Source organism: Pyrus communis, chromosome 9 (genome assembly GCF_963583255.1).
Source record: "Pyrus communis chromosome 9, drPyrComm1.1, whole genome shotgun sequence".
Classification (NCBI taxonomy): Eukaryota; Viridiplantae; Streptophyta; class Magnoliopsida; order Rosales; family Rosaceae; genus Pyrus; species Pyrus communis.
Genome location: NC_084811.1, coordinates 8781454 through 8925632, shown reverse-complemented (window position 1 = coordinate 8925632; position 144179 = coordinate 8781454). Strand labels below are relative to the sequence as shown.

At 36.7% G+C, this 144179-nt stretch overlaps 13 protein-coding genes and 1 non-coding gene across 16 annotated transcripts; 8 read left to right on the top strand and 6 right to left on the bottom strand.

The window, feature by feature from the left end:
* Positions 1-2611: 2611 nt before the first annotated feature.
* Positions 2612-8906, top strand: LOC137745772 (kinesin-like protein KIN-5B). The gene is made up of 24 exons (XM_068485783.1): positions 2612-2873; positions 3103-3290; positions 3378-3507; positions 3604-3759; positions 3869-4206; positions 4292-4430; positions 4696-4793; positions 4896-5052; positions 5139-5208; positions 5279-5355; positions 5453-5506; positions 5580-5660; positions 5743-5854; positions 5957-6043; positions 6284-6459; positions 6537-6698; positions 6784-6891; positions 6968-7126; positions 7208-7291; positions 7374-7579; positions 7806-7907; positions 8004-8113; positions 8216-8367; positions 8468-8906. Exons 2-24 carry the CDS (start codon positions 3121-3123, stop codon positions 8648-8650), a joined length of 3111 nt encoding a protein of 1036 aa, XP_068341884.1. The 5' UTR covers positions 2612-2873; positions 3103-3120; the 3' UTR covers positions 8651-8906.
* Positions 8907-9770: 864 nt separating this feature from the next.
* LOC137744621 (zinc finger protein ZAT11-like) lies at positions 9771-10401 on the top strand. The gene has a single exon (XM_068484394.1). It carries the CDS (start codon positions 9819-9821, stop codon positions 10374-10376), a length of 558 nt encoding a protein of 185 aa, XP_068340495.1. The 5' UTR covers positions 9771-9818; the 3' UTR covers positions 10377-10401.
* A 30055-nt stretch (positions 10402-40456) lies between these two features.
* LOC137745361 (type I inositol polyphosphate 5-phosphatase 8-like) lies at positions 40457-47004 on the top strand. Its single transcript, XM_068485305.1, has 11 exons — positions 40457-40808; positions 41807-41886; positions 42001-42085; positions 42207-42275; positions 42790-42874; positions 43216-43320; positions 43871-44309; positions 44427-44623; positions 44749-44860; positions 44984-45132; positions 46217-47004. The coding sequence occupies exons 2-11, from the start codon at positions 41857-41859 to the stop codon at positions 46428-46430; spliced, it is 1485 nt and encodes a 494-aa protein (XP_068341406.1). The 5' UTR covers positions 40457-40808; positions 41807-41856; the 3' UTR covers positions 46431-47004.
* An 8782-nt stretch (positions 47005-55786) lies between these two features.
* LOC137745487 (uncharacterized) lies at positions 55787-58983 on the top strand. Of its 3 annotated transcripts, none has more exons than XM_068485444.1 (6): positions 55787-56034; positions 56344-56518; positions 56851-58110; positions 58190-58258; positions 58335-58533; positions 58682-58983. In XM_068485444.1, exons 2-6 carry the CDS (start codon positions 56516-56518, stop codon positions 58750-58752), a joined length of 1602 nt encoding a protein of 533 aa, XP_068341545.1. In that variant the 5' UTR covers positions 55787-56034; positions 56344-56515; the 3' UTR covers positions 58753-58983. The 3 variants fall into 3 exon arrangements, with proteins under 3 accessions (XP_068341545.1, XP_068341546.1, XP_068341544.1); XM_068485445.1 differs by having other exon boundaries at positions 56801-58110; XM_068485443.1 differs by having other exon boundaries at positions 55789-56034; positions 56842-58110.
* Positions 58984-60454: 1471 nt separating this feature from the next.
* On the bottom strand, positions 60455-65071 carry LOC137745117 (ras-related protein RABE1a-like). The gene is made up of 9 exons (XM_068485000.1): positions 64941-65071; positions 64693-64812; positions 63052-63124; positions 62856-62956; positions 61854-61919; positions 61478-61575; positions 61330-61392; positions 61156-61248; positions 60455-60748 (listed from the first exon to the last, which is right to left on the bottom strand). Exons 2-9 carry the CDS (start codon positions 64763-64765, stop codon positions 60665-60667), a joined length of 651 nt encoding a protein of 216 aa, XP_068341101.1. The 5' UTR covers positions 64766-64812; positions 64941-65071; the 3' UTR covers positions 60455-60664.
* Positions 65072-78544: 13473 nt separating this feature from the next.
* On the top strand, positions 78545-82176 carry LOC137745671 (soluble inorganic pyrophosphatase 4-like). The gene is made up of 8 exons (XM_068485667.1): positions 78545-78677; positions 79852-80025; positions 80130-80158; positions 80554-80619; positions 80703-80810; positions 81157-81222; positions 81294-81496; positions 81728-82176. The coding sequence occupies exons 2-8, from the start codon at positions 79854-79856 to the stop codon at positions 81768-81770; spliced, it is 687 nt and encodes a 228-aa protein (XP_068341768.1). The 5' UTR covers positions 78545-78677; positions 79852-79853; the 3' UTR covers positions 81771-82176.
* Positions 82177-83296: 1120 nt separating this feature from the next.
* Positions 83297-85492, top strand: LOC137744932 (uncharacterized). The gene is made up of 2 exons (XM_068484750.1): positions 83297-84012; positions 85214-85492. Exons 1-2 carry the CDS (start codon positions 83411-83413, stop codon positions 85221-85223), a joined length of 612 nt encoding a protein of 203 aa, XP_068340851.1. The 5' UTR covers positions 83297-83410; the 3' UTR covers positions 85224-85492.
* A 2344-nt stretch (positions 85493-87836) lies between these two features.
* On the top strand, positions 87837-88629 carry LOC137746153 (histone H2B.9-like). Its single transcript, XM_068486234.1, has one exon. The coding sequence runs from the start codon at positions 87917-87919 to the stop codon at positions 88334-88336; it is 420 nt and encodes a 139-aa protein (XP_068342335.1). The 5' UTR covers positions 87837-87916; the 3' UTR covers positions 88337-88629.
* Positions 88630-98872: 10243 nt separating this feature from the next.
* Positions 98873-98946, bottom strand: TRNAN-GUU (transfer RNA asparagine (anticodon GUU)). The gene has a single exon. It is a non-coding gene; the product is annotated as a tRNA-Asn (tRNA).
* An 812-nt stretch (positions 98947-99758) lies between these two features.
* LOC137745736 (histone H2A-like) lies at positions 99759-101672 on the bottom strand. The gene is made up of 2 exons (XM_068485737.1): positions 101363-101672; positions 99759-100196 (listed from the first exon to the last, which is right to left on the bottom strand). Exons 1-2 carry the CDS (start codon positions 101570-101572, stop codon positions 99954-99956), a joined length of 453 nt encoding a protein of 150 aa, XP_068341838.1. The 5' UTR covers positions 101573-101672; the 3' UTR covers positions 99759-99953.
* A 1829-nt stretch (positions 101673-103501) lies between these two features.
* On the top strand, positions 103502-106187 carry LOC137744687 (uncharacterized). The gene is made up of 3 exons (XM_068484457.1): positions 103502-104086; positions 104288-104869; positions 105511-106187. Exons 2-3 carry the CDS (start codon positions 104303-104305, stop codon positions 105925-105927), a joined length of 984 nt encoding a protein of 327 aa, XP_068340558.1. The 5' UTR covers positions 103502-104086; positions 104288-104302; the 3' UTR covers positions 105928-106187.
* Positions 106188-106399: 212 nt separating this feature from the next.
* LOC137744685 (arginine biosynthesis bifunctional protein ArgJ, chloroplastic-like) lies at positions 106400-110218 on the bottom strand. The gene is made up of 16 exons (XM_068484456.1): positions 109947-110218; positions 109707-109830; positions 109556-109628; positions 109392-109437; positions 109204-109254; positions 109039-109107; positions 108791-108849; positions 108493-108562; positions 108058-108138; positions 107898-107984; positions 107643-107762; positions 107409-107471; positions 107090-107167; positions 106865-107010; positions 106678-106748; positions 106400-106554 (listed from the first exon to the last, which is right to left on the bottom strand). Exons 1-16 carry the CDS (start codon positions 110112-110114, stop codon positions 106472-106474), a joined length of 1389 nt encoding a protein of 462 aa, XP_068340557.1. The 5' UTR covers positions 110115-110218; the 3' UTR covers positions 106400-106471.
* A 7326-nt stretch (positions 110219-117544) lies between these two features.
* On the bottom strand, positions 117545-118983 carry LOC137745526 (organelle RRM domain-containing protein 2, mitochondrial-like). The gene is made up of 3 exons (XM_068485487.1): positions 118758-118983; positions 118042-118110; positions 117545-117942 (listed from the first exon to the last, which is right to left on the bottom strand). The coding sequence occupies exons 1-3, from the start codon at positions 118873-118875 to the stop codon at positions 117701-117703; spliced, it is 429 nt and encodes a 142-aa protein (XP_068341588.1). The 5' UTR covers positions 118876-118983; the 3' UTR covers positions 117545-117700.
* A 1042-nt stretch (positions 118984-120025) lies between these two features.
* LOC137745524 (uncharacterized) lies at positions 120026-126802 on the bottom strand. Its single transcript, XM_068485486.1, has 19 exons — positions 126547-126802; positions 125520-126443; positions 125351-125419; positions 125069-125267; positions 124304-124388; positions 124063-124131; positions 123862-123943; positions 123705-123764; positions 123546-123598; positions 123287-123465; positions 122619-122802; positions 122268-122325; positions 122109-122165; positions 121784-122029; positions 121326-121387; positions 121121-121177; positions 120937-121030; positions 120685-120825; positions 120026-120504 (listed from the first exon to the last, which is right to left on the bottom strand). The coding sequence occupies exons 2-19, from the start codon at positions 126345-126347 to the stop codon at positions 120421-120423; spliced, it is 2607 nt and encodes an 868-aa protein (XP_068341587.1). The 5' UTR covers positions 126348-126443; positions 126547-126802; the 3' UTR covers positions 120026-120420.
* Between the last annotated feature and the right edge of the window lie 17377 nt (positions 126803-144179).

Below are 144179 nucleotides of genomic sequence, written 5' to 3'. Positions count from 1 at the left end.
ATTCTAAAGGAAGTATTACATTGAGCGACACCCATATGGAGATATTACATTTATTGATTTTCATTTTCAGAAATCATTTTGATGGTATGAGTTAATTTCAAAAACCACTTGTGATAAAAATCCAAAATAAACTAATAGTTCAGAGACATGTTATACAACACTTTTGATACAAGTAAATATTAGAGAGAGAAAATCAAACTCAGGATTCCTTGTGCGTGGGTGAACGTTCCGTTATCAATTGAGCAACAAGCCTCTCACACCCTATTTTCACATTGCACTTTTTAGTCTAGAATTATGCTAAGCTTGGTAATTTGCGCAGCATGGGTGATGGTGAGCTGTAGATGCAAGTGGGCTTTACAATCACAATGCGCAACAACTCAATCACTCATGCAGCCTAATGTTAAGTTAAGAGTCGTTTGATAACCATGCGCAACAATGAAATGGTATTAATACATCGACTGATAATCAATCGCGCATACTAATTTTCCCTATTCAGTTTAATGCGGTTTCATCATAATGATGTCCTCTATCAAGTTTGCAGTGGCGCTCCACGCTCCGGCCATCCTGCATTGTCTCCTCGTGCGGCAACTGCCCAGTTAGCTTTTACCAAGCCAAATCACACCTCCTTTAATCATTACTTTAACCTTGAACTACAGTTCAAATTACATAAGATAAGCCTTGCAATCATCATTCATCATGATAATTTTTGAAGCCCTTTTGCTTGATCGACATGAATCAGCTCTTTTATGTTATAGCTTTGTTTCGTACGATGGTTCATGCGCATGTGTTAATTGTTGATATATGTAAACTCATAATAAGAACAACACACGTTAATTAAACGACATAAATGATACTTCACGAAAGATAATTAATTGTTACTGTAAATCTTAACGTTTTGAACTAGTTTCAATGATAATGAGGTTAATTGTGTAATTCTGCACGTATAATTTGTTGGGAGGTTATTCCACATTTAGAAATAAGAATCTTGCATGAGTTAATAATGTGCATTTAGATGCTGACACATGTTTCTTGTTTTTTAAAGCTCAAGAAAAATTAATTAACATGTCTATTATTTTTTAAAATGATAAAACATGTGTTAAAACATCATTGGACAAAAATCAAAAAGTAAATATATAGGCTAGTCACTAAGGGAGTATTTTTGCTCACCACCATTTAGTGTAGTGTATGCTCACCATCCTATTTATCACCATTAGATGAGTTTGAATTTTGAGATTCGTATAGTGGATAAGCACAAATCTCAAAATTCAAACTCATCTAACGGTGATAAATAAAGTGGTGAACAAAAATGCACTTAGTCACTAATGAGTACTTAAGTTCATCCAAAAAAATTAATCAACATGTCTATTGTTTTTTAAAGCAATAAAATATGTGTTAAAATATCATTGGGCTAAAATTAAAAAGTGAGTATATCCTATTAGATTTTCATCATTGATGTCTAAAGTAAGTTCAACATGAAAGTTCTTGTAAAATTATGAATGTTTAACGATTGAGTTTACAATCCCAAGTTATGTTCAATGATGATTAACTATATTTATTCTAGTGCTTAAATCTGTTATTTTCTATAATTAGGCTAATGGTAACTGTAAGTGTAGAGAACCATGGTGGAGAAATCAAGATGATGAATCTGGAATGGTTTCTTTAACATCATCTTTAAAGGAGATGTTAAACTAAAATTTAAGTTTGAAAGTCTATGGGGCAACACGTTTATTAATGCTTAAGTAATAATTCAATCATCAGTTTTCATGTTATTTAGTTTACAAAATTTAATCTCCCTAGCATTACCTTTTTTTAAGTTTTGTTCTCCAATCCACATCATGCCACATAATAATTGGTAGAAAACTAATGTTGTCTTTTTTACTGTCATTGTTGATATGAATTTTTTGACATCTCTTTTAGAGATACTCTACCAATTTTTTTTTTTTTTATTATCAAGGAATGATGTAATATTGCTGAAACGATAAAATTAGAATGATCAAGCAATACTAGTTGAAATTTGGACCAAATGAAAAAGGGCAATACAATCTGAATAAAATAATAGGCTCTTCAATCTAATTGTAATGGACATCACAAAGAAAAGCAAAATAACATCAAATATGGTAAGCCTTCTCTAGTGACAAATCCCAACGTAATCATCCGAACTTAAAACCAACATGATTTACAGAGGATCAAACTTAACCAAGAATAAATCCTCAATTAAGCTACCAAATTAACAATTACAACCAATACATGTCGACCACAAATCAGAGCACCACAACTTACCTAGTGAGACTGCAAAGGATGATGCTAAAGAAACCAAATTTTGTAAACCAAATAATGTGATTGTTAATAATTAAATTAATATTGAAGTGTTGATTAACGTGCTTATTTTCTATTGTGACATATCACTGCAAAACACGAAGGCTCTCTCACTCTATTATTTTCTTTTTGGGCAAAACTTCTTTTTCATTTTTGGGGTAAAATTGGAAATCCACTTTTTAAATTCACCCAAAGGCGCAAGTTAACATACGCGCCTCATTTGAATTTTCACCGGTCGGCCCCACCCAGTTTTAAAAAGCCATAGAAATCCGTCTGACCAACGGCCACTTCCCCCCATACAAAAGCGCACGGTAGCCGTTGGACAATCAGACACCACCATTTTTCCTCATTTTTCAAATCTACGATTCGATTCGATTTCGCTGAAAACCCCAAAAGCCTTCCTTTCTCCTAAAGACGGAAGAAAGCTTTCCTTTTTCCCATTCCCCTTTCGATCGCCAAACCCTAGCTAATTCTCTCTCTGATCGAAAATTTCATAGCTTTTGAGTTTGATTTCGCTAATCGAGTCGGGCTTCGTCAGGATATACAAAATCACTGAGGTAATTTCTTATTTGTGACCCCAATTCAATTGTAATCTAATGCAACCAAGGAATGAATTTAGGGTTTTCTTCTGGTAATGCTGATTAGGGTTAAAATTAAGTTAATTAATCATCACGAAATGTTTCTAAATTTGTTGGTTAGGGCGTTAGGGTTTTGTGGTTTTGTGGTTGTGTAGTTGATTTGGTTTATATGCTTTGATTGTGATGAAGTATGTTGGTGTTGGTTTAGGTTTGGGAAGAGTGAAAAATGATGGCACTCACCCCTGATCACACTAGGAAAGTTGGGATGGGGGTGTCACCATCCCCTTCTCCTTTTCTTACTCCTCGTCCTGAAAGGCGGCGCAAAACTCTTGAGTACAATCCAAATCGACAGGACAAGGATAAAGAGGTTAACGTGCAAGTTTTGCTGAGATGCAGGTAAGTTTTAATCTCCTTTTTTTAGTTGATGGTTCAAATTCTGACCTGAAATTTCAATAATCAATTGGTGGATTGATTTGATTTCAGGCCATTAAGTGATGAAGAGCAAAAGTTGAATGTCCAGAAGGTGGTATCCTGTAATGAACAGAAAAGAGAGGTCACTGTTATGCAAAGTCTAAATAATAAGCAAGTCGATAAATTGTTCACTTTTGACAGGGTATGCTTCTTTAGTCTCTTTTCTGATAATGTTACTGCATAACATTCTCTTATGATCAACATGTAAAACGTGTTCTTCTTGATTACAATTTGCTAGGTTTTTGGACCAAAAGCACAGCAAAAATCAATATATGAGCAGGCCATTTCCCCGATAGTTAAAGAAGCTCTTGACGGATTCAACTGCACTGTCTTTGCTTATGGGCAGACGGGCACTGGTAAAACTTATACAATGGAAGGCGGGATGAGAAATAAGGTATAGAATCTATATATTGATTATGTTTTCATCTACCTGCTTTGACTGACAATATAAGATATCTTCTCTCTTCATGGCAAGCGTAATGTACACATATTGTTTCTTGTAGAGTGGCAATTTGCCTACTGAGGCTGGTGTTATTCCACGGGCTATTCGTCAAATTTTTGATACACTTGAAGCACAAGATGCTGACTATAGTGTGAAAGTAACGTTCTTGGAAATATATAATGAAGAAATAACTGATTTACTAGCTCCTGATGAGAATCCAAGAACTGCAGACGACAGGCAAAAGAAATCTATTTCGTTGATGGAGGATGGGAAGGGTTGTGTAATAGTAAGAGGCCTTGAAGAAGAATATGTGTATAGCGTAAATGAAATTTATAGTCTCTTGGAACGAGGGTCTTCCAAACGGCGTACAGCAGACACTCTGATGAACAAGCGCAGCAGGTATGTTTTCCTCAGTCACCAAAAAGATATTTGACTCCAGAGGACCACTTCATGTTAACTCTTCTCCCTTTCTCTTTGTTTGCAGTCGCTCTCATTCTGTCTTTTCCATTACTGTCCACATAAAAGAAGCAACAGTTGGTGATGAGGAGCTAATTAAATGTGGCAAAATTAATCTAGTGGATCTGGCAGGATCGGAAAACATATCTCGTTCAGGTGCACGAGAGGTACTATAATAAATTCTGAGCTTAAGCTTACTGTCTGGGTAAACATGATCTTGTTAGTCATAGGAAATACAGCCAGAATCGGGTCCAGATAGTATATTTGATTGCGTTTGTACATAGTTAGGCTCCTTATGCTGTTCCAGTAGTACAGGTGTTTTCTTAAAGACAATCGAAAGAAATGATAAGCCCCTAAGTTAGCTTTAAATGAATTTGAAATAATATTGAATTGTATATCAGAGTTTGATATAACTTGTGCTTAAAACTGTAGGGACGTGCAAGAGAAGCAGGGGAAATAAATAAGAGCTTGCTCACGCTGGGCCGCGTCATAAATGCACTAGTGGAACATTCCACTCATATACCTTACAGGTACTTCCTGATATATATAGACTTTATTTAAACAGTTGGTGGTTCACTATCTTTCTTTCTGTTTTCTATATGTTTAATCTAATGTGCCGACTCTTTTTGCAGGGACAGTAAGCTTACAAGACTTTTAAGAGATTCTTTGGGAGGGAAAACAAAAACCTGCATCATTGCCACAATTTCTCCAACTGCTTCATGCATGGAGGAAACTCTAAGCACACTGGATTACGCCTATCGTGCCAAGAACATTAAAAACAAACCCGAGGTTTGTCCTCCTCTTTCAGTCTTTTGTTTCTTGAAATGTATTGTTCTATGTGATCACTATGATGATGATGGAGTTTATTCGTGCAGGCAAACCAGAAAATGTCAAAGCCTGTGCTGCTTAAGGAATTGTATTCAGAGATTGAGAGAATGAAAGAAGGTTGGATGACAATTGCATAACCTTGTTTTGGTGATTAATTTTATTTTAACCTGTTCAAAGCTGAATGCAGATATCCGAGCAGCACGGGAAAAGAATGGTGTTTATATTCCACATGAAAGATTTGTCCAGGATGAAGCTGAAAAAAAGGTGGACCTTCTTTAAGCTCTATACATACAGTTTGAATAAAGTTCCCTTTTGCATTTGTACTAATGTGTACATCATTTAAAATGTGAAAACTTTGCAGGCTAGGATTGAGAGAATAGAGCAATTGGAGAATGACCTCAACCTCACAGAAAAGGTATATTTTGCTTTCTCCTCAGTTAATTATTCTTCCATGTTATCTGAATCATCAAACTCACTTCTCCTTTCAGCAAGCGGATCGTTTTCATGAGCTCTATATCAGTGAACAAGAACAGAAGTTGGATTTACAAAGTGAGCTCAAGGACTGCAAGGTTTGCATCATATACCTACATTATTGCTCAACTCATTTTCAGTTTATGCATCTTATCAGGAATTTGATTTTGTCTATTTCAGATAAATCTGGATAACTGTAACAAGGCTCTGCTTGAACTTCAAGAGGATTACCAAATAGCCACCTCAACCCTGAAAGAGAAGGAGCGTATCATCTCCAAATTGCTATTCTCAGGTAAGGAAATTGAGATATTATTGAGAAATTTTGTACCTCTTTTCTCATATTTGTTGAAAAACTCTCTTTATTTGAAATAATGGCGGCATGTCTTTATATCAGAAAATCTTTTGATTGGACGGGCAAAGGAGTTGCGCAGTGATTTGAAGAATGCATCAGAGGAAATGAATTCCCTCTATGAAAAATTAGGTATGGTTAATGAACTTCAGTATGCAAGGTCATAAGCATGCCCCAGGCAGAAAAGTAACTTGTGTCCTGCAGTTTTGGTAATTGGCAAATGATTAATGATTATTGTAGTTTTATTTACTTTTCTGGCTGAACAGAATACATCTGAAAAGAAAAGATGATTATTGTAGTTTTATTTTACATGTCATCCAAAATCCTTTCTCGTGAACTACACGCAAGTCAAGTGCTTTTTTCTTTCTGCAGATAAGAAAGACAAGATGGAAGCAGAAAATCAGAGCTTGGTTATGACATTTGGTTCTCAGCTTGATCGGAGTTTGAAAGACCTGCATAAGACCATCCTAGGGTCTGTTTCTCAACAGCAGTATCAACTAAGATGCATGGAGGAACATGTTCAGTCATACCTTGCAAGTAAATGTGATGTAAGAGAGACTTGGTTATGTCATGTCCTACAGATTTACTATAGTTATCTGTTTATTAAAACTATTGCTATTACCAGGCAGCACAGGTGCTGGAATCCAGGATTAAGAAGATAACAGAGACATATAGTTCTGGAGTAACAGCCTTGAAGGAGCTGGCCAACATGCTGCAAAAGAAAGCATCATCTGACCTGGAGCAAATAAATGCTAAGATGATATCACAGACAGTGGCTGTTGAGAAGGTATCTTGTCAAAGAGTTTCATATACCATTCATAGAATGTTCTTGATTTATTAGCTGAGCGTAGTACAAATGTTTGTCTTTATAGTTTCTTGAAACTGCGGTTAAGGAAGCCAACGAGGTCATCCAAGATGTTCAGCACTCTCTTGATGAGCAGAAACAGCTATTGGCTTTCTCCGCTCAACAACAAGAGGAGGTAGGTTTAATTCATACTTGTTATAATTTGCACTTGAAAATGATTAGAGGTTCTTAATCTTTGAGTAAAACTGTAGGGATTGCAAAGAAGCTTGATGTCAGCACAAGTAATTTCGATGGCCACTGGGAACTTTTTTGATGACCTCCAGGACCGCACTTGTCAAGTCATGAGAAATCTTGAAGAAACCCAAATTCAACGAGTCAACCAATTGGTGAATTTTGAGAAAATGTTTAAGGTAAGTAAACCCAAAATCTACAGGTGTGTTTTGATAAGATGGTATAAGAATGACCGATGAACATTCATTGCTTTGAAACAGGAAGAAGCTTCTAGAGAGGAAAAACAGGCCATGGAAAAAATTGCAATAATAATTGGAACATTGACATCTAAAAAAGCCTCTATGGTAAGTATTTGATTTTATTTGTCACTTGAATGAGTAGTTCGTAGGTATTTTTGTTAATTGACATATAGGAAAAAAATATAAGGTATCGGAGGCATCAACCGACATCCAGGAAAAGAGTAAAGAAGAGAACACCAGGTTGCAAAAGGCAATGTTTAACATGCAAAAAGTGGCAACGGATGCTAGGAAGGAGTTGAGCGAATATTTCGGAAAGGTGGAATGTGATTTTATGAAAGACACATTCTCAGCAGTTGAATCTCAGGCAATCATGGAAAACTGCATCCAAGAGTGGTAAGTTTATTCATTTTCTTCTCAAATTTTATTTTTAACCTTGAATCAAATCTGAAAATATAGTGCAAAAAGATTGTATCCTCTGTTTGTGTAGGAAAAGAGAGCGCACAAGATTCTAATATTGCAGCACCCTATGCAACGTTGAGCATGCATAACGTGCTGCAAGGGGTTTCCCCCTATCAATTTATCACTTCATATAACCTTTTCCTTCTCATGGTATTTGCAGCTCAGAGAGAGTGGGTTACTCTAGCAAACAGTGGGAAAATGCCCAGTCGGCCATAAATACTCTTAATCAGAACAGTGCTGCAAATATCAAATCTACTGTGAAGTGAGTTTCCGTTCTTTGACACATCAAACTTTGTAGTCATAGTTTGTTGTACCATTCCAATGCTCTATTCAAATTTCAATTCCTTGCTTTCAACAGGGAAAATATCTCTGCTAATCATTCTGCACATGAAAAGTTTGTTTCCGCATCTTCCCGTGTGGATTCAGATTTCAATGCTTTAGCCACCGACACATTGTCATGCGTTAATGGTAATTTCAATTTACTTATGCGACAAGCTAAGTGCTTCACTCCCTATACAATATATATAATCCACTCTTCCAATGCCTAACTGGTGATTTGAAAACTTGCAGATTCGCTAATGCTGGACTATGAAAAGACCAAGGAAATAGACTCCGTGACTGCTGTGTGTGTGGATCAACTCAAATCAGCACAAGAAAAGCATGGTGATGGTGTATCAACTATACGAAATCAAGCAGAAAAGTGTCTTGTACAAGATTATTTGGTATGTCGTCACCTAGAATGAATAAGATGTGGTTTATTAATAGTACACGGCCAACTTCGTTGCATGCCTAATATCGTCGCTTGCTGGTATGATTAAACAGGTGGATAAGCATGCCGGTGCAACCAAGAAACCAGTCATAGCTGTCCCCAGCTTGGAATCTATCGAGGAGATGAGAAGCTCCGTTGATGTCAAAGAAGACAGTACATCTGATAACAAATTAAAACGGAGCCAAATGGAAATCAAGATCGCGGGTCCTAGAACTCCTTTTGCGGATGTCAACTGAATTCTGAGTGAAGAATTCAAAGTACCTGCTGTATAATGTTCCATTTCAAAACATCGAAACATGCTCATCAACTGATGAGTTCGGAAAAAGTCCTATGCTGCAGGTGCACGCAGCTCATTCAGAGAGCGATGCATGCCAAGGTCTTCTGCCTCATTTAATATTTAGAAACTAAGAAAGAATTCTTATTGCAATATTTTGTAGTTCCCGTCAATGAAAACATCTACAAGTTTCTCCGACTTCTCTAACTGATTAAAGTAATAATGTTGAAAACCATCTTACGAAAATACCTAGAATTTGTCACCTTGGCATCACAGACTTAACAACACGCCGTGTGTTATAAATTTTTTATAACACGCTGTGTGATTGGTGAGGAATACTGCCACGTTAGTGTCCCCGTTTCATGTTAGTTTTGTTTGCATCTATGGGTAAGAGAAGAAAATCAAAGAAGGAAAACCAATTTAGTCATAAATTCTCAGCTTCCTTTGCATTCGGCAGGCATCCCACGCTTTTTTATTTTACTATCTTAAAATAAACAGAGAATATTAGGTGAATTATTAACTCATTTGCCAATTCTTTTCTGCCACTTTGTTTGGTAAGGACTATGCATCATACTTCCTTCTTAAGTACGACGCTTAGTTTAGGTTATTATTCTGTAAATCTCAGTGCTTTTAACAAAAGTGCTTTTCTGACTTCAATGCTTAGAACATCCGAAGTACGCAGAAGCTGCTTTGCAGCTTCCTTCAGAGTTTCATAGACATAGCCGGATAGCCCTTCACTGACGACTCGCTGCACCAAGTATAACTGGTCCTATTTACCTGCTTTCAAGCCAAAGACTGGCCAACGCTCCCACGGTAAATAATATAATATAATACATATATGTGTATATATGCGTGTGTCTGGCGTGTGTGCACCATATATATATACACACACACAAAAAGGGTCAAACTCTGATTACGAGAAAAAACCAAAAAAAACCACCACACTTGCCCGTTTCCTTAACGCGGCACAAGGGCAGAAGATTCATTTAAAATAAGTAAAAAACCAAACACTAGAAGAAAAATCCTCTATAAATAAAACCACAACTGGATGAGGAGCTTCATCCCTTCACAACATTTTGCATTTCAACATTTTGAGACATTTGTACGTTTGCTTTTGCTTTTGCTTAGACATGAAGAGAGATATGACAAGAGAGGAATTAGGGTTTGGAATTAAGGGTTTGGACATGGCAAAGTGTCTAATGCTATTATCATGCGGCATGCAGACCAAAACATGTTCGTCTTCAAACGATGTGTTCGAGTGCAAGACTTGCAATCGGAAGTTCGCGTCATTCCAAGCTCTCGGCGGCCATAGAGCAAGCCACAAGAGGCCGAGAAGATCAACGAGTCATGATGATGAAGACTGTAAAAATGAACCTGAAAAAAGAAGCGATAAGTTGGGGGTGACAAACAAAAAGGCTAAAACACACGAGTGCTCGATATGTGGATCAAAGTTCGGCATGGGACAAGCCTTGGGTGGTCATATGAGGAGGCACAAAGCTTCTAATATGAACACGGTCAGTTTTCCTCATGCTCCTTCAGTTGTTTCGTCGAAGATTCCAGTCTTAACAAGGTCGAATAGTAAAAGAGTTATGAGCTTGGAGATGGATTTGAACTTGACACCATTGGAGAATGACTTGAAGTTATTGTTTGGGAAGATGGCACCAAAAGTTGATGCTTTTGCATCATAATTATTTGATGTACTTGTTACATACCATGGGGACTCACCATTGTATTATTCTCACTAGTTCCAAATTTTATTCGATCATTAATTTTATCAACGTTATTAATTGAATTATCACTTTGATTTTCTTAACTTAATTCTTGTTTTGTTTTTTCAAGTCTTGTCTTTTATTTTACGTACCTAAGTATGATCGTTTAATCTGTCTTTGGTGTGTTTGATTCGTTTACCGATAATTTAAGTATATCTAATTATGTTAAAAAGGACAGAAAATTGATCGATGAAGAATTCTGTGTATATATGTGGGCTAAGTCCATGTTTGAACCAGAAAAGGATAGGTCAGAGGTCCATTGAAATATAAAGAAGCCTTCGTATGAGCCTTCCGTTGTGGGCTTTCCTTCCACCTTCCTCTAAACAGAAAATTGTACAGTATTTTATTATATGTGATATTCGACACTAATTCATACTAGGGAGAGGAAGGAAGATTTAAACTCAAAACATAATAAGTTGGAAATGAAGGCTTTTAACCATTAGATCAATCCACCACTTGCAACAATATTTGGCTTCTTTAAGTCTTTACACTTTTTTTTAGCCTGTGAATTGAACAAATTTACAAACAATCAAGAACGTATTAAAAAAGAAGTGCAAAACGCAATAATGAGAATGTGGGAAAACGGTGAATTGTCATGACGGTTAGAGCTTTTTTTTAAACCCACTACATATCGTGTTCAAACTCTCATCTTCCGTTAATGTAGCTTAATAGCTTTAAATAACAATATCGTTTGTAATAAATAAATAAAATAATGAAAACGCGGAATTCATTCTCCGTCCAAGAAGACGGCAGAACGCACCCAGTTTTATATTGGGCTTTGACCGGCTACTTCCTCCTCATTAAACTTGACATTTGCTCTTTTACCCACCTCCCTAGCCTTCTTATTTGTACATCATTCAAAACTAATTAGGCATGAGGTTACCAGCATTCCTCTTCACTTGTATGTGAGAGGTTTTAGATTTAATTCTCATCAAAAAACAAATTTGAACCACATTATTACTAACTCTTTGTGATGCTTAATGTAGATAATCTTGTTTGTTCAAAAAAAATTATGCAAGAGGTCAATCATTACATTTTATTCTAAGATATAAATTAATGTTGTGTTGTTACACTTAGTGACGGGTTCATGAATTTTTCTTTTCTTGACAAAAAATTAACGTCACATGCTAGTTTTTTCATGGCTCCCTACCTATGTTTCGGCCTTATAAGGCATCTTTCGAACATTTTGTTTTAATGGTAACCACGCTCAAGAAGAACATTTCATGTGTAGCACTGATTTTTTTACCATAATGTTAGGTCTACATTTACAGTGTTATTATATAAGCATTTCGTATGACTTCGATTTCCTAAATCTGTCATTTTAACATGAACCTATCTTGTCCTACGTCTGTTATTTTTACAGATTTTGAATCACTTCTCTTTTCTAAATTTTCTTCATCAAATTTGACTCATAACTTATCCTACATCAAACTCCCCCACTTGAAAGAAACTCGACCTCAATCATTTTGGATTGAAATAAACAATGAGCAAACATTCATCAAATTTGAAAAGAAAATAAAACTCGAAACTCATGATTCACCTACTTTTCTAAACTCGTGGAGCAACACTCAAAACTTTAGTTACTAAGAGCATCTCCTATCAAAACTTTAGTTATTAAGAGCATCTCGTATAGGAGATGCAAAATGCTTTGAAATGTGTGTTTTGCATTTTTTGTTGACCGGAAAACTCTCAAATAAAGCGATGTAAAATACATATCTTAGTCGGAAAATGTAAATAAAAACCTAAATTTACATTTTTTAAACATTTTTTAGTGGTGGGTCCCACAAATCAAAGAGAAAAAAATTAAATAGATCTCAAATGTACATTTCTTCCATTGGAGTAGAACTCACATTTACATCTTACGAAAATATAAATGAGATGTAAATATAGTTTTTGCATCTCTCTGTTGGAGATGCTTTGTGGAGCTAATTATGATCTAAAACAAGTGCCTGACTACTCTGTTTAATTACCATGAAACTTACACATTCGGATTCGACTAGCGTAAAATAGTGAAGCTAATTAATGTACTGAAAAACCACTAGTAGTTTGAATTGATACAAGTCTTTTCAAATCCTTGTCACACACTGAAACAAGCCAAACTGAACCTGTTTGGGTTATTATTTAACATTGGGCTTAATGATAATGAGGCCCGAGGGTGTCACATCAAAATGGGGACTTGCCCGAAGCCTAGCCAAGAGGCCTGAAGCAAATTGAAGCCATTTCAACTAAAGCATAGGCCATGTGCTTATAATTGAAGTGATAGTTGACAGAGACCAAATCACCACCAGCCCAAAAAGCACTTTCTAATGACATGAAGCTGTAAATACAAGATGACTCACTGCCCCTGAAAGCCCTCGGCCAAGAACTAGAACAAAGTCAAAGTAGTCGGGCCAAATTGTCTATAAAATAAGAAAGAGACATCAGAGATAAGGACACTCAACCAACCAATCAAAAGACATACAAACTCTGCTCTCAAGCTAGTTCGTACCCAGAAAGCTGAAACTTGTCAAGATTCAGTCCTTTTAGCTATAGTTCCCTTAGAAAAGCTATCTTTTATCTAGTGTAAAAGCTCTGCTGCCTTCCCTTAAGTGTTGTAGTATCGATTCCCTTGTGTAAAACCCACTTACCACCCAACCCTTTTAGCTTACAAACTCTGTAAACTAAAAAAGAAGTGACTGCAAGAAGTTCGACCTTGCCCGACAAGGTGAAATCTTGCCCGAGTCTCTTTGTTTGTACTTTTATTTAGTAGATTTGTCACTTAATGTACTTTTCAGCATGTATTCAAGTTATTTCCAATAGTTTTCCACCTAAGAGTGCTATTTGCATTCGAATCTAATTAACTTAATAAACCTATTTTCATTAAGAACAAATTTTGTTCAAGGAAATGGTTAAGAGGGCCATGAACTCCTTTCATTTTGGACATACTAGATTATGAACTAAAAGTGTTTGTTTACAAGGCAAGAAAAAGAATCTAATGCAGACTTAACCCATATATGACAATCCTTTGATAACAAGAAGTTTAAGTAACTTAGGGTGCAAGTAATCAACTTAAATCACACCTATTCAACATCTGTTATACTGAGATAACAGTGACATGCCTAGATTCTTGTTAGCTTTGATTGCGAGCCTCAAGGCCTACACCAAAACCCCTACAAAGGCACCTTTCAAACTAACTACGAACTCTTCTTGCAGCACATCAAGCAACAAGTGCAAGCCCGACTACACCCCAAGTGCCAAACCCCTAGGGAGCTATGCGAGGGAAATCCTTACCCGAACAAAACCTTATTTACCTTGTTGGCTACTCCGCTTGTAAATGGAGTATACGAGTCTCTGGCGATAAATAGGGACGTCCATCACTCAGTTCACTAGCTAAATCGGGGGAAGAAGAAAGATGTGTGCCGTAAATAGGGCCGTCGACCACTCAGTTCACTCACTAAATCGGGGAAGAAGAAAACTGTGTGCCCTATCTTTTCCTACCAATTTACTGTCGGTCCCATGCACCCTAAGCTGGGGGTACTTTTACCCCTAATTACGTAGAAGTTACATGCATTGGGTTTGCAGTGAGCTATGTTTTAAATTTCCCCACTCTCCTTGTACTAAACGAAAGATCTTCAACTTTTATTTCTTTTGGGTGATTGGGTCCCTTGAGAAAAAACCCAATCCCACCATAACTGTTCTTTTATGTTCATCCACGATGAAAAGCTGAAGTGGCTAGTACTCAAATTATTGCTTGGAGTTATAAAGTTGAAGTGACTAGGGCTCAAATTATTGCGTGGAGTTATAATATTGGTGAGAAGATATGACAAATATGAGCGAACATAGCAGTACTCAAACATAATTATATGCTTAAAGTTAAAGATCTTCCGGCCATGGTTGCATAATTATCTATTGGGATTATGATTAAAACATTCATTATCCTCTCCACTTTGTTAGTTGTTAGAATATTACGACCATCAACTCATAATACAAATGTATAGGAAACTAATCATCTAGAAAATCATCATGAGATCATTATCAAATCGGTGTTCTAAATTCTGATGGACCTTTTACCATATGGAGAAGAGAGGCAAATCTCACTTACCCATTAGTATACTAACTTAACATTGGTTGCTTTTCAATATAATTTCTTTCAGCTTTTCAATTAACTAATCCACTTCAACTTGTTGCTCATGGTCTCTAATTATGACCTAAAGCGATGGTTTGCACTTTGGATTCATGTGATGTGAAGGAAAGAATGATCACTACAAGAAGCTCTCTATAAAATTTGGTCCATGGGAGCCTTAAAGCGTTTTGTGCATTAAATTAAAAACCCAAGCGTGAAAATTGGTGTGGTAAAGAAGGAAAGAAGTAGTGCATGTGATGGACAGTGATCTATCTTCCTTCCATATTTTTATATTTTTTATTTAACTTAATAAAGAGCAACAAAATAAAGAATAGGATTTTTTTTTTTTTTCCACAAGTTAGTACCATTTCTTTGATACTTAATTCCAAGGGAGTTCCTGCATATTTATGGGCTTAATCTGTTCTAAGTATACTAGAAATCGTACAAGAACTTGTTATAATTGGATTTATTGGATTGTTTCATCTATAGTGTTGGGTCATAATAACTTTCTGACTTTGCACCAATGATTCTCCTATTATTTTATTAGTGAATAATAATTAAATAATTTTTTCATAAAGATAGATTTCATAATTCACATAGATATAATAAATCTCGCTTGGTTTGCTTTAATAGTAGTCTTTATGTTTTCCCTTTCACTAGTAGTTTGGGGAAGGAGTGGACTCTACTATGAATTGAGTTTAAGAACTAAACAATATCATTTTTTTTTTATAGAGCGTTCGGCAAAGTTTTTTTTTTTTTAATTTAAAATTTCACTATTTAAATTTTATTTTCAAAATGAAAAATTTCTTCATTTCGAAATTCTCTTGGCTTTTAGTTGAGTAATGTATTTTATGAAGAATACTCTTTCAATCAAAGAAATATATATCGATGATACAAGTCAGATTTTAGATGTAGAAATATAAGAAGGTAGATCCCTTCTCCACGGAAAGACATGGCATGATAATATCGCGGATACACCACATAAAAAAGAATCAACCGAATTTTCCTAATGTAGATGCAATCAAGAAAACCGCATAAGTAAATATATATCCAACATAAAAGTGGGCTAATCCAACCACTTTGATTGCACAATGGAAAGAGCCACCAGTTTATCTCCCCATCGAATCAAATTAGCCAAAAGTGTGTGTTCATAAACCCATACTAAAGTTACAATCAATTCTTGTGAGAGACCCTTCTCACCACCACTTGTGTGAGGGTTGCACTTCTAATCAAATCAGATGTCGCCGACCCTAGCTGTTGCTGGGGTCGGTGGTCGTGCTTTCATTGTTTTGTTGTCTTCCTTTTTGTTGTTTTTCCCCTGCTCTCCTTCCCGATCTATCCATTTCTTCATACCCTATCGGCGTTACTCCTCACTCATATATGTTCTGATCTGCAACCGCTTCATAACCGCAATTTGTTGCAGTACTTCGAGATGGTATGTAAAGTTTCTGTGTTCCCAGCGGCTCGGGTGTTCAACACCACCACTTTCTCACTATCTGCCTTTGTTGGCAGTGTTGCTCACGGAATCTCACGGGCTTCCTTTACTTGGTTCTTGGTTCTTGGTTCTTATATGTGTGGCTATGTTCGGACAGGTGCTCGTGGTTGGATGTTGCAATCGGCGAGGCGTCGGTTGGTTGGTGGCGAGGGTTTGTATTGGTAGGGATGCTCGGCGGAGGGTGCTGCAATGGAAACCTAGGTTTTCTTTTGTTGTATTTTATGGCTTGGGTCTTTACTGTTTGTTGGATTCTTTGGGCTAGTTTGGCAGGTCCTCTTTTGTTTGTTTATGCTTCTCTATCTTCAGACCTTGTACTGTTCCTTTGTGTTTGGTAATGAAAATGGCCCACTTATCCAAAAAATAAAGTTACAATCAATTCCTGCCACTATTCACGCTAGGAAATTAAAAGTATGAATCCGTGTGGCCCAAGCAAGATGTCCAAATAAAAACATCCCCCCTAGACTGATAAACTATTCATACCAAAAGGGTTAAATTCATTGATAAGTTGTGAAGAGTTTAACCATAAATAATCTCTTAATGGTCCTATCAAATAAGTGGGAGACACATTAAACTGTGAAACATTACCCTACCATAAAGTAATGTGGTTCCAATGCCAATATAATGTGGTTACCCTAACATATTTAACATTAAAAAATTGCCAAATAAAATGTGCCTCAAGCCGAAATATCACAAGTCCCACCTCGTCCTCTATGTACCACGAAAAATCAAATCCATCCTCCAAGATTGAATTTCACAAAAGGACACATAGTTACAGACAATTGTAAACATCCACAAAGCATCATGTTCATAATTAAACAGTGTTCTGAACTTCAGCAAAACATTATTGTGGGTCGGGACAATATTCGTCATTAGCTCAAACGCATTGTTGATACGACTAAAATCCAACGTTCAATATTTGATCCGAAAGCTATTCCTTCGTGACAATTATGAGGTTAGGTTATTGTGGAACACACGACCACGACATCACTTTCATCACCTAGATTAGATTATATTCATGGTTCATTATGGATCCATCGACCCTTGTATATGATCATAGTTGGACATGGACTAAATATCTTAGTATTACTTCATTATTTAATTAGATTGTTATTATTATTTTGGTTCAAGCTTCTAATGATGTTTCATCAAGCGTTTTACTTTTCCATTATTTTGTTTGTTGAGCTAGTAATACATGAAGCTCTTTGCATTTGTGATAGTTACTTTAGGATAATTCTTGGCCGTGATTATTACAGTATTATTATGTAGTGTTTCTCCCACTATTTCTTAGCTTAGTATAAGTGGAATAATATATACTTTCAGAAGCTGAGAATTCATATTCTTGTGTCCAATATGTAATTATATTTATCGAAACCATTATTTATGCTAATAATGCATGTATCACCTCTTATGTGCCGAAATAATGATCCGGTTGAGCCTAAACTATGTTTGACTAGAAGTACACGGATCTAATTAAATCCTATTCGCAGCCATTGGATCTGAATCAACCCATCAGATAATCCCAAGCAGGTGCCTTAGTTTTGACTTATGAGTTAAAAATTCGTACAACCCTAATCATTTTTTTATGAATATTGTCGGGATATTCGTCATGAACGAGTATTGATTTTGTTTACGTGAACACATCCTACGCACCTCATGAGTGCTACATTTCAATTATTTTGTTAGACTGTCTGATGTATTACAGTTGTTAATCTGACATACATATTTCAAACAAAATATATGCAATCTACATAATACAAATTATAACAAAATATTCGTAAAATACACATGTTTTCATGTTTTGATGGGTGGATAAATTCTCTGAGTTCGTTTTTTCTCAAACCCACCTAACTAAGGTAACAAAGACAACATAATTATCTACTATACTTGTACTTATAGACGTAGACAATTAGCTGGACCAAAGCAACAATGTTTAACTATTTTATTTAGGGTAATGCTAGGAAGACCAAATTTTTTTAATCAAATGATGTGGTTGCAGATGATTGGATTATTATTTCAGTATCGATTAACGTGATTGTTTTTTTGGACAAAATTTTCTAAACTAAATGATATGGACGTTGATGATTGAATGATTACTTAAGTGTTGATGAACGCACTCATTCTTATTAGTGACACATCATTTAGTTTGTAAATTTTATCTACAAATTTTATCTCTCTAGCAATGCATACCCTTCCTCTTTTATTTATGCACGGGTAATGCTAGGGAAACCAAATTTTTTAAATCAAATGATATGGTTGTAGATGATTGAATTATTAATTATGTGTCGATTAACCAGCTTGTTTCTTATTGATGACACATTATTTAATTTGTCAATTTAGTTTAAAATTTTGGTCTCCTTACTTTTATTCTTTATACACAACAAGATTTCATTCTCCAATGCAAAAGCTTTTAATTAGTTGATGAGCCACTTGCTGAATTGGTCAGCCATCGCCTCAGATCAGTCCAATCTTTAGTAATAATTATGTAGCTGTTATTATCCAAACACCTGAAGCTTCTCTCACCAAAATCATGGGGGCATTGATCGAATGATAAAGATCAATTTTTCTTATAAGCTCATGCAACATTTATTTTGTAAATAATGTGAGATTTATTCTTAATGTGTGTCAAATTTTCAAATCAAATGTGAAGACAACACAAGTGAGATAACATAGAGTATGTGTGGCTGTTGGCCTTCACACGTGAAACAACTTATTTTGATACCAAGAAACTAATTGGGAATATGAGTAGTACAACTTATTTATAAGCCCATACAAATTCTTTCTCCCATCAATATAATATTTATTCTCAACAGAGACGTAATTTAGTGGTCCAACTTACTAATGCATGCCAGTTTTGTGTTCATATTACAATGTGAGTTCTAGGCTTGCAACAAGGGTCGAGGCCTGTTGGGCTGGTTCAAGCCCAACCCTATTTTTTGGGTTGTGGGCTGGTCCGGCCTAGTCTCAGGGTTGGGCTTTATTCGGCCCAATGTTAGTTAGGCATGGCCTAGGCCTTGTATTTTAGGCCCTAGGCTGGCTCCTGAGCAGGATTTAGGCCCGACTCTATATTGTCCAATGTAATTTAAATATATTGGAAATTTCTTTAAAATAATTAAATTTTTAATATTATATAATTTAATTGACTATATTAATCAAACAAATATGTTATATCAAATGGTAATGTTTTTTTAGTACATCGATATTTTTTTACACTAAGGACCTAAATTCAATTCTCAATAACATTACTACGTTAAATGAAAATGATTAAAGGACCAAAATTGAGCCTGGCTGGGTGGCCCGCTCATAGGACCTAATTGTCTAGGGTGGTGGTCTGGGTCACAACCTTACACATTTTACGTAGGGTTGGGCCGGGCCATTTAATTTCTGGGGCTAAAAATTTTGAGGCCAATTAGGGCTTGGGCCTTAACCTCTTAGGACCGGCCCAGCCCGATCCAACCCATTCACAGGTCTACTCAGTTCTATTCTAATTAATACAATAATTAAAATTAACCGCTCATAAAAGATCTAAGTTGGTAGAAAGAGACAATTAGGAATGAACGCCATTGCTTAGCTAGCTAGTTAATTAACACAAGCCAGGAACATGCATGTTTCTAACTTATAAAGTGTTCAGCATAATAGTAATTAAGAATAGAACATTCTCAATGATTATAAGAATATTGATCACAAGAAGCAATGAATCGCCATAATCTAATTGTTTAATTGTTAATCTCTACGCTAATGCGCTAGCCGTTGGAAGGACATTTCGAAGAAATGATCTATTTTAGCTTACAAACAATGTGACAATTATGCATTAGTACATAAATAATTAACCACTTAAGAAGCCAGTCCATTAGCATAACTATAAATAAATTAATCATCCGTACTACCCTTACTATACTATCATCTTAATTAGAACTTTGCGCAACTATTCACGTCTGCTGTTGAGTAATTTAAATCCAAAGTGGGAGGATTAAATTAGTAATAACTTATTAATGTTGATATTTGTTGTATAATATTAATGTGTTCAACCACATGGTTTGAAGTTGGTCGGTGACTTCACACCTTTAGAGGTATATATTTATTTTGTTACTTAAGAGGAGAGAAATGCACTTATTGGAATTATAACTCACCCACGTAAATACCTTCACCAATTTGGCTAACCCAAGAGCTTGCCTTCAGAAGTATGTTCACCGACAATATTATTTTCGTGCCCATACTGTTATCCAAAGATTATTTGTTTTAATGTTAGTTATCACAACAAATATATTTTTTTAAGGACCTCAAATAAATACTACACATAGTTAATGTAGTAACTTACTAACTTATCGAATGATATATTGATGATATTGTTTTAAAAATCATGGTGAAAATAATGCATTCATTTGAAGGGTACTATATTGAGGACTAGGTATGATTATTTAAGTTGTAATTTAACAGTTTCTAGACTAAAAGCATCATATGAGGCCCAGAGAAGCACTTCTGATATGATTGTTCTCGAAGTGGCCCATGGCTTTTCTACAAAACGATAATTTATTGATTAAGATTAGTGTTAAGAAATGTTGTGGAAGACACTCCATGTGCATAATTATTGGCTCGTGAGCCACATGATTAGGACAGTTAACCCTAATCTTGTTTAGTACAGAACCAACAGTTTGGTTGCCTTTTAATTGTTGTTATGGCAGCTTTCTGATAATCATTAACTAATCCACTTTCCATGACAACAGATGCATGCATGTACCGATGATCCTCTCCAAGCATGGCCTAAAGTGATCACAGCACTGCGGCCATCTTTCTTGACTGAGATGGGAAATAATACCACCCTCACCTGATCAAATATGTTTTCCTAATTCCATGATTACAAAATGGTCAACTTAAATTTTTTTCCTCTGTGATTGAAGTATCAAAATTAATATAATTAGGGCGTGTTTGTTTGGTCTCACTAAGTTTCACTGGACAGGATAGAATTACTAATCCATGTTTGGTGCATGAAGAGACTGAATTTAATGAGACTAAGAGCAACTCAAGAGCGAGCTGGAGCCTGATGAACCGGCAACTTTGATGACCCAATAGCCCCAGCTACCTTCTCCAGCCCATGCGGGCGATTGGGCAGGGGGCCCGAGTGAAAGGCCCGGCTCGAATTGGTGGCCCAAGAGCCTGAGATCATATGATGCATGCCTGACATCAGCCACATTATAAAATTAATAAAAAATGTAAAAAAAAATTAATAAAAAATGTAAAATTTTTTTAAAAAAATGTAAACAATTAATAAAAAATCTGAAAAAAAATTTAAAAATTAAAAAAAAAAAAGATTTAATTTTTCTATAAATATCTTATCATTATCTTCCACCTTACACCACAATTTTATATTTGGGTAAATGACAAAAAATTACATCAACTATTGGTCTCACGACACTATCATACCTCATCTTTTAAAATTGACAATGTCATACCTCATCTTTAAAATTTGGTCCAATGTTATACATTCCGTTACTTGGCGGTGAATTTTTCAATTAAATGCTCACATGGCTTGATTCGAGGTCTACTTTCTATTAAAAATTTAATAAAATATTATTAAAAACTAAAAAAAATTATTTAATATTATTTAAATATTAAAATAATACATAACAGTAAAAAAAAACCCTCAGTTCGTCCCTTCCCCCTCTCTCTCTCTCTCTCTTCTCCCCCTTCATCTTCCTCCCCCTACCTGCTTAATCTTCAACAAAAAAAAAAAAAAAAAAATTGAAAACCCATCAACCCCCCCCCACCCAGATCCCGTCACATCCCCCAAAAATATCATCACCGCACCAACCCCCTCCCCCCCCCCCCAGATCCCAAGATCCCAGCACCCCACCCCCTCCCAAAACTCGATCCTTCCCACACCTGCAACCCAAATCCACCCCCCCCAACCTACAGAAGAAGAAGAAGAAGAGAGAGAAAAGAAAAGAAACCCCCCCCCCCCAAAAAAAAAAAGCCAACCTGCAACCCAGAAAGAAGAAGAAGAAAGGAAAAGAAACAAAAAAAAAAAAAAAAAAAAAAAAAAAAAAAAAAAAAAAAAAAAAAAGAAGAAGGAAACCCAGTTCGTCCATCCCCCCCCCCCCCCAACCCAACCTGAAGAAGAAGAAGAAGAGAGAGAGAGAGAGAGAAAGAGAGAAAAAAAAAAATGGAAACCCAGGTTCGTCCCCCCCCCCCCCCAACACCAAAGCCAACCTACAACCCAGAAAGAAGAAGAAGAAGAAAGGAAAAAAAAATAGAAACCCAGTTTGTCTGTCCCCCCCCCCCCAACCCAACCTGCAGAAGAAGAAGAAATTTTTTTTTTTTTTTTGTACTTTTCTTTATTATTTTAATATTTAAAAAAATAGTTTTTAATAATATTTTATTAATTTTTTAATAGAAGGTGGGCCCCGAATCAAGCCATGTCAGCATTTTACTGAAAAATACACGACCAAGTAACAGAAGGTATAACATTGGACCAAATTCTAAAGATGAGGTATGACATTGTCAATTTTAAAATATGAGGTATGATAGTGTCGTGAGACCAATAGTTGAGGTAGTTTTTTTGTAATTTACCCTATAATATTATAGTTTGTTAATTATTCTGTTTCTTAGTCCGACACTGCACTAAACACTTCACTAAGTCAGGCTAACTTAGTCTATTCTAAGTCAGCCTAGCTTAATCCCTGAAATTAGTTCAATCCGAAATAGTCTAGTGGACCATACGACCATACTCACAAAATTGAAGTAGGATTAGGAATTAGTCAATTTTGTGAGTATGATCGTATGGTCTTGTTAATTTCTAATCTTAATTCTAAGACCATACAACCATACTCACAAAATTAAGGGCCCCTGTTTATTCTGCTCAACCTAATTGTGATATATAAGACGTACATGACCACCTTTTGTTGGATGTGATATCAAATGTGAAAATTATGTGCATGTTTTTTTTTAATGCTTTGATCTCAAACATTATGATCAAGTTTGCTGTTGGAAGACCATGTATCCCTAGTCACCAAATCACCAAAAAAAGGACTTATACATTTATATATGTTGTGCATGTATCTATGGTTGCAATCATCTCAATGGTATTAATGTTCTAATCATCACACAAAATTAACTAAGCTTTAAAGGGTAAACAACTATATTGTTACTTAAGGACTACCATCTCAAAGCAAATCTGAGGTCTAATTTGCGTATTTACTTTAAAGTAGGCAATATTGTCTATATCAAAGAAGCAGACAAATTTGTCTACTGAATTGCCTCTACCAATCGAGCCAATTTTTACCTATGCAGCACAATTGAAAATATGAAGGCAATTGGAATCTGCCCAGCTGCTCCAAGTAAGCATAGAGGTTAAAGTCCAAAAACCTCCATGTGTTTAGCCAATGATCGTAGGAATGTTGTTCAGGTGCCCTTGCAAGCCCTAATATATTGAGCTCAAAAGTTTGTGACATCTAGAAAATTCTAGAGGACCCTTGTCATTCACCCAAAGAAGCATAATAACACAAACAACATATCCGGTCCGACGAAATGTTGACGTTGTGTACCACACACTTTACAGCTTACACTAATTTGGGAAACTGCAACATCTTTTCTAATAATTTTAACTGTTGCTAAAACAAATCAATGTATATATATAATTGGAACTTTCTAACATTGGATTAGGTTAAGCAATTATCAGTATATATAGTACTCTTCCTGAAACTGCAACATCTTTTCTATAAATTTAAATTTTGCTAAAACAAATCAATATATATATATATATATATATATATATATAATTGGAACGTTCTAATCCTCGGATTATGTTAAGCGATTACCAATATATATAGTACTCTTTCTGAAACTGCAACATCTTTTCCATAGCAATTATCAGTAAATATGGTACTCTTTCTGTCGGCTTAATACCTTTCGGCTTCTTCTTCTTCTCCCCCATATTTGCGAACACTTTGCGCCATATTTAGCCCCAAATTGCCAATTCTTCTGAATTTTCCATGGCTGTGAAAATTAGGTTACGGCCGGACTAGACTTAGCATGGTCAACGGCAGATATATATGTGGCAAGTCTCAAACCCTTGTTTTAATCGTGTTGTGTCGCTTCAATTATATTCAAATTGTATTAAAAAAGATTATAAGAATGGATTAAACGAGTTATATAAATCTGACACGAAACATTCATGATTTTAATTAAATATTGTGACTTTTTACTAATTTCTTGTGTAAAGTGTACTTAATCTTAATAGTTGCATGCTAGCGTCACGTAATTTGGAAGGATTGTGAAATATACATGTCACTGAGGCAAATACCCCAACAGTTTCGTCATACTAATGACCAGAAAATCTGGATTATGGAAGATTCTATAAGGATAAACACTCGACCGGCCTTGAAGACTTGCTACTGCGCTCGTCAAATGAATATAATATTACGTGTGTTGCATTAAGACAGGCCCTAATATTTTACGTTCTTAATCAAAGATTGCTTCTGATTATGTACACAGAGGACGAAAATAATGGATGGTTACTTTAATATATTACTAATGACTGCTTTAGAAGTACCAGCAAAAAAAAAAGCCATGACAGCTTTTGAAGTTAAAACTACATGAAAAAAGTGAGTTATCCTGACTGGAAAAACCATTACGAAGGCAACATAGAGTGGAGCTTTTACAAAGTTTCTTATGGATTGAAGTAGTTATTGTTATTTCAGATATGTTAGGCCTTAATGTGACATATATGTATCGTGTTTATTAATAACATTAGCAATCATATTTTTCAAATGGGCAAGACCAATTTGATATATATAGTCACGTAAGCAAGAAAATATTTATTTTGTGCATGAGGTTTTAGGTTGAATTCTCCTCTCATTTATTAAAAAAATTTGATCAGTGCTTGGTCATTTGAAGTTTTGTAGTATAACATTATATTTCTAATCACTAATTTCAAGTACATTGTATGTGAAAAAATAAACAATACATAAACTCTATCTAAGGAGACAAACTTAATTCATATTTTTTTCAAACTTGATTTATTAAAATTTAACATTGTATGCGAAAAAATAAACAATACATAAACTGTATCTAAGGAGACAAACTTGATTCATATTTTTCTAACTTGATTTATTAAAATTTATCTTCATTCCACAAGGGTACAAGCAAGCTTGTTTAATTTAAGAATGGCACCGATTATGGAAGAAAACATCAAGGTGATGCCATCAGAGTTCCTATTGATGTACACTCCCTTTTACCTTTTTCCTCTTCACTCCATTTTTTTATTTCTCCAGATAAATAAATCAAAACATCTCCAGTGCACCATGCTTCCCATCTAATACAATTTTTAAATTAAATCATCTTCCAGCGTATTGAGTTAGGTTGCGGGCAGATTTTATCGAATATATCTAGCCACAGAGTGCACGCCACACAGCCTAGGCTTTCAACTCAGTCGGGACACCTTGCTCACAAGCATTGGCTTTTTTTCTACCTTTTTATTTCAACAAATAATATATAACTTTAAACTAATCCATAGCATGTTAATTCAGCGGATTAGTGCGGATCTTATTGCATAATCTTCTACCAGTTTTATCATGCTAATATTGACCAAAGCATTAGGAGTGGCACGTGTTCGAACCCATTTAAATTGGTTACTGAGGTAGCTGTTGCTCATTACCTATTGTCGCTGCGGTAATTTGCTCGTCAAATGGTATGAAACGCCACAAATGTGTCTTATTTTATAAGATAATGGTAGATACTATTTGATGAGCTGGACAAGTACGAGTCACTACACTTGCCAACAAGAGGAACTGGCCAAGTGTTGGGTCAGTAGAGGCTGCTGCTCCCACCTGAATTGCAGAGGGAATCGACCTAACAATTTTTGTTAAATAGTTAATTTAGTAGACAATGATGTAGTCATTTTGCAATTAGAAGTCCTTTTAGATCAAGACTTAAGGATTTAAATTTTTAAGTTTTTTTTTTCCAATTCTAACTTAAATTAGAAGTCATGTTGTAAAATTAAAGATTTAAGTTTGTACTATTAAAAAAAAAAAATTAAGTTAGAATTGATTCAATCAACAATTCAAACTGAAATTAGAATTGACTCTACCAAAAATAAATATGACGCGTAAGTTGAGCTTGAGTTAGAGCATCAATTCAATCAAATTTGGGTTGAGGTATGAATTTTTGTATTACGTTTATTTTATTTTATATATATATATATAAACGGTAGCGCTACTGGGTTAAATAATTATCTGTTTGGTGTAGGTATATCGTTCGGAAATATGCACCAAGGTGCATATGTATAATTGCTTTGCACCGCTGCTATAAAATGGGATCTGCAATTACGTCTATTTTTTAAGGGATATTTTGATATGGGCACCTCAGTTTTGAATTTTTTTAGATCAAACATCCATACCTTTTTATATTGTAACAAATTTCCTATAATCTAGCCTTTTGATTACGCATTCCACCGTTAGAGATAATTGTAAAAAAAATAAAAATAAAAAAAATAAAAAAAAAGGTTAAATTCAATTTATTTTCACAATAATGCTACAATTTAACAATAATTATCTACAATTAAAATATTTTCTTTTCAAAATAGTTTAAAATATTTTTCAATCCCCCAAAATCAAACGTACCGAAATAAGTTTTTCTTTTTGTACGTTAAGTAAAAATAGGATTGAGAATAATATAAATGTACCGATACACAATGTGTACAAAATAAATATAAATGTACCAATACACAATGTGTACAAAATAAAACGTACCAAAATAAAAATAATGTACCAATATTAACAATATGTATCAAATCAAATGTACCCAAATTGCAAATAAACGTACCAATTAATGATTTTTGTAAATTCAAACGTACCCGCAGATAATATGTGTCACATCCCGACCCAGACCCCCACCATATCTCGGGCTCGACTCCACCATAACACGATATTGTCCGCTTTGGGCCCCTACCACGCCCTCACAGTTTTGTTTCTAGGAACTCACACGAGAACTTCCTAGTGGGTCACCCATCATGGGATTGCTCTCGCGCGCACTCGGTTAACTTCGGAGTTCCTACAGAACCCGAAGCCAGTGAGCTCCCAAAAAGTCTCGTGCTAGGTAGAGATGAGAATATACATATAAGGCTTACATGATCCACTCCCCTAGGCGACGTGGGATGTCACAATTTACCCCCTTTAGGGGCCCAACGTCCTTGTTGGCACACATTCGGCCAAGGATTGGCTTTGATACCAAATTCTCACATCCCGGCTCAGGCCCCCACCACATCCTAGGCTCGACTCCACCGTAGCACGATATTGTCTGCTTTGGGCCCCTACCACGCCCTCACGGTTTTGTTTCTGGGAACTCACACGAGAACTTCCTAGTGGGTCACCCATCATGGGATTGCTCTCGCGCGCACTCGGTTAACTTCGGAGTTCCTACAGAACCCGAAGCCAGTGAGCTCCCAAAAGGCCTCGTGCTAGGTAGAGATGAAAATATACATATAAGGCTTACAGGATCCGCTCCCCTAGGCAATGTGGGATGTCACAATATATACGTAATGTATTGTACCTAATAATAATTCGTCAACAACTATACTTAAAAAAACAACAAAAAAAAAAAAAAATTTCACAAAAAAATTGAAAAAATTACACGGAGCTTTTATGTTGATCACCAACTATTTGAAAAATAATAATAATAATAAAAATAAATAAATGTTTGCATAACAAAAAAAAAAACTGTGATAAAAAAAACATATTTGGAAGAAGAGAAAATATAGTTTAATTACAAATATCTCCACTAAATAAGAAAAAGTGCATCATGCAGATAAAATGATAAATTCAAATATTATTTTAATTTTAAAAAATAGAGGTGACTATTGGTCAAAACACTTTAATCAAATTTTAAAAAGATACATATATTTAATCTAAATTATATAAAAAAACTGTAAAGGATTCTAATTTTCCTTTTTTTTTTTAAAGTAATTTATTTTTGTTCATGTTGAATTTGTGGGCTAAACTCTTGGGTTACCAGAGTTAATAAATTATTTAAGCCTAACCTGATTAATCTGGACAATTCAAACTCAACCTAATTATGAGGTTAACCCCTATATATTATCTAACCAACAAATAAAAATTGAATATGTTAAGTTTGATTTCATTTCTTGTTACATGGTGGGAATTGAACCTCTGTCCAAACCTGATTCAAATTCATTTCACTATACACTCTAACTTCTGAAGCTTGACTCCATAATTTAGCCTACATTTGGAATTTAGCTACAAAACTTATATGTATATAGTACAACCACCTTCTTGACAGCCAAATTGTGATTGTATTAAATAGATCAATTCGTATGAATTATTTCTGACAATCATATGGTAATTGTATTAAAATATGTAACTATTGCAGTCAATCTCTTAAGTTTAAGGCTGGTTTATTGACTCGACCAAATTGAACTAGGGTTCTATCGATTGACTCATGCTAGTTAATCTCCCAACCTGTCTTATTTGCAGCCTATAAACACGGAAAAGGATTCTTGCCATATCATTTTCTTGGGAATCCCGTGATCATAACTGTTCATTGTGCGGTCATTTTTCGTTAGGTACTATTTATATTTAATTTTAAAATTTTAAATAATTTCTGATTGCACAATGTACGATGAACGATCATAATTAAGAGATTTCTCGAATTCCCAAAAAAAGGATCTGGCGAAAATCCTTTTCCTATAAACACTATCATTTTCTGTACTATGTGCCTAACATATGTTTCACCAGAAATGAACAATTAAACATACTTAAAGCGCAATCATGCATGAATATTGATATTGAACTTCACTATCGTACAGCTATCCTTTTCTTTTATTCCAGTTTTTAGAATTAAAAAAAAACTAGGGTTTGCTGGTTCATGGTTGGATCCTAATTGCGTGCACCAGTGCATAACTGCCGGTTAGAAAGCTGCTGCACCTACTCCCTTCATGAAAGTACTTGTCAATTTGACCTAAACACATAAGTACTTATTATTAGATCTATACTGCTTGGCAGGCTAAATTTGATGCGTAGTGACTTATCTACTAAGTGTCACATCAATATATATATCTCGGAGTTGTCGAGGCCTGCAGCCATAATTTTATTTAATTAAAATGTAAAGCTCCTGCGTTACAGAGTTCTATGTCAGCGTCTTGATCATTCTTCTCCCTCAAGTTTCCCGCGCTCCTCCTCGTCGAGTTTACTATGACCTAGACTTACGATCATTTTCCTTTCACGGGTTCGATTTGGATTAATTACCTCGAGTGAACCCATCCGTCATCTGAAATCATTTTTTATACATGCAGCAAATTTGAATTGAACTGTGAACAATGCTTGTCTCCTAAAAAATGAAAAGGAATAACTTCTCCAATATTTGATTATTTATTTATAAAATTTTGTGTTTATAATTAAAACTGTTCATAGTATAAATAACTTGTTACAAATCAAATAAAATCAAGGTCATTTAAGCAACTTGTAGCTAATAGATTAAAAATTTGTAATGCTTTTACCAATTTTAATCACTTGTTTGTATATGATTCGATAACTAAACGATCTTTTATTTTATTGATTTTTTATAGAAATGATATTTACATAATATTTATAATATGAAAGGTTAAAGTTATGTAAGTCAGCCATAAAAATGTTTTGAGTAAGAGATATTTCTCATATTTTAAGGATGCAAGTTAATTTCTTGTGTAGATTATTGATAACTGGATTTTCTTGTATATATGAACTTTTAACTGAAAATTATTTGGTCATTGATCGGAGCATCATAATATTTTCAATCAATAATTTAATTTATTTATGAAAAACAAAAAATTACTTGAATTGTATTCACTGAGATTATGTTTTGTTATGCAATTAATGGATGACATGTGCTCAGTGAACATACGAATTTTATTTTTTTCAATCAAGGATGACCTAGGGTTATTTGAATAATCGTTTTGAGTTGCATTTTATTTTGTCGATTAATATGATAATATCATCAATTATTCTTTCTTTAGACTCTCTCCAACTCTGAGCTAAATACCAAATTTCCCCTCTATTCCCCCCTACCCAAACCCAACCCAACACAACCCAAGCTAAATCTTTGAGCTAAAAGTCAAATGTCAAATGAGGGCCAAATTCCCCCCAAGAAATAGCCCAAAAACACATGGACTTTCCCTTTCGCAGCCCACTCTCGCCCCGGTCACTCGCGCCACTTGCCCCACGCGGGCGTTAGCCTTCAGCGCCTGACAAGGTGGGACCCACTGTCAGGGCCGCTGTCAGAAGCAATTATGAGCCCAACGGCTCTTTTGTTCATCGGACGGTTGGCATTATTTGTGACAGCCTGTCCCGGGAATTTTAAGAACGTACGCGTGAAAAGACGGTTTTACCCCTAGTGCGTTTCCTTTACGTTTTGTGGTTGTTTTGGGGTTCCTTGTTGGCATGTTTTGGGCCACACACCATAACCTGCACCCACATCCATTCCCTTGCCCTGTACTCCCCTGTCCCGAGCCCCATTCCTTTCCCATTTCCCTTGAAACGTACGGACACACACACACACACTCATTAAACCTCCACAGATCGAAGAAACCAAGACCATATTCATGCTCGTGAGGCTTGTAGGAGTCCAACCATACCTTTTTCAAGTGAGAATACCTTCGTTTTCAGGTCGAAGTCACGATGCCCGATCTTGGTACTGTTCATGCACACGTAATTTCTCACGTTTTTGGGAATTTCAAGCTTGTAGGAAGCTTGGTGAGGTCCCTAGGAGGCTCGGGGTGGTTCGTTTGAAGGTTTTGGACGTCGGGATCACAAGTTTCGAGGTTGGCCGGAGTTGGGGTGATTTTTCAGGTGAGATTTTGTGGATTTTAGCACTTGAAAGTAGTACGATTGTGTTCCTCTAGTTCTAAGCTTCATTTTGGTACCAATTTTGTGAAATTTGGGTGAAAAACGATGGAATATTCCGTCAAGTCTGACGGAATATTCCTGACGCTGTTGACGGAATCTGTTAGGGATGACGGAATATTCCTGACGGCGTCAACTGACGCCGTCAGCGTGCCAAGCACGTGCCTGCGCGTGGCCGGCGCGTGTGGCCGTGCCTTGGCCGGCGCGTGGGGGCACGTGCGACGGTGAAAAATTATTTTAAAAATATAGGGATGTTCCTGAGGTTGAGTAGATCACGTTGGTGTATTCATACACCCCATTTGAGCATTGTATGAGAAGTTATTTCTAAAGGTTTCGTTATGTACTTTAAAATTAACGTTTTCGTAGTTGTTTCGCATATAGGTGATACCTATTCCGAGGACGAGCATGGTCACTCGAGGCAGGGGGGCTACGACCCTTCCACATACCAGTGAGTGGGCTTTTGGTTTTCCGTATATACCTATATACTTATATTTTCCCAGAAAATGATTTGAATTGTTTATTCGTTATATGCCTTATATTATATTGCCATTTGTTATGCATGGTTACTTGCCTTTATAATTGTATGTGTATTGGTGCTGCGGACGCACAGGTAAGTGCCAGGTGAGTGGTGATTTATATTTACGTTCAGTAGTGATATGAGATACATAGAGAGCTCAAAACCTGCACCCCCGGTGTTAGTGCTCCCGCCCAGAGTAGGGCACAGTCCTTCACGTGATGTTCACCTCCCACACCACACGCTCAGCTTGGATCCAAGTTAGGTGCACAGTCCTGTCGTACATACCACTTTAGGTGGTTCCGACTCATAGGTGACCCGCGATTACTCGCCCAGCCTTCACGTGATCGTAGCACTAGAGCGTTTATATGTATTACACCCAGGCCTGTCGTACATACCACTTTAGGTGGTTCCGACTCGTGTACAGGTCTAATTAGTGAGTTTGAGATTTGAGCTCTAGATTCAGCCGTACAGGTCACGTTAGGTGACTCCGGCTGCCAGATTATATAACAGTGATATGATTATACCTGAGCACTTGCATTTTATTCTGAGATCTTGGCACGGCATATTCTTGAGCATGATTGTTATATACATATATGTCTATTTTCTGGGAGGTATACAGGTTTTACGGCGAGGGGTTAGAACTTATTTGTTAAATGGTTTTCGAAAAGCTTTGTTTTTGCCCACTCACGCTTTTGTTTTGCGCCCCTCCAGGTTCTAGTTGGCTAGCACGTTTGGTGGTTTCCCAAAGGGCTTTCCCGGCATATCTGACAGACGATCACCAGCGTAGGGCCACCTTCGGGTGTACTGTTGTCGCGTCGTTTACTTTGGACTGCTTTAGGCTTTATGCTCTGAACTTGTGTCTCACTTACGCTTGCAGTTGTTATTACCTTGTGTAAGACTAGTTTTTATTTATTCGTACCACTTACATTATTATTTTATTAGCTTCCGCACTGTGCACATGGTTACGTCACTTCCACGTGACGGCCAGCATGCCCTGATCTCGATCGGGGTGTGTCATTATTGGATCGTTGGTTGATCCAACGGTCCAAATTCAAATTTTTTTTAAATGTTATTTTAAAATACATTGAATCCAACGGCTGAGATCGAATATAATTAAATCTAACGGTAAAAAAAAATCTAACTGTCCAAATTTAAATCCAACGGCTAAAATAATTAAAAAAAAATTGAAGGCTTGATTTGTGGAAAGATTTAGTGATTTTATAATATTTATCGGAATTTAAATATTTTTAGATTAAAATGTTCATAAAATTAATTTACGATAGTTTACATAATTATTTTGTTTTAAAAAAAGTTAATTTAAGAAAAAAATTAGCCTAAGTTCATTCATCAATAATCCCGAGCTAAAATTTTAGGCTAGAAGGGTTGGAGAAGAAAAGCTATTTCTGAGCTAAAAGCTAAATTTTCTGAACTAAAACATTTCGCTTTTACTCTAAAGATTGAAGATGGTCTTAAAGCCGTGCTAGCACCTGAGGCACACAGATCAATAGCGAGTCTCATTCCTGTGTCTAATACTTTTTTTTTAATGTCAAGCCTGTGTCTAATACTTGACTATTGCTTTATTTTCAACGTATTTTATTACTGGTTTTATCAACAATTTTCACTAAAACACTGTGACAACAAATGGAGCTTACATCCTGCATACGATTTCCACCAACTGGGGGCAGACAGGCAATGCATTTGGATTTGACGAGGGCAAAAAAATAACTAGCAGTTAAAAAAGTCAGCAATAATATTTTTCAATTCAAAAGTTAAATATGATGTGGCTTGATATAGATTAATAATCTTCAACTTCAAATATGCTTTTAATTAATTATTAAATACATTATTATTATTATTATTATTATTATTGTTATAGTTTAATGTAGTAAAATAATAGTTTAATTTGACATATTCATATTGTATGAAGAGTAAAAACTTAAAAGATATCAAAGTGTCACACATACGCTGTCAAATATAAATTTTATGTTTAAAATTTGATATTTTCTCTATAAATGCTCGGATTGGTGAGTAAAGAAGGCGAAAAAGTAGGTACCACGCATTTAAAATAGGATCATGTTTAGGCATTTTTATATATGATTAACGTATCTTTGTAGTATAAACCTTATAAAACCGTTAAATCTCTTAACCTTCATTTGGAGCTTATCTCTACAAAAAAAAAAAAAAAAAAAAAAAACAAAACAAAACAAAATCATTTGAATAAAAAATCTTTTAGTTATCCAAATGTATCAAATAAATAGACAATTCATCACAAATATATACGTTAGTTGTTATCCACACCATCAATTTGTTTTACAACACTTGGATGCATAAATGATATTCGATTGTAGATGGCACCTTACAGCAGCAACAGAAAGCAATAATGCGTACGTACTTTGGTGCGTGTTCAATCCACACCGACTCCCCTCACCCTAACAATTAACAATTAAACCAACACTATCATTTGTCCAAAAAAAGATATATGATTCAAATAATTTTTTGTATGAATGATCTTCAAGTAAAGATTATGAACTTAAATAGTTCTGATTTTAAAATTATACGATAAAGATAAAATATTTGTAGGAAGTTATATATGTGCATGCATTTCCTTCATCGGGGGATACGAGTATTTATCATTCTTATATTCTTTCAATTACAGTTAATATGTGAACAATTTTTTTGAGAATTGTTATTAGCACTCTAAAAATCTCATTCTACACTCTAAACTTTATATATTAGGAAAGAAAAATACACTTGTGAAGAGTGTAGAATGAGATTTTTGGAGTGTCAATAACACTTCCCTTTTTTTTTTCTCTTCATGTATGTTTTAAGAAATAAATTGACACTTCATTCGTAAAAAAGACTAAAGATTACAATTTGATGAAGATCATAACTTCAAGAGGAGAAATGCAAGCAAAAATCTGAATATTAATCAGAATTGTAGCAAAACTCTGAAGGAGGAGGAATATCTATAGAAACTAATACATTCAATGTTGCAAGATTATGTTAGAGATGAAAACTTTCAAAACAGTTAATCATAGAATAGATAAAAACTATGCTTCTATCAAGACACTGTTAAAAAGGACATCACAACTCCATGGGAGGTTTCTTGCTTGTATACTGCAATCATTTCGCAGTTTGGTTAATACTTTGACTCCTAACAAGGCTGAAATTTCTACTCTTTGCCGATGGAAGGTTTAAAGTTTGACTTTCATGAATCATATGTCTTAAATTCAACTCTTATTAAATTATAAGTTTACATGTAAATTTACTATTAACTCAATTAAATTTCGATATGATTGTGAAAAAAAAAAATACTCAACAATTTATTTGCTCAAACTCTTCTTTATTTCTTGACGAGACTATAAAAAAACCTCGATCGATCTTCTTTACAATTCATCGTTTTGCACGTACCTTCTTTTGTCCAAGTTACATATCATGGCTTGATGACACAGGCGGGGGGCAATCTTGCTCCTTGTGGGACGATATATTTCATAGGGTTTGGACTGGGGTGGGACCCAAGAGTGGGTACTATATGTAATTCACAATGGTTGGGTTCTTGGCTTCATGCACCCGAGCCAGGGGCACCAGACTGAGCTCTGGAAAGAGGTACAACAGACTCTTAACGGATTTGACCATCCAACAGTTTTTAATTTTTAGAATTTTAATCCTTAAATAAGATGAAGTGTAGAAAAATATCTTATATAAGATTAAAAATTGATTTTGGTCCCTAGACTTTATGTAATGCAAGTATATTAAATCTTTTTTATTTATAATTTTATGGTGTTCATAAATTAAATTTTATGAAAATATTATAAATTTTAATTCTCATTATGGTAAGTATCTTATATAAGAAAATATTTTCGTAAAGATTTTTCGGTACACATGTTTTTGCATATTTTCTTATGTGCCACTGATTCATGACAATATATTTAGGTACACACATGTATCATATATTTAGGTACGAACCTTTTCGGTACACTTATGTTTTTGCATATTTTCTTATGTGCCACTAATTCACTACAATATATTTATATATAAACATTTCGGTACACTAATTTAGTAAAATATATTATGATACGAACGTTTAGGTACACTAATTAGAGGGAGTAAAATAAATATAATGAATTAAAATGTGTATAATAAAAAAAAATTTAACTTTAGTATCATGACATTAAATAAGATATCTATTAAAAATTAAAACAAAAATATGATATAAATTTGAATTAAGTACACATTCGAGGACTAAAATCAATATCCTATCTAACACCATATTTTTATTTAATTTTAATATTCTTAAGGGATTATAGTTCAAAAGCCCCTTTAATTTTTTGGATGCATTTTCCCAAATATATGATCTCTTTATTTTAATTTGCTCCTTTTGCTGCCACCAAGTACCAACCAAGCATGCATGTTTCTTAAATCTTATGCTCTCATCATCTATTATGTATGCGTGCTGCTGCACAATGTTTCTGGTCTGCTGCATTTGTTTTTATGGAGTTTTTACTCAAATATATACACACACTTACATAAGCAACTGTATGATTTTGAATTCTGGATCTCTCTTGCATAGATTGTGACATTATATAATGATCAATGCATTTAAAACTAAATTCCATCCTTTTATTTTATTATTAAAAAAAGCTGGGGATATTGGACTCAATTTGTGAAGGAATAATACATCATAAGTTTAACTTCATTTCCTGTGCCCTATTCACTCTCTTCCTTCTCATTTATTGATCTAAGACAACTCTTGCTTGATTGATACTATATCATCATTTATTCCTTTATATTTCGTCTTCTGTTCAAAATATAAAAATAATTCATAAAAATAGAAATATAAAGATGATATAATTATGGATAAGAGTTGCATGATTCCTGTGACATCCCACATCGCCCAGGGGAGTGATCCTTAAATGTATATTCTCATCCTTACCTAGCACGAGGCCTTTTGGGAGCTCACTGGCTTCGGGTTCCGTAGGAACTCCGAAGTTAAGCGAGAAGAGGGCTAGAGCAATCCCATGATGGGTGACCCACTGGGAAGTTGCTCGTGAGTTCCCAAAAACAAAACCGTGAGGGAATGGTAAGCCCAAAGCGGACAATATCGTGCTACGGTGGTGGAGCGGGCCCGCGAAGTGATCCGTCCTGGGCCGGGATGTGACAATTGGTATCAGAGCCTAACCCTGGTCGCGTGTGTGCCGACGAGGACGTCGGGCCCCTAAGGGGGGTGGATATTGTGACATCCCACATCGCCCAGGGGAGTGATCCTTAAATGTATATTCCCATATCTACCTAGCACGAGGCCTTTTGGGAGCTCACTGGCTTCGGGTTCCGTAGGAACTCCGAAGTTAAGCGAGAAGAGGGCTAGAGCAATCCCATGATGGGTGACCCACTGGGAAGTTGCTCGTGAGTTCCCAAAAACAAAACCGTGAGGGAATGGTAAGCCCAAAGCGGACAATATCGTGCTACGGTGGTAGAGCGGGCCCGGGAAGTGATCCGCCCCGGGCCGGGATGTGACAATTCCTGCTTATCTTAAATCTTATTTCAAGTGCCACCTTTTTATTTAGAAAAAACTAATGAAAAGAGTTTGAAAACTTTGAGTTGGAACGAAAATGACAAAATAAAGGGTGAAGTGAATTGTACCAAGATTGACTTTTTAGAGTTAAAATGTGGTTTTTCGTTAAAGTAAACAATATTGGGAATTTTTCGTTAAAGTTTCCTTTTATTTATACATGATGTATTTTGCACTATGAGATGATGTAATATATTAGTATAAAACTCAATATTCGAACATAAATTCTACCACTTATAAAGTTATAAATAAAATAATATTCCATTAGATTATAGTACTAAGTTTTATTTTCTATTGTCAAAAAACAAGTGATATGGTAAAGTGAAAAAAATTATGAAGGGAAGTTTATCGGTGCCTGGAGGAGCCTTCTGTTTTGGGCATGCAAACGCATATTCACTTAAAAAGCATATCTTGAAGAAGAAAAAATTACTCTAAAATCTTTTTTGAGTCTTTGATTACTATGAATCACATGATTGAATCTTTTTTTACACAATGGCCACTCTATGTAGAATTAGGTTCTACTAGCCTCTTACCACAACCTCATGTATGTGTGAGAATTTGCTCTTTTACATGTTATTCCATACTTGTAATTTTATTTATTTTAAATATTTTTTTATATTTTTATTTTTAAAAACTAAATAGAATCTTAATTTGGGAGGAGTACTTTTGAGATTAGGAATGATTCTTTTTTTTTTTTTTTTTTTTTTTTTTTGCCTTCTGGCTTCATATATAGATTATTTTAAAATCTTAATTAGAGAAGGGTATTTTTTAAATTGTGAACGACATTTTTTTTTTTTTGCCTTTTGACTTTATATATAAATCAATAATTCAAATCCCATTTTATTGACACCGTATAAAGTTATTAACTAGTTGGTGTTTCTTATTAAGTTCAATTCCAACATTTGGTTGACTTTTGATCCTTAAGTTGGCAAATCTAACAAAAATCATGAAAAATTAGCCCCTCGCAAGATTTACCTAATTTTAATTTTATTATTCGGCCCATATGATAAAAGATTCCTTAGTGCCATCTCATGTGAACGTCTTGTCTGACATAATTTTTAAGAAAAAAAGGACAGAGGAAATAATTAAGAAGAGCACCCAAAATTCAATTCCCGTGAAAAAAATCCCATGTCCCAAGCTTATCCCATTGATTCAGTTTGTGATTAGATCTTCATTTCCCATCATGCACATTACGTCTCAATGGCAAAATTCTTCTTGGAGGGAAAATAAAAATAGAGACGAAATAACTGAAAGTTCAAAACTCAATTTGAATAGATAAATTTAAGATTATTAAGTAATTTTAAAATGACTAAATTATATTTCTTGATTTTTCTTGTTTTGTTAATTTAAAAGAGTAATGAAATTTAAATACGTAATTTTGTTATTTTTAAACTCTCACGCATAGAAATGATACATATTTATATACAATTTAAACTTAGGAATGAAGATCCCAAATTCCAAGTTTTTTTTCACATGAAATTTCTAAATTTCTATGCTTATGAATCCAAACAAGGGAATTTGCGCATATCAATTTATAAATTCTGGCTTTTGCAAAAATTTCAAGTTTATTTCCTTCATCCAAATATGGTGTAATTGTTACAGTAATTACTAGATAAATTGTGAAGATGTCGATGAGGTCTTGTGTTCGAATTCCTTCGTTCAATATGTTTGTCAATCTCTGTTAGAAATTCCATTAAAAGTTATCAGGTGTTACGCACGTGACCATTTTCATTCGTGTTTTGATCACTCCTTGACCTCTAAATGATTGGGACAAAGTCTTTGGCTACAACTTGTATTTGTGAAAATGAAAAATATGTCCCACAAACTTTAGTTAACTAAATTCTTATTAAGAGTTATATGGAGTTTTTAAGTGTCAAAAATACACTCCAAAAAAACGAAAAAAATAGAGTATTCACACAGTTATCAATTTACATGAGAAATTGACGATTTGGAGTTTTGGTGGTACTTGGGTGACGACAATACTTGGTACTTACTAAAGAATATTTTATGTAGTCACTTTCTGATTTCATCCAATAAAAAATGACACGTATTATTTGTTTTCAAAAACTCAAAAAAATTAATAATATGTCCATTATTTTTTAAAATAATAACATGTGTTAAAAAAGCATGGGACAAAATAAAAAGGTAAGCACTAACTAGTGAGTACCTAAATGGAAGAGGATCCTCAACAAATCCTCACCGTTCAAAATTGATCTTACAGTCAGAAATTTTCTCACTTTTTCACACAGCACACTTCCACATCCCAGAATTATCTCCCCTTCTCGCCTACGGTGGTGTCCAGCATGGCACCACCGACCAAGTTCGCAGCGGCAAGGAGTTCGACGGCCAAATTGGGCTTCCTCAATCTTTCTCATTCACTTTCACAACTTCACCACTCACCAGTCACCCACCTCCATGATTGTTGTCATTCCACCCAATCCACTCCTCCTTCCTCTCCCACCATTATGACTGCCATCTTCACACCCCAATCCCCTCTGGTCATCTCAACCCCATCCCCTCCTCCTTCGTCTCCCATCGCCTGCACCTTTTCCCTCTGGTTTTATGGCCGCACGATTAAATTTAATGACCAGTATTGATGGATTCATTGGGTCTGCAGGCAAAGCTCTGGAGATGATCTTAGTCGGTACCCAAGAAATTTTTTTTTTTAACTATCGATATTATCTACAGAGATGGAGTGGGTGTAGTCTCATAATAAACTAACAATAAGCTAGTTAAAACTCGCTTTTAGCAAACTTAGAGCATCTCCAATTGAGAACTTAAATGGAGTCCCTAAATATAAGGACAAATGACTTTTAATGAGTTGGAATTGAAGTTTTGAAAGTATTTTAATACATAAAGACTCATCAGATACCTCAAAAAAATAATCAAATATGAGAACTATATATAGAGACTCAAATAGGAAACTCCATATTAATTTTGAGTGGGAAATGATGATGCTCTTTATGCTTTTTTTCCTATTTTTTTTAACAAGGCAACTTCTCATTTGCCTTTTTTTTTTTTTAATTCTTGAAAAATCAATAATAAAGATAGTATTTTTATTTTTATCAATGGTTACAATATTTCAATGAAATGAATAATAATTTTTTAATATTTTAATCTCTATATTTAGGGATTATTTTATAAGAAATTTTCATTATACACTATTCTTTTAAGGACTCGAATATTCCTTTAAAACTCCTAAATAAGTCATCAAAAGTGATCGTGTGAGTCGTTAAGTAGAGACCTTCATTAGAAATGCTCTTAAAACATTTCACTTATAAGTAAATAGTAATACTGTACTAAGTCGGTAGTAAAGTATTAACTAAACATAATAATTGCACTCCTCCTGTTTTAACAAAATGACTAAAATACCCATAATGGAATGTGTGTGCTTTTTAAAAGTTGGACTTCAACGTTGAAGACCTTCGTCTAGTCTCACTCCCTCACACTTCTTTGCGAGCACCTTTTCCCTCTCTCTCTCTCTCTCTCTCTCTCACCTTTTTATTTTTACGAGGAAAGCATCTTGATGTCTATAAATTTGAGAAGCCATAGTGTTGCCATTTTGCTTTTACGAGGAAACGCCCACAAATTCCTCTGCATTCTTTCTTCTCTCCTCCTCCAAGCCAACAAAAACAAGCAACACATCAGGCCTCGGCTTCTCTGACTTGTCTCTCAACCTTCTTTGCCTGATCAACAACGAAAGCTCCACAAAAGAATTAGGGCTCTCCTTTCAAGTTTTCAACCTCCCTCAATTTTGCCATCATCTCCTTTGGATTCATTCCTGTAAGCATTCTATTTCCCCAGTAAAACCAAAACCCCAAAACACCCAAATTTTTAATTTTCTGTAATTGTTGTGTTTTGCTTGTTTTAGTCATTGATTTGTGACGTAAATCCATTTTTTATCAGCAATGCGATTGACAGTACGTCCCACAGTTCTTATGTATCTCTCTCCTCTCTCTCTATCTCTCTGTTTCATTGTCCCACTATTTCTGTGAATCTCTGTTTATCTCAAATCACCAAGATCTGGTGATTCGTTCCCCATATTTACAAAACCCATATCCCAAATTTCCCAGATAAACAAAAGATTCCGGTCCCGATCATTTCTCATCATTCTTCCATATTTTGGTTCTCAAAGTCCAAATCTTTTTTTTTTAATTTTTTTTTTAATGTAAAACCCAGCTCCAAACTTTGACAAAATAGAATCTTTTGTGACATATTTATTTAGATTTGATCCGTTGCTAAAGATCTCAAACCCAAAAGGGCCAACCCTTTTGGTCACTATTCTTGTTTTTGTTTAAGGCCTCCCTCTCTGTAAAGGCTACCTCCCTTGCTTGTAAAGAAATATTCCTCCTCCCAAAAGGATGAACCTGGCCTACTCTCTCTCTCTCTCTCTCTCTCTCTCTCTCCCTCTTATTTATTAATTAGCCCAAAAACCATTTTCTCCAAATATTGTAATTTTTTTAATTTTAATTTAATTTCTTCAAGCTTACGTTGATTCCGAAGCTGTCTCCATATTTCCTGCAACTGGGTTTCTTATTTTCGGTTGAATGCTCCAGTTGACACTGATTTAATCTCCGTTTTCGCTTTCTTTTTTCTCTTGCCGTAAAAAATAAAAAATAAAATATTTTTTTTTTCCTTTGATTCAGCACCCATTTTGTTTTTCTTGACGACTTTCACTTCTCTAGTCATATTTTTTTTTTCTTAATTAAGTAATTATTAATGTGTTTTTAGATTGGATTTATCTTAACCCACCTACTACACTCGCCTTCCTCTCCGTTCAGATTTTAGAGTTGTGGACTGGATTTCTGTCCGGTGATCGGACGGCGGAGCAATGAGGACCAACGGTGGGAAGATATCCAAGGTACCCAATTCATCTTTTGGCCATTAAATTTTCGTTTATCGTAAATTTGTAATAGATCGGGTTCTCGAAACCGAAACAGAAATTAAATCCAATATCCGAACTGTTTGGCTACAGCCTTCGTGGCCGAAAGTGGTGGCGAGGAAATGGCTTAACATACCAATCAAGGGGGATGAGTTTCATTCCGATTACTCTCCGAAATGTAAGATTTCGGGTTTTTTCCGGTTTATTCATTTTTCGCGGTGTATCGTTTCGTATCGGATGCGTTCGGTGTTTCGGCGATTCCAATCTGAAGTTGTTTGTTTGCTTGTTTGCTGTTTCAGATGAGACTGGGAGAGGGAAGAACTGCTCGGACCAAGACCACTACGTCGTCGTACAGGACGATTTTTCAGGTAATATTACCATGCAGCTGCACTGTACTCGTACTTGGTTCACCTTTGGCTCTTTATCCTCCAGCTGGAACGGGCGCTCTGATATCCTCTGAGCCGTCCGATCCACGGCTTTTGTTTTTAATTTTGATTACACAAGAACTGGGTCACGATGGGCTCCCTTGATTCTAGATGGGTCCCCCTTGGGATGGTTTAGTGCGAGGATTGTTTTAATTGATCGGAAACGCGAACTAGGATGTCGTAATAAAGTGGTTGGATATTCAAAAAAAAAAAAAAAAAAAACTTCCAACCAATTTTACCATGATATTTTTGTACCAGAGCGTATTTTAGACACACTGAAAAACCCTCAGAGGTTATTCTGGTTGTGCCACGTGGACGGGGAGGATGTTAGGGTGATGAACATGAGCTATTGTGCTACAGTAACATAGGTGTCCTTTGCTGTGTTCTTTCTCAAGTACTTGAGCTTTTTTCAGTTTTGGGTATTAATTTTATTTTATTTTGTGTTTATTTTTTCAAGATGGATGCAAGTTGATGGGGGAAAGAACCCAGAGACAAAGTTGTGGAATGGAGCCGGCGACTGTCACTGATGATCTCAATCTCAAGTAAGTCTATATCACGATTGTGTAAGCGATGTTTATAGGGCATAATTACCTGTTAAGTGCGAATACCTACAAATAATTAGCGCACCGTTGTATGTGTTACTTAGTGTTATTCAATGAGCCGTATTTTCATGTGTTTCTATTGTAGCCGGATTTGCGTATTTAGTTCAATAAATACGCGGCCGTAACTTTTCTTATATTGTGTTGTGTGATTTTGACTTTACTAATGTATGATTCAATTTTGGGTAATTTTCTTGAGAATAATCTGACTAGGTCTTGGCCTTTGAAACAATGCTTCTTTTCACACAAGTTTTTCTAAACGAAGTCGTTTTGTCTATGTTTAGGATGTTCGTAGGGACATGGAATGTTGGAGGCAAATCACCCCAGGACGACGTGAACTTGAGGGAATGGCTGAAATCTCCTACTCCTGCAGACGTCTATGTTCTTGGGTAGCGGTCTTTGCTTTGCATCTCTCTCTCTCCTTCTCTCTCCTTTCTTCTCTCTCTCTCTCTCTCTCTCTCTCTCTCTCTCTCTCCAGGAATTTGCATACCAAGTTTGACTCCTTTCTTGTTTTTTGCTTTGTCTTGAAAATGGTAGTAGTCTAAACATCGAAAAGAAGACTTTGTGCCAATGAGTGGTTGTCCAACCTATAATTTACACTTTATTAGATCCAATCCAATATTCCCTTTATATTAGGGTTCTTGTTTAATTCGATGTTTGTTCTGTATGCACGTTTTAATTATGTAAAAGGATACTGGTAATATTTTATTATCAAACAGTCTAACGTGTTATGTTGGTAAAGTATAAGTTAGTTGATTAGTGATTTTCTTGTCAAACAGTCTAACAGGTTATGTCATCATAAGTTGATTAACTAGTGATTCAGATTAACAATCTGACAATGTTTTATGTAAAAGTTATCTGGCAAGAGAACTTCCATTTGTCATGCTTTCATCAAGTTACTTGAAATTTATTTGAATTTGGAACTTTTTTCTTAATTAGGTTCCAGGAAATTGTCCCTTTGAACGCCGGGAATGTATTGGGCACGGAAGATAAGGGCCCAGCTGCCAAGTGGCTGTCCCTGATTCGCGAGGCACTGAGCAAGAATGACCCTGGACAGCTTGACAAGCAAGGCAAGCCTAGGCTCAGCTTCTCCGACTTGCTTTCTTTAGAAGATGAGCTTAGCAGTGCAGATTTTGAGAGACTTCTCAATTTGAATCCGGCGTCGACTTCAAGTGGAGAAAACTCACCAACCTCGCCAGTGATGTGTCAGTGCAAAGGCAATAGTCCAACGGAAGGAAATCGTTACTGCCTATCAGCAAGCAAGCAGATGGTTGGAATTTTCATGTGCGTGTGGGTTCGTGCGGATCTTTGTAGACACATTAGCAACAAGAAGGTCTCGTGTGTTGGTAGAGGCTTAATGGGATACCTTGGAAACAAGGTTAGTTACTTTAAATTTCAAAACATAAAATTTATACCACACGAGAATAAAACTATTTGTATGATGACGTTGTTGTTTAGATGGTTGCTCTAAGCTATATGATTTTTCATGCGACAGGGTTCAATATCAATCAGCATGACATTGCACGGAACAACGTTTTGTTTTGTGTGTGCACATTTAACCTCTGGGGAGAAAGAAGGGGATGAGATGAGAAGGAACTCAGATGTCATGGAAATCTTAAAGAAAACAAGATTTTCTCATTCATGTAGAACAAAGGGACAACGGCTTCCTCCCAATAGCATTTTAGACCATGAGTAAGTCATTGAAACTAAACCTCTCTTATTTTTGTTCATTTAATTGCCATTAAGTACACACTATACATTATGGTTGTTTTAATCCTACAATTAAGACAATTTTGCCTGTTTTTAATCTAATGCAGCAAGGTTATTTGGCTCGGGGATTTAAATTATCGGCTAGCAGCTGCTTGCTGCGGCGACACAGATGAACTGTTAAAGAAGCATGATTGGCAGGCACTTCTACAGAAAGATCAGGTAAGATACTGATGTAAGAACTGTTTTTCCCCCAAACATAGGGGGAATAGGTGTACTGGAGCGAATCGAAATTGTATCTTTGGTATTTCGCATCTTACGCTCGGATTTGTTGTTTCTTGGCAGCTAAGGATAGAACAACAAGCAGGTCGAGTTTTTAAAGGGTGGGAGGAAGGGAGGATATATTTTGCTCCAACCTACAAGTACCTAGCTAATTCTGATCATTATGTTGCCCAAAGTTCTAAATCTAGAGATAAGAGACGCACTCCAGCCTGGTAAGATTCCAATCAGTTTCCCTATGAGCTTATGAATAATTGCATCAAATTTCATCACGCATTCATCGAGTTTATTGAAATGAGGAACAACTAGTGATCACCATCATTACACAGACATAATGTAATTATATGTTTCGTAATCTTCATTATGAATTTTTAATTACATACGGTGAGACCTGTTTTAACATATATTAGAGATATTATAATTGATTAGCAATGTGATCAGTAAATGTAGTACATCAGGTAATAGCGTCTCATCGTTAAAAAAAATTTCTAGACTACTCGTTGAGGTGGACCCAAACTGTTGCTAGTTAAGGACAATCAACTTTATCAAGCCTCCATATTCAATTAGGGTAATCGTCCTCCTACTCCAATAACCGACCTGTCAACTTTATTGAATCTGTGTTGACTCCAGGGCCCCAGGCTGCAGTTCCGGATTTGTTTAAAATATTTTTCAAATTGTTTGTAATTAGTACCGACCTTTTTCACGTTTTTTATTAAACTGAATTAATCCAAATAAAGCTTAACTTTTACTTGCTACACTAATCTTTTTTAATTGGTGTTGTGGGTGGTGGGATTTAACTATTTAAGCATCATAAAGCAGGCACCATAATTATTATTTTTGTCCACATGAAATCAAAATATTATTTTTTTGGTCATCATTTATGTTTTACGTTAATTGATGGTTTAATTTAGGAGTTGGCAGGGGAAACAAAGAACTCTTTCCCTCATCTAATTTTTAAAAAATGAACATGTGACATGTACAGACTGTCATGTCTGTATTATCATATTTAAAACAAGTTGCTTGTGTTTAAACCTTTGCTACTGCGGTCCTGCGGGCGTGGGCATAGCCACATTGGTGAGCAACGATGCTCTTTATTATGCATCCGAGTTCAAATATCTATTTCCGCTGTTTACATTAGTTTAAGGTATAACATCTGCATTGTTCTAGTTTCTCGCTTTCATAGGCTGAGTTTATGTTTGTCGTAGATGCATTTATATTCAGTAAATGTGGTTCAAATAGTTTTCATCGATGTTACTTTAGTTCGGAAAAGAGACTAATGTGGTTTGATATATATGGCAGGTGTGACAGGATTTTATGGAAGGGGGAAGGGCTTAAACAAATGTCTTATGTGAGAGGGGAATCGAAATTCTCAGACCACAGACCGGTTTCTTCGCTGTTTTCAGTCCAGTTAGACTTGGCTGCCAAGAAAAAGCTCAACTCTTGCATGCTCAAGTCATCAGCCAAAGTTCAGGCGGAAGAGCTTTTGCTGCTCACGGAACCAAAAGCTGCTTAGACACCACCTCAAGGTTCTGATTTAATTACTGTCGAACACAGCCCACATTTTTGAAGACCAAAAGCTGAAGCAGCCAGCCAATGTACAAATTTACAGCTAAGTGCTGTGTAAATTGGTTTGGTTTTGACCGACTGACAAAATCAGAAGCTGGTGTCCCTGGCTTTTTTTGACAGTTGTTGGGACTAAAATTTTAACCTCTCAAAGGCGTGCTTAAATTTTTGAAGGCATGATGATGATGAAATGGTGTCGTTGGTGGAGCAGAGAAGTGAAGCAGAAGCATATAAGCTGCTGGGACTGGGAAAGTTGGGATGGAGAGTGAAAGCAGCTTCTGTGAAAAGTTGAATTGTAAATGGTTGATCAGCTTTTGGCAGAAGAATATATCTTTGTTTGAGATTAAGTTAGGGGGAGAGGGGACACAGAGAGAGGTTGATTAAAAAGTTGAAATGTGTAGAAAAAAAGGACAGTTTTGATTGAAAGTTTTCTGTTAAGGGAACTCGGGGAGATGGTGGCTTTCGTTTGCTTTTACAATTTACTAATGAAATTCTTTTATATTTCCAACCAAGTATAAAGATGGTCTTACGACACCGACAACGCTGTTACGGATTCATTTAAATACGTATATTTATTCACATTATATACCTTCCAAAGTTAAATTAGCTTTTTGTCACGAGTTATAATTTGAGTAAACTTGCAACATTAAACAATAAATGAAATGGTTTTGGAATTTTGATTCCAGCGTCTGGAACAAGATTGAAATCAATTCCCATCCAATGTTTGGCAAACCCCAGGAATGAAACAAATGCAATCCTTATTCACTGATGTGAAAATCCTAAATTTCAAAACATGTTAAAAATTGATTTGAAGTTATATATGTTTTAATTATAAAGTAATTACTATGTCAACAACAGAATAAAAGTAGTGTTAGTCCAGCCGTATTTGAATTCATCAACTTGTAGCTATATCCCTATTCAAGTTGACAAACACCACAATCTGCTTTATCAAGAAAACATTGTACCGCTTTGACTTCAAATTCGGATCTCCGTGCGCATGACAAAAGACTATGAGAAAACTCCACGTTTATTAAAAGTAACTCATAAAATTTCTCTTATGTTGACACATAACATTGTCTCGTGCTATAATTTCAAGTGAATTACTTTCAATACTAGCACAGCCAATAGCGTATAGAACTCAAGAGAAAAAGACAAATGCCCACTAAAACATAAATGGAAACACTCTGAACCAAATGTTTTTCACCCAATTTTGCTAGCAAGTCCATTATACTTTGGGCCACACTCCAAAGAATATGACTAATTTCCAGTTTCTAATCCTCCAATCTACCAACAAAAGAATTATACCATTTGATCCCTTTATGAGCTAAAACGTTTAAAAAAAAAAAAAAAAAAAAAATCATGTAAGGATTTTACCATGAATTCTTTTTTTTTCTTTTTTTTTTTTTTTTTTTTTTTTACAAATTTTACAAAGGGGCATGCTTGCTGGATCATGCATCTATGTTATATATATATATATATATATATATATATATATATATATATATATATATATATATATATATAAGTGTTATTAGCACTCCAAAAATCACATTCTACACTCCTCACAAGTGTATTTTTCTTTCCTAATATAGAAAGTTTGGAGTGTAGAATGAGATTTTTAGAGTGCTAACAACAATTCCCTATATATATATATATATATATATATATATATATATATAATACATAGACGTATAGATTCACGTCCGATATCTTTCTATAGATAGTAATGGTATCAACTCATATGTTCGTGTGTCTATGGGGTGCACTAAAAATAAAATATGGGATAAAAATAAAATAGAAATGATATTTCAGAGAGATGGGCGAGTGGTTGATAGCTCTTGTAAGATCCCACATCGTCCATGGGTGTGGATCATATAAGCCTTATATATATATTTTCATCTCTATCTAACACGAGACATTTTGGGAGTTCACTGGTTTCGAGTTCCGTAGGAACTCTGAAGTTAAGCGAGTTCGCGCGAGAGCAATCCCAAGATGGGTGACCCACTAGGAAGTTCTCGTATGAGTTCCCAGAAACAAAACCGTGAGGGCATGGTCGGGGCCCAAAGCAGACAATATCGTACTACGGTGGAGTTGAGCCCAGGATGAGGATCTTGTAAGCCTTATATGTATATTCTCATCTCTATCTAGTATGAGGCCTTTTGGGAGCTCATTGGTTTCGGGTTCCGTAGGAACTCCAAAGTTAAGCGAGTTTGCGCGAAAGCAATCCCAGAATGGGTGACCCACTGGGAAGTTCTTGTGTGAGTTCCCAGAAACAAAACTGTGAAGGCATGATCAGGGCCCAAAGTGGACAATATCGTGTTACGATGGAGTCAAGCCCGGAATGTGGTGGGGGCCCGGGCCGGGATGTGACAACTCTAGTCTTGAAAACCAGTATATTTCGAAACAAAGAACTATTGAGGGTTCAAATCCCTCTCTCCTTTATACTCGATGAATAGATTTGTTGCTTTTCTTTATTTTATTGGTTTTGCCTGGCTCAGTAACGTAGCATAAAAGGAAATGGCTCAACTAAGTGGGATAGCCAAGCCATAAAAAAAAAAAAAAAAAATTAGAAGATATAAATGAGTTGAAAAGAATGAACCTAATCCCCCATACATATTAAGTTTGGTGCAATCAATTTGATTTATACTTCAAAGCGGGGCACGAGATGCTAAAGGCATTTTAGCTCACTTTTGTTCAGTCAAATAGAACCCGTGTGAAATCCTGTTCCCGGAGTTTCACTATTCATTACGTATCTCATCATTAAAATTTGGATTTCACGTTTATATTATTTTTATTAGTTAATTTTAATTCCTTTAATTTTAGGAATTGAATCGTTTAGTTATCGAGGTTGAATTTTTGTAATTAATTTCTAAAATTTGTTGACCTTTCGAGATCACAATTAATGTTTTTGAATAGATTTCGAAACCACGAGCTCATAGGCACAAGCCGTGTGCGAATTGGGATTATAACGAAAAATTTACAGACGTTCGAAGTTGTTTTTCCTAATTTTTTTTAAACCTTAATTCTTTTGTTAAATGAATTTCCACCAAGTGGGAATTCGCCCAATCACATAAAGGAAAGCTAAGGGAACCAATCAGAAGGGGGAACTAATGACCAATCAAATTAAAAGGAAACTAAGGACCAATTAGGAGAAGGAGGACTAGGGATGGGCAAAATACCCATGGGTTTGGGTAACCGCGGTTACCCGCCCATTTAAAGTTCACGGTTACAGTTATGGGTAACCGTTTAGATGAACAAACATTTATGGGTATAACCGTTTATCCGTGAAATTTAAATGGGCGGTTATGGGTATTACCTGCGGTTATAACGGGTATCCATTTACCCATTTATTTTTGTTTTTTACTTTGGAGTTATTGGTGATACTAATTAAATTTATGCATATGGGTGTGTGAAAAATCATGGAATGCAAACCTTCTATTTATGCATATTGATGGATGGTGATGCTAACTCAATTGATTTGGTACTCCGCTTTTGTTTGCTTTTTGTTCTTTTTTTTTTTCTTCTAATAACTGAGTGTACAATGTAAACCTTCTGTGATCACTTACCTATGTTGGATTCATGCTAATTGGTGTCGGTATTCCTAAATGGGATACTAATTCAATTTATACATTTATTTTGTAGGTCTCTTTTAGTGACAACGAGTCGATGAGACTTTGTGATTGAACGTGCTAAATCATTAGTGTTCGAAAGTGTTTAGTTTCGGAATATTTTGAAGTTTTGAATCATCTAGTATTCAAGATAATGACTACTTTTTGTTTTTAGAAGCTTTACTTTGTAATCATATGGATTATAATTAAAGACTTCCTTGGGTGTAGTAGAAAAAGATCGTTCGTAAACTATTATTTCAATTATTAGAATTGTATGAGGACTTAAATAGGGAAATGCATGCTAAAATGGACCTATAATGGTGTTTAATTGTCAGAAAACGAAAATTATGACAAATTTTTTTTTTTTGTTGTAATTTTCAAGTTGTTAAAAAAAACATGTAGACAGGTGAAAAAAGGGTAAATGGGTAAAAAAAAAAAGGATAAACGGGGTTCAAAAATGGGTGAATGGGTAAATGGTTATGATTAAATGGGTAAACGATTATGGTTAAATGGGTACACAGTTATGGGTATGGTTAACCGTTTATAAATGGTTATGGGTATGGGTATGGGTATAGCCGTTTATGCAATTACCCAACGGGTAAACGGTTATGCAGGTAAGAACATAAACGGTTATGGGTAAATACCTGTGGTTACCCATCCGCCATAACCATTGCCCATCCCTAGGGATGACCAATTAGGAGAAATGAGGGAAACTAATTTCCCATCCCGTCGACCCATACACCGACACACCCAACCTGTTCGACCTAGTTAGATTATGGTGGTTCCTAGCCATTCTTCTCCTCCATTGTTCATTCAAGAGTCGATGGAAATTAGGCCAATTTGTGGTGTTTTGAGACGAGACACCAAAAGGCTTCATCGGCGAAGATCCGGCATTTTTTAATGTAATCCCGTCAATCTCCTCCACCATTAGACTCCCTTGAGCCCTTGAACAAAACCCAATCAGTTTGAAGGGCAGCAAAACACAGAGGAAGGAGAATCGAAGCACACTAATTTCTAGGGTTCCGGCGGATCGAGGAGGTTTTCGGGCGTTTCCCGGTCAAATTGGATTTTGGCCCAGGTATGAAAGTTGTTCCTTTCATTGAGATCTTCATTCCTGTAAAATTTTGGAATTTTTAGAGTTAGTCGGAAAATTAGGTTACTGTTCGCAGGAAACCGCCACCCGCAGCGGCACGTGGCCAGTGGGCCGACGTTGCCTTTATAAGTTGAACTTGATGTTCTGATTTCATTTTTTATATCCGTTTGATGTGGTTCAATAGTTTGAATCTAGTATTGAATATTACACCACTTGATCATTATATGATTCGACGATCCGACCGTTGGATCGTCACCAAACCTTAATACATTATAGTGCATGATACTTGAGGACCATAGGAACTAACAAATTGGGAATCCGATGTATGGATGTTCCCAAATTGAATTTCTAAGTTTGTAAAACCAAACGTTGATAGTAACCTAATTCTAATAACTGGTGGAGATCCGATCGTTAGTTTGTTCTGAAATTTTAGAATATTGTTTTAGAAGCATAAGGAGACTCTTGGGAAGCTACGTATCCAAAATTTGATTGACGGATCTTCCAGATTAGGTTACTAGGGTTGTGGACCCTACCCTCGATCTTGATTGACGGTTGACATTTTAGTCAAATAGCCCGAGTTCTTCTAGCATGCCGTTGAGCTTAGAGTGTTGTTGAGATTCCATAAAGCTTATTGGGCTAACCATGATGACGTGTCTTCCTCAATTTACATGCACCTCAATTTACGTACTAATGGTATCACATTGTGTTATGCTTGTTGATTTTATGTGATTTGACTTGTGTATTGAACTTGTTGTGGAATGTGGTTGATTTGTATGTTTGGCCTGATGTGATGAAATGTGAGGGCTAGTAGTACACCATGAAACCATTGTCATGGGGTTTGTTGCTTCGAGACTTGTTTCACATATCGTATCATTATTTTATTTCTCGTTTTGTTGAGTCGTTCTAATTGCATACCTTGTGCTTTGTTCCATTTCTTGTTTCGTTGAACTTTTGTATTTTGAGTACTTGGTTCATGTATTGTTTCCTCGAGCCGTTGTCATATTCTTGGACTTCTGCTCAAGTCCGTTGAGGGATCCGAAACTGAGTTCAAGTGGAGTTCCGTTGAGTGGTCTGGTTCCCTGCTCTATCTGGATTCCGTTGAGAGGTCTGGAATCCCTCATGCTTCGCGATTCCGTTGAGTGGTCCGGAATCGTATCTAGCTTGGATTTCTTTGAGTGGTCCGATATCCATTGTACTCCACGATTCCATTGAGATGTTTGGAATCATATCCACTTGGATTCCGTTGAGAGGTCCGGAATCCCTTCTACTATACGATTCCGTTGCGTGGTCTGGAATTGTATCCTGGTTTGGATTCCGTTGAGTGGTCCGAAATCCCGTTTGGTATTATGGTTTTGTTGAGAGGTCCGGAACCCGATTAATTGCTTTGTTGATTCTTCGGATTGAGTTTGGATTAAAATAGCTTCAGATATGTAGGCTTCGGTCGAACTGTATTGCTCTAACCCTGCATTTCGATGTATTGTATGTGTTATTGATTAGGGTGATTATTAGATGGTGTTGGAAATCATATGTGTGTGAATGGCAAGATGACTAGAGAATATTATTGTGCTTCGTCGAATGTTCCTTGAGATGTTGCATGCTTGAATCGTGGTATTATGTTGGGACATAGTGGTTTATGTGATGAATGTTCGAGTGTAGTGAATGACGAACTACAAATGGCTTAAACCCTGTTTAGGTACGTAGACAGTCTAACGAGATGGTTAGATGCAGCCATAAAACATACGAAAAATTACTTTGCGATTCGATTCGATTCTTGAGTTGTGCTTTGCCCATATCCCGGAGGAGGGGTATGTTAGATACAGGTGACGTTGCGTGTCAATCTTGGACGTATGTCGGGATCAGGGTGTGACAACCCGTCTCTCAAAATTCTTAACCAGGGAATTATCCGTATTTTTACTAGCTTTGTGCCTCGAACCCAAATACGGAGAGCAAACCTGACTTGAAATGTTATCGTACTTCTGCTGGACCACTTGTCTTAGTTAAAATGTTTCTCCTAGATCTAATTATTTTGGATGACAAGTCCAAGTTGTGGTTTTCTCACCCTTTACATATTTCACTTTAATAGAAGACATTTTTATTGGTTGAAATTGAAAAAGTTAACGGAGTATCACAGACATATTGTGAAATACTCTAGCTAAAAAAATGGATTTAATCATAAAGCCTAATATAGTAAGTAGAGTTTGATGTTTCAACTAAGGTTGGAGGTTCTCTTCATCAATTCAAATCTCGAGACTCAAAAAAAGAGTAAGCATAACCAAGTCAAGATGATATTCATCAACAATTACCTATAGGAATGGAGGAGATGCTTCCAATTGCAATCAACCACAAAGTTTCAGATAATACTAATTGAAATGCCATAAACCTAAGTCCCAACAAATCAAAGCTCCAATGTCTATTTTAAGGTGCATAGTGATAGTGCTACTACTCAACAAAGTGTTTTTTCCCATTAAAGTAAATTTAAATAAATATAATGACTATATATAGTTTAAGTGGGACAACCTTTTGCTTATAAATCCAATAAGATACAGACACATGTCCCTGACTCAAGCCACCCTCGTGACATGGCACGTGTATTATTACTATGGCGTATTGTGGTAATAATACAATGTTATGAAATAAACTTACACGTATTGGACTGTTAATCTGCTTCACTTAATTTATGGATTTGAGTTGTAACATGTGCAACACTCTTTTTTTTTTATACCCTGAAGTTTTGTCCCATGTGTTTTTCTTTGAAAGGATTTTTTTTACTGATGCCCGCATTAGTATTCAACACCTAGCATGCCAACTCTTTTTAGTTGCTTGTAGCTAGAAATTTGATGTTTTGCATCTTTATTGTATTATATGTCTCGTGATATTAATCAGGTCATGTGTCCTTTTTTTTAAATTGTTACTTTAATTTCTAATATTCACATTTGGGTATGGATAGTTTTCTGCTATCCTCTATACTATCTATGTTGTTTAATAAATCACCTAATTTAAAATATAAAAAAAATACTAAGGCCTCGTTTGGCACGTCGTATTAAGCGTCGGATAGGATTAATAATAAGGTAACAGTTGTTTGGTGCACTATCGTACTAAATAAGAACCCGCTTAATTATATGATTCATGAAATTTAATATGGTTGACACCGGACAATTAATACAACCCAAAAGCTCGGTATTATTAGTTGGGGGTGCTAACCAAAAACACGCTCACTTCTCCTCTTTGGTTTCACGCATCTGCTCCTTGGCGAATCATCTCCATCTTCAAGAGCAGTTCCTCGACGAGTTCTCGACCCCAACCGCCATTCCTCTGTACTCGATCGCCAAGCAATTTCCCATATCGTCTACCACTTCCTGCTCCGTCACGTTTCAGTCGTCGACATCAAAGCACGACGATGTGGACGAAGAGGAAGTTGAGATCAGGAACCCCGATCGATGTCAACAACAATAGGCTTAACAACTTAATGATCTTCCGGCTTAATGATCTTCCGCCGCCGACAACGTTGGATCCAGCTCCGATGGCTCTGGTTAACTTGGACCTTTGTCGCGAATTGATTTCTTTTCTTCATCAATTTGGATTTTCAATTTAATTAGTAGTTGTTTTGGTTGGTGAATTGATGTGGGTTCTGGGAGATTGAAGAAATGAGGGAGTTGGATTGTATGCGAGGGTGGGATTTGAAGCGTGGAGAAGATGGTGAAGATAAAAAAAAAAAAAAAAACATTGTTCTAAAAATCCTTGACTAACGCCGTCTAGGCGTTAGGCGGCTGATCACTGCTCCAATTAATGCCTAGGCGTTTGAAAATTAAGAAATGGTGCCTAGACCTGCTGAGGCGCCCGCCTAGACCACCTAGGCACCCATCTAGCCTGCCTAAACCCGCCTAAGCACCTGCCTAGGTTGCGGCTCACTTAGACAGAAAATAGATAACTTTCATTTTGCATTTTTTTCTTCAATAAATTGTAAAAGACTTGTTGTAGACTTAAATGAACACACATTATATGCTTGTTCTCTATGTTATATATATATATATATATATATATCATTCTATTTTGTAGTTTATGATGAAATTGTTTATATTTTAAGTATAAACTGTCACTTACACGAAATATAATAGATTTACATAAATCCGCCTAGTCTGCCTAGGCACCCGCCTAGCTGCTAGGCCCCAACCCGCCGTCCGACTAACGCCTAGCGTCTTTTAGAACCTTGAGAAAAAACTACTCGGAAGAGACCTAGGTTTTTCATCTTCTTTTTTTTTTTTTTTAATTTTGTTTGTAATGATGTTTAATTACTTTTTTTCTTTTCTTCTGTTTTTCTTTGTTTTTCTCCCTTTTTTCATTTTAATAATTATTGTGTGAATTTAAAAAAAAAATTATTATAGTCTAACGTGTTATACGATGAACAAATTAATCTGATACAGCATCAAACGCTTGACTAATTTAATCAATATTATCTGATAACTATTTATCATATCCGACTAAAATAATCATTACAGTCTGAGCTACCAAACAAGAACTAAAAGATTAGAAGAGGCGAGAATGATGATGTCATTTAATATAAGTTGTTCTTGTTCAAACACTTTCAACTTCCGATCTCCAACAGAAGCTCAGTCCAACCGGTTTCAGAACAGTTCGAGTCCCAATGCCACGTGTACGGCCGCGATGCAATTTCCACGCCAAGTGAACGTGAAGGGCACCCACATCATCTTATATCTTTTTTCGCTCGACTTCAAAATCCAAGTCGCTCTCACACTGTCAGATCTCACCACGATCTCCGTCTGTACATTATCCGGCTTGTTTTCCGGCCGACGCCGGAAAGTTCATTGATCATCGTCTACGGATCCCACAGTCAGGTTTGCATTGAAAATACCGCTGCTTTTGATGATACGTTACAGAGTAGGGTCTTAGGGTTAAGAGTCTCTCTTCCTATTTAGCTGATTAAGTCCCTGTTTGGTTGCACTGCTATTCAATAAGTGATTTTCAATCCTGGATTTTCAGAAAGTGGTATTCTTTGCATGACAAGTTCGATTTTCGCTTCGTTTTTCAACATTTTCTCGGTTGCCAGACAAAGCATGACTCATGTATTTTTGGTGGATCATCATTGTTTAATACTAATTAATTATGTTTATTGATGTATTTTTTTGTTTAATTTTGTCTGGCAGATAAGTGCTTAAAGTTTTGAGCTTGAGCAGTTTGGTATTTATAAAATTGGACTATCAATGTGCGTTGTTGGTGGAAGGAGATTTGTATATAGGAGTGTAAATAGCTGTGCAACCAGGTCCCCGGCAAGTGTAACAGCCTCGGCGGAGTGGAGTTCGAAGTGAAGCGGCAGAAATGGTATGTTTGAATCAAGTTTCATGTCTCTTTAATGGTGTTTTGCTTTCGAAATTGGCTTTTTTCATGTGTTTTTAGCAATGTGGTTTCAGTGATGCCTTGGTTTGTATCTTTTTGTTATTGGTTCGGTTGTTAGGTTTTCGCATGCAAATGTGTTCGAAGTTTTGGCTCTCATAACTGATTGATGTGTTTCGTTGTCGATTTAAGGTTTCTAGTTTTAGCTTGTTATTTATTTACAACCACCATAGAGCTTTAAATTTTCTTATTTTCATATATGTAAATTAGTTATGCAGTGAAGACGTCTTCCTGAGTAGTATTTGTGACAGTCTTTTCAGAATCACGGCCTTTGGATGGCAAAGGGTACCGGGTGTTTAAACGAAGGTGAGGCACTGTATGATAATTCTTCTAGAATTGAGCCTAAGCGTTCTCATCAGTGGTTCATGGATGGTCCTGAGGTAGGGATATCCCCCAACAAGAAACAGGTTGTTGAAGTTCCAAACAACAATCTGTATTCGGGAATGTTAAATGCAAATGTTTCTCCGTGGGGAAATGTTCCTGGTTTTCACTCATTCTCTGGCCAATTCGCTGAAAGGTTGTTTGATTGTGAAATAGACCGGGCTGTGAAATTTGATGACACGAACATTCCGTCTGTTGGAACGGAAAAGATGAATTTGGCTAGAAAAGTTAATGAGGATCTATTTGGGAATGACTCCTCATTTGGTCTATCTATGTCCAATACACTAGAAGATCCTAGATCCAGTCCTAATTACGGTGGATTTAGAAAAGTCAAAGTTAGTGAGGTCAAGGACTCTGAGAATGGCATGCCCTTTTCAATAGGACAAACGTATATTCAGGCAGATAATGATGCCATGTTGGCGTCTCAATCTTACAAGGCCAAAGACAACTCAGCTTCCACGGGTCCCATTTATAAGAAAGGGGATGACAACTTCATATCCATGAGTGATACCTACAGCAGGGCAGATAACAGCTTCATATCAATGGGGCAACCCTTTAACAAAGGGGATGAAAGCATATCGTTTGGTCAATCATACAAGGAGAGCAATAACACCCTGTTAATGGGTCAGACATGCAATAAGAGTGACAATAATATCATTTCTATCGGCCAAACCTATAAGGTAGAGGAAAATACCATATCAACAGATAATTTCTACAATAAAGGGGAAGAGAGTACCATATCCGTTGGTCATGCGACTCATGCCTACAGCAAGGGTGACAACAATATGTTGTCAGTTGGGCACTCTTATAATAAGCGAGAGGGTACTATCATATCCTTTGGCGGATGTGATGATGATGATGTGAATACCTCTGCAGTCTTTGGTTATGAACTTCTGATGGGTCAACCTTTTGTGAAAACAGAAACCGTGAATGAGAAAGAGTTGGGCAAATCAAATTCCGGTGCATTTGTTAATGTACCTCATATAACTGCTGGAAACGAAAATGTCCTGAAAAAGATAGTTGAACAGAAAACGTCTAAGAAGGTTCCTCCGAACAACTTCCCTTCAAATGTGCGAAGTTTGCTGTCAACAGGTATGCTGGATGGAGTTCCTGTAAAGTATACAGCCTGGTCGCGGGAGGTAAAATCCTAGTACTCATGCTTTCATTTTCAGATTAGATTATGTTCGGTGATACATATGTTCTTCATATGCATTTCAGAAGGAGCTGCAGGGTGTTATCAAAGGTTGTGGGTATCTATGTGGCTGTCAGTCGTGCGACTTCTCAAAGGTGAGTTTGTTCAGTTTTTGCTTTTAACATATTGAAGCCCGGTTTGATGTCAATTGGACTCAACAATGCTTATCAGGTAATCAATGCATATGAATTTGAGCGTCATGCTGGTTGCAAAACGAAACACCCAAATAATCACATATATTTTGAGAATGGTAAAACTATATATGGGACCGTTCAAGAGCTCAGGAGCACACCACAGAATATGCTGTTTGAAGTTATTCAGACTATTACTGGTTCGCCTATCAATCAGAAATCCTTTCGCCTTTGGAAAGGTGATGCACATGATCTCTTCATTACTGTTGGACCCTTGACTTGTCCGTACACCATTCGACACTCCAAATTTCCCATTTTCTTTCTGGTATACCCGCTTTATGTTACGAACGCTGTCTTCTCATGCTTGCTCCTCTTTCTCCTTTTCAGAATCCTTTCTGGCAGCAACACGTGAACTTCAGCGTATATATGGCAAGGAAGAGGGGAAACAGCTTAAATGAAGCAAGCTTGTCCGGAGGCAGGACCATCTTTTGTTTTGTGAATACAAGTAATCGTTTTTTGGCTGTACATTGTTACTCATTTGACGGTGACTTCATCACTAACGCAATGGCTCGGCATAGTTATGTGAAGGACAAGGTGTTCTTGTAAATCTTTAAGACAAAACTTATGTCAGAATAGAACCTCCGTTTTTAGTCGTCGGACATACGATGACGGGTTGTAGTTTGTATTTAGTAAGAGTCTTGAAGGAAATGAAATTTTAAGATAATTTGGCACCAAAAACAACACTACAAGAAAATTGATCTTAGGCGTGACCATTATACACTAGTCACAAGCAGGGCCTGAATTAGCGACCAATTTTGCCAACCGATCACAAATGTTCACGTTGCTCAGTGAAATTTGTTTAGGCTATGTTCGGGTGAGAGATGTACACATTTTGGATTCCTTTTATCATTTGTTCTTTTCGATTTCTCCTCGCATTTCATTTGCAAGATGCGATTGTGATGGCCTCAAGATTGAGATTTTCTTTTACATCGCGTGCTTGCTTCATTGGCGTTAATTCATCTTCGATTGTTTTGTCCGCGGACTCATAATCTTTCGCTTTTACCCCATACAACAAGATATAGGCCGGCGATTATGACCGCAGCACCCAGCAGCCTGTAAAATGATAAAGTTATTGTTCAGAGTATTGCTTTGTCAAAACGAAAATTACACATAAAGCATAGTTTATATACGGTTTATTATTTGAAGGTCTCGTGATTAGGCCTTGGGCAAGATTTATAATGTGGACCCTCATTACAATACAACTTTGCATGTATAAACGTCACTTTGATCTCTTATTTCGGAGGTTATCTTGATGCAAGTAAAAGGCAGAAAAGAAGAGAATTACTATTGACACTTATAAAAGTAACCATACACTCTTTCCTCTTACTACTCGTGCCAATAACAGCCCCGGAAAAAGAAAGATAAAACCGTCACTTGCAGTGTTGCATCATATCTTCTCGGTCCTCCTCTACTCCAAGAACAAAAGCTCATGTCCATTTTTTTTGGTCGATTCATGTCCTCATCTTGTTGAACTAAATATGAATGGTTTAATCGGTGGAATCCATATCCCCTTGAGTATCAGCAATTTCATCTCATGGTCAAATTTCTTAAAAAATAAATAATGCAGCTTTTTGGTGTAGCTCTATGGGCAGCCGCAACATCAGGAGGTATGCCCCAACGTCCTCAAAAATCCAAGCAAAGTTGATTCGATCCCAGTTTCGCAGACAGGACTTGTGCCAAACAGCGTCAGGAGAGTACACATGTGTGATTCATGCCAAATGCACCAACAAGAGTCTTAACACCACCCGCGAGGCGAACAAAATACGGCCGTGTTTCGGAGCACCTAAACTACTTGCGTCCAGAACAAAAACAAACTACCGTAAGTATGATGAGATATGCTCGCGTTAGTTGTTGGTTGTCCATGCTCGTACGTGACTATAAACCATTGATTAGCATCGCCTTCACTTCCACAGCAATCAATGGTTACCACCACGAGTAGCAAACCCAAACGGATCGTAAACGTATGATAGTTGTCCGCATAGTCTAATAACTTCACACAAAAAAGTTTAAAACAAAGGGTAGGGAATTTCACACATTTTCTCCAGGAAAATGAAGGAATGCGCGGGAAAGGAGAAAGAGAATGCTCCAAGAAGATAAACCTAAATGAAAAATCAACTAATATATAATTGACTTCCCAAAATATGAGGATCTACCATTCACACCCAAATCACAAGTACTTATAAAATAATGATAATAGAAAGCGATGCAAGCACAAGTAACATAGTTGTGACAAATCAGTTTTTCTCCCCAGCGTAGTCGTTGCGTTTGCCTTAAACATTTACCCATCACATCATGTTCGACACAGTTTTCTTAAGAACCGCAACACGCTGAGTGTTGGGCAGCTTGAGCAGCCCCAGCTCCCTGGTCTGGTTGGTTAATCTTGATTGTCTGAGGCTGCCAAAATCCAACAAAAGTATCCTCAGTATATCATCAGAGCACGAGATGTAAGATTGGGTTTAATCAAACGATCGCCAACCAGCTCTAGTTGGTAGCAAAGACTTGATAATGAAAAAAACAATTCGGCACTATAGAGGGTGACCGACTTCCAACTGATATATGCGCCCACTACGCACTTTCATTTAATTATTGAACAGAAAGAGTTTCTTTAAGCCTGAAAAGGCACTCTGTTCCGTTTAATTATTAAAAAGAAAGCGTTTCTAGAGGTTAAAAATTGATACCATATATTTCAAGTGTTAAATTAAAAAGATCAGATAAGTACCAATAATTTAGTTATAGAAACGAAAGCAAGCTACGTATGTATCAGGAGGAATGTAGTAATATCAGTGACATGGACATTATACCTCAGCCCTCGAGTCAGTATCGGCGAGTCTTTGCTTGATATCCCTAGCTATTGAAAAGAAGACCTCTTCCACATTCAAATTTGTCTTTGCACTCTGTAATTCACAATATCTTTTCAGCAAAATGGGAAAAAACCGAACTACATTGTAAGTAAGAAGACACCATGGGAAACTCACGGTCTCAAAGAATTTGATGCCATATTCGTCAGCAAGGGCTTGACCCTTCGACGTGGGGACAGCCTGAAAGAGGTGACTTTTGTCAATACAAGATTGAAGAACCCTGAATCATACTCAAGAAACATACAAAGAAGGGACTGGAACAAACCCTTTTGCTTTCATCCATGTCAGCCTTGTTACCCACAAGGATCTTGTTGACATTGTCAGAAGCATGCTGTTCTATGTTACGAATCCAATTCCTAATGTCTGAATACAGGTAGAAATATAGCTTGATTACCATATATATGTAATAACCAAAAAATGTAAAAAAAATAGACCCTAAAAAAATCACATATAATTCCAACGGTCCAAGTGTACAACCCTCGTATCAGGAAAAACATACCGTCTTTTTTCATATTTTTTGGAAAAGGAGAAATATACTGTCATCATGTTAACAATAGATAGATCAATAAAGATCTACAAATCTACGGTACGGACAAATGATGAATATAAGCATAGGGTGATGTAAGTGATGAAGAAGTTACTGTTAAACGATGATTCGTCAGTGACATCATACACAAGCAAAATACCCATGGCTCCACGGTAGTAAGCTGCAGAGACAGAATACTTAACAAGGTTATCAAAATTCTTGGGAAATGAAGGCAAGAGTCCAAAAACTATCAATCTAAAAGGTAATATGAGATCTCAGCGCAATTAACAGCTTTAGATGTATTTTGGTGCCACCCTCAAAAAGGCGACCAAATATTATGACTCATAAGACAAAGTAAGAGCTACTGCATAAACTAAATGTGCTGAACCCAGTTCCAGCTCTGACCATTTACTGTGCCCACCGGCCTGACCCACAAAAGTTGAAAAATGAGATAAAAATAAGCCATGCAACCAACATACTGAACTGGCCCTAATCATCAGGTTTACATGATTCTTCCATGCATGTCTCACAATTGTAGCAAGAAGGCAACAGAGAAGCCCTGGAATTGTACAAGACCCTCCACATTCAGATTGCCACAAGCCAGCAATATAGAAAATATGGAAATATCTTAAATTTTGACCAACAACCCGCTTATCCAGAGTATTAAGTTTCTTGCTAGTGGCCTTGCTGACAGATTGGTGAACACCTAACAAAACTGATCCCAGTGGACTAGTGGAGTCAAACCAAACATAGTATCACTACAAACGTACAACACTACAGCAACACCATGCCACTTTTTTGACAGGAGACACTAGTAGTAACAGCTTCCAACCTACTCTACGCTCAACTTGATCAAATTTACAGCTCCAAATTGAATTTCGGAACCAAATACAAGCCCTGCTGAGCTTGAAGATATTGGGTTCTTCTAACTTAATAACATTAAGATCCAATTTCGGTTAATACATGCTCCTTCATGAAGATGCATAATTGATAAACAAGCTTGCAAACACAGCTGTAAGCAGCACACAATCAAAATTATATTTAGAAGAAAGTTGGACTTGGACATGGTTACACATTCAAGTTCAAAGGAAAAACAATGCGAAGCCACAGAACTAACCAGTTGTAATTGTTCGAAACCGTTCTTGACCAGCAGTATCCCAAATTTGCAATTTAATTCTTTTCCCATCAAGCTCTATGGTCCTTATCTTGAAATCAATACTGTCAAAGAATTACAACCTAGCAAGATTCAGAAACCATTGCAGAAAAAAAGAGATAACAAAACCTTAACACATTCAAGCACAAAAAATTCCTACCCAATGGTTGTAATGAAACTAGTTGTAAAGGACCCATCAGAGAAACGCAGAAGAAGGCAACTCTTACCCACACCTGTAAAGTCACATAACAAAGAAAACAAAAGGGAATTAAACTCAAACTAATGGTTGTGGTACATACAAGGAAACATAAACCATAATTGTGAACATGCTTGACATCCTTAATCAATAAAGATACGTCATCTGATCCTAGTAACCCTTGAAAGGCATTTCAAAACAATAAAATCATTGGTAGCCTGACGGTATTAAATAGAACTAACCAACCCGATGCAACAAACATTCCCTTAAATTTGGAAAAAGTCCAAGGTGTTAGATTGAACGACAAATTCAGAAATGTCAATGAACTAGCAAATACATGTTTACGAAACTACTTCACACATCTAGTGCGTTTAGGCTCAACCATTACTTTATGTTTTTAGATTGAAGAGGTGTCTCAAATTTGCATATCTTGGCCTATTGGAAACTCCCCGAGGCGTGGGCCCCTAAAAGGAGTCACCCGATAGAAAAGTTCAATCTTGCAATACTTGCCAAAAATAATGCACTAATGACAATTTACTTACCACCGGGAACACATTATCAAAGAAATTATGCTAAGTGGACTCCTAAGAAAGCAGAATTCACTATATAGATTGACCCGAACATGTGCTTCAAACTCCGAAAGTCCCCAAACCACAACGGGATTACTTTGAAATGCATAAGGACTATACCTCAAAATACAGATACCGCATGAAATTCTGACTCAAAGGAAGCTTACTTAGAACTTCAATGAACTAAATCAATCACAAATCTAACAACTCAGACCACCTATTCGGAACATACATCATCTGATCCTAGTAACCCTTGAAAGTCATTTGAAACAATCAAATCATTGGTTTCCAGAAGATGGTAAATAGAACTACCCAACCGAATGCAACAAACATGCCCTTAAATGTGGAAAAGTCCAAGGACTTCAACGGAACGGCACCTTGGGAAAATCAATGAACCAACATACACATGCTTAAGGCACCACATCAAACAGCTAACAGGTTTAGGCTCAACTATTGCAGACTCCCCAATGGTGAAGTTCAAGCTAGCAACACTTGCTGAGAATAATCCACTGGTGAAAATCTCATTATCAAATAAATAAATTATGCTTAGCACAGTCCTTCAATAGCGCCCTTCGTTTAACACAATAACCCGAACATATGCTCCAAACTCTTATAGTCCCCGAATACAATGAAACTATTTATTTTGAAAATGCATACAAAGTATACCTGAAATACACATACCACATGAAATGCTGCTCAAGGGAAGCTAAACTAGAACTTCAACTAACTACATCAATCACAAATCTAACAATTCCAACCGCCTACTCGAACGAAGAGGCTAACCAAACCGCAACCTAAAACTTTCACCTCCAATAAATTACGCACATCAATCATGTACCTGGAATTAACAGCAACAAAAATACGATCTACCAAACAAAAATCGAAATCACATATATCCTAAGTATGCACGTCATTAGCCCTAAATCAACCCTCACATTAGAACCTAAAATTCCCAAACAATATACGATCAAACGACAACGCAATAGCAGATTTCGGTCCAGGGGATCAGAAATTTCCTACAGATGTAAAATCGTACCGCTGTCGCCGATCAGGAGGAGTTTTATGAGGTAATCGTAATCAGCTCGAGCTCTGGCAGGTGGAGCAGCCATGGCAAGAATCCCAAAGCCACAGAAAAATTACCAGTGACGATAAAACCCTAGAGAGGAAACCGATGATTGGTGAATAAATTACAGAGAAATTGAAACCAAATTTCAGACCAGAAAAATTAGAGAAAATAATAAAAAATAAAAAGGAGAAATTTGATTCGAGGAAAGAGAGAATTACCAGATCAGGAGAGAGAGAGAGAGAGAGAGAGAGAGAGAGAGAGTGAGATCTAAGGAGATGTGAGAGAAAAGAGGAGGGAAGCGGAAGCAGAGTCCCTGTTACGTCAGCAGACCCAGCAGCACCAGTCGGCCGTTGATTTTCTGTTTTTTGTTTTTATTTGTTTCGGTTTTATTAGAGAGAGAAGTTTTGTGGTGGGGTACGAGAGTTCCTGGCCGTTGGATTATAAGGTCATATCTGACCGAAGGTTGGTCAAATTAGTAGTTTTAACGGCTCTCCAAGAAATTAATATTTTAATGAATAGTATAGGATCATATTTGCTTCCATCTCCAACCGAGGGCCAAAGAGTTATAAGGCTCGTTTCAGCCTTGTCATAAAAATCTGTCTCCAACCGAGGGCCAAAAGGTCTTAGGGCCAAACTTAATTTATTATTTAAATTTAAAAACTACAACAACTTAAATATTAAAAAAACAACTTAAATTTAAAAACTACAACTTAAATTTAAAAACGACAAATTAAATTTAAAAACTACAAATTAAATTTAAAACCAACATTAACTTAAATTTAAAAACTACAACAACTTAAATTTAATATCCATAATCAACATCATCTTCATCATCCCTCATTGTAGAAGTATAGTCAGAGGTAAACAAATGCGGTCGGGTCATAATTTCTTCTCTTTTTTTTCTATCAAAATAGGCCTTACTCATAGGAGTGTAATTCGAAGTATTCCTTTCCATGTTCTTATCATCCATCTCTTCTTATATTTGTTTGGCCTGTTCTTCATGCCTACGGTTCCCTTCTTTAGCATCAAGGGCAGTTTGCTCTGCCATTAATCGTAATGAGGTCACCACTTCCTGTTGAGCGGCGTAATCATCATTTGCCTTGCCCTTTTCCTTCACTCGAAGATGGATTTTCTACCCTTGTTTGTTGAATGGTAGGAGATCCATCTTCATCCATATCTGTTACGCCCCGATCCCAACATACGTCCAGGATCGACACGTGACGTCACCAAATACTCGTCTCTAACATACACTGCCTCCGGAAAAAAGTAAAACATAACTTAAGAGCCGACTGCACAATTATTCTTCGTAGACTTTATGGCTGCATCTAACATCCTTGTTAGATTGTCTACGTATCCTAAATAGGAAGCAAGTCATTCGTAGTTCATTACTTCAGTACATTCGAATATTCATCACATAAGTCGTTATGTCACAACAAAATATCACAATGAATATCATGCAATCTTTCAAAGAACAAATGACGAAGCACAATCATATTCTCTCGCTGTATTTATCAACAAGCCAGTCATAACAATAACAATGATATCCAACATAATAATCCCACAAGACGGATAACATTTCCACTTCATCCATCACATAAATCATCACGTTCCCACATAAAATCACATTTCATAGCGTGTAACATATTAAAAAATTAACAAAGCACAACATTATTCTCCAGAAATATTAATCAACTAAAATAATCATAATAACAATACTCATATCCAACGTCACTCCACAATCCTGTCAATTAATCAATTCATGAATCAAGATGTACAATCTTAGCATTTAATCACGTTCATCAAGCAATGCGATAACAAAACATTTCACGAATTAACCAAGAAACTCTATATAATTCCCCACTTGGATTATGAGTAATAAACATGGTAATTCTAATTTATTTTCACAATATCTATTGTGGGTAATTCCCATCCACTCGAATTTAGGATTCTAAGATCACCTTACAGAATGAACAAGAGCAAGGATTACGGACCACTCAACGGAATCCAACAACATCAGGTTCTGGACCACTCAACGGAACCAAAATATCAAGCGGTTTCTCGTAATCTACCCAAACCTGTCATATGTAAAGTCAATGCCTACATTATGGGATTGGTGCATTGGCAAATCAGGCATTCAGATAAGCTGTGAGGCTCGGGTGAGTGACAATAATATAAGCATGTGATACAATAATAAAACCAGCCATCAATCACAATTTATAAACCTTGAATATAAATCATTCATATGAAATTAATACCAAACTTTTGAAAACTCTGAGGGAGTCACCCAGACATCCAACGGTTTGCCTGGAACAATCACAACATCTCACAACCATATTATCATACACACAATGACAAGTAGGGTTAGAGCAATACAGTTCGACTGAAGCCTATATCTTTGAAGCTATCTCAATCCAAACTCAATGAACCCAAGGTGGATATGATCTCAGACCATCACTCAACGGAATCGCGGAGTAAGAGAGATTCCGGACCATCACTTAATGGAATCCTAGTGGATACGATTCCGGACCATCACTCAACGGAATCACAGAGTGGAGTAGGAAGGATTTCGGACCATCACTCAACGGAATCCAGGTGAATACGATTCCGGACCATCACTCAACGAAATTCAAACTAGGATATGATTCTGGACCATCACTCAATGGAATCGCGGAGTACAATGCATAACAACCAATCAATGAAACAACACATGAATCAAGTTACTCAAGTTATAAAGGCTCAACGAAACAAGAAATGAAATAAGAAATGAAATAATGAAACGAGGGATGAAACACGTTTCGAAGCAACAAACCCCATGACAATAGGTTAACGGTCCATCACTAGCCCTCACCTTTCATCAAATCAAGCCAATCATACAAAACAAACCCTATTTCCAATATGCATGTCAAATCCCACTTCATAAAACTACCTCGATGGCTAAATATAAAAATTAACAATTTATAGGAAACATAATTATAAAACCAATTCATATTCACATGTATTAAAGTCACTCACATTCCATCATATCATACCATCTATGCAAATCAACCACCTTTCAAATATGCATGTCAAAACACACATCACGATCATCATCAGTACACAAGCCGTTTAATAAACATAGGTCTATGGCTAAATATATACATACATATATATATATATATCCATATATAAATATAATCACATTTCAATAGAAATCATATTATAAAATCAAGTCATATTCACAGATGATACCAATATAAGAAATCAAGGTAATAACCATATCACATATGTTCAAGTCACTCTCTAACCAATGTAGGCCACTAGACTTCACTTAAGTCTCCCATGGTACTAATTTTATTATTTAGAACGTAACGAGACATGTTGACAACAATTCAACTCTCGGTCAACGATAGGGTCCACCACTCTACGTAATTCGATCTTGAAGATCCGCACATCGGATTTATGATCCATAACTTCCCAAAGTCCACATTATGTTTCTAGAATAACATATTAAAATTTCATTATGATCCAACGGTCGGATTGTCGTCAATCACACAAACAAGTGGCGGTCCAAATTGATCACCACACCAAACATTTGAATTTTGGGAAACCGAGCTAGACATAGGTTCACAGGGTCACTAAAAGGTATTTGGAACCTAGACAACACTCATGAACGATCCCACGCACCGCCACACGCAGTGGTAGTCAAGATGGATGGTTTAGAAACCCCGAAATTTTCGACATTAACTAGATGAGCTCAAATTTACGTGGTAGCTAGAGCTCAACAAGGGAAACACTTTTCACAACTAGGTTGACGGTAATTTCTAACCGGAAACAGTCCAAATTCACCGAAGAAAAATCGGATTTCTAGGGTTCTAAACACCCAACTCTAAAATGAATATGAAAGCACAAACTAAGCATACCAACTTGAAGATTATGAAGAGTAGATGAAGTTTCATACCTTACTCGAAGGAAAGGATTGCCAGAATCACCGGAAAAATGATAAAACCGCCGGAAAGTCGTGGGCTTTGTGGCTTCCAACTACAAAGATGGAAAAGAAATTGGAAAATCTAACACCATAGAGATGTAGGGTTTGTCAAGAGCTTTCCATGGACACCAAGATCACCCAAAACGAAGCTCAGATGAAGAAGATAAAAGCATGTCAAGTTTGTGGGTTAATGGGTCCAAATCTCCCCTAAAACGGGTTAGTAGCAGCTATCCCCTTCCATTTTCAGAAACCTCTCCCTTTTCTGGAGGTTTCACTCCCATTTATAGCATTTTGGTAAAATTACCAAAATGCCACCAACTGCAAACGACTTTAACTTCTCCGTTCTGACTCGGAAATAAGATCTGTTTATGCCTACGCGCTCATGGAATCGAACTCTACCTAACCAATTCAAGAGCTGACCAAAAAGGTCGAGAAATTTTGAAATGACTAAAGTACCCCTCACTTTGTTTTTCTCAAATTTGGATAATTAACGAACTAGTTCCAAGCAAATCTTCGAAATACGTCAAGAATAAAATAAAAAAATAATTTTGGGGATGGGATATCACAATATTTGCAGCTGAGGATGCAGTTCTGAACACCAGTGTAGGACCTACTCTATGTTGAGGTGGATCTTTAAATAACACCCACCCTTTACAAATTTCCCAACAACTGTGAAACTGAAAGGGTTTCGAGCTGCCCTCCATATACAATTCCTCCGCTTGGCGTACCTAGAAAATATAATTACAAAAATTAAAGGAAATTAAATTATGAAATTAAATGTATTTACAAAAATTAAGGGAAAGTAATTCATGAAATTAAATGTAATATAATTAAATATTTAAAATAAATTGTGAAAACACTTACTTTGTCGTAGTAGTTAGCGCCATTTTCATGTCTACTTGCAGCTGCTAACAATGCTTGATGCCATTTGTTCAAACTTGGGTGAACATGTTTTTTCCATCTTGAAGAACAACTCTCGTGGTTTCGAACATTCAGTGGAGTGGCGCCTTCGTAGAACTCTAAGTATTTTTTGGACACACGAAGCCAAACACCTTCACTTGTTTGAGAACTCCCCTTCACACTATCTTCCGACACCCATCTATAAGCCTTGCAAAGAGTTTCATCTTCTTTTCGGGTCCAAGCCCTGCCTTTATTGCAGACAAGGCCATTTGAAAATTATTGAAATAATTGAAGGAAATATTTTTGAAAGAGGTAAGAAAATATGAGAATTGAAATGGTGTATGAATGGTGAAAATTTTGTGAGGAATGGTGAATAAATGGTTTAGATATTTATAGAAAAAAAAATTAGAATTTTTAAGAATTAAAAAAAAAAAAAAAAATTGGCCCAAAAAAAAAAAGAAAAAAGAATCCAATGGTAACTGGCGTCAACGTTGGATTCAAAGATTTGTTTAAGAATTCATGTCGGATATAACTGACAGGATTAATAACAATGATGTTGGTTATATTCGACAACAAGTCTTAAATTCCTGGCCCAGCCTGAGGCTGGCTGACTGGCTCCTTTGGCCCAATCGGTTGGCCCTTTCAGATTTCATGGGGCCCACGAGCCCTTTGGCCTAGCCCTCTGACCCTCTGGACCTTTCGGTTGGAAATGGCCTAAGGGGAACGAGATATGAGCAGATGAAAAACGCATCATTGTACTCGTGAAGAATGTCGGAGATGTTATGAAACTTAACAAGAAGTTATTTTGAATGTGCATGATTTGGCTGAATATCAACGACATGGTAAGGACGTTGATATCAAGTAAATATTACATTGATATTTGATTGATACATATGACGTAAATACTTAGTATCAAAACGTTAATATGACGTTGTTGATATGATATTGATATCAGTTGTTATATTAATAGTTGCGTCATCCACGTCGGGTTATCCTCGGTCCATGTGAGCAAATAAATCATGCGTATGCATTATGGTACATGATTAATCTCCACCAATCTCTCTCCCTCCTACATAACAACTAACAATATAACTCACTAAACGCTAACGTTTGTCAAGAAAAAAACGTTCTATATAGAAAATTACAGTAATACCAAACTAATCCCTAAACTAAAAAGTTCCCTTCATCTTATTAATCAAAAAGCGAGATGGTGTTTCACAAACCTATGGAAGGCCGACCTACCAAAACTAGTTTTGATTACTTGCGAATTTGAATCATATTATTGCTAACTCATTATGAGGCTTAATCCACTGTTCTACCCTCTTAAAATAGATAATATCTTGTTCAAAAAAAAAAAAATCACAATTTGTTGAAACAAAGCTTCCTCCTAATCCGAACTTGAGGGCCATAGGTTTAGGGTTTAAGGGCTCATAGTTTAGGCTTTTCAAGTAGTTGGGTTCATCATCTTTTTTGGAGTCCATGGGCCTTTAACAAAAAGGCTTCGATCAGGTGGCCTGCCCTTGATTTTTGGACCAGATACCCTTAACAAAATAACTTCAATTTTAAGTTTTTCTTTTTATTTCTATATAATTTAATCGTCAACTTCAATTTTAAGTTGTTTTATTATTATTATTATTATTATTTGTGCGCAAAGATCTAGTTGTCATGTATGCAGTATGCCTCCTACCAACTAAGAGTGTGATTTGCACATTCTAAGAAGATTTCAGATCAAAATCAACATTATAATATAAAATATGCCAACTAACTAATAATTTAAAAACAGCCTAAAAATCAATCTCAGGTACCCTTCCACTTGTATTCCAAGACTTCTGCACACCTTCCAACCTTATTAAAATACCAACTATAAAAATTAGACCTGGATTGTCTGCCATCCTCATCCTATACCCTTCTCATCTCCTCTTATTTTTGTGGTCATGGTTAAGTCACGTCAATATTTTATATTCTCATTGCTTTTTGTCTTATTATTTCTATAAAAAAATCAATATAAAATGTTGACGTGGCTTAACTGTTACCACATAAATAGGAGGGGATGGGAAGGGTATGGGATGGAGAGGGCAGACAATCCAGTTCCATAAAAATTGGCCACCTATGTATTCAGACAATATGTCACTTTATATACATACATACACACACACACACACACACACACACACACACACACACATATATATATATATATATATATATTTTCTTAAATGCCGGACATTGGAAAGTGAGGAATTATTTTTTATTTTTTAACAAACGATATTTATCAACACTAAGGGATATGGGGATAGGCTTAGCTCCACAATAGACTAGCAATAATGTGGTTCAAATTCGCTTCTGGCAAAAATCAAATTTAGGACTTTTCACTTACAAGTGAATGGGAAAGTAAGGATTTAAACGTAAAGTTATATTGCTACTTAGTACTACGGTTTAGTGATATTTTTTTTTTACTTATAAGTTAATGGTCTTAGGTTCAATTATCGCCAAAAATGAATTTGAACCACATTATTATGACTAGCCGAGTGTGAGGCTTAGCCTCACTCCCCTCACTCCTTTATTGTAAATACTATCGTTTATTAAAAAAGAAGGTATTCATACATAAATATTGAACTCGTCATCTATACAAAGCAAACTTTAGACATATACTTACAAATAAAATAAGAATACCAACAAACTATAAGAAGAAAAAAAATAAAAGAGTACCAACAAAATATAAATTATAATATTAGCAGTTTTTTAATTATAAATATTTGATACTTAGAACCATTGTTCTAAAAATTCCCGTCTTGCACCGCCTAGGCCCCGCCTAGGCTTTAGGCGGCTGACCACCGTCCCGATTAATGCCTAGACGTTTGAAAATTAAGAAATGACGTCTAGACTTGCTGAGGCACCCGCCTAGCCCGTCCATACCCGTATAGACACCCGCTTAGGTTGCAACTCACTTAGATAGAAAATAGATAATTTTCCTTTTGCATTTTATTGTTTCCAATAAATTGTAAGAGATTTATTGAACACTTAAATAAACGCACATTATATATTTGCTCCCCATGTTTTCATTATGTTCTAATATTTCATAATATATATGTTATTCTATTTTATAGTTTATGATGAAATTATATATTTTTTAAATATAAAAAAACACTTATTTACACGAAATATAATATATTTACTTAAATCCGCCTAGTCTGCCTAGGCACCCGACTAGCACCTAACGTCTTTTAGAACCTTAATTAGAACTAGAAGATGATGGGGTGCCATGTGTCAATCCTAATTCTGCTAAATATCTTAAAGCCATCTTCTTTCTTCTTTTTTTTTTTTTTTTTTGAAAACTAGGATTTCACATACCAGGGCAAAGAAGTCAAACAGGGACAAGAGAGCCTACCTAGAGGCAAAGAAGCCATCTTCTTTTCTTTTTGAACAAATCTGAAAGGCTGAACGCCATCTATCTTAATGGCACTACCACTAGTGGAAGTTTGTTTTTATGTGGGAATTGTGATGGATGGTCGGTCGGTCGGTCGGTTTTCCTACCAGTCAATTTGCTGTGTCGGCTGGGTAGCTCCTTCCAATCATACTTTTTTCTTCCGCATAAAGACCTAAATGCAGGTTTCCAAACAAAATAAAATAAAAATAAAAATGCAATTCAAGACGCATCTGCCAATTTATGGAACAATTATCACTTCATCAAACGGACAATAATTAGAATTGTAGTTTAGAAGTTTAGCTGTGGTAAGGTTCGTTGTTTATGCAATTTTTTATCGTTGATGCATGTGAGGTTTGCAGTATATTAATAGTCTGAATTCATCTACATTATCAATATATAACTGATTAGGTTCACTCGTGCACAAGTAAACCGCTGAAATTACAATTTTTCTTTAGATTTCAATACATGACAAATACGTATTTATGTCGCTTCCTTTTTTTTTTTTTTGCATGAATACAATTGATGTTACACATGTAAAACAAGATTCTTAGTGCAATATTTGTTGCCATATGAGAAAGATTCGAGCAAATTTTAAATTTTCTGATTTAAAAAACAAATGAAGAAAAAACGATATGAAATTGGTCAGCATATTTAAAAGCATAAAATTAAAGTGGAATATTGCATGGCGTAGGAATTCCGAAGTATTGATTCTATAGATGAGGAAAAATCAAAGTTAGAAATTTGCAAGTAAGATTCCTCACCCAAATTCCGATCCCTTTGTTTTTGTATTGCTGCAGGCCTGTTCAAGCTAAGTTTTTCAAGGAATCCTTCTTTAGACAAATTTGAAATTTCTAATTGGATAGATGTCTCAACAGATAACAACTTACATGGAATCAGTTTATTATATTTGTGGCGTCTCTAATAATGAATTGTCATGTAGAGAAAAACTTACACATGACAATGAAGTATTGAACTTGAAGACGCCATCTAATAGTAAATTCATTTCTTTTAAGTGTATCACACCAGCATGGCCACCAGGGCCAGTCCAGAGATTTTTGAGGCCTGGGGCAATGCCAAAAAATGTGCCCTCACTTCATATAAAAAAATTATTTGTTTTTACACGTAAGATATCGATAAAATTATATTTAGAAAAACACTTCAAACTCAGTAATTTAGAAACATGAAAAACTAATTTATTTTGTATCGAGAGAAAGAAACCAAAAAACTTCAAGCTTACAAGCAGATAGATTATGAGTTTTGTATTCCATCTGAAGTTTTAAAGTGTTTTTGTATAAATCCTAAAATATTTCTTCTTATTTACTAACCTCGTCAATATAAGACTAAAAAAATAATGATATTTTCAAGTTTTTAAGGATATGTATAAGTAATGAATGGGCACCAAATTATACCTTTTAATGACATGTCATATGATTTGTAAATTTGGTCTAAAAATTTAGTATACGCATTACCTTTTGTTGAAGATTAAACTTGAGGGACGAATGTTTAAAAATAGCAACCCACATAGTTATTAGCTAGTAATTAAAAATAAATTAACAACAAAACAAAAATTCTTAAAAATTGAAAAAAAAAAAAAAAAAAACATGCACATAGCATTTCGAACTTAGGACCTCTTGTTAATTTTAAATACAAAAATCATTGCTTCTAATTAAACTTCTAATTATTTGGCCAAATTTTATAAATTTATACTGTTATGAAAAGAAATTTGTAAAAATTTAAATTTAAATAAGCACACATGGTGTTTTGAACCCAAGACCTCCTCATTAATTTCAAACAACAAAAACATTGGTTCTAGTTAAATTTCTTTGTCATTAAACCAAATTTTATAAATTTATACTCTTATGAAAAAGTATATAAATATGTCACACTAATATTTTTGATGGTCCTAATTTTTTTGGATCCCAGACAGTCGCCCTACCTGCACAGAGCTTGGGCCGGCCCTGATGGTCACCATTTAGTAACATCATTTTCAGGTAAGTAAGTCTAATGCTATATATGGATCTTCACATCGCTTTCATGGTAACTTTACTACATCAATAAAAATGTCATCTTGACCTAAAGCATGCGACGTGTCGTAGTGTCTGATAAGTAATAAGAGAGCATTTTTCATTTGGTCACATATTTTGTACCACTATTTGTATTATCTCTAGTAGAGGTAGAGGACTTACCAACACATTTCTATAAAAAAAACAATACAAAAGATAATACAAATAGATGATACAATAAAAAATTTCCCCTTGCTCGTCCTCGAGTGGTGAGTATAGTTGCTGGTATGGCTGCTTATTTCTTTTGCTGAGTTTTTTAGAGGCAAATTAGTGTATTCTTTGTGCATATTAATTTGTTGTGAAATTAGAGGTTAAATTTAATTTGTTCTCTAGTTAGACACTTATATTTGCATCTGTGGATTTATTTACGGGCCTTGTTGTGACATCCCACATCGTCCAGGGGAGTGATCCTTAAATGTATATTCCTAGCACGAGGCCTTTTGGGAGCTCACTGGCTTCGGGTTCTGTAGGAACTCCGAAGTTAAGCGAGAAGGGGGTTAGAGCAATCCCATGATGGGTGACCCACTGGGAAGTTCTCGTGTGAGTTCGCAAAAACAAAACCGTGAGGGAATGGTAAGCCCAAAGCGGACAATATCGTGCTACGGTGGTGGAGTGGGCCCAGGAAGTGATCCGCCCCGGGCTGGGATGTGACAATTTGGTATCAGAGTCTAACCCTGGCCGTGGTGTGCTGACGAGGACGTCGGGCCCCTAAGGGGGGTGGATTGTGACATCCCACATCGCCCAGGGGAGTGATCCTTATATGTATATTCCCATCCCTACCTAACATGAGGCCTTTTGGGAGCTCACTGGCTTCGGGTTCCGTAGGAACTCTGAAGTTAAGCGAGAAGAGGGCTTGAGCAATCCCATGATGGGTGACCCACTGGGAAGTTGCTCGTGAGTTCCCAAAAACAAAACTGTGAGGGAATGGTAAGCCCAAAGCGGACAATATCGTGCTACGGTAGTGGAGTCGGGCCCGGGAAGTGATTCTCCCCGGGCCGGGATGTGACACTTGTATTTTGTTATGCTGACCGCATATCAGCTGACCTGAACAGCGGATTTGTTAGGTGCAGAGTGATTGTAGTGAAGACGATGATCGTTTCCTCTGCTTGGGCTTCTTTGTCCACTTGACCTACTAACAACTTTTCTTTAAGTTATCTCTTATACCATTTTCTTCCATATGAATGAAGCTTCATTTGGACAAATGAAAAGATGTTTGAGACGGATATTTGTTGAAGTTAAACGACATCCTAGAAGGTATGAGTTTGATATTCTAAATTGACATTTGTAATTTGAGTCCAAATCGATAAAATACAAAAGTTCATGCATAATCCAAACAATATATAAAAGAGAACAACTTATATAGATAACATAACGGCGCACTCGGCCATGTAAGTGTTTCTCAAACCAAAGCGAAGAAGAAGAAAGAAAAAAAAAGACAAATGAACAAACTGGGTGCGTAATGGCTGGCCACGAAGAAGTCCGTGAGATTGACACTGTCTGTGTTTAATCTTTCCTAAAATCTACTTCTTGAACCATTCGCCAGCAGGTCAATTAAAATGACCTAATTCCAAGAGTCCGAATCTTATGTACCGAAATTTAACCATCGTGTCCTGCATCGACCGAATCTATAACGTAAATTTTGACTGTTCCACGAAACAGTGGCAATAAAAATATCTGAAATCTATCCCAAGTTACGAATAAAGAAAGAAGAGTGGTTGGTATTAGTAAAATCAAAAGTCAAACCTAATAAAAATGTGGCGTCGGAGCTTTTGGAGAAATGGATAGGCATTCCCAGTCATCTCTTACGTACCACCCACGTGCCTAAGATAGAGGAAACGATGATCCCCCATTGGCTATAGTTGCTTCAACGTCGCCTCTTTCATAAATGACTTTTAGCGTTTGACTGTCTTACTGATATGTAGTGTTATCAATCAAATTATACAGGTATATTTTATTATTTTATGTGTGACTATTATATCGTTACTGCTGTTATTATGATGTGATATGTGAATCATTCAAGTAGCATACATTCATATTTAATGAGATTAAAATTAAAATTATATAGCGGTTACAATCACTTGTCATATTATGTACTACATAAAAATATGAAAATGTTAGGAATACCATATTTTTGTATCATATTATTGTATCATCTGGTGTGATAGTGACATATACATGTCACGTCAATTAATGAGTTAATTTTATTAAATGTTAGTTGTATGCATCACTTGCATATGTGATGGTACACTAAATATGTGCAAATGTGTGGTCTCTCTAGCAAAACTCATAAAAATATGTACAAATGGCTAAATTACACTCAGTGTTCAAAATATTGGTATGCGTGAAAATATTGATATGAAAATTTGTGAAAATAGCGACAGATATATTGAATATCAAACATTGGTTTGGACGAAATATTTTTTTTTTTAATATTTAACAGATGTGTTAGAAATATCGACGATATATGTCGATTTTAACCTAAACATAAGATTTTCTCCGATATGAGACTTCACCCCCCATTTCTATATCTTTCTCTAATTTTTTAACAATATTGACCATATCAAAGAAATTTTAAACACTAATTACACGTGAAGATATAAAATTTATTTATTTATACCTTATACTAGATTCATAATATATTAACCATGCTGCCCATATCCTTAATATATAAAAGTAAATTATAATCACGCACCATTTTTCTATTTTTGCACGCTTTTGTTTATTTGGATTGTCATATTGAATAAATTAAATAAAAACAATATTAAATAAGAGTATATAGGAAAATCATCTAATTGCAATTATATTGTTGTATTTAGATCTTATCTTTTTATCATTTTATTTCCATTTACGATCTTGCAATGTTATCTGATCATCAAAATTATCTACTTTTAGGCTACCGTTAAAGATCATTTTTAAAAGTAATCAAATAAAATTTATTTAAGTGCTGAATTGGACATTTTCATATAACTTTTAACGTTTATGATTCTTCTATTCACACGTAGAACATCTCCTCTCCCACCAATCCAATTCTCCGGGGATGGTCATAAAACGACGTGGCAACAAACTTCGTTGTCGCAAATGGCCACACGGGATTAGCGTAATCCGTCAGCTAGACCATCCCCACCCACCTAAAAAGCATTTTCCCGGATACGTTTTGTCTCATGGAGACTACTCACCGTCCGATTCACGATGTCGCGGCGAACCCGGAAAAAAAGCCCTCACGACCGTTAGGAATACCGTCTCTGTCCGTCTGTGGGACCAAATACCTACCAATAACCACCCGCCACGTAGCACATCGATGCCAGCTGGAAACACGTTAATTTCGGTTGGACAGAATATCCGGATTCCATGAGCACCAAAACTTGGGAAATTTTCCCTTTAATTTTTCATTTATTTTATTTTATTTATTTATTTATTTCCTTTAAATGGGAAAGCACAAAGATAGCGGGAACACGTACAGCTGCTTATTCCTTTCCTATTCTGCTTGAGCCCCATTCACTCCTCCTCCTTCCGCTCTTTCAATTTTTGAGATCTGCGCTCTCTTCCTCTCGAAGCTTCCTCCTCGCTCCGCCGACGGATTTGCAGTTCCGTTCCTCCGCCGGTACGTTCTCGACTAGCTTTTCCGACTCCGTAACCGTCGTTTCGTTCAATTTACGCAGCGTTTCTCGCTGTTTTTGGCGTCGTTTTGGTCAACCTTACTGTCGTTCTAGCTGATTTTATCGTCGTTTTGGTCAACCTTACTGCCCTTCTAGCTGATTTTATGGTCGTTTTTGTTGTGTTTGTGGATATGGTTTTCTTCTCTTCGGTTTTCGGAGGCAGAATCCGTCGACTTGGTCAAATTAATAATGCATTCGTAGCTTTTTTTTGCCGTCGTTTGGTCAACTGTGCATTGTAGCTGATTTTCGCGTCGTTTTTTTTTATCTGTTCGCGGATCTGATTTTTTTCTCTTCGCTTTCGTTATGCTGCTCGTATGCGTTTGCTTTCGCTGCGCGCGCTCCATGTTTGCGTTTTAATCACTGTTAATCGCCATTTAAAATGAATTATTGTGCTGAATTTATGTAAATTTCAGAGATCAATCTTTCTAGTTGTTAATATCTAAAATTGCTCTTTGTTATCGCTCTGAAATTGTTCATGTTCTCTGGCTTCTGGATTACTTGCAATTTTCTTAATTTTCAGTTAGAGTTACAGTTTGGCAGATCTAGACGCGGATTTTCGGTATATTTCGGTCAAAACGTTTTCCGTTCCGTTTCCTTTGCTCTTTGAAATAAAACGCTTTGCTGACGCGTTTCTGGAAACGTATTCCTTCACAGTCAATTTTGCGAGGCTATTTTTGGATTATTTTATTGAATTTTTCCCTCAGGAATTGAAGAGAAAATTGAGCTTTTACAAAATTTTAGAGCTATGGGCATTTTTGGATTTGTTGTGAGAAAGTAATTCTTTTACGTACTGCCTTTTGTCATTTGGATGATTGGAATCTCATAGTTTCGGACCTTTAAATTGGGAAATGTTGCATTAGTTTCATGTGATCTCGGTCTTTAATTTCGAAGGAAAAAGGTTCAATTTGTTTTAATAATTTAGAATTTCAATCATAACTTATAATTGTTATCGTATCTGACGGTCCTCAACATCATGTTTTGATATAAATGATTATTCTAGATCTTAGCTTTTGAGACTTGTGTTTAGTGCCTGTGTGGCACACTCCATGAAACATTATCGAAAAATCGCATTCAAAATCTTTTGTTTTGCTGACTTCGTGTGGTTTATGTACCTTGTAGATATGGTTCCACCAATTGAGACAGTTCAGAAAGTTGAGCCTCCTCAAAAAGTTGTTGAACCCCATGTCACCTATCATCATGATCATTCCTCACATCCACCTCTAAATGAGAGGATACTTTCATCCATGACCAGAAGGTCTATTGCTGCTCACCCGTGGCATGACCTTGAAATCGGTAAGCAGTGTCTCTCGCAGCCATCTTTGTCGTGCTACATTTCTTTTATTGTTCTTATAACCTGTGTCTAACCTCTTCTTCTTTCTTTTTCCATTTCAATGCAGGACCTGGAGCTCCTAAGATTTTCAACTGTGTAAGTATATTGAACCATAATAACTATTTGATGCTTTTAAATTTTTTGATGATTTATCTACGGCTTTGCTCAAATTTTGGATTCTCTGTAGTCTGTACTTAAGTTGAACTTATAGGGATTATATCTTGAACTGAATGACTACCCAATTGAAAAAGGTAACTTAGGAAGTCATATTAGATTAAGTTGAGTTGATCAGCTATCCAGAATCTGGAGACATTCTTGACATTTACTCATATTTAATTTATCTTCCGGAAAACTATTGTTAACATTATTCTCTAAATAATCAGTTTCCATGTTACAATTCTAATAGTTATGGCATCAATAGTACTTATTGACAAGAGTGTTCAATTGTGTTTGTCATTCTACTGACCATTGTTCTTGTGGAAATCATCCAGGTTATCGAAATCCCAAAAGGAAGCAAGGTGAAATATGAGCTTGACAAGAAAACTGGACTCATCAAGGTAAATATCTGTGCCAAGCTAATCTTCCTGGTAACTTTAGTACGTTAAGTGTGACTGCTAACGGGTGTTTTTTCTATGTGTAGGTTGACCGAATATTGTACTCATCTGTTGTCTACCCCCACAACTATGGCTTCATCCCCCGTACCCTTTGTGAGGACAATGATCCCTTGGATGTCTTGATTATTATGCAGGTATTTTTATGCTTCTTTCTGCTGCAAATGCTATATTGGAACTTTATTTCGTGAATATCGGGCAATGAAAACCTGAATATGATATCAACCTGTTGGGCACATACTACCCATGTCCTATCATGCACTCTGAGACAATCATATGCATGTCTCATTAAATAAATAATAATCATATAAAAAATTTGGGCTTAATTTTCCATATTTGTAAGGAATCGTGTTTTTGAAAGTATTGCATTATATTTGTAAGTAACTTTACACAGCTTCCAAATCTATTTGGTTTATTTTAAAGCTGATGCTTGTAAGCTGAACCTCGAATCTGATTTGTTTTGACACTTGAAAAATCTTACAGGAGCCAGTTGTTCCTGGGTGCTTTCTTCGTGCCAAAGCTATTGGCCTGATGCCTATGATTGATCAGGTATATATGAAGACAGAAAGCGTTGTTATCTTAAATTTGTTACAAAGGTTTATAACTTTTCATTTATTCAGGGTGAGAAAGATGACAAGATCATTGCTGTTTGTGCTGATGATCCTGAGTACCGACACTACAATGACATCAAGGAGCTCCCACCTCACCGTTTGGCTGAGATCCGGCGCTTCTTTGAGGACTACAAGAAAAATGAGAACAAAGAAGTTGCAGTTGACGACTTTCTCCCTGCAGCTACTGCCTTTGACGCAGTCCAGCATTCCATGTAAGTGTCAATGCTCTCTGACCTTCGCACACTCATATGATTACCTCTTTGTCTGTGAATTAAACTGTCGATAGTCTTAGAAGAATGTCGTGGATACAAGTTATGACTCCGTCCAAATTTCTTTTGATGTCAACCAGTGTCCATGTGCATAACATTACTCATTCTCGTTGGTTTGTTTAGTTCTACGAATGGAGTATAATCTTAATCTCTCTCTTTGTTTCGTTGTGATAGGAACCTCTATGCGGACTACATTGTGGAGAGCCTCAGGAGGTAGTTGTTCGTGCAAGTGATGAAACATGGTGCTATCACTACTCTTATATAGGGAACGTTATATATTCGTTTCTCTGTTATGAAAAATAACTCTATTATTTTGTTGTTAATGCAGACATTTATGCCTTATGCTCTAGACTCTAGTTGGGATTGTGCCTTAAAACCTTTTTATGTAGTAATGATCTCGACGAAAATGATAGGAAAAAGGAGCAAGGAAAATAGTCTGGGTTGATATATATTGGTTTATGCCTTTATTTTTTCCATTTGGTATGTGACTCTTGAGTTGAGTCTTCCCTTTCTGTTTTTGTTGGAGAAACATGTTTTATTTACTTGCTTTGTGTCCATGTAACGGAGCAATTCATTTTGTAAAATGCTTAATTTCAAATGTATCATTTGTTACCAATTTCAAATTATGATTTTCCGATGAAATAATCGGTTCAAGGGAAGGCTTAAACTCTTCTGCCGAGATTGCATCTCAACATCGACCCTTTCATGTGATCCCCATCAGTGTCGTACTTGCCAACCGTGCAGGTCGAATTTGAAACCTTCCATTTGTAAGTAAAGTGGAATATTGAGGAATATCTAGTTAGTGGTCAAATGTCTCATGCCGAATGAATTCACTCAGGTTTGAGATTTTATCTCAAAATACGGTGATTCTATTAACAACAAAACACCTACTTGTCTTCTTCAATAGAAAAGACAAAAAAAAAATCCCACTTGTAGTATGACGTGGAATCAAGTCTACCCACATCCGTTACTTGTATCAATCCACACAACCGCAACTAGTACATCCAAGCTGTCTACAAGTTGTCTCCGTTCAACACCCTTACTCTCACCATACAAACAATGTTGTGCAAATGCACAAATTGGACGATATAACTTTGTATGTAATCATCACGCTGTCATTGTTTTTTTTTTTTTTCCTCTCACGAGGGATCCAAATCACACTATCATTGTGGTATCATCCATTCATTTGTTGCAACACATTTTAGTTGGAGCGGTATCATGTCCACTCACATGAAAAAATAAGACAGAGTGGACATAACAGTACTATTATATTCGTATTAATATTCATGTCCTAATTGTGAATTTATCTACTTAAATTATAACATGTGGGATGGTAGAATCGCATGTAAATGTTTGGGGCTTGGAACCTAAAACTTAAGTCGATGATAAAACATTTTGAACTTGATACCAAATTAAGTTGCTCATTATGCGGTTTATCTGAACTTCTTATCTCCTAATGTGAAAGTATCGAGGTACGGAAAAAAAACACAAAAAAACACTTTTGAACTTCGATTCCAATGCCAAAGAAGGCTTGAGCCAAATTGATCACACCTATTCTAATCACAGTCAGAGACTCAGAGCCCACAGGTTGACATTGTGATAAACGTCCAGGTCACAGCCACGAATGTGCTTATCAACGAACTCCACGTGCTTCCATCGGAACTCTGCACGTGGCAGAAACCCATCTTCAATCGTCAACATAATAAAATAAATAAAATCCTTTAAATATTCCAAACTCCAAGCTTAAAGGCATAAACCCTTCCGTTCCCATCCCGCAAAAACCCAAAACCCCTTTCCTTCCAAAGGGCGATGTCCTAAAACCCTAATTTCCCCAGTCCGAACCCAAATCCAAACGCCATGAGCTCCTTCACCAACACCACCAATTTCGACAACCTCATGCTCCAAACCCTAATGGGCAGGCTCCAAATCCGACCCCCCACCAACAACTCGTTCCTCTCCCAAACCCTCGAGGAGCTCCTCTTCGACGCCGCCAATCTCTCCGACGACGACGACGATGAGAACAAGACCCAGCTCGCCAAGGAAGAATCCCGCCTTGAGAAGGAGATCATCCGGGTTGTTCTAAGCGGCAAGACCGATTCCCTCAAGCCCAATTCGGGTCAGGCCGTCACGATTGGGGAGCACCACATTTGCGTTGGGTTTCATGAGGAATCGGGTTCGGAATATCGGGTTTGGGAGTGGCATGGGCATATCATGCTCTTTGATGAAGAGAACGGGTACACCCCTGAGTATATATATGGGAATTACTTTGAGAGGCTGATTGGTAAGGCTCGTGGAAATGGCGGCGGCGGAAGTGGTGGTGTTCGTGAAGAGGAGACCAAGGAGGAAGAGGAGGAAGATAAAGAGAAGGTGACCACTTTGGGGCTCAGGGAGTTGATTGATGGTGTGGATTCGGGTCAGGGTCGGATTCTTCATCGGAATATCAATGCGGGTTCTACAAGGTTGATATGAATTACCCCCCTTATTTTTCTTGTGTGTTTTCATATGATGTGCTTGTCTTTGCATTGCTTTCACATTTGTTGGTGCTTTGGGTTTTTAAAGTAGTTGTGATTTCAGAAATGGTATATTGCAATGTGATTACGCTACATTTTGTGTTGGAACTTATATTTGGAGAGAGTTCGGGGCTGCATAAATTGCACTGTAATGAACATTTATGCTGTGGTTGGAAGAACATAGCCGTTGGTGGCTTTGCTTTCTGATAGACAATTCTAGTGATGAGAAAACGTTTGTGATAGGACTGTTCAAGATGTTGACTTAAAAGCTTAAGAAGTTTCGCATATCTTACCAGATAGGCTGAAAATAATAATAATAATAATAATAATATGGCCAAGCCTTGATTATTTCGCGTATTATCTTGAAATTGGTTATGATATGGCTACTAGCAGCTATATGAGGAAGGCCGGCATCTCACAAGGAAGTAGAGAATGATTCTGCTACCACTTACTCATATCATCAATTCTTCACCTTATTGGAAGTCGATATAAAATCCCAACATCACACAAGGACCTAGAGGAGCTACTGCTACTCGCTCTTACCATCGATTTGTTATCATGCTTGTAGTCTTAACGATATCCTGCCAGCCACCTTGACTGTGGACCCTTATGCTTGTTGAAACCAATCTGGCATAGGTTGATTTAAGACGAGGTTTAAAGTTCTCTTAGAATATAAATGTTCTCTGCCTAGATCTAGGAGACTAGGATCTTGTTTCAACTTGGATGCTCTCCCCCTAAATACTGTTTTCTTCATCCCGTTGTCTGTAATGGATTTGAGACACATCATGTGAAAAAACAAGGAGTTATAGAAGTAGAGTTTAATTCTTTAGTAAATTTTGAATGATTTTTCTGAAGTCTTTCTCCGATTCCTTCATGAAGCATTATTTAACCGCATCTTCTATTAACCGCATCTTCATGTTTCACTGATGTTTATAGTAAGTTGTGATTCAGAACTCCGAAATGATGGGATTTTTCTTAGGATTCTACATTCATGTCTAGCTGGGATTTAACTTTCAACCTCAGTATTTAATACCTATACGTATAAACCCAAATAAAGATATGGTAGTATGTGCTTTTGTGCATAGGATCCTGCCGATCGTGTCATTTGCAATGATCTACATGTTTAACCTGATTATCCTTCTTCTTACAGGATTAATTAAAAGAAAGACTTTTGGTTCTTAAGAAGTTTCTGATGTTAAAGAAGGAGCTGCGTTGAACTTTTCTTTTCTTTGGTACTTGGTGTGGGAATTCAGGACTGCTTATCACTTTACATGGTTGTAAGCTGTTTTCTTTTTGTTGGTTTTCGTTTGAATTTCCAATACGTAAGACGGTACAGAAGAAGAAGGAATGCATTGTGAGACATCATTCTGTTAAAAGTAGATTTTGATTAACTTATCAATGGACTAAAAATGGTGCATCGACTCTTTTATATTACTTGGTTGTAAATTTTAGTTATGCCTGTAAGCTGGCTGGTACAAATAATTGAGTTTCAAAGTTTCTGGTTCCGAAATGGTTATATTCTTGATACACTAGGTGTACTATGTCTAATTTATTGCTTGACTTCAATAGAGGGAGAATGACTTGTATGGAACAAGTTTACCATCATGTGGTGTCCTGGTGTCCTGGTTGCTATGCACGACAATGCATTATTTGACGTGATAGTGAACCTGTTTAACAGAAGTTGCGCTGTGGTGATCGAAAAGGATCAAATTCTGGATTTTGGTGGCAAATTGGATGACCATTCTCGTAATGACCAAAAAATTGTGGGATTTTGAGCCGTTTACTTCATCAGTCTTGTATTCCGATTCGAGGTTTATCAAAACAAGGGAACTAGGCACATTTGATGTTTGGGATGGCTTGGCTTGGACAACTTAATAAACTCAAAGAATAGAATGTTGAATGAAATTTGAATGTTGACGTACGTATTTTGTTCAAGTACACGTAGTAGATGGAGAAGTCATAAAGAAAACCATATCTATCATAACTCCCGTAGAAATGGGAAGATTGAGAGGGATAAGTGCTTTTGTAACTTCTCCATTTTCTACCTTCACATGAACAAGATATATGAAATCTACAAAGCTATTATTCTTCTCATTTCTTGAAATTTCATGTATATTGTCATATACCAAAATTCAAATTTATTCAACAAAACAACATAGAATTTGTAAATTCTCTCCTATTCTCTATCATTTTTTTTTATTGTTTGGAATTTTCAATCGATTCTCCCTATATAATTTAATCGTATGTATAAATGATGAGGTTTCCATGCAATGGTTTATGAATAGACAAATGATCAACGCTTAAGTTATTATGATGTTTTGGTTCTCCCTTTTATTTTGCCTCACATAAAGTTTGACTCCACCACTATTCAAGTACCTGTTATATTATCTACATTATGGGATGATGAGTGAGTTAAGCCTGATAATGGGCCAATCATAATAATTTGGTTCGAACTCACCTTTAGCGATAATCAAACTTTAGACTTTACTTACAAGTGAAAATGAATACTAATAGACCGTAATACTAAGTGGCAAAAGGTAACAAAGTTATTTAAGAAGTCTTAGGTTTGAATCTCATGGATGGTAGGTTCTCAACCAATTTATTCTCTTACCCCTTAGTGCAAAATATGTTGTTGCATAAAAAATAAGTTTGCAAATTTAAGGGTATTCAACCAAAATTCTAAATAAATTCATGAAACTCTATGGATACTACTCAATGTTTTGAAAGAGTTTGTAAAACCCCACACTAATCTAAGGAGGGTGTAGTCAAATTAAGATTTGAAAGGATTTAAAAGACTTTAGAATGAGTATGTAGTCAATTAGGATGTTAAGAAAGGATTTTTTAAAAGATTTTGAAATCATGGTGTAGTCAAAGTAAGATTTAACAGGATTTAAAATTATGGTGTAGTCAACGTCAATTAGGATGTAAAATTAAAACAATACGTTGACGTGGCTTAACTGTAACCGTTCAAATAGGAGGGGAGGGATAGGGAGGAAGACTAGGAGAGGAAAGAATCTTACTCTAGTTTCAATATGATCTTTAAATAATTCATAAAACTTCATGCGTATTCAATTAAGTAAAAATGTTAGGGATTTTTATGAATTTGGAGGGATTATATAATGTATTTTAGGTTTTCGGAAATCAAGCCTCTCCCTCTAACATGTTGAATGATTTCAGTCAGGATATAAGAGCACTCATCTTGGATGGGTTTACTACTTAGATGATTTCAACAGTTATCCGCTCTGCTCTTGATTTGCATAGACATTCAAGAACTATTGTCCTAGGTGCTAGGGTTACGAACTTATAATCTATGATGATCTAGTCGATTAGGAAATAATCGAGTTAAGAGTTGTAGCTATGGGTGCTACAGATGCTTTAAAGAGAGAAATGAAAGTGATTGACACCGAAACTCCTTTTAAGTGTTCCAGTCGGCAGAGCGACTCTAAAACAAATTTTCAAGCCTTTTTTCACATTTGTCTGGTCTGGAGAAAGCTGCTGTCATAAGGATTTTCCTAATCCTCCCTCGCGGATTCAATTGAAAAATGTAAAAAATTTGTACAAGTTATCCTTTCCGTTCTCCATTAAAACTCCTTCAAACTCCGTTAATCGGTCTGACCACGACTCCAGTAAATCCAACCGCCACCACATGTCCAAATCAATCCAACGGATGCCCAATCATACACGTCACCGATCCTCATGAAAACCAATCACCCAATCACAACTAACCACCCCTCACTATATAAACAATTCGAACTACCAGCACCTCCACCAAAATCCCTTAATCCACTCCCTCTCCCCGCACAAATCCGTTTCAACTTCCCTTCGAGTCCGTTCGCACAACAAACCGCCCGAAATGGCGCCGACGAAGGCCGAGAAGAAGCCGGTGGCGGAGAAGGCACCGGCGGGGGAGAATAAGCCGACGAAGGCGGAGAAGCAGATCCCGAAGGAAGGCGGAGGAAGCGTGGAAATGAAGAAGAAGAAGAAGGTAAAGAAATCGACGGAGACGTACAAGATCTACATCTTCAAGGTGCTGAAGCAGGTCCACCCGGACATCGGGATATCCAGCAAGGCCATGGGGATCATGAACAGCTTCATCAACGACATCTTCGAGAAGCTCGCGCAGGAGGCGTCGCGTTTGGCCAGGTACAATAAGAAGCCGACGATCACGTCGAGGGAGATCCAGACCGCCGTCAGGTTGGTGCTTCCTGGTGAGCTCGCCAAACACGCCGTTTCCGAGGGCACCAAGGCCGTTACCAAGTTTACCAGTTGTTAATTTTTCATTCATTTTTTGCGATTTTTTTGTTTGTTAATATTATTTTTGTCGTGAATAATATGCATGCAGTTGTATGGAATTGGTTTTGGATTTTTCCAGATGACGAATCTTGAGTGGTTCTGTTTATATAAATTTATTCGGTTTTGATGAATCAGTGAAATAGTGAGCAATCCGCAGTTCCGCACCGTTGTGGGTTCGAAATCTTTAATAATTTGCAGATTTCAGTTGGTGAAAAAGGGATCCACATTTTCCTGATGGTTGGCAGATTGAAGATTTTAATTACGTTACATTCTTTTGGTTTTTTAAATAAACGATATTATTTATGTGGGAAAAAGGGTTAAGCCTTACAATGAAATTATAAAAATATGGTTCATTTGGCTTTTGACACTAAACCATAATGCTAAGTGCTTAATCATCTTCTTAGTATGATGTTTCAATCATGGCCCATTGAGATGTTTCTCTACAGTGTCTTCATGAAACGCTTTCGAGTGCTTTGCCAAGGTTGCACATACAAAATTTTACTTTGTTTTTAGTAGAAGCAGTTTTACAAAAACTAGAAATATGGCCAGCACGTTGATGCGGGATTAGAAACCGTATGGCAAAATATGTTTCAAAGCTATTAATATATTGTTACAAAATGTTAATGTTATCTGCACTGAAAGATGTTTGAGCTTTTTAAAAGAATTTTTACATGAAGAGCATACAGTGGGTGAATAAAGCTCCTGGAATTCTTTGAACCACTCTAAGAATATAGCATTACCTGTGAATGATTGATTGTGTAACAAAAATTAGTAAAAGATTGGAATATATGAAACTTTCATATGTATAATTCAAACTTCTACACATTTATCCATACCTTACCAATTGTTAGAAACTGCTAACATAACAATTGGTATCACATAATTGGTATGCTATTAACATAATGAATTCGTGAAGCAAAAAAGTGATATGTAATTTCAATTTACGATGCTAAAGAAGCTCTATAAGAGTAGCCGGGCCCTCTGTGCTTTATCCATCAAGGCATTGCAACTGTAGATCTTGGAAACTATAAAAATCCATCTAGTCAAGAGACAAAATTCAACAGTTATAGGTAAGGTGAATATGGAACCACGAATGTAAGATATACTTGACAAATTTGCAACCAAACAGATGAAAGTACAGATGATGAAACAATCAATTCAATCAAAGACATTGAATTCAATCTCTATGACAACACAGAAGACAAACAATTGATGTCGTTGTAGGTCATTTTAAACGAAACGAAGAACGTTGTCTTACATAGTTGGACGCAGGTAGCTAATACAAAATCTATCTATGTATCTTGCAAAACATTACGGAAGTAGTAAAAAACAATCCTCACAGATGACAGTAAAATAACGAGAAGGCAAACTTGTACCAAACGTACAAACAGGACAAATACATATTAAAGCGTAAATAATCAAGAATAAAAAGATGAGGCTTTTCAAAGCCTACCAAATAGAATCACCAAGGAATTTTCAAAGCATTAAGTGATTTTTTGTAACCCTTCTTCGTAATTCTACAAAAAAGCACAGGAACAACTATATAAGCTCCTAATAAAAGCTAAAAAGCTGATATAAATTGAAATTAAAAAAAAAAATAAAAAAAAAAAATAAACAAAATTAGCACAAATTGAATTTGAAGATATCTGTAACGTAATGATAGTGATTTTTTCTATTTGTCTTTGCTATAGACTAATTCAAAGATCTGTTCTTCTTGCATATCTAATGTGGTCAATGCCGGTAGCAAATAAAACCATCCGTTCGAATCCTAAACCAAAGCCACAATGTTTGATGGTCCCAAAGCGTGCCAAGTCAATGTACCACTCATACGGCTCAGCAGGCAGACCCATTTCCTCAATCCTGCAATAACACATCCATCACCCAATACAAACATTAGTCAGTTCATTCAAATATTATACAAAACTATCCACTCGGAAGTATGGGAGAAAAATTGTGGAGGAGATGACTCTACTGAAAAGAATAATAATAATAATAACAACAACAAAGGTAGATAAAGTCACTAAAACATACAAAAACCGAATAATACCTGCTTATAACAACGTCGTAACGCTCTTTCCTTACCTTCCCCCAATCAACTCTCCACATGAAATATAAGAAAACCGTATAAGGTAATCAAAAGATACACAATGCTCAAGCATACAACAGAGCATTGAACTCAACGGTTCAAAGTTCATAGCATAAGACCCACCTCTGGTACCAAGACATCCATAGCAGCCATTGTCTTTAAATCATCGTTGAGCTTTCTATAGAATGCTTTGACCCCTTTATATTAGACGACAATATCGTCCCCTTGATATTAGGAGTAGAATTGATCCGTATGAATCAATGTAAATCATCTTTGTTTCCTTCCTAGAATAGACTTCTTTGTATTATATAAGTCTTGTATTATATAAGTCTTGTATTCAACTGTGAATTAATAAGAAAGTATTCAAAGTTAATTCCCAGACTCCATATTTCTAAACCCTAGCCGAGTTATCTTTCAACATGGTATCAGAGCACCGTTTCTGGTGACTCTGAATACCCACACAGCTTCCGCAAATCCTAACAAACACAACATCACCTAAACCACCATGGGCGATCCAATACCTAAGACGTCCATTGACACCCAAAAGCCTATGGAGACATTCACAGATGTCTCGAACCCTTTTATCATACATCCCTCAGATCAACCTGGGAATATCTTGGTCTCCAAAACACTTCAAGGAGACAACTACAATACCTGGAGTCGTGCTATGCGAATCAGCTTGAGCGCGAAAAATAAACTTGGCATGGTTGATGGCACCATTGACCCTCCATCAGAGACTGACAAACAATTTGCATCATGGCAAAGATGCAATGATATGGTCCTTGCCTGGATTCTCAACTCAGTCCACGACGACATTGCGAGCAGCGTTTCTTATTATACAACAGCAGCCGATGTTTGGGCAGACCTGCGAGATCGTTTCTCACAAGGAAACGACTCACGCATTTATCAAATCAGGAGAGAGATCGTTGAACACAGACAGGAACAACAATCGATCCAGATTTACTACACGAAACTGAAAGCGTTGTGGGATGAACTGGCATCCTACAATGAAACTCCGACTTGCACCTGTGGGGGATTGAAGAAGATGAATGATCGAGATGAGAAAGAAAAGGTGATGCAGTTCCTGATGGGTTTAAACGACACTTATGCAGCAGTACGTGGACAGATACTATTGATGCAGCCACTACCAGACACTCGGAGGGCATATTCCCTTGTTCTCCAACAAGAGAAGCAAGTAGAGGTATCTCTAAATCGTAACAATATAAATATGCATGCTATGAATATAACCCGTAACAGGGAAACTGCTGCATCAAAAGGAAACACCATTTAATGCTCATATTGTGATAAAAAATACCACACCGTGGATCGATGCTTTTACCTGTATGGTTTCCCGCCTGGCCATAAGTATCATGGCAAATCAGTCAAGCCACCAAATAAAAGAAAACCTGCGGCAAACCAAGTCACGGTGGAGACCGAGACCACCAAGGGTGTAGACTCACGACACAAGGCGATGTCCAGTGACGGTCCAAAGTTTACCACAGAAGAATATAATCAACTTATGGCAATGCTCAAGAAGAGCAACATTGATGGTAATCCGCAGCATTTTGCAAATGCAACAGGTACAATCACACCTTCTTCTGACTTGTCAGAGAAAACTTTATATTGGATCATTGATAGTGGGGCAACAGACCATGTATCTCCTTCTCCTTATTTGCTAGACAAGAAGTCATTATCCATGCTGGATTCTGTTCAATTGCCGAATGAAGGACATGCCTTAATAGACTCGATTGGTTCTATACAAGTTACCCCACACATTAAACTTGATGGAGTGCTCCATGTGCCCAACTTCCGAGTTCACTTATTATCTGTTAGCAAACTTACTGAAGCATTACGATGCATAGTGATTTTCTTTCCTGATTTCTGTGTGATACAGGACATGGATACGAGGAGGACGATTGGCCTGGGCAAGCGATATAATGGGCTTTACTACTTGGCGCCAGAACACAACCTTCGCCTCGCTCATCACATTAGCCGCAACTTCACCCTCTGGCACCAACGATTAGGGCACCCTTCTGCCGGTCCTCTGCAAACTTTAACCAAACAAGTTCCATCAATAGTATTTGATTCCAGTCATACATGTGACATTTGTCCTCTTGCTAAACAAACCCGGTTATCTTTTCCGTCCAGTTTTATTTCTCCTAAAGCACCTTTTGATTTGATACATTGTGATATTTGGGGACCTCACCGAGTCAATTCCCATTCGAGGGCTCGGTATTTTTTAACGATTGTTGATGATTATTCTCGCTATACTTGGATACATCTCATGCGTTTTAAATCCGAAACACAAGGATTGTTACGTTCCTTTATTGCTTGGGTCCAAACACAATTTCATTGCATGCTTAAAACACTTAGGGCTGAATGGTGGTGAATTTACCTCTTTACGTCCTTTCTTTGATAACAAGGGTATCATATTCCAAACTTCTTGTCCGTCCACGCCCCAACAAAATGGGGTTGTTGAACGGAAACACCGTCATCTCCTCAATGTTGGTCGAGCTCTACGGTTTCAAGCCAATTTACCACAACATTTTTGGGGGGAAAGCATACAAACAGCATGTTATTTAATTAATCGTTTACCTACACCTCTTCTTGGTCATAAAACTCCTTATGAGCTTTTGCATCGTCACACTCCCGATTTTTCGCATCTTCGGGTTTTCGGTTGTTTGTGTTATGCTACCAACCTCCATCCTCACCATAAGTTTGACCAACGTGCTCAAAGATGTATTTTTGTTGGGTATCCATTAGGTCAGAAGGGCTATCGTGTTTATGACCTTACCACACACGAAATTTTTTCCACTCGTGACGTGATCTTCCATGAAGCCACGTTCCCTTTTTCCTCTCAACCACTTGACCATCACCCTGCTACACCTATCCTACCTATCCCCACCGACTCTCCATCTCATCCTAATCCCACACCGCCACCGACTGCACCTCCTGTACCCACACCGACCGACATCCTTTTACCCACACCGATAGAAACTGCTCATCTCACTCCCATAACACCCTCTCTTCCCACACCAACCGACCCTCACTTAGTCTCTCCACCACTTCCTACCCCACCTGCCCCCCCTGCCCCACCTGCCCCTCGCCAATCTGGCCGTGCCCTCAAGCCCTCCGTCAGGCTTCAGGGATACCATTTATATCACGTGCAATCTTTTGCTCCCAGCGCCACGTCCTCCTCCATGTCAGGTACTCGCTATCCTTTATCTCACTATGTATCTTATGCTCATCTTTCACCATCGCATCGCTCCTTTGCTTGTGCCATTTCGACTCTTGTCGAACCCACTACATTTGCACAGGCTAACGGTGATCCTCAATGGCGTGCTGCCATGGACTCTGAGCTTCTGGCCCTTGAACAAAACAACACATGGACTCTCACTACCTTACCTCCTGGTCATCGCGCCATCGGTTGCAAATGGGTATACAAAATCAAGTACCACTCCGATGGTACCGTCGAGCGTTATAAAGCTCGTCTTGTGGCCAAAGGTTTTACTCAACGCGAAGGTATCGATTACAAGGAAACTTTTGCTCCTGTTGCCAAACTCATCACCGTCCGTTGTTTATTAGCCGTTGCTTCGGTTCGTCATTGGTCCTTACATCAAATGGATGTCCATAATGCCTTCCTTCATGGTGACCTTTGTGAGGAAGTTTATATGCAGCTGCCTCCTGGACTTCATCGGCAGGGGGAGAATAATGTATGCCGACTCAACAAGTCCCTTTATGGCCTTAAGCAAGCCTCTCGCAGCTGGTTCCATAAATTTTCCACTGCCATAAGTCAAGCCGGCTACCAGCAGTCAATGGCTGACTACTCCCTATTCACTAAGGTGCGTGGAGATTCGTTTACAGCCGTCTTGCTTTATGTTGACGACATGATTATCACAGGCAACGATGAGGCTGCCATCCGTGACCTCAAGCAATTTCTTCAATCCCATTTTCGCATTAAGGACCTTGGACACTTAAAGTATTTCCTCGGTGTGGAGGTGGCTCGGTCTTCTCAAGGAATCGCCATCTCACAACGTAAATATACACTTGACATTATTGATGAGGCCGGCTTACTTGGTGCAAAGCCTGCAAAGTTCCCAATGGAAGAAAGCTTGAGATTATCTCCAACGGACGGGCAACTTCTCCATAATGCCTCGCAATACAGGAGGCTTGTTGGGAAACTTATTTATCTCACAATCACGAGGCCGGAGATTTCATACTCGGTCCATATACTCAGCCAATTTATGCAACAACCAAGAAAGCCTCATCTAGACGCAGTGTATCGTCTTCTACGATACTTAAAGGGATCACCTGAACAAGGGCTTCTTTTTCCTTCAAATGGGAGTTTGACATTGAAAGGATATTGCGACGCCGATTGGGCTCGCTGTCCACTTACAAGAAGATCTGTCACAGGCTATTGTATATTTCTTGGAGGTGCACTAGTTTCTTGGAAAACCAAGAAACAATCTACCGTTTCGAGATCCTCAGCTGAAGCGGAGTATCGTGCCATGGCTTCAGCTACATGTGAGCTTACGTGGATGAAGTACCTATTGGCTGATCTGCAAATTGATCACAAGGGTCCGGCAAGGTTACACTGTGACAACCAAGCTACACTTCACATAGCTGCCAATCCCGTTTTTCACGAACGCACCAAACACATAGAGATCGACTGCCATGTTGTTCGAGAACGACTGCGTTCTGGGATTATTTCGACAGCCTATGTACCTACTGGACAGCAGCTTGCCGACATATTCACCAAGCCACTTGGACAGTCAGCATTCCGTTCTCTACTTGGCAAGATGGGTGTTCTTGACATTCACACTCCACCTTGAGGGGGAGTATTAGACGACAATATCGTCCCCTTGATATTAGGAGTAGAATTGATCCGTATGAATCAATGTAAATCATCTTTGTTTCCTTCCTAGAATAGACTTCTTTGTATTATATAAGTCTTGTATTCAACTGTGAATTAATAAGAAAGTATTCAAAGTTAATTCCCAGACTCCATATTTCTAAACCCTAGCCGAGTTATCTTTCAACACTTTAGGATAGTTGTAAACAGTAACAGGCTTTTGAAATAATACCTCCGTCAGGTATCTGCGCAAAATCAGAACAACGAATCGATAAGCTCTATTTAATCAGTAACCATAATAAGACAAACCAGTAGAGTAATTCTAAGGGATTACCTTTCGTGCTCAGATGCCAAATCAATCCCCCACCCTACATGGTTCTCAAACTTCTTACCCTTTTTCACTTCATCAATTAGCAGATCCACTGTTTCTGTATCAGTAATCCGTTTAAAGGGTGTTTTAGCAAGCATTTTTAGACGATCAATGCAAGTTTTATGAAATTATTGATTGTTTTTCATATTTAATTTTCACAAAAACTTGCTACCACCTAAGAAAAAATCATTTGCAACACAACATGAAACACTAAGTCATCCAACACCATCTAAAACCATAAAACAACATAACAAAGACACCAAAATCTAAAAAAATCCCACATATTTGACTTTCACACTATAGAAAACACAACTTCACAATATTTTAAAAAAAAATTGTTGCAGAAAATGCTAAAAGGAAAAGCTGAAATTGTTTACCTTGAGCATAAACGGCTTCAAAGCTGCACACAGAAGCCCCAAAAAATGAAGAGCAAAGTGTCTTGAAAAAAAAAAAAAAAAAAAAATGAAGCAAATTATACAACCAAACGATAGATCTAAGGATATAAACAAAACACCCAAAATTCCAAAAAATATAGAGCAACGTGTTCTGAAACGAAAAACACATACAAATCATACACCCAAATTTCAGATCTAACGATATAAAACACCCAGAATTAGGAAAAAAATTCATACGAAAATCCCACTTAAACATGGAAAACTACAAAATAAATTAAAACAACAATACTATAAGAGTAAACTGTTGATTTACCCCCTGAACTTTCACCTAACTTTCGATTCCCCCCCTTGAACTTTTCTATTGGAAAATTAAGGACTCAAACTAATTTTTTTAGCCAATTTGCCCCCTACCATTAGTTTTTCATATATTCCATCCATATTTCTGTCAAGTGAGACCATGTGCACAACATGTGAGGCTAGTTAAGTCAATTCACTCTTAAAAATGATTAAAAAACTGAAGAAAAAAAAAAAACAAAACTTTCCCTCCAATATTTCCCGCTAATTCCTATTGTCAATTATATTTTTCCCTCTCATTCCTATGCATGAGAAATGACTTATGGTGTTATTATCTTCATAAGTAGCCAAGTTAATCTTTTTCTTAAAGCATGTACTACCATTTTTATTTTCTCTAACAAATTAATAATTTGACAAATGCTCATAGTGTTATTGTCTCCAAAGCAGTGCATTAATATAAGAAACATGTTCATAATACTCATAAAAAAATGCTCAAGATAATTACATATTTTTTCATAATGTCATAATAATCCCAATACAATTCCACAAAATGATCCTTAAGAAGTTGGAAAACATAACACCCTCAACCTTACTTAGCCATCAGAAATGAAAATAGGTTTAGGTACAAGATTCCAACCAAACGAGGAAGGCCATGGAAAGTGTAGTTGATATCCACGTGTCATGTGCGTTTCAAGCAGAATGTTTGTGCTCTTGTTTTGATAACCAAAACCTTATTTTGCTTGTGTTTGGTTAACTGGAATGCCCATATTTTGTAATCGAGATTCTATGAGTTATATACCTTATGGATGGTAAAATCTCTTATGCTTTCCAACTTCTTAAGGATCATTTTGTGAAATTGTATTGGGATTATTATGATATTATGAAAAGTATGTAATTATCTTGAGCATTTTTTATGAGTATTATGAACATGTTTCTTATATTAATGCACTGCTTTGGAGACAATAACACCATGAGCATTTGTCAAATTATTAATTTGTTAGAGAAAATAAAAATGGTAGTACATGCTTCAAGAAAAAGACTAACTTAGCTACTTATGAAGACAATAACACCATATGTCATTTCTCATGCGTAGGAATGAGAAGGAAAAATAAATTTGAGGATAGGAATTAGCGGGAAAAAATAAAGGGAAAGTTTTGTTTTTTTATTTATATTCAGCTTTTTAATCATTTTTAAGAGTAAAATGACTTAACTACCTTCACATGTTGTGCATATGGTCTCACTTAACAAACACATGGATGAAATATATGAAAAAATAACAGTAGGGGGCAAATCAGCTAAAAAAATTAGTTTGAGTCCTTAATTTTCCAATAGAAAAGTTTAGGGAGAAAATAAAAAACTAGGTGAAAGTTTAGGGGTAAATCGACAGTTAAAAAACTCACCACCAAATGGAGGCGGACCTTGGAGGTAACAAATCCACCCTGATAAAATTGAAAAACCAATAAAATCGGTACTGACCTAGGGGTTTAAACGCAAGATGCAGCAACTATTTATTTTTCTAAGGGTTTTAAAAGCAAGAAATTTACACAGATAATTTGGCTAAGAAAAATGAGAAAGATGAGGAGATTGGAAACAAATTAAAAGAGGGCTTGAGAGAGAAAGAAAGGCAGGCGGAAAAACAATGAAAATGAGGAGAGAGAAAGACAGAAACCAAAGCCAAAAAGAAGGAATGGTCAAGAACTTATGGAATCAAACCTATACGTCAACATCCTAGAGGAGCAGGCCGACGCATGGATATCAGGGACAAACACGTAGTTCCAGTGTGAAACAAAGTAAGAAAGCTGGAAACTGAGAGGCAGATTCGTCATTTCACTGTTTATGAACAATGCTACCTCACAAGATGAACAGTGATTTTCTGCTGGCTTTTAGCAAATAGTCATCTTTGTGAGCAAAAGTACTTTTTAGAGAAACCGTCAATATCAGCATGACATAGGCTGGCCAGACCAATGTGAAAGCTACAGAGAACAAATATTATCTATACTAAAGAGGAGATGGTGGGTTTCGCTTCACAATGGGCTAACAATAATATGTTCAAATCCGTCTTTGGCGAGAATTGAACTTAAGACTTACAAATTAAAAAGAATACCAATAAACTTTAGTACTAGGTAACACTTTCGTGATTTAAATCACAAAATAAAAATAAACAAAAAAATAAAATCATGAAAAAAAAATAATACAAAAAATAAAACCACAATAAACTTTAGTACTAAGTAACACTTTCGTGATTTAAATCACAAAATAAAAATAAACAAAAAAATAAAATCATGAAAAAAAAATAATACAAAAAATAAAACCACAATAAACTTTAGTACTAAGTAACACTTTCGTGATTTAAATCACAAAATAAAAATAAACAAAAAAATAAAATCATGAAAAAAAAATAATACAAAAAATAAAACCACAAAATAATACGAAAATTCGTGATTTAAATCACAAAATAAATAATACGAAAATTCGTGATTTAAATCACAAAATAAAGAAAAATAAAAACATAAAAAATACGCTAGAAGGAGGGTTCGAACCTCCGACCTTGTGGTTAACAGCCACACGCTCTAACCAGCTGAGCTATTCCAGCTCTCTGACGTAATATTGGAACTTTTTACTTTTTAATTTTATTATTCAATTGCTCAATCCCCGTTTATCCATAACTCATTTTGTCTTTACAAGCTCTCACCGACATTTAGTTGGCAAACCTTATCGAAACGCCCAAACGATTCTTTCTACCGTACAACAAATGTATGGATCATTTGCAGATTCAATGCCATCATTCTGTACTCTAGGAGGGAAAGATGATCCCGCCTCGTCTCGTGGTTAAAACAGCTAACGTATAACATACTGAATTGCTAGCTAATTGTGAGGCTTAATTCACTCCCCACCCTTTTAGTGTAGATAATGTCATTTGTTCGAAACAACATACTGCATTGCTGTATGGTAAATTTTTCCCACTCAAGCATCATGAAGCAGATGCTCTCAAAGTACCTAGTAAGATGTAAGTGCAAAAAAACACCAAAGCTAAGCAATAGTTATAAGAGGGGAAATGATTGATACAAACTCTTTTTCTCCTCCGCCACATCCTTTTTTTTTTCCCCCTTGGCAATTGAATTGAACAAATCAAAGGAAAATCAAGGACCACAATTAACAAGGGTGTAGAAAGTTGAAAAAAAAAACGTGCAGAAACCACTCTCACTTATATAAGAAAAACTAATGAAAAGTCTTAAAAAACTTTATGTTTTAACGAAAAGGACAATATAAAGGTGTAAGTAAATAGTACCAAGAGAGACCTTTCAACGTAAAAATGTCATTTTCGTTAAAAATGAACAGTACGAAAGTGTTTCATTAAGATTCCCTATAAAATATCTCCAACTGCGCCATTGCAAAAGGCGAAAATTTAGAAGTCGGGTGAATTTCATTTCATATGAAACACAGATGTTCTAAGCGGATACTGAAACAGAGAGTACAAGAGTCTTAAGTCCTAGGGGGATAACAAGGGGAATAACGACACATGAAGGCATCCTACTAACCATGTACAGACATGGAGACTCCATAGACAGGTACTACCATAGACACTGCTAATTGGATCAGTTATGCCTTCTTAGGGGACTTGGTGGCAGCTTTGACGGGCGACTTGGGCTCCTTCGCAACCCTCTCATGCTTCTTTGGCAGAAGCACAGGGTTGATGTTGGGAAGCACACCACCATGAGCAATTGTCACACCCTTCAGGAGCTTTCCAAGTTCTTCATCGTTCCTCACGGCCAATAGCACATGCCTTGGGATAATGCGATTCTTCTTGTTGTCTCTTGCAGCATTTCCAGCCAGTTCCAAAACCTAACCAAATCACGTCATCACGATTAACACCAGTTCCTAACCAAATCATACGGCATATACTTGAACCCATTTGGCCGCTAATCAAAGAGATTGGGAATAAATTTGGGTTACTGGCTGTTATAGGACAATTATAAACTTGAAATAAGTAAATCAACACCAACCACATGATCAACACTAATTTTCATTGGAAACGTCTTAAATGCCCCATATATACCACTTAAAACTACACGATTAACACGTGTTGATCGACAGCCTCCAATCGAATTGATTCATCCTCAGAATGAAAAATTCTTATTGTTGATCCTGTCGATTGTGCCAATCGCGTTGTTTTATATGGTAATAAGAAAATTCTTCTTGGGTATATTTGTTTTGTAATGTTGGCCGTTATAGGACAGTTTTATAAATCTCTTTTGCTGAAATAAGAAAATCAACACGATCCATACGGAGGGTTTGAGGCATGTCACATGTTAACACTCCGTATGGATCGTGTTGATTTTCTTATTTCAGCAAAAGAGATTTATAAAACTGTCCTATAACGGCCAACATTACAAAACAAATATACCCAAGAAGACTGTTTTAGAAACTTGAATTCTGAATTGAGGGAATGCAAACCAATGATCCTAGGATAAACTACCAACCTCAGAAATCACATGCAGGAGCTCATCTATCTAACGGAAGTTAAGCCATCAAGGGCCTGTCTGGATTCCAAATTACAGTTAAATGATTTACAATGCTCTACAATTTAGAAAACCATGATTTCCTATTTCCTTTTTCCATCTTTTTCTTACCGACCAAACAGATCCCAACAGTTAACAAAAAGCAAAACCCTTTTCACCAAAAATAAAAGCACAATTTGGTTTTCGTCACTAAATAATTTCATATTTTGGCATACGTCAATGTACATTTCATTTTCTAGCTGAGGTCAACAGAAACGATTTTCCCCTGCAATTAAAATCAATACCACTTGCTTAAATTTCACCTCTTTGACATGCACAAAATGCAACTAAAATCAATACTACTTGCATAAATTTCCCTTTGTCGACATGCACGACATGTTGATTGACCCAATCCTCATATCGAAAATACTCTGTGATTCAAAAATCTAATAGCAAAAACCCTAAGCAACTGATCGGCTAATGCAGAGACATAGAGGAAGCTGAGATTACCTCGGCAGCAAGGTACTCGAGCACAGCAGCCAGATAAACCGGAGCTCCGGTTCCGATTCGCTGAGCGTATCGGCCATGCTTCAAGTACCGGCCGATACGTCCGACCGGGAACTGCAGACCAGCTCTCACAGACCGGGTAACCGGTTTTTTCTTGGGACCGCCGGCTCTCCTCCCTCCTGCGCCTTTCTTGAACTTCCCACCGGTTTCCATCACCCTGCCTCCGCACTGGGATCAACTTCTGAACCGACTTTCCCGAGAAACAAACAGAAAATAATTAAATAAAATGCAGAAGTGAAATTTTGTGCACATGGAGCTTCAGTGAGAGGAGCAGGTAGGATATACACTGGGTTAGGTTAGAGCACTAACTATGGTTTGGATATCGGCCGTTGGATTGGCTCAGATCGACGGTTGTCAGAAGCTGAGTTTGTAAATTGGGCTGACTGTTGTTGGCGTTTACTTTCTTATACCAAAGTTCAAAACCCTTTTCAAATAAATTACAACATGTATTTGCAAATAGAAAAAGGCATATTGTAGATTTGTCTCCCGAATTTGTATAAAGATGTCAATTTCTTCTTTGAATTTTAATTTTAGCCCATTATCTCTGAATAATTATAATTAGCTAATTTCTTGAACTTTAATTTTAACCAATTATTCTCCTAAACTTTTATAAGTAGCCAATTCTCCCTTTGACACTAGATTTAAAAAATTTCATTCAATTTTCCTTCCATTTTGATCACTCAAATAACACATGACAACTGTATAGGGGCAAAAATAATGGAAACTTGATGGATGAAAAATTTTAAAATCCAATGCTGGGGGAATTAGCTATTTATAACATTTTTAGAGGGGTAATCGGTTAAAGTTAAAGTTAAAGGAGGAACTTGGCCAATTATAAGATTTTAAAGGATAATTAGCTAAAATTAAAATTTAAGGGAAAATTGACTACTCTAGGTGGCTTTTTTTTTGGGAGGGGGGGGGGGGGCGGCGCGGGGAATTTGTAGGGGTGGGGGACAGACAAATACCTCAAAGAAAAAACAATTGGGCCCGTTGTTCACTCACAATAATTAAGGTAGTTTGTGTGCGTCCCATAATTAAAGTAGTTTAGAGTAACTTACCTAATTTTTTTAATGTGAGTGTCATTTGATACCACCAAATTATACTAGTTTTTTTTTTATTATATTTATTTATTTATTATTATTATTATTGAAACCAAATGATACTAATGTAATGAGTAAACGATACAGTTAATCATGAACCTTGGGTATTGTACTAATAGAGAATATTGAGACAAATTCCTCTGGTCTGGTCATTTGATATCGACACGTTATCAACTATCAATATGTCATTTATATTATTGATCGTATCAATACTTCAATTACATAGTTCTTCATATGTTTGATCATGGAATTCTATATTCCAAGTAACTAACGGACTAGTCAAACAATTTGACCTCACTTTTTTTTTTTCTTTCTATTTGTGTGAACTTACAACACCATATCATATTTGTGACAATCACACTTAAAAGCTACTTGATAAATACGACATTTTTAATGCTTATTTTATTCTTCAACAAATGCGAACCTTTGTTACATACATTTTCATGAACATGAAATTAATTTGTCCTCTGACTTTTATGATTTAGAATTACACTGTTTAAATGTCTGGTATTAATGATCAAAGTAACTTTATTGTTAAAATTTGTGATTAAATCACTAGATAGTGTTGTTTGGCGATTCAAATTTAATTGTCACTTTATATATACAGTCAGCATCCTAAAATAGTGAAATTTTCAAATATTGCCGAAACGCCCTTTTATAATTAGGGATGTCAAAATAAAATAATTTAATGAAATAGGGATAAAATGGTAAAATTGAGAACATTTCAATTTAGAAATAGAAAAATAAATAAACAAAAAAAGAGGCCTTTTCGTGCAAACAGCCGTACACCTTTCCACAAACATCTGCAGAGAAAAATGAAAAGGACAATATGTTAGTTGACCCGGCCCAACCCAATTAAAAATCTCCCACGACCGACTAAAGGACCCGCAGTTCGCAATGGACACGTGTACGTCTATGATCTGCTGGCCGTGGACCCATTGACGCATAGTATTACCGTCTTCCTCTCCTCCTTATATTCAAACAAGGAAGAGTCCCAAAATTCCATCCGTTCTGATCTCCATTTCTGCGATCTCTGAATCTCCTGTTGACTTTGACCCACCACCACATTCGGCCGTTCCTCCTTTCTCCGCCATGCTCCGCCGCTAAAACCCCCGATTTCACGACGACCCAGAAGCCGGTTTTCTCAGATTTCGCAGCTCTGGTTCACGATCTGGGGCTGTTTTGCTGCGACTTTCGGGTTTAGGGGTTTCGAAGGGCATACGAGAATGCCTTCGGTGCCCATTCATCTCCTCCTACGACCCTCGGTCCCTAACTTGACTTCCTTCCAGGGCGGCTCTTGCTCTCATCGTCTGAAACGTCTCGAAAAAGGTGATCGGCGCGGTAATCTTAGTTAACATTCGGTTTTAATCTCACTTGGGTTCGTTTATCTTGTGGTTCTTGCTCAGCTTCCCAGTTTGTAGCGAAGGTTAGAGAGTTTTCGTCGAGATTTCTTCGAGAAATCTGAGGTTTTAGGGTTCGAAGAACTTTTTGTTAAGGCTTTAAGAAATTTGGAATCGTTTTGTCAGATCTTGGTGCGAAGGCTTTCTTGCTGTTAACTTTATTCGAGGTAATTAATTTTATGAATTTAATTTTTATTTATGTTGATTGGTATTGTTTATATTTAGGTTCAGATTATGAGGCAGCTGGATATTTTTGGATTATATATATGTAGTTATTTGTAGTTTATTTATGATTTGGTGAACTGTGTTGATTTGATTTCACCGATGATGTTTGATGTTGTTAAAATGTGGATTTTGGCATTTTGTAGAATTTGTAATTGTAGATGGACATAAGCTTTCCTCGTGGGAAATCGGTGTTGCGAAATGTAGACAGTTTGCAAGGTTTGCAGCCCTCTGTGAACCAAGAGCAAATTCGTACTAGTTTGCTTGAAGATTATTCGGTAAGCGGTCTTGTAAGTGCTGTTGGCGAGTCCTTGAATATCAGCGTTGGAGAAGACTCGATTGATGTTAAAGATGTTGGAAAAGAGTCGACTGATGTCAAAGATGTTGGAAAAGAGTCGAGGATTGATGTTAAAGATGTTGGAAGAGAGTCGATTGATGTCAGACGTGTTGGAAAAGAGTCGACTGATGTCAAACATGTTGGAGAAGTGGAACTTGCTTCTGATGGGTATAATAGTGTCGGTGTGGAGAAGAGAAACACACATGAAGATCCTAAAGCACAGCAGGGAAAAGTCACTCGAAAATGCTTGAACAAGTGTGCAACCTTTCCTAATCCTACTGGTGTGCTCTCTCCTAATGCCTCCGCAAGCATAGTAAAGGAGGAACCTAAAGAAGCACTATGCGGGGATGAACATCATCACCAAGCCTGCTTGCGCTCGGTGTCTTTGCCTGTAAGTTATCTATATGCTTACTGAAAGAGCCTATTGTCCCCAGAGTTGTGCACTTTATTCCCCCTAATACTATGTTTTCTCTCTTGGATATCCCGTTAATCATTACCACTTTTGTTTTCAGTTGATATACTTAAGGAACCTGTTGTTATTGTAATGAGCTCATAGCCTTACGCGGACTATGCCTAGCTTGATATACAGCACATCAAACTAAATGTTGCACCTGGTTTAGAGTTTCCGGTCATGCTCCCCCTCTTGGCTCCACTTCAAGTGTGGGAGGCGGAATGTGTTTGTTTCTTTGTGTTTTAGCTAACGTTCATTTTTATCATGTTCATTATGCCTTGTCCTTGATGTTGGATGGTTGCTCTGTAGTATGTCATGCAAGGTATAGAAGCGGCGTATTTTTTTTGTGCATCTCCTCTGTTAGGTTATCCAGAAAATATAGACATAAAATTTAGTGTAATTATTATGCATTAATGTACAACAACGTAATTTCGGCAAGTGTAAAATAGGTGGCAGAGTAGTATGCTGTCTTCTAGGTTTGGAATGATTGAACTGGCTACTTGAAAAGAAATGTTGTGATAGTCTAGTTTCTGATGATGTGCTCACTACGTAGGTCTTATGGTTCTTAATGCCTTGTGCAGGCTCCTTCAAAGCTACTTTCTGCTCTGAAAGGTAGCCGGGAGAAAGAGGGCTTATCACCCGGGAAACTTTCTGTCACTTGGGCTCCTGATGTGTACGATCCGCCTGCTACATCAATGTCGCACACAGTTACAGGCAAGAAACAGCAGAAGTCAAAGAACAAGAAGAATTGGAAGAAAGATGGAAAGAAGGGGCAAAAGAGCAGCTCTTCACGAGGAAAAGATAAGAAGCAATATCGCAAATCTGGGGCTTCTGAGAGGTGTCGCAGATCTCTGGATCCCCGTGAAACATTGGTCGACACAAACAATGGTTTTGGTGAGCTTGTGGTGGGCAGCCCAGACCAGCATTCTTATTGTGGGAGCTCCTTCTTGAAAAATTCGCTCACTAACGTGCATTACCCAGTTGCAGAAGCATTGTAAGCAAACGTAATATCACATCCTACGCTGTGTGCATAAATAAGTCACTCGAGACAATGTTATGTTTATGAGTGTTTGGGAAAACTTGGAACAATGTGCTACTCTATTTGCACCCAGTGTGGTTATTTCTTTATATGTTGTATTGTTGCTATGCTTCTTTCAGAGCAGCGTTTTGTAATTAGTATTGCCGTGTTTGTGGCACGCATTTGTACTGTGAACCGGCTTTTCGCTCGCAGAATGCTATCGTATTTGGTTGGCCCGATTATGATTTGTTAATTTTCTGCTTGGATTTTGTCTGCGTACTCTCCGTCAAGGGTTTATGAATTCATACATCAATAGCATCGTGGAACCCTAATTTATGTGGAAGTTCAGTTATGTTTGCTGTGCTTGGCGACGTTTTCATTTTGTAAGGTTGTGTTAAAGGCCGTATAAATTGAGCTGGTGTTCTAGACCAATGGTTAAATTCAAAATGGAATTGAAGAGTTAACAGCCTGAATAATCTCATTTGGAATTCCAGTTGGGGTTGCACAATGACGAAATGAGTACTTTATGTTGTGTACTCGGCATTAATTTTAACATAATCGTAACTTAGGTCACAACCCCATGCTTGACCTCGTCCCGGGCCATCACCTGTTCAAAAGTAAAGGGCATATCAAACACGAAAGATGTACAAAAATAGTTGAGTTTGCAGGTTTAGTAATCATGGTTCTAACTGAATATCTGACTTGAATCTCCTCCAAATGTTTAACTTACCTACGGATACACTAATTACAACTGTGCCGTGGATCTCACCAGCCTTCTTGAGGTAGTTACTAGCCGAACTCCTGAAAGAAATATAGCTAGTCAAACTACTAGGTTTAGGGTCGATCTCCTCAGAGAGGAGAAAGATGACGGGCTGAAAGGGAAATGTCCTTGACACAGAGCGAAACGATTTTGTTACCTGTCAAATAATTGTGGCTCCCCACCATCCATGAGCAGAATATCCCCTAGTAATACTTGGAGCTTGCTTTGGTCGAAAGGTATCCCTGCATAGCCTGCAGCAGCAGCGATGCGCCCCCAGTTTGGGTCTCTGCCATATATTGCAGCCTGATTGACATTTGGGAATTAAATTTAGTATTTGGTACACACGAGCATAAAAAAGGTAGGCAGAGTTCAGATATCATGCCTTTACTAGTGAAGAAGATGCCACCGACCGTGCTATTTTTGCTGCTTCAGCCTCACAATCTGCACCAGTCACCGTAACCTGCACATCTAAGTCCGGATTAGCAGACACATCTTCGAAATCATATATGAAATACCTCAATTTCATCATCCTCAAAAATCAAAGTGCAAACAATTAGCAGTCTCGTACTTACCCAGATCCCACACTGAGCACTTTACAATACTATGTTATACTTGTGAGATTAAAGAACAATTTGACTTTAACTTGAAAAATAAAATTAGAAAAACAGTGGAAATTAGCAATCTGGAATAAGAATGCAGACCTCAATTAAGCAGGTTGCACCTTCTCCATCCCAAGCTATTGATTTGGCAAGACCTTGCATTACCTGCAAAATGACACAACAATTGCAATCCTAAGAATTGGATTTAGACCACATACAACAGCTCAAATGGAAAACACAACTTATTTTTTCCATTTAATTCCTGAAATTTGGATCTCAGCCTAGGAGATTTTTGGACCACGGAGGTTACGTAATAATTAAATGAGTGGAACTAACCACATCAAGGCATGCTTGAAGTTGGACTGCTTCGTTACTGTTGTAGGAAGATATCTTGGTTCCAGATAGTCCACTAGCTAACGCAATGACAGTATCATTGGTGCTTGTATCTCCATCTACCTGCAACGAGAAAACACCTTAAGTGGGTTATCATACTACAAAAGAAAGATGCAGCAGGTTGATTACACTCCGTTAGGTGTTAGTCACACTAAGTATGATATTTCGAGAAAAAGGGAAAATAGAAAGTTTACTTACTGTTATTTGGTTGAAGCTTCGGTTGACAGCAATTTGAACCATTTTTCTCCAAACATCACTGCTAACCATTGCATCGGTTGTAACTACCTGTTCCCGTATAAAACTCTTAGTAACATTATGTACTAGTAACAAACATCAGGAGTAACTTAAAAAGACATACTCCCAGCATGGTAGCCATATTTGGGTGGATCATCCCGGAACCTTTTGCCATTCCCCCGACTCTTATATTTGTCCCTCCAACCTGAGAAATCACCAGTGTAGTAAGGACCTGACTGATTTTTCAAAGTTGTTTTTATTTCCAATGTTGTTTACTTGGTAGTAATATGCAGAAGCTAGATCACAATTAAAGAATGTGACATTAGTTTACATTAAAGAGAGTAAACATACTTGGAAATTGTAATGCCAACGTTTTGGCATCGCTGATTATGCATAAAACAAAACTTCAAACAAAAGCAAGCAACATAAGAGTTGCATGGTACAGTGTCTTTATCAAGATCCGTACAAGACAAGCACTGAGCACATTAACAAAAACAATTCCAAAAAAAAAGCAGATATCTCATGCATCAAGGATATAAATACAGGAAACATTGCACACCTGAGACTGAATTGCCACACTCTTGCTAACGAGGTCAGTTGTTGTGATTGCCACTGCTGCAGCATTTGCTCTGCAGACCGAACCAAAATGGCACATCAGGGCGATGATTTTAAATTTTTTTAATCCCCATAGTTTCACAACAAAAAAGAATAGCATGCACTCAAAAAACAAGAGAGTTAGTTTACATCAAAGAGAATAAAGTACTTGGAAATTCGATGCCGAAAATAAATACAACCAGGTACATAAACATGAAAGTATGTCATTTATATGAGCTAAGTTTACAAGCATTAACATTTACCCATCAGTTGACGATGACAGTGAATTAACCAGTTTTGGAAGAGATTTTAGAAGTGCTTCCTGCATATGAGAATTAACGAATGAATCGTTTATACAACACTAAGAACATGTTAAGTTATATATCTGCCATAAAAATATCATGTAACATTTATTAGTCAATCTGTTAATATTCCAACAAATACTGTGCACATCAGTATGATTAGAAATGAGCATAAGAAGGAAACAGAAATATGGTGGCTATATATTAACCTTCTTTATCCTTTGACCAATCACACCAGTGGATTCAATCAGCACTTCCTCTTGTCTCAAATGAAGCAGCTGCAGTACAAAAATTCATGTTGAACTTGATAAAAAAAAAATCCAGCCTATGCAAGAGTATCTATGAGATTCATGTGTTTGTCGCCCTCCACATACCTTAGCAAGGCTGCTGGAGCACTCTATTACATCTTGATATCCCGCATCACCCTGGACAGAATTGGAATGTATATCATCTGTGCAAAACTTAACTGTAACAACATACTCGGAGAGTGATTTAACAAGCTACAAAGTTTGGAAGACAAAATAAATAGAAAATTGACAATAGGCATCGATAAATGTCCTACCGTTGCTGCATTGGCTTGACCAGCATTGATCAAAACTGCTCGCGCCGAGCAGAAAATCAAAAACACAAAAATGATATCAAACACAACAACAAATTTACAGTAATCCCAACATCATTAGCTAATAAGTAAAAGAAGCATTGAAACAAAAGACAGTCAAGCACACCATTTCTGAAGTCTTTAATACAGATTTGCAATACAATACCGGCGCAGCTGCTACCACATTCGTGGTAAACGATCCTGCAATTAATCAAACTTAAAAATCATTACAAAAATGAAAAATTACACAGAATCAACTAGATGAGATTAATTACTCACCAGCAGAAGTGGCATCAACATCACAAGTGACAAGCGCAAGATCAGGCTTGTCCCCTTTGGCACGAAGACCGCCATACAATCCGGAAGCTTTGAATCCTTCTGCAGCTGTAACTCCGCCGGGAATCTACAGAATCATGAATAAAGTCACAGGTCTTGATCAATATTAAAGAAACACGAAAACGAAATTGCACAGAAAAATGCAAAAAGTAAAACAAAAACAGCGTCGTGGAGAAGGTCAACCTGCTTCCAAGGTCCTTCCGGAAGAAAAATGGGGGCTGCCGGAATGTGAGCGGAGACTTCAATTGCAGACATGGAAATAGCGGGAATTTTGAAGTCCCGCCGAGACGAACCGAAACAAGGGATTGCTGAGAATTTGACGGAGACGGATTGAGGAGCGTAGAGATACATTTCGGCAGTAACACCTTGGAGTTGGATTTGAAAACGGTGGTTTTAGGGTTTTGCGGCTGTTAAACGTATTCTTTGGGCGGCCGAAAGTTTCAAACAGTATTGGGGTGGAGGTGAGAAGTAGAAAGTTTTAAAGGGCTAATACTTAGTACTCAATGGTGAGTACCCAAAAAACTGACTCTTTGAAGTGGCCCAATTAAAAGTTTACACCTGTTATGTCCAAACACTCACAAACAGATTTTTCAGTATGAGTATTACATAAGGTGGTACATCTACTATTCTTATATAAATTATGGATTATATGTATTAAAAGCTTAATAACTTAAAATTTTTAAAATTTTTTATCATTTATATAAAAACACGTGATATATCATTCATGTTTTCGTCACACCTAAAATTTTCTCCTAGATATGAAGAAATTTTTCATTAAGACGAGAACACATCATATGTTTTAATAGAAGTAGAAGAAAATTTTATTTTTAATACATATATTTCACTATCTATATAATGATATTAAAATGAAAAATTTCTCCCACATATACTCGTACACAAACATCCCTCTTCTTCCTCACTGTCAACCCATCTCTTCTCCATCCGCTCTGATCGTTTCTCTCCGACGACTCCAACCCTAACTCCTTTTATTTTCCAGCGACCACCTCTAATCCCCCGCTTCTCCGGCAACTGCCTCCGATTCTAATTTTTCCGGCAACTGCGAATAGACGGCCTCCCGCGATGGACGTTGTAGTTCCACGCCGGCCTTAACCTGCTGCTCCCCGATGGACGCCCTTGATTTACTCAATCTTCTGTTGTGTGGTCATAATCCCGACCTTCAAGCCATGGTCAGAAAACTGCAGTGGTGGAGACGTTGGGGTCCTACGGATGAAGAGGGGGATGTTTGGATGAGTTATTACCGTTGTTTGGTTACATGTTTTATATAACTTAAACTTTAACAGGTGTCTTATTTACACCACTTCAAAGAGTCAGTGTTTGTGAACTCCACGGTGAGTACCCAAGTATCGTCCGTGTAAAGGTCTTGTCTTGCGTGTGAGTATTACCATCCATGCCACATATAACGAGTTCAAAGACAAGATGACAAAATTTTTTTCTCTTACTCTCTTAGTACTACAATTAATGGTAATGTTGACAAGTTTAAGGTTCGGTTTTTATGGAAGGTGAATTCAAACCAAATTATTCTGACTGATCTGTTGGATAGCGCAATCAAGTCTCTCACTCTGTTGGTATGAGTACATTATTGTACTAAAAAAAAGACTATTGACAATGCATGATTTAGTTAAATTACTATCTCAATGGTGCATCAAATATAAATAAGTTCCTGCCATTTAAGTTCAATTTGCATTATAGAGTACAAAAACACATGTTTTGAAGTGATAGTGCAATTGTTTTTACAATCATTGTTTGTAACACTCATCACGTTAACATTGATCACTCAAGCAACATGAAGATTATTATAGGAAAACAACTATCCCATCACTCAAACTATCATATACTAACATTTCAGCACAAGCTCGCGTGCATGCGAGAGGTCATTTTTTGTGCACATGAGCTACACGCCCTTTAAAGATGGGTTTGGTTTAGAAATTTTTCTAATTGTTTAACAGTGGTATTTCGTGAGAAATTGTTCATGAATTGTGCATGTGAGGGCTTTCTTAACATATTAGGCATTAAAATGTTCTTATGCTTTTCTTTTTCAATCATCTTCTTGAGATAATTTTTTTAACAGTTATGTTACAAACTATGACATGGTATCTAACCACCCAAGTAGTCAAGGTTTACTCTTTATCATGAAAAAAATAATCAACTCGGGTTTGTAAAGAAAAACACTCCTCAAAATCCATCTCGGTGGATATCTTCGTATGAAAACATTCTGTTTTGATAATTTGTCAAAGCTGAACAGTGGTGCAGCAAGATCACGGTGTTCCACCATTCGTGCCTAACAAATATCACTAATAAGAACCTTGTTCTAACCTCAACGCATGACACACATAAGCCTGCTATATAACTGTTCACAACATACTTTTTCATATCATAACGTCCTTTGCACAATTAGTCTGCTATATATCTATCTCAGACTTGCAAGGTAAGTTTCTAGACGGTAACCACCCAACTAACTAAATCATCCCATCTCATGACAAGTGTTAATCATCTAATAAGGTTCCATTACCTAACAGAACATACACATATCTCATTAATTTGGATAACCCAACTTAGTATCCTAACATTACCCCGCCCATAGAAACAGACCTTGTCCTCAAGGTTGAAAAGAAGGGAATCGACACTTGAAATTGTCATACGGCTCCCAGGTGGCATCCTCCTTGCGATGATTCTTCCAATGAACAAGAACTTCAGGGATCTGGGAATTGTCCTTGGTAAGTACACGAGACTGGAGAATGGCAAATGGGGTTGCTGGTAGCAGACCATCATCCGTAACATCAGGGAGCGGAGTAGTAGGAGCCATACCCACACCCAATTGCTTCTTCAAGCATGAGACATGGAAGACAAAATGTAATTTGGAGTGAACTGGCAGTCTGATCTTATAGGCTACTGATCCAATCTTCTCCAATACCTCAAAAGGTCCATAAAATTTTGGTTGGAGCTTATGAAATGGATGACTAGCCAAAGACTGATGTTGATAAGGAACAAGCCGGAGGTATACCATGTCACCTACTTCAAAAGAACGGTCAGTACGATGTTTATCCACCTGTTGCTTCATTTGGACCTGAGCAGCTTCCAAATTAGATTTGAGTTGAGTTAAAATCTGCGAGCGGGTTTGTAAACAGCGATCGACCATGTCCAATTTGGTGGTGCCAGACTCATACGTTGGAATTGCAGGAGAAGTTGGCCATACACAATTTCATATGGTGTGAGCTTCGAAGAAGAGTGATAAGAAGTGTTGTAACTCCATTCAGCCCGTGATAACCATTGGAGCCATTTCTTTGGTTGAAGGCTGCAAAAACAACGCAGATATGTTTCCAGACAACGGTTGACTACCTCAGTTTGCCCATCAGACTGGGGGTGATACCCTGAGCTCAAACAGAGTTTAGACCCTTGTAATGCAAAGAACTCTTTCCAAAATGCACTTAGGAACACCGGATCTCGGTCACTAACGATCGTGGCAGGCATTCCATGGAGCTTGAATATGTGGTCCACAAAAACCTGAGCAACGGAATGGGCCGTGTATGGATGCGACAGTGCCACAAAATGGGCGTATTTAGAGAACCGATCAACAACTACAAAAATAACCGTCTTCCCTTTGTAAGGCGGCAACCCAACAATAAAATCCATGGAAATATCAGTCCACACAGTTTGAGGAATTGGCAGGGGATTCAAGAGGCCTGGTGAAGCCAAGGTTTCGTATTTGTTTTGTTGACACACCTGACAGTCAGCAACCATCCGTCGAATGTCAGTCTTCATGCCATGCCAATAGAAAGAGCGAGAGAGTCGCTTGTAAGTCTTAAGAAACCCGGAATGTCCCGCCATCAAGGTACTGTGATGTTCATGAAACACCTTATCCCTCCAATTGGTCGTCGGACTCAACACAATTCTGCCCTTATGCTTAAGGAACCCATTATCAAAATGGAAGGAAGAGGAAGATGTAGCCGCAACACTAGTCAACACCGAGGGGTCCTTGAGTTTTGAAATAATCCAAGGCTCTTGTTCCAAATGGCGCCTCAAGTCGTCTAACCAACCCATATAGGGATAGGAAATAGCACATAACTGAGCCTCCGAATGTAGTCGAGACAAAGCATCCGCAACTTGATTTTCAGTGCCTTGTTTGTACTGGATTTCATAATCAAAGCCCAAGAGTTTAGAAATCCATTTTTGTTGGAATGGAGTATGAGCCCGATTTTGCAGAAAGAATTTCAAACTATGATGGTCTGTGCGGATAACAAAGTGGCTGCCTTGAAGATAAGTTTGCCATTTCTTAATAGCATGGACGATTGCAAGCATCTCCCTTTCATATGCCGACATAGCTTGAGATCGAGGACCAAGGGCTTTACTTGTAAAAGCTATAGGGCGGCCTTCTTGTTGTAGAACAGCCCCAATGCCCGTGTTAGATGCATCTGTTTCAATCACAAATGGCTGCGAAAAATCTGGAAGAGCCAGAACTTGTGGAGATAACATCACATCTTTAAGCTGATTGAAAGCAACCGTAGCGTCGGAATTCCAATGGAAGGCATCCTTCTTTGTTAAGGCAGTTAGTGGGCCACAAATTCTGCCATAACCTGGTATAAACTTGCGGTAATACCCAGTTAAACCCAAAAATCCACGCAAGGCTTTAATGGTTCCAGGTCAAGGCCAATCTTGAATGACCCGGAGCTTGGAATGATCCGCTGCAACGCCATCCCGTGATACCACATGACCCAAATACTCAATCTGTGTTTTACCAAAATCACATTTTGATTTCTTTACAAACAATTTATGCTGCTGTAGCACGTGAAAAACTGTACTGAGATGTCGCAAGTGTTCCTCCCAAGTAGAACTGTAAACTAAGATATCGTCAAAAAAGACCAGAACAAAGTGACGTAAAAAGGGCCGGAAAATCTCATTCATGAGACTTTGAAAAGTTGCTGGAGCGTTAGTGAGGCCGAATGGCATTACCAGGAACTCATAGTGGCCACTGTGAGTACGGAAGGCTGTTTTGGCAATATCATCAGGATGAACTCGGATTTGATGATATCCTGCTCTGAGATCGAGCTTAGAAAAAAATTGAGCCCCAAAGAGTTCATCTAACAATTCATCAATTAAAGGAATCGAATACTTATCTTTGATCGTCAACAAATTCAAAGCCCGGTAATCCATACACATCCTCCAACTGCTGTCTTTTTTCCGAACCAACAAAACAGGAGAGGAAAATGGACTGTTACTAGCACGGATAAACCCGGAATCCAATAGCTCTTGAACACAATTCTCAATTTCAGATTTTTGTATAGGACTGTAACGATAAGGTCTTGCACTAGGTGGTTTACTGCCCTCCAAAAGTGGAATGTGATGGTCATGGGATCTTGAAGGAGGTAAAGTAGTAGGTGTCTGGAAGATAGAGTCAAACTGAGAAAGCAATTCCTGCAACCCTGCTTGTTGACTATCCGAGAGATCTCCAACCACTACTACTGTTGTATTCGGATCAAGAAGGAATAAAACAACCCCAAAAGACCCTTGACTGAGCAATCGTTCCATTTGACACACTGATACGGAACTTGGCGCATGAGGAGGAGAGCTATACAAACAATAGTATCGTTGGCCTAAGGTGAATTCCATCTTCAATTTCTCAAAATCCCAGAGAATGGGTCCCAAGGTTCGCAACCATTGAGCACCCAAGACAACATCACAACCACCCAATTGCAAAACATACAAATCCGAGATATATTCGTAGTCTTGGATACTAATTCTAACCTGAGAACAACACCCCATACTGGTAATTGTACCACCATTGGCAATCATCACATCAAACTTCATAAGAGGGTCGACTCTCCAACCCATCTTCTTGGCGAGGGCAGAGTTGATGAAATTATGAGAACTTCCCGAATCGAAAAGAATCATTGCAGGGCAATGTTTAATAGACCCTAGGACCTTCATAGTTTGAATATTATCAGGAGCAGAGACACCATACACGGCACATGCAGTAATACGAGCATTCGATAACTCATCACCCTTATCTAACACAGGATCCTCATCAAGAACCTCCTCAGATCTATCAGACAAATCAAGTAGTAAGAGTTGTTGACTTTGGCAAACATGCCCTCTAAACCATTTGACAGGACAATAATCGCAAAGACCCTTTTTCCGTCGTTCCCTAATTTCCTCAAAAGTCATCTTCTTCACAGTGTTTGGTTTAGGAAAAGTAACAGAGGAATTGGGGTTACCTGGATCCGTAAGACCTGGAGTAACCTTACTGCCCACCGAATTATGCCAAGAGAAATTTGGAGTCTTCGAAAAAGATCGGATCTTAGAATCAGCAAGCTTAGCATCGAGTTGTAAGGCAATAGCCTGCGCCTCATAAACGTCCGATGGTCGCAGAAGCTTGACATCGTGACGGAGCTCCGATCTCAATCCCCCAATGAAACAGCTTTTAAGCATCGACGGAGCAATCTCATGGGTTCGATTTGCCAAACGCCTAAACGCTGCAATGTAATCTCGAACTAACCCCGTCTGTCGCAATTGAATCAAAGCTTCAGAAAAATCCTCAAACTCCGATGGCCCGAACTCACGACAGAAAACCTTAACAAAATCAGGCCAACGAGGAAAGTTCTTGATACAATTCCGCCATTGAAACCACTGAAAGGCTTCTCGATCAAAATGAAAAGATGCCAATTGAACCTTGCGATCGTCGGCGACCGAGAAATATTCGAAGAAATGTTCCGCCTTATACACCTAAGCTAATGGATCATCACCTTCACCAAATCTTGGAAAATCGAGCTTGATTGGTGGCTGGCGAAACTGGAATTGATAATCTTGATGACGGAATCTAGTATCTTGACGTTGACGCTGGAATTGCAGATTGGGATCAAGATTCTGATCGCTGAAGGTTTCCTCCGAATCCATGGGATTTCCCCCCAATTCAGACGGACCCACACGATTGGTACGATCACGGCCTTGCTTTTCCATGGAAACCGACCGAGATTCCACCAACGAGAGACGAGTATCGATCGACGCCATGAATTTGGTCATTTGGGCTGTCAGATTCTGAACCGATTCTTCGATTCTGGAGTTCGAAGCTTCAAGGGCGGTGACGCGAGCATCCATCTTTGTGGCTCGAGTGGTTGCCCTCAGCATACGCAAGGGAAACGTGGGATCGTAGAATTGGCTGATACCAATAATAAGAACCTTGTTCTAACCTCAACGCATGACACACATAAGCCTGCTATATAACTGTTCACAACATACTTTTTCATATCATAACCTCCTTTGCACAATTAGTCTGCTATATATCTATCTCAGACTTGCAAGGTAAGTTTCTAGACAGTAACCACCCAACTAACTAAATCATCCCATCTCATGACAAGTGTCAATCATCTAATAGGGTTCCATTACCTAACAGAACATACACATATCTCATTAATTTGGATAACCCAACTTAGTATCCTAACAATCACCCCTAAGATTAAAAACTGAAAGAAAAAAAATCAAATTTTCGAAGTGCATGGCTTAACAGAATCAGTGTAAGTTTTTTTTTCTTCTTTTTCAAAAGGAAGACAACTAGTGGTAAGCCACGGTTATCCATTCATTCCTGGCCCGGAGGGGCTATGGAGAATTTCATCCTGCCCGTGGCCACAGTCAAACAGACTTACCAGCTCGGAGCATCGAATTCGGGACCTCCCACATTTTTTTGTTTATTGGGGAGCCGTAGCCTGCCAACTTATCATTGAGCCACTTGATGTGGTTTCGATGTAAGTTCCATAGGTAAAATGTGCCAGAAAGGTTAAAAGAAGGAAATTTAAAGCATGGATAACCATATTTAAATAATTCAAGTGTTTCATATTTCTCAATACATATAACCAGAGGGGGATTAGTGTTGAAACTGCCCTCCTTTTCATCACAATGAGATTAAACCGAAGCAACTCATGCAGTCATCATCCACACCACCCAATCGTCTTGTTTGATCTGAAGCCAGTTTCCGAAGGGTCTTGCTGTGCTTGCGGTGGAGGAGCATATCTAGGCTCCCTAGGCTTGGCAGGGTCGACGAAAATAACCCACCCATCCAAGAACTTGGCATTCATTCCTTCTCTAGCTTTCTCAGCTTCTTCAACTGATGCGTATGTGATGAAACCGAACCCCTTTGATCTTTGAGACACCCTATCCATGACCACCTTAGCTACATGGCCAACGAATGCAATGCGTTCGGGTTAAAGCATTGTAAGAAAGGTTGTTAGGACTTAGGAGAGCAAATGAACAAGCTAGAATCGACTTTTACCATCTACAATCTGCCCAAATGGGGAAAATGCCTCTCTAAGCTTTTCGTCTGTTGTTAATCTCGAAAGACCTGCTCATTGCAAATAACGAAACAACAGTAATGATTCAAGATTGAATATATTCGTGTCTTCAAGATTCTACAAATGGTAATGTAGTCTCCTCAGGAGCTCAACAGTTCTTCAGTAAACAGATGGCATATTTACAAGAGTTAAACACATTTGCAGCCATATTTGTTCTGTTTTCTTTTCGATAAATTAGTCGAAATATTCGAAAGTATTGGATTGAAGCTTTGTTATTAAATTTATATAAAAAAAAGAATCAAATAACAAAGAAATGAACACAGATTGAAGCACAAGGATATGCAATTACAAATTTACAAAAGAGGCCTGATCCTTTATAGGTCATAGACATACACTAAACTCTAAAGGAGCACCAAATTATATAAACTCGCATAATCTGGGTAGAAACCACAACCACTGATCGTAATGTGTCAATGTTTCATCGACATGTCGTCGATATTTAATTTCAGCAAGTGGGATCTGCTCAATTTAGCCAAGTTCCAAAAAAGATACAACCTTTGACAAAATAAGTGAAAAAGAAAGAATTTTCGAAGCAAAGAAATGAAAACAAAACATGGGTTTCTGCAGGATTCGATTGAATTTCGCAAAAAGGGAAGAACAGAAAGAAAATAACGAAGTGGGTGAGATCGACATGTACCGCTAATGAATAGCCTGGGGGATGTGAGAGTTGAATTGTGACGAATGACGGCGAATTGGGAGTGGAGAGCGGACGAAGATCCGCCGAGGACGCGTCGGAAGGTGGAGATGAACGCCATTTGAGGTGATCCGACTTCAATGGACAGTGTGTGACAACAGAGTCTGGGGATTTTGGGGGTTTAGGGTTTAATGAGCAGAGAGAAATATCAGGTTCGGGTCGGGTGGGAGCAGAGTTCCAGAAGCTTCTACACTTCGTTCAAAACCAATGGGTCCGACCGGGCTTGGCCCAATTGGGATTTTTCCACAAAAGTGAATGTCACGACTCACAAATTTAATAAAGTTCCGAATACGTCCCCGATCACACATAGTGGAAGTTAAGAGGGTCGGATGGTCACATGGTTCGGTCGTCCGCACTCTAGAATTTTTCGACATAAAAGTTTATGGGAGTCTAATATTGGAGTAGCCAATTACATTTATAATTAGATTCATGGTTTTTTTGGAATAATACCGATCACTAGTTTTTAATAAAAATATAATTGGAAACACTAAATAAACAATAATTCTATATGAATCATGATTTTATTGCCCTTTAATTGTCTGTTTAATGTCCTTGAATTATTTATTTATTATATGTTTGTGACCCCTTCTATTTTTTGAGACGAAATGATAATAACTTTATTGATGGGATTATAAACAATTATAGTCTTGAAAAATATGGTTCTAAATAATATCACGAGTCTCCTCAAATCAATACGAACCAAAATCTGAAACAAGAGTCAATTTAGCCATTTTATGCACCACAAAATTAGTGGTTCTATGAACATGACAAACTCACGATTTATCCAAATTTTGCAAGCAAGCCTGAATGTCACTTGCCTCTAAACCCAGCCAAGAGCCTTCAAGATTCTCACATCTTAGCCATTCATCGTGTATCGTATGATCATAAAACATTTGACTTCTTTTATTTAAAATTAAATACAAATATTATCTGACGAAAATCGACCGCAAGATATACAATGAACGATGAACGGTTAAAATGTGAAGATCCCTAGAATCCCTACAAAATAGATCCGGAGAATAACTTTCAAGTACAATATTCGACCATCCCTTCTCGAAAGCCAGCTGCACATTTTCTAGCAGCATGGAACTCCACCACATCGAGCACTGTTACAGGTGGGATATTCAGACAAAACCTCCAGCATAACTACCAGCTTTGCGACCAGTTTTATTCGAGAACATTTCACATATTCATATTTTATGTTACATGAGTTACCGTCCATGGTACTAAATCCAAGTGGTAGAAGCAAAGTGACAATTCAAAGTGAACCGAAATGAAAAATGTGAAACATTATCGTCATACGGTAACCAAATAAAAATGTGGGATGCATGCAGGTTAAAAGGACAGCATGCACTTCTTTTTCTTCTCTTTTTACATACATTCTTCTTGCTCATCTTCCTCCTTTTACTCTCGAATTCCAGTTTCTTCAATAATATTTTTCTTTAAAAAAAATCCTCCAACTGCTGCTTATTGGAGAGGTGAATCACTAACGGGACCAAAAATAGCAGCGATATTACACGGGAAGTGAAGCGCGAAAAAGAAAAAAACTAACATGTAAAAGAAAAACTAAATCTAACTTCGAACATCACGGAAAATTGACAAGTTGTCAATCCGTCAACTTCACCACCTTTTCTAGCATTGACGTCCCCCTGAAAATTGTCAACTGCACTTCCCTCATGTATTTCGATAACTGGCAAATAAGAGAAGTTCAAGCGGTTAGGGACTGTTAACATTCACTAGCTGCTAACATCAAGAAGATTGAAAACAAGAACAGCCGGCCTTATAATACCAAGTTTGAAAAATCAAATTCTCTGTAACTGCGTACTATCTGCAGATAATATATGCAATTCAAGTAACTGTATTCACTTACTTGCTCGTCTCTCATCTTTCTAAATCCTAATTTCCTCGTCCAGATTGACTCAGCTTCCTCAGCCGCGGGGAGAACCAGTTTTTCCACTTTCAGAGAAATAAGTAAACTCTCCATACATGAAAATAATGCTTGGAAATAACCCTACAAACACCAATAAACAATGACGTCAAACTTCCAAAAACCTGTTAGTTTAATAGAAAAGGAAAACATTGAAGCATTATCAGATAAAAGCAGATTCCAAATCCAACTTACTTTTCCTTGATGTTCCCTACTAGTAGCAACAATAGGAAGCTCAGCAACCTCCCGACCAAAAACCCTAAGGAGACCAGCAGATACAACAACAGACCTGGACAAACGAAAATTATTACTAGTGTAAAATGGTGTGACAAAACCATCAAGTACTAGAATTCGTACTAACACAGGAGGAGCAACGTACCCCACTATTAAAACTACACAGTACATGCCTCCAAACTCTTGACCTGAAATATTTCTCCTGAAAAATGCCGGAAAAAATAATTGATTCAACAATATTTTTGTCATAGAAATTATATTGGATGAACAAACGCTACATAAAAATACATAATTCCAAGAAGCAACAAATAACTAAAAAACAGTGGAACAAATTAAAAACCACCACTTACCCATATACCATAACAGGGATCAAGTCACGACCAGACTCTGCAACAATAGGGTCAAAGCACTCCTGCCAATTGAGCACAATCAATCTGAAGGTGACAACATCGATAACTATTCCATATAAATTTGTCCGCACAACCAATTTGAAGTGACAACGTATGAAAGATACACAATTGACAACTAAGAAGTGACCGAAAAATACATAAATAGGAAGCCTAATCTAGAACGCCAAGTGACATACGAGAGAAGCCATTCCCTCAATATATTCGTCCTGTATAAGCTTTTGATGACTGAAACATAACTTACCAGTTCTAAAAGTAAATTCTATTTCTTTGTGAATTTTAAACATACAATTGGGACAGAATAAAACACCAAAGTCCAAGTTCAGTGCCATACGTTGAAAGGCATCAAATGAGCATTAAAGAATAAGGGTAACAATTCCAACGCACATATATGTACTTACTCGAAAAATAGCAGCAGCCCTTGAAAGGAAGGGTAGGTGTTCCGGATAGCGCCTCTTTCCACTGAAAACTCGCCATTGAACATCTGCCATTCCGTCAATAAATATACCTCTATCTGCATGCTTCCGGATTATTGTATCTGATAATGTAGCTGGAACACGCTCTGCTTCACTGAGTACTAAATTCTGTAAAGCTGCATGAATCCTGTTACAGTCATCACAACAAAACCATTTATCTTTGGGGAGTGCCTGCAGTAAGACAGCAAAAAATATAAATTAGCATCCCAGAAATATAAAAAATTTAACCACCACAAGGTTCAGAACATACTTTTAAGTCACATAATCCACTGTTCCGTAAGCAGCCAACATGGAACTCCTTCTCACACTGAACAAGAATCAAGGGTAAGAATAAAACGATGATAACTAAAGAGAGAATTTTGACAACTCTCGTTGTATGTGATCAAAAGAATGAAAATGCAAGTCATACCTGATCACAGATTATAACAGTTCGTTCATCAAATAAAGCCACACTGAAATCATGGCTCCTAAAAATACAAAATAATATGTTAGCACCTATGAGTGATAACCAAATGGCAAAGATCAAGTGAAGAAATTATATCACAAGGGTCCTCAAGAGAAATTATATAAAAATATTGCAAAGAAATTGTGTAGAAACCAGGGTACCACATTTCCAACAAAACAGTTTGTCGCCATAAATGTTGACCATGATGTGAGAGACTCAAAAAATTTAACCAACTTAATTAAAACCTTCATTCACTTCAGGCTACTTAAAATGCATACAAGAAATTAATGGAATTAATACACAAAAGGAACCAACCTGCAAACGACGCAGCCACCAATTTCATACTCAGGTGCATTGAATACCCGTGTCAACCGTATCACAATAGGTCTTCCAAAATTTGAAGATTCCCCAGCAGCAGCTTTTTTACCAGGTTCAAACTTATCTCTACAATCTGGACAATGCCAATCACCTTGAGGAACCCGTGGTAAATCCAAACAAGCTGCAATATAAACAAAGGTTAGACCCAAAATAAAATGAAACACCTAACAACTACTAACTTGATTGACTCATAGGGATATTTAAATTCTTAACAACCTGATCAATATATAAGATGACTTTGTTTCCCAACAAAAGAATTGAAATATCAGGTTTTTTTTTTTTGAAGCATGAGTAATATTAGCTGTGCGGAGAATACATCCAATTATTCGATTGAGAAGACAGTGATGTGGAACAAAAAAAAAAAATCATCAAACCATTAAATTGTTCAGTAATTTCAATTCAATAGCACTACAAAAGCATGAGGAGTGATGAGGAACAAAAATCATTCATCAAATCACTTAAATATTCAGTTAAACTGGGGAAAGAACAAAACGGAATGTATCAAATGTGATCTTAAAAGTTGATGAGCAAGCCTTAAGAACATAAAGCAAATGTATACATCCACAAACTAAAATCAAGTACCAAAAATTAGAAACAATATCAACCTGAATGATAAGCACGAGGGCATCCATCACAGAAAATCATATCCCCTGTATCATGTCCACATACAGCACACATATCATCATTGCCATCACTGCCACCAATTGTCAGGTTTTGGCCGTTGGCCAATGACATGGCTATATCGTGAAGCGTCAGTCCATTGGAAATATAGATGTGACGGTAGCTGCAAAATGAAATAAATTATCTACACATGACACACTGAACAACTAGAACAGCAGCCCGAGCTCTTTAAAAGCTACTCACGGTTGACGCCTTGCAGCCATTCCAGCATGAGCTTCAAACTGTGAAGGGCTTATCTGTTTTCACATAAAGAGTAAATTGACATGAGAAAAAAAGGGAAGGAGGGGCTAGACCAACATACAGGACTCAAATTTGATGTGGTCTGTGCAGCTCAGTATTTACCTCTTTGTCACAGCAATTACAGACTATCCCATTTCCCTGCTTATAGCCGCTAAGTAATCTCTGGGAATAGCACAACATCAAATCATGTAAAGATCAGAAGTTACAGGCATCCACACGTGAAAACAGCATTAACATGATAATTATATCCATAAATTACCTGCCCTTTGACATAGTATGCCAATTTAGCTCCATCTGGAAGTCCATTTGGCATAAATAATAACCGGTGGAGATCATTATCCCTGTCAACCAGGAATAATTTCCCAATCAAACAAAACTCACCCATTATTGCGCAGCATCTTATAAAAAACTCCTCACAGAGAATCACAATAGGAAAAGGAGGGGAAGGGATGATGCAAACCTTTTCCTATTGCCACCTTCAGCAGTTTTCTTCTGGTACATAGCTGCATACGGATTGTGGAAGCTTGGTCTGCACAGCAGATACAGTTTCAGTTTTCTCATGCAAAAGACTGCATGTTTCAGTTTTCCATTAGCCAGTAAATAAATGAAGTTAAATCACCGTTAAATTAATCTAACAAATTTAATGATGGACATATATTCAGTGTATAGAAAACAAAATTACCATGTGTTATGTTTATTACCTGGGAATTGGGTGACGCAATTTAGGAAGCTTCACACGATGTCTTTTCTCCACTTCAGCCATTCCATCGCTTCGATTAAGAGTTTCTGCAGAATGTTTTATATATCGAAAAAGGAACATTGGGGTCTTAATAATACATTAACGTAATTTATATATCAGCTGGACACAATTTTGTTTCCTTTCCTCGATCACTTTTCCCTTATAGCATTTTCGGCCTTCCAACATAAGCATTTTAAAACGCAAAATTTATCAAATTGCAATATCTTTGGCCAACTTTCATCTGACTAGATTACACTACCCTCAAAATCTCAACAAGCACATGACAAATGAGCTTCATGGATGGCAGATTTTCTAGATCTGAGATATATGGTATTTGTCCTAGGAAGTTAAGAAAAATGATGGTGAAATTAAACATGAATTGGAATCAAGCTCAAACCAAGCAACGAAGTTTTCTTCTGACAAGCCCTCCCCTTCCTTCCTCGTTCACTTTCCTTCCCATCCCCCTTCAATTCCATAAAATAGTTCCCATCCAAAACAAATATACACATCATAATCATCATCTTGTTGGGCCTACTTGGGATCCTACCTAAGTGGGTCTGGATATCGTCTGATGTTATTTGGGCTACCGCACGTCCATAATCCTATGTGTGTTAGAGTCAAGTATTGGCTCGATTATTAAGGGAAGGGCTTTTTTAAAAGGCTTATTGAGAAAAGAACAATTTCAGAAAGGGCAAAAAAAAAACCCTAAGAAACTTGTTGCTATTACCTTTCCAAACCCGGAAGGACTCTTCATTGAGAGCAGAACCAGCAATATCCTTTATCACTTCATCCAGACTGCTTAGCGGAGCAGTCTTCAGTTCTTGTATGATGCTATAAACTGCCCTCCCATTCTCCATGTATATGTGATTATTAGGATGCCGAGTCTTGACACCAGCATGCTGCTCAAACTCATATGCACTGAGTACCTGCTCATTGCATTGAATCAATCAGCTATATAAGCAATATTGCACTCAAACTCCAAAACAAAGTAAACAGTGAGTATACTTACCCTGGTGAAATTGCATGATGAGCAGTCGCACAAATAACCACCGCCACTTACAATTCCATGTAGCTCTATCTGCCAAAATTTATATTAGAACCTCCATGGAAAATAGATATTCATACTGCAAGCACATATTATATCCAACCGAGAAGAATATATATGTTCGATAAAATACCTTCGGCGGGGAGGAAACATACTTCACTCGAGCTCCATCAAGAATACCAGTAGACAATAGCTTCTTAACATTTGAAGGATAGCTGCTCGGAACTACATAGTTAGAACTTTCCACCTTTGAGTTAAGCGCACAAGGATGAAAGTTGCCAGTTTCAGCGCATTGCCTCCAATATGAACTATCTGGAAACTCCCTACTTGTACTAGGCATCGCTTGAAAGTCCATTCCGGGCTCCTCGTGAGAACCTCCATGTGAAAAGTCTTGATTACTCGCAGTCTGATTCTCCTTTTTCTTACTGAACTTGAACGTAATCTTGCGAATCCCAGATGAACTGGCAAGCTTAGGAATTTCTACCACAACACGAGAGGTCAATACATCACCATTCGTCTCGTTCTCAATTTGACAATTATCATTCTCGGTACACTGTCCATTGCTCAAGTTCTCTGCACCCAAATTCTCCGAACATGAGGACTCAACTTCACCACACTCCGTTCCGTTACTATTTGCCAATTCCGCAGGTTGGCTAGTAATGTCCTGAAAAATGGAGCCATTCTCTTTCGGAGATACAACGGGGTTTGATACTTCCGATCTTATATCCTCATTGGAATGCTCCTTCACTTGCTTCTTGTTTGGAAACCCGTCTGCCCCGCTATCATCTTCGAGACACTCGTGCTCTCGCTTCAGTTCAGTTCTCGGGAAGTTTTCTGTTTCCACTTCCCCATCTCTCAATTTCCCCACACAAATTGCCTCTTCTCCCATCCAACTACAACTCCACTCCAAAATCCAAATTCGACAAATCCCCAAAAACCAACACTGAGACTGAGACAGCATTCAATCAGAAACCCAATTTCAAAAACGAATCGTAATTCGCCGAGCTCGAATCACAAATCACAGCTTTTCGCTCAGAATTTGAAAATAGTTTTTATCCTAAAAACAAGTAATCGAATCAAAACCAAACCACAAAAAATGAAAACAAAAACATTGGAACCATCAATTTAGGAAAAGATTCGAAAATAGTTAAATTTAATACCTTGTGGTACTCCAAATCTGAAAAATTCGAATCCAACAGGACTTGGAAATCCGATAGAAGAAAGAGGAGCTTGGAGATCCAAAGCGTTTTCGAATCGAATTCGGAAAGATGCGGATCTGAAATTCAAAAAAAAAAAAAAAAAAAAGTCTGGGTTGTTTGTGTGGAGTGAGATATCTGAGAGGAAATAGCGCGGGATGCGAAAAGGGTTTTAAGAGAAGTGTGAAAACATGCAGAGCGGCAAAAATAGCGAAATGAAAAGCTTGTCTCGCGCCCCAGATTCAACTTTTGAGGGACAGATAATCGGATATAGTCCACAAGAGACAAATATTATTATTTCTCTTTTTCTTTAAATAAAATAAAATAGAAATAAATTAAAAAATGGTGACGAATGAGTTTCTTTGGAATTATCGAGAAGGCAGGTGGATAAAGCATACGGGCCCACCTTTTGGACGAACCGGATGGCGCCGCGTGGCGTACAACCATCGGGACCCATAGAAACATTGTGAAGTGTCCCGTCGATGACACGTGTGATGCGATTTGGAACCGCGAGTCCCGCGCCTTTTCAATTTTTTCGGGAATTTTGTAATTTTAAGAGTTTGGTGCGCGGAATGAGGATCCACTCTGATCCTTTTGTGAGATTTAAGAATCTTCGTATCGTTTCTGTTTATCATATATTATGCAGTTAGAAATTATTTTAAATTAAATATAAATAGTACTGACGAAAACTGACTTCACGATATACGATGAACAAACGATTTGAAGATCCCTAAGATCCTTATAAAGAGGATCCTCTTGGTGGTGCGCGGAAGCAACCATGAATGCGGCGTTTGATTGAATTTGAGTTGTGGGATGGTCCAAGTGGAGGCATCTGAGGGAGTGTAAAAGTTTTTGAGGGGTCGAAACACCTAACTACAGTTTATGGTATTCCTCTTCACTTGTAAGTGAGGGGTTTAGATTCTCGTTAAACGAAAATTTGAACTACATTATTGCTAACTCATTATGAAGTTAAGGCTAAGCCCAACTCCCTCCCACTTAGTGTTAATAATATTATTAGCTTAAAAAAAATAAGGTGGTTCGGTATGGCATCCTAAACCGGAAATGGATCTCGAATCTCAAACTAAAAATTTTCGAGACGGGAATTTGAAGACCAATCCTGAACCGAAATTTTTGGGTTGTAGGCTAAAATTTGGGCTTTTGGCTTGAAATTTTGTTACCCAATTTCATATCAATTGAAATTTAGGTTTTTTTACCGTATACCAACTTGAAAATTCATATTAATTCAATTACCAATTCATTCATACCAAGTCAAATTGACGTTCCAAAGTTTCAAACTACTTAATTTCATATTTCTATTTCTAATATAGTTTACTATCAAACTATTTAAATTCAACATTTAACATGCATGCAACCAAAATATATATAAATATATATATATATATATTTGGTTTGGATTCCTGAACCATTGAATATGTATTTCCGATTCTCGTACCGAAAGGTTCGGGATTTGTTCAATATAGAGTCTCGAAAATTTCAGTGTTATCAGTTTAGAAATTTTTCGATATGAGATCAAGATTTTTTTTATTTGGTTTGGGATTTTCGAGAAAATTTTCTAGGCCTGCACCTAATTGTCATAAAAAAAAAAGAAACACATAATTGTCCCCAATGATGGATTCTTTTTTTCTTTTCTTAAAAGGAAGATAAAGATGAAGAAAATAGAGTGTGGGCCAGGTGCATAATACCTTAGTTAAGTGGGTTCTGGAGACTGGACCGATACATAATACCTATGTGGGCCTCTTTCCTTTTAAGATGGCTTGGCTGCGGACCATGTTGATTTTTTTAAGGAATTCTTTTGTTCTTTTTCCGTTTCTAGAAAACTAGCTAATTGCAAGTGGATATTTACCACAATGGTGGAAATGTGTTGAGTCCTTACATGTACATGACGGCATGAGTTCGAATTTCGTCAGTAACTAATCTAACTTATAATCTAACCAAAAAAAATTAAAAAAAATAAAAACTCTGAAAATCGCCAGTATCAGGTTTCGAAACTGGTCCTAGGTCTCACGACAGTTTTCCTCACTAAACAGTGCGTTTTAATAAAATAAGGTTGTTTAAAATTTTGACCGTTAGAAAACATTCAACAATGGGAGCTCTTATGGTCCTGGTAAGAATTCTAACAAATTCAATATATCTGCTAAAGTAAATGACTCCCCTAGAAAATCTATCAAATTTAAGGCTAAACCTAAAGATGTGTCTAAACTTAAGTGTTTTTGGTGCAGGACTAAAGGGAATTTGAAAGTTAATTGTGAAATTTTTAAAGATTATGTAAAGAGCAAAGAAAAAAAATAGGTACTTGTCTATGTTGAGTCAAATATTTGTGAAGTACCTATTGATTCTTGGTGGTTTGATACTGGATGCTCAGTACACATAACTAACTATTTGAAGGGTTTTCAAAAACAAAAGGGAATTGGAAATGCCTTGTATAATGTTTGTTGGGGAAGGGACTAAGGTAGCAATGCACTCCATTGGGATAGTGAACTTGAAACTGACTTCTGGTTTTGTTTTACAATTGAAATATGTGCTATGTGCCTAAAATGAGAAGAAACTTGATTTCTGCTTCTAAGATAGTAAAAGATGGTTATGCATTCTCTGCTAATGATGTATGTTTGAAAATCTTTAAGAAAAACTGTTCTGATGAAATTTTGGGAACTGCTCTCTTGTCTAAAAATCTCTGGCGTCTAGACTCTAGAGTATCTAGTTAAGTATGTTGATCACTCGGTTTTAAATGTTAGTTCAAAGAGAATGCTTGAACAGGATACATCTTATATTCTTTGGCATAAGAGGTTAGGGCACATCTCTAAAGAAAGAATTCTTCAACTCTCCAAAGCTGAGTTAATTCCAAAATTAGATTTTGCCATTGCAACAGAATGTGTTGACTGCTTAAAGGGTAAAATGACCAACTTTAGGAAATTAGATGCCAAAAGAAGTCAAGGGTTACTTGAAATCATACACACTGATATAAGTGGTCCTTTACCAATCAAAACAATATGTGGAAACAAGTATTTTGTTAACTTTATATGATTTTTCTAGACTAGGATACACTTTTCTTATTAGTGAAAAATCTGATGCCCTCACGTGCTTTATAATTTACAAAACTAAGGTTGAAAAACAGTTAGGTAAAATTATTAAAATTGTTAGATCGGATAGGGGAGGAGAATACTTTGGTAGGTACACTGAATCAGGGCAACAAAAGGGACCATTTGCACTTTATTTAGAGCAAAATGACAATATAGCTCAATATACAACACATGGGACATCTCAACAAAATGGACTCTAAGAGAGGAGGAATATGACTCTTGTTGGTATAGTCAGAAGCATGATGTCAATATTCAAGTTTCCTGGTTTCTTGTGGGGAGAAGCCTTGAAAATAGCAAATTATATCCTGAATAGAGTTCCACGCAAGTCTGTTACCTCGACACCTTTTGAGTTATGGTATGGTAGGGCACCTAATTTTTAATATTTTCATGTTTGGGGTTGCAAAGCAGAAGCTAAGTTCTATAATCTTAATGAAAGGAAATTAGATTCAAGGACACAATCTTGTTACTTCATAGGCTACCCTGAAAAGTCGAAAGGTTATAGGTTCTATTTTCCCCATAATCACACTCGGATCCAAAAGACACATAATGCAGCATTCTTGGAGGATCAAGATGTTGCAGACCTATCAAGGGAAAATTTTATTTTTGAAGAGATAGATCAGGGTTGTAATAACACTCCACAACCAAATTACAGTCAAATATTTTTATTCCCTCAATTAAGGTCAGTTGCAATAGAAAATTCAAATCGGTTTCCAGCACTGACAACATCATGGAGATAGATCCAGTTCCACCATCATCTGAAAATATTACTGAATCACATTAGCAAGTGACAAATGAAATGGCATCTCATTTGGAACCAAGGAAGTCAACCAGAGTTAGGAAATCTACAGCTGTGAGTGATTATGTTTACTTGCAATAAGCAAATTTTAACATTGGTGATATTGATGACCCTCTTTCATACTCTCAGGCCATGGAAAGTTCACAGTCAACTCTATGGCAGAATGCAATGAAGGATGAGCTAGATTCGATGTACAAAAACAATGTTTGGACACTTGTGGAGTCCAGCCCTCAAATCAAGCCTATAGGTTACAAGTGGGTGTACAAAACCAAAAGAAATGCTCTTGGTTGAATTGAGAGGTACAAAGCTAGATTAGTTGCAAAAAACTTCACTCAAAGAGAATGCTCTTGGTTGAATTGAGAGGTACAAAGCTAGATTAGTTGCAAAAGACTTCACTCAAAGAGAAGGTATTGATTACAACGATACTTTTTCCACAGTGTTTTCTAAAGATTCAATGCAAGTTGTCATGGCTTTGGTTGCATATTTTGACTTAGAGTTGCATCAAATGGATGTGAAAACAGCTTTTCTCAATTGAGACTTAGAAGAGTGTTTTTACATGAAACAACCAATTGAATTTGTTGAAAGGGGGAAGGAAAACATGGTTTGCAAGCTCAATAAGTCCTTATATGGGTTAAAACATACCTCTAGACAGTGGTATTTAAAGTTTGATCAGATTGTTTCTTCTCAGGGATTTGACGAAAACAAATTGGATGATTGCATTTACATTAAGTTTTCTAGTTCACAGTTTATCCTTTTGGTGCTTTATGTTGATGATATTCTTCTAGCAAGTTCTTGTCCTCAGTTGTTACAAAGAACTAAAATAGTGCTCAGTGAAAGTTTTGATATGAAAGATCTAAGAGAGGCACACTATGTGTTGGGGATTGAGATTGTACGTGATAGAAAGAAAAGATTGCTTGGTTTATCACAAAAGGGTTACATTGATAGAGTATTGCACCGATTTAATATGGAAAGTTGTAATTGTGGACAAGTTCCAGTTAACAAGGGGGATAAGTTCTTGAAGAATCAATGCCCGAAGATTGATTTGGAGATCAAGAAAAGGCAATCTAGGCCCTATGCTTCTCTGGTGGGAAGCCATGCAACCATATGCACACGACCAGATATTGCTTTTATAGTAGGAATGATGGGAAGATTTCAAGCAAATTCAGGAGAAGTACATTGGACATCTGCTAAAAAGGTTCTGAGATATTTGCAAAGAACCAAGAACTTCATGTTGGTTTATGGCAAAAGTGAAACTTTGCAACTTGAGGGATATACTGACTCAGATTTGGCTAGTGATATGGATGATAGAAAGTCAACAGGTGGTTATATATTCATGCTAAATGGTGGTGCAGTTTCTTGGAAAAGTGCTAAGCAAACTGTTATTGCTACATCCACTATAGAGGCTGAATTTGTAGCTTGCTTCGAAGGAATGAAACAGGTTGTTTAGTTGAGGAACTTTGTGTCAGATTTAAAGGTTGTGAGTTCAATTCAAAAGTCTGTGAGAATGTTTTGTGACAATAATTCAGTCGTGTTCTTTGCTAAGAATAATAAGAGAACTTTTGCTTCAAGGTTGATGGATGTAAAGTTCCTTAAAGTCAGAGAACAAGTGAAGAAATGAATGATTGAAGTACAACACATTAGCACTACTATGATGATTGCTGCCTTGACTAAAGCATTGCCTGTTAGAGAGTTTCAGAAACATGTGTCTCGGATAGGAGTGTTGGAGAGTCTTGATTAGTGGGAGTAATTGGTTATGCTTCAAGAACTTAAAAGGTTGCAGCTATGTGAGTGACTTAATCTAGAGCTGTGCTTGCAATCTTGGTCAGCGTTGATTAATTTATGTCTAAGTTAGTTCAATTTTTATGTCTTCAATAACAGTCTTTTCACAAGACTCGTTACTTTAGTTTTAAAGTTTTTGTAGTTTTGGATGGTGGACTTGTTGTGGAGAAAGATTTGTTTGATGCTTTGGAAACATTTTGGCTGTTTTAAACTTATGGTTAATAAATCATTTTTAGTCAATGTTATGTTGCTTTTCTATGGGATCAGTTGTTTGTTTTGATCTTCTTGAAAAGTGGGAGCATATTATGTGATTGACTGTTTATATCAGTTTAAGTTGTGAGTCATGTTTGCAATTTGGATGTGTGTGAACTTAGAATCAATACTGCATTTTGGTTGTGGTCTATGGTTCTCAGTTTCCATGTTTTGAAGTGCAATAGAGTGATGGTCATAACGTTAGATTCTCAGGTGAGGCTATGTGATCACTTCTTATAAATTGGAGAAGTTCATGTATGCAATTGATCTCGTGTTCAAGTGGGAGAATGTAAGAATATGAACATAAGATTGGATGTTTTGACAATGAATGGTTAAGTCCAATTGGAATAGGAAAGCCTTATGAGAAACTGTGTACAAATCCCTTGTTTGTGATGGATTCTGTTGTAACATTTAAATTGATATGGATTGGAAAACATAAGTTGTTTTCTATAAGGATTGTAATAGGGAATCCTTATCAAGTTATAAGAAGGATATATACGTGTATGTATGTGTATATATATATATGTCACATCCCCGTCCGGGGCGGATCACTTCCTGGGCCCGCTCCACCACCGTAGCACGATATTGTCCATTTTGGGCTTACCATTCCCTCACAGGTTTGTTTTTGAGAATTCACGAGCAACTTCCCAGTGGGTAACCCATCATAGGATTGCTCTAACCCCCTTCTCGCTTAACTTCGGAGTTCCTACGGAACCCGAAGCTAGTGAGCTCTCAAAAGGCCTCGTGCTAGGTAGGGATGAGAATATACATTTAAGGATCACTCCCCTGGACGATGTGGGATGTCACAATCCACCCCCTTAGGGGCCCGACGTTCTCGTCGGCACACACACGACCAGGGTTAGGCTCTTATACCAATTGTCACATCCCGACCCGAGGCTGATCACTTCCCGGGCCCGCTCCACCACCGTAGCACGATATTGTCCGCTTTGGGCTTACCATTCCCTCACGGTTTTGTTTTTGGGAACTCACGAGCAACTTCCTAGTGGGTCACTCATCATAGGATTGCTCTAGCCCCCTTCTCGCTTAACTTCGGAGTTTTTACGGAACCCGAAGCCAGTGAGCTCCCAAAAGGCATCGTGCTAGGTAGGGATGAGAATATACATTTAAGGATCACTCCCCTGAGCGATGTGGGATGTCACAATATATATATATATATATATATATATATATATATATGTTGTAACCTCTGCTCTCGCAAATATATATGCTCAATTCAGAACCAAGTCCTATTCTTGGTAAGAGCTTAAAACAATCTGACAGAGAGGAGAAGGGTTGCAGCGCGCTGAGATTGGATAGCGATAGCTATGGCGTCTTCCAATGGAGGTTCATCAAGTTAATGGAATTGTAGGGTTCTATATATAAGAGGTTTCATGCTTTCTTGATTGTGATTACTGCAACCTAATCTTGTTCTTGGGCAATATAAGTTTAACAATATAAACAAACCTAGTTAAATTACAGACACTATCTTAAGTACATCGAGGACTTTTCTGCCCGATACCAAAGCTTTGTCTCCTGTAGTCATCGTAGAACATATACGAAACCTAACTTTTAATTTAACCTTGCTTAGGCATGAAATGTGGGACCATCTTTCCTAAACCTTTAAACCGTAATTTGAAGATGATGGACTGATGGTAGCGTCGGCAAATTTCTAGTGGCTGAGGAAAACTTTTGTGACCTAATTGTGACGCTATTACGTAGTGTTAATACTACAAAAAATAAAAATAAAAAAAGCACTCTTCATTCAGTACTCATATTACAAATTACAGAACATAAATTAATATCAACTAAATTTTTTCGTGAGTAATGCTAAATAGTTGGGAAGATTATAGAACATAAATTAATATCACCCAAATTTTTTCGTGAGTAATGCTAAATAGTTGGCCTTCCCGACGTTACCTTTTTTTCGTATAACAAGTACAAAGTACAAACTAACAGTCCCCTTAATTCACGTTATCATGCTGACTAGGTATAGCAAATTAATGTAAAACATGATAGAAAGACATGAACACATAACAATTTACAACGTGATTTTGGATGGGGCTTGGAGTTTATTTATTTGGGTAGGACATGAATATCACATGACAACCAACATGAATACTGCTAAGATGGTACCATAGTAGCACTAACTCAAAATGGGATGAGAATCATTTTTTTTTTTTTTTAACTCGTCATGCAATTTAAAGTCTCTCACTTATAAGTAAAGATAAATATCACACACATTTTTACTTCTCACACACCCTTTTCAATTTCAATCGTCGGAGCGGATAAAATGAAAAAGATAAATGACCAAAAATTAAAAAGGATGTGTAAGGTAAAAATGAGTGTGTGAATAATATTATCTTATCTTTAAAGTGTAGTACTAAGGACAAACAAGAATCAAACTAACAACTAATAAGATTAAATGATTTCCATAACTCACCAGATTCACTTAACCTAAGAAGGTGATTAGGTGCAGCGAACTTGCTTGCCTTAAAATGGAATAAAGAAAAAAAAAACTCGATCTGAAACAGATGAGGACGAAGGTTCCAAGTACCATATGCACGACCCCATGACCCGGAACCTCAATAATATTTTTCATCAAATCACATGGATTCCCAGCAAATATTTTATCTAGGAGTCCAATCAAAGTTTTGTTAATTATTTTTTTCTAATTATTTGTCAATTTTTTTTTGGCCAAGTATGTAAGACATTTTTTAAGTCTCGGGATTTAAAGTCTAATATTATAATTTAAATTCGATCAAACAAATTATAATTTTATACTATGTTACACAAGTTTCATAAATCGAAAGCATTTTCTAGTTATAACATTATGTGTATTTTAATTTAATTACAATTTTTGTAATGTGGGGACTTGTAGCTTCAATAGCAATGAGCCATTAACGAAGTTTTTTTAATGCGAGATGTAAGTGTTGGTCGATCAGGGACAATACAAGATCGATCTAAATATTCGCATTCTGCAATTATCTCGTAAGATTTATTTTTTGTTGGAGAATTTGTCTTTCTTCTTTAAATGTAAATCACAATCTGACAAGAATACTAATTGTTTATACACATCAATCAATTTCTGTCATTTCTTTTTGACAAATGATTTTATCTACACTAAAGGGGTGGAGGAATGAGCTAAGTCTCACAATTGGCTAGCAATAATGTGGTTCAAATTCACATTTGGCAAAAATCAAACCTAAGATCTCTAACTTACAAATGAAGAGAAATATTAGTAGATTGTAATACTAAGTGACTAGTTCTGTTATTTCAAAATTAATAACATATGTAAATCCCCTCGCAGATGCTAAAATCCTTTACTTATCAGTAATTTTGATATAATAAAGAGTGTAGTTAAATACAAATTTATGGACTATATATGAATACCCGTTCACACCTTCATGAGATACTTTTGCTGGTAAAAAACTTCAACCAAGTCTGCCCCAATAAGTTGTTAATATTCAATAAAGTCTCACTTGTGTCATTAGTGCTACGGTTTAATAGTGTATTTTTTACTTGCAAGTTGTGTCATTAGTGCTACGGTTTAATAGTGTATTTTTTACTTGCTACGGTTTAATAGTGTATTTTTTACTTGCAAGTTGTGTCATTAGTACTACGGTTTAATAGTGTATTTTTTACTTGTAAGTAAGATGTTTTAGGTTTAGCTTCCGTGGATGGTGAGTTCGATACCAAATTACTATGACAACTCATTATGCTGTTTAACCAAAATTCTCCACCCGTTACTGTAAAATGATTATTTATCCTTTAATCCCACAATATTTTTTTTTGGAGGATTATGCTCTCTATATTTTTTGCAGTGATAATATCATTATCTATCCTTTAATCCCACAATATTTCTTATTATATTTTAGCCTTTATCGAGGAGATGTGCAATATGCTTGCAAGACCTCCACCATGAATGGCTGTGGTTTGCATTTGTTATTAACTCAATAATCTCATCTTTCAATTCTCTCTATCACACGGCATATTCATTTGAAAAAAGAAATCAATTACCTTTATTTGCTAATCAATTAAAAGCATATGACTTTCTATGTTATCTAACTCCATTAGAACACTATGAATTTAAGTATTATGTCATTAAATTATAGGGTTTTTATTACAAATTGTTCTTGAAATTGACCCACACCATCAAGATGGTCCCTAAAATTGAAAATTGATCAATGTAATCCCTGAAAATAGGTGTCACAAATCAATGTGGTCATTCCGTCACAATTCTATAAAAAATTATGTTATGTGCTGATGTGACACATAAATAGGTCCGACAAGTCTTTTTTTATTTTTTATTTTTTATTATTATTTTTATAATCACAAATAGTTCCTAAAATTGACTCACACCATCAAGATGGTCCCTAAAATTGAAAATCGATCAATGTAGTTCCTGAAAATAGATGTCTCAAGTCAATGTGGTCATTCCGTCGTAATTATGTCAAAAAATTTGTTATGTGCTGATATGACACATAAATGAGCTCATAAGTCTAACTAAATAAAAAATAAATTAGAAATATGTGTAATAACTTAATAATTAATTAAAAAAGTTGTCAATCCAGAAACTTAGTCCCGCAATCACCTCTAATCCCAACCCATACTCTTCTACCTCCATCTATGGTAGCATTCGTCGTCTTTTCTCTAGAAAAAAAAAAAAAAAAAAAAATCTTAAGACACTCATTTTCACACCCTTCGACACCTTTCATCGAATTAGACCAGGATTGAGGTCACCTTTTATGACAGCTTGGATTGGTGTCCACTTTTGTGACTCTACAGTCAATATTTGGATGATTGACAACCTCACAACCTTAACCTTGGAGAGCTTGTTAGGTGCTCCCTTAATGATCTTGGTGACACGAAGAATGGCAAACTCTGTCTTGAGATAATCTCATTGTGCAAAAAAGTTTTTTGACAACTTTTTCAATTAATTATTGAACCCACATTAACACATAATAGAATTTTTGACAGAATTGTGACGAGATGACACATTGATTTGCAACACCTATTTTCAAGGACTACGTTGATTGTTTTCCAATTTCAAGGATCATCTTGATGGTGTGGATCAATTTCAAGAACCATCTTGATGGTGTGAGTCAATTTCAGGGATGATTTGTGATAAAAACTCTTATATCTTGTGGACCCCATTTATGTGACACGTTAACACATAACAGAAGTTTTGACAGAATTGTGACAGAAATACCACATTGATTTACGACACCTATTTTCAGGTACTACACTAATTGATTTTCAATTTTAGGAACCATCTTGATGGTGTATGTCAATTTCAGGGATCATTTGTGATATAAACCCTAAATCATATTATGATGATGAACTTTTAGGAGATTAGGACCTATAGTCTTTCTAATGTTCTTTGTATGATTAAATTCGGACCTTAGTCCGTTGAATCCTTAATTCTCATCACAATGATGAGTGGGAAACCTACATCCATGTATATGAATTTAAAGTTCATAAATAATGCAATTGGGAGCCTATAGCTCATTGCACCCATAACCTAATGGGTATATGAATATGTTGGACTCGGTGGATAGTCGCACCTTGCGTATTTTTTGACGCTAGTGAGAAAATTATTTTGGCCATTGTTGTAGGAATGAAATTGTTGATCTTAAAATGACAAATTATTGCATATAATAGCATAGAGTTAGTTGATTCTAAACAATTGAGGGCTGAAGATTCTTGGTTTAATTAAAGGGTGGTGCTATTCACATACTTTTTTACCTTTCTCACACCTTTCTCAATTTTCGGATGTCAGGTTGAATGAATTGGAAAAGATCAAAGGATAAGAATTAACAGATGCTTTGCGGAAGGTAAAAAAGAATGCATGGATAACACCACCCAAATTAAATAACTAAACCAAATGAAAATTTTTGGTGCTATTTATGCTAAGCATTGAGCATGACTCTACCGCATGCCATATAGGCATGGAGCACAACTTTACCGCATACCCATGATTTTGAACTCGATGGATATAACCCACTTCGAGAATTCTAACTTGTTTTTGCTGCTACAAACGGAAATCATTTTCATTCCATTATTAGTGGTTGAGTGTTATCTTCCACTTCGAGCTTACGCAAGCAACCAACAACTACGTTATCTTCCAATGGCTTGACTCTTTGTTTTATTTTAGTTTTTTAGCACTTCCATTTTGTTGATTTCAATTTTATTTATTTCTTTTTCTTATATTACTATGGATTTATTTTTGTTGAATTCAGTTTTTCGAAGAAGCCCGTACTTTCTCTTATTAGTTGTATTGCACAATCATAGAAGTAGTGTACGCTTACATGAACCAGAGGGTCATTGATCAAATGGTGGCTGATTATCATAGCTATTCATGATCCACAATGATGTTTTGGATGAATACAAATCCATATGAACTTATTTTTAGGCCTCAACAAAGAGCATTGTGCACGTCCTTGCAAGATTGCTCACATGAAAAATCGGTCATTGGACCATCTAAGTTAGAATTGACCTTGGATGCCCATATTGCTTCGCACATTTGAAAGCATATTTTTGAGTTTGTTCAACATCGAACTAAATTTATATTGTTGAAACATACTTTTGAAATAGTTCAAATTTTTGTAGGATTATTGAAAACCCTATGATGTTATTTTGTATTTATGGTCTACATTTAGCATGGAGTAAACTACTCTTAGTTTATTTTGAATCCTAGATATTATTATTTTTATTTATTTGTTCTTTGCATAAATACAAATGGCTATTGTCAACTCCCGATAAACTTCTGCACTTCCAAGGGTCAAGTTGTATTCAAGTTCAATTTCGTGAATAATAAAATCACATTACTTTAAAGTTGACAATGATGACTAGTCGAATTAGGGCTCACAATCATAAGGGGGAGTCTCTTATCTAACAGAGTTATTCATCATGAGGAGTCTTCGACAATATGTATAATGGACACATAAGCATTGTGTTCGTTAATTTTCCTTCAACCAGACTTAATGCCACTGGAATTTTTTTTTTTTTGGCAAGGTTTTAGCAAGACACATTATGCACGTCAAATATCATATCAATGTTTCATAAACGTGGTGCCCAACTTTTCGGCTTCGCTTAAGTTTTGTCCCACTGGATTTTCCAAGGAAGATTTTATCGAGGCAAATACCATTGATTAGTGGGCATCCAAGGGAGAATGTTGTAAATATTATTGATCATGTGGCTGTCCACTTGGGGTCAATATGTAATATATAAGTAATTGGAAGGTTTTCTATGGTAAATCTTACGCCTATAAGTAGGCTTCTAATGAGATTGAAATAACACTTTGATTTCTCCTCATAATCTCTCGTCTCCCTATATTTCTCTCTACTCTTTCTTTCTCTATATTTTATTTCCAACAAAAAGTATTTTTATGGTAATTTTTTGTAATCAAATCCTTTCATTAGCAACACGTAATCCAAAATATTAAATGTGTAGTCAAATTAATATATATGTATAAACCACCCCTTCATGCCTTCATAAGATTTTTATTTTTATTTATTTATTTTTTTTTTACAGTCATCTCTCTCATTAGCAGCATGCAAACAATAAGTAAAATGTGCAATCAAATTCATTTATGAGCCAACGACCCTCTCACGCCTTTCAAAGAAAAGTAAACTTTTTAGGGATGTGATATCCACACACTCCTTTTTATTTCTCCCACACTTTTTAAGTTTTCGGTCGTGAGATCGGATGAATTGAGGAAGATCAACATACATAAATTAACAAGGGGTGTATGAGAAGTAAAAATGGATGTGTGGATAGCACATCCCAACTTTTTATATGTCCAATTTTGTTAAGTCATTATTGAGTTTGGTACTTTGTTAGGTTGGGTCCATTCAATGATTATCCACGTCAATTTTTTTATTATTTTTTATTAGATTGTCATAAATGTAATCCCTTACTTATAAGTTTATCTTTTATTTAATTTTAGGATGAAATATAGAAATTAAACTAGTAAATATGGATGCGCCTTACTACGAGACCTGAATACTCCAGTCTTAACTACATGAATAAGACATATTTAACCTGAAAAAAAAATTCAACATAATCATGAATGAACAAAGGAGCTAAATCGACGTTGTAATACCTAAGAGCCAACGAAGCAAGGTGCAAGGATGAAACTCCAACCAACCAAAGCAACTGACCACCAAACATGCCCTCATTAGGATACAATGAGGCTAACCCATCCTTAGGATGACCTCTGAACACAAAGCAACTAAAAAGACGTAATACCTAAGAGCCAACAAAGTCAAATTTTGCTTGCTATATATGGATATGCATGCTATAAGAAACATCCATTTGTAGATCGTATCGTGCCATCAATATCGTAGTTTTAAGTAATCAGCCTGCTACATGGAAGAAAAACACAGAAAAGGGAAAGTAGAAAAGTAGAAACATAATACTTCAGCATCTGGTAGGAATAGTAAGTTTCTGAAAAAAATTGCTAAACCATCTTACAAATTCAATCGTTAACGTTATATTGTAACCCAAGATAAAGATAAAGTATATAGTTTGTTTACAAATCCAAACGAAGTGTTGCTATAATCCGCAACAGCTATGAATCATTTCCACATAAAGATACTCAAATTTGACGGCACATCAAATAACCAGCAAGCAAAGCAAAGTACGCAATGTGCTAACGCTAAACTAAAACAAAAGGAGAATTAAATATAGAAAATTTTCCATAAGGCATCAATTGACAAAATGCTTCTTAATGAATGTAGCCCCAAGAAATGAATGCAACTCCAAAACAACTCAAAAAACACCTTAGAAATCTTTATCACAATCTTTATCACCGCAATCTTACTAAATAGAAGCATAAATAGACAGGATAGCTCCCTAATTTTGTAATAGAAACTCTAACAAAGAATATCAGGCTCCAAAGGCCCTGACTTCTGCTTGGCATAAATTTGTACATTGCAAGTTTAATTCCAACGAAACAAATATGTATGTAATGTAAAAGGCATCATCACTACGTGTACTGCTTACAATCATCTCAAGTTGCTGACACAATGCCTAAAATATTCAAGATTCAAAGATTTTCATATAAATAGAAAACCTCACCTAAACAATAATCGAGGTTGTGGTATTTGAATCAAGCAGATGTTTTGCAAGGCCTTCTTCAATATCATCTCATATGGTCTTTTCATTTTTCCTATATGATACAATAAACTGTTCAAATTTAGACGTACATAAGAGAATCTGCCACACTTTACTGTCACAGTTGTCAGTCCTGAACAATAATGCAAGTCGAGTTGCAAAAACCACCTCATGCTGTAGTGACAGGACATATATTTTGACTATAAGGACATATATCCGTACATGCCCTCATTAGGATATGACGAGGCTTAAATTTGAAAATTCTTATTCAAAGCCAGAAAAATGAAACAATCTTCTATTCTTCTTGGACTATTTGAATAGAATAAGGAGTAACAAATATTCTCCACATTCAAAGATTAACAAACCAATTAAGTAGCAAAGAAACCCCTAAAAGAAAATAAAAAGCAAGAACAATTTTATCCAAGAAGTTATTTGAATATTGATTTCATGCAATCCAGTAGCCAAATGCTTAACTCAGGAAAAAGAAAAAAAAAATTTAGCAATTAGATAAGGCTAGTAGCAATCTACCATTAAAATGACTTACAATATACAATCTTTTGTGATTTTACTACTTGTACAACATGAACAAACCATCATCAAATCACTTACCCCAACAAAAATCCCAACTCGACAAATCACTTGCCCCAAAAATTCTCAAAGAACAAACCTGCATCAACATGCAGGCAAAGCAAAAAATTATAATAAATCAACGATTGCCGAATAGAAAAAAGAATATATTTAAAGTTGAATGAGAGCAGGCTTAACATTTTTTTTTTTTGCAATTATATTCCTACTTTTCCATGTATAGCAATTTTATTCTAACTCTTCCAAATAAGGTTGTTTTTTTTTATTCAACACTCCTCAACATCCACTGGAGCATCCAGAACATCGTCATAACTCCTAGAGCTCTAAATGATTTCTCCTATTTTAATTAACTCCACATTCTTTAAACATAATATGATATGAAATGAGAAATTAATATGGAACAGAAATCTGTACTACATCATGAAAGTGCAAACACATGTTAAAGCTATGCAATGCATTGTACTATCCATTATGCACACCTTTGTTATCCATGTATCACATTCATAAGCATTTTCATTAAATACCCAAATCAATGCAAACAAAATCAGATTAGATACTTATTCAACAATGTTACTAATAAATACTTGTTATCAAGAAGGAAACTAAAAAGCAAAGTTGTGTTCTCACCAAAACTAATAAGCCGCAACTAAACCCCTTTGCAAAATAGCTTATGAAGACGATCAAGCACCAACGTCTTAAGATTGTTAAGGTCCTGAAAATTTGTCTTCCTCTTCATACAAATAGAAGTTTCTTATGTGCGATTGTGTGAATGCATGATTTTCTTTCACCCTAAATCCAATTGTCTTAAGGTCAGCCCTGATAGACAACATGTTTAAAAATTCAATCAATCGAAAATTCGAAATAAACCTAGTTCTCATAAATAGCTCGACTCTAAGTTGGAAGTTTGGCAATAATGTGCAAACTATAATCACTAAACTGTCATGTAGCACAATACATCTACCAATCACGAATCAATCAAAAGACAGGAAAGTGACTTCGGTGAAACATATTACAGTGATGATTAAACCACCATACCATCACGACTATTGATCATGTTGTTCGTAACATATCAAGATAAGAAAAAGAAAGGGAACTAACCTGCATAAAACCTTCCAGTGAGATTCTAAAGCGCAGCTTGATCTTCCTCCTTGAGCTGAACATACACATTCCTAACCTACACACACAAACACAATAAATTAGTCCAAATAATCAGGTAAGCAATTTTATTGTAATTATTCTAAAAACAACTAAAACAAAAGTTAAAATAAATATACATATAGATAAGCTTAAGCACTTATAGCATCATTTCCCTGAAACCTAGGCATGGTAGAACATGAAGGAATAATTTGTGAAAACATTTGAGCAACATCTATGCATGCAATTAACAATTAAAGGCGGAAACATGCTTGTATGCACTCAAAAACAAAACTTTACCCATGAAATGCAAGGCCTAATAGTTGTGGTGAACCAAGACTCAACTCAAATCTTAAAGAAAATAGTTGAGAAACTTTTATACCTTTGAAACACCTATTTGCTTAGCAAAGGATATTCACCTATGTGAGGGCCTTCTTCCCTTAGTCTCCTTGCTCCTTGGCTCCATGGATGTGGATGGAGGAACTTTGCTTCTTGGCCCCATGACTTCTTAGATATGGATGAAGGAATGGATTCTCCAAGTTCCCAAGAAAGGGAACCTCTAAGTTTCCACACCAAAGAGAGCATTGAGGAAGAGATGAGTGACCTAGGAAGAAATGGATGTTAGTCCATTCTTCCTAGGGTGGCCGGCCTCCTAAGAGAAGAGAGAGCTTTTTGTGTTTTTCTCTTCTCTCTAGAAAGCTCTTATGACGGAATAGGTTATAATTTCCTTTCTATAGCCACTTACATTGAGTGGCATAATTGAAATTAAAACCAATTCTCCCTCACACTCTCTATGGCGGGCCATGTGGGTTCATTGGGCTTTTATGCCTTTTGTG

Bases quoted from the DNA above. Each gene is read 5' to 3' on its own strand.
- LOC137745772 (XM_068485783.1), top strand. From the start codon at position 3,121: ATGATGGCACTCACCCCTGATCACACTAGGAAAGTTGGGATGGGGGTG. The intron at 5,507-5,579 runs GTATATTTTGCT...TTCTCCTTTCAG, and splicing joins ACCTCAACCTCACAGAAAAG to CAAGCGGATCGTTTTCATGA. The intron at 5,661-5,742 runs GTTTGCATCATA...TGTCTATTTCAG, and splicing joins GTGAGCTCAAGGACTGCAAG to ATAAATCTGGATAACTGTAA.
- LOC137744621 (XM_068484394.1), top strand. From the start codon at position 9,819: ATGAAGAGAGATATGACAAGAGAGGAATTAGGGTTTGGAATTAAGGGT.
- LOC137745361 (XM_068485305.1), top strand. From the start codon at position 41,857: ATGAGGACCAACGGTGGGAAGATATCCAAG. The intron at 41,887-42,000 runs GTACCCAATTCA...GTTTGGCTACAG, and splicing joins ACGGTGGGAAGATATCCAAG to CCTTCGTGGCCGAAAGTGGT. The intron at 44,624-44,748 runs GTAAGTCATTGA...AATCTAATGCAG, and splicing joins AATAGCATTTTAGACCATGA to CAAGGTTATTTGGCTCGGGG.
- LOC137745487 (XM_068485443.1), top strand. The intron at 58,111-58,189 runs GTAAAATCCTAG...TATGCATTTCAG, and splicing joins ATACAGCCTGGTCGCGGGAG to AAGGAGCTGCAGGGTGTTAT. The intron at 58,259-58,334 runs GTGAGTTTGTTC...AATGCTTATCAG, and splicing joins AGTCGTGCGACTTCTCAAAG to GTAATCAATGCATATGAATT.
- LOC137745117 (XM_068485000.1), bottom strand. From the start codon at position 64,765: ATGGCTGCTCCACCTGCCAGAGCTCGAGCTGATTACGATTACCTCATA. The intron at 63,125-64,692 runs GTACGATTTTAC...GTGACTTTACAG, and splicing joins CCTCCTGATCGGCGACAGCG to GTGTGGGTAAGAGTTGCCTT. The intron at 62,957-63,051 runs GTAGGAATTTTT...ATTCTTTGACAG, and splicing joins AGTTTCATTACAACCATTGG to TATTGATTTCAAGATAAGGA.
- LOC137745671 (XM_068485667.1), top strand. From the start codon at position 79,854: ATGGTTCCACCAATTGAGACAGTTCAGAAAGTTGAGCCTCCTCAAAAA. The intron at 81,223-81,293 runs GTATATATGAAG...TCATTTATTCAG, and splicing joins TGATGCCTATGATTGATCAG to GGTGAGAAAGATGACAAGAT. The intron at 81,497-81,727 runs GTAAGTGTCAAT...TCGTTGTGATAG, and splicing joins GACGCAGTCCAGCATTCCAT to GAACCTCTATGCGGACTACA.
- LOC137744932 (XM_068484750.1), top strand. From the start codon at position 83,411: ATGAGCTCCTTCACCAACACCACCAATTTCGACAACCTCATGCTCCAA.
- LOC137746153 (XM_068486234.1), top strand. From the start codon at position 87,917: ATGGCGCCGACGAAGGCCGAGAAGAAGCCGGTGGCGGAGAAGGCACCG.
- LOC137745736 (XM_068485737.1), bottom strand. From the start codon at position 101,572: ATGGAAACCGGTGGGAAGTTCAAGAAAGGCGCAGGAGGGAGGAGAGCC. The intron at 100,197-101,362 runs GTAATCTCAGCT...TGATTTGGTTAG, and splicing joins TCGAGTACCTTGCTGCCGAG to GTTTTGGAACTGGCTGGAAA.
- LOC137744687 (XM_068484457.1), top strand. From the start codon at position 104,303: ATGGACATAAGCTTTCCTCGTGGGAAATCGGTGTTGCGAAATGTAGAC. The intron at 104,870-105,510 runs GTAAGTTATCTA...TGCCTTGTGCAG, and splicing joins TGCGCTCGGTGTCTTTGCCT to GCTCCTTCAAAGCTACTTTC.
- LOC137744685 (XM_068484456.1), bottom strand. From the start codon at position 110,114: ATGTATCTCTACGCTCCTCAATCCGTCTCCGTCAAATTCTCAGCAATC. The intron at 107,472-107,642 runs GTTAGTTCCACT...GTCATTTTGCAG, and splicing joins TTCAAGCATGCCTTGATGTG to GTAATGCAAGGTCTTGCCAA. The intron at 106,749-106,864 runs GTAACAAAATCG...TATTTCTTTCAG, and splicing joins GAGCCACAATTATTTGACAG to GAGTTCGGCTAGTAACTACC.
- LOC137745526 (XM_068485487.1), bottom strand. From the start codon at position 118,875: ATGGCGTTCATCTCCACCTTCCGACGCGTCCTCGGCGGATCTTCGTCC. The intron at 118,111-118,757 runs GTACATGTCGAT...TGCAATGAGCAG, and splicing joins CCCCAGGCTATTCATTAGCG to GTCTTTCGAGATTAACAACA. The intron at 117,943-118,041 runs GTAAAAGTCGAT...TTGGCCATGTAG, and splicing joins ATTTGGGCAGATTGTAGATG to CTAAGGTGGTCATGGATAGG.
- LOC137745524 (XM_068485486.1), bottom strand. From the start codon at position 126,347: ATGCTGTCTCAGTCTCAGTGTTGGTTTTTGGGGATTTGTCGAATTTGG. The intron at 123,599-123,704 runs GTAAATACTGAG...ATGTGAAAACAG, and splicing joins GTAATTGCTGTGACAAAGAG to ATAAGCCCTTCACAGTTTGA. The intron at 123,466-123,545 runs GTGAGTAGCTTT...TTCATTTTGCAG, and splicing joins ATGGCTGCAAGGCGTCAACC to CTACCGTCACATCTATATTT.